This window comes from Bos grunniens, chromosome 21 (genome assembly GCF_055505025.1).
Source record: "Bos grunniens cultivar Pamir isolate PY7600 chromosome 21, Bosgru_T2T1.0, whole genome shotgun sequence".
Lineage (NCBI taxonomy): Eukaryota > Metazoa > Chordata > Mammalia > Artiodactyla > Bovidae > Bos > Bos grunniens.
In genome coordinates this window covers 15717916-15862094 of record NC_141185.1, presented here as the reverse complement: position 1 = coordinate 15862094, position 144179 = coordinate 15717916, and the positions used below count along the sequence as shown (strand labels likewise).

Below are 144179 nucleotides of genomic sequence, written 5' to 3'. Positions count from 1 at the left end.
GGCTAACAAACACATGAAAAGATGCTCAACATCACTCATTATCAGAGAAATGCAAATCAAAACCACTATGAGGTACCATTTCACACCAGTCAGAATGGCTGCGATCCAAAAGTCTACAAATAATAAGTGCTGGAGAGGGTGTGGAGAAAAGGGAACCCTGTTACACTGTTGGTGGGAATGCAAACTAGTACAGCCACTATGGAGAACAGTGTGGAGATTCCTTAAAAAACTGGAAATAGAACTGCCTTATGATCCAGCAATCCCACTGCTGGGCATACACACTGAGGAAACCAGAAGGGAAAGAGACACGTGTACCCCAATGTTCATCGCAGCACTGTTTATAATAGCCAGGACATGGAAGCAACCTAGATGTCCATCAGCAGATGAATGGATAAGAAAGCTGTGGTACATATACACAATGGAGTATTACTCAGCCATTAAAAAGAATACATTTGAATCAGTTCTAATGAGGTGGATGAAACTGGAGCCTATTATACAGAGTGAAGTAAGCCAGAAGGAAAAACATAAATACAGTATACTAATGCATATATATGGAATTTAGAAAGATGGTAACAATAACCTGGTGTACGAGACAGCAAAAGAGACACTGATGTATAGAACAGTCTTATGGACTCTGTGGGAGAGGGAGAGGGTAGGAAGATTTGGGAGAGTGACATTGAAACATGTAGAATATCATGTAAGAAACGAGTTGCCAGTCCAGGTTCGATGCGTGATACTGGATGCTTGGGGCTGGTGCACTGGGACGACCCAGAGGGATGGTGTGGGGAGGGAGGAGGGAGGAGGGTTCAGGATGGGGAACACATGTATGCCTGTGGCGGATTCATTTTGATATTTGGCAAAACTAATACAATTATGTAAAGTTTAAAAATAAAATAAAATTAAAAAAAAAAAACTAAAAAAATGTAAAAAAAAGTAACAAAAACAGGCAACAACCAATGCAAGCTCTTAAGAATCAAAACAGCAGTTACCCTTGGGGCAGCAGGAAATGACAGGAACGCTAGTTTGGATCACTGGTAACGTTCTGTTTCTTGATCAGGGAGCTGGTTAGATGCGTGTGGTGGTTTAAAAACATCTCCACAGATCCTTTTACACGCCTCCCATCAGAAAAGGAAGACCAGTCCCCTCTCCATGAATATGGCTGGTCTTAGAGACTCACCTGTAGCAAACTATGCTCTAGAACTAACAGTGTATGACTTTCAAGGTTAGGTTAGAAAAAGTACTACAGCTTCTAATTGACTCTCTTTCTTAGAACATTCACCCTTGGTATCCAGTCACCATGCTTTGTGAAAGTCAAGGAGTCACAGGCAAAGGCCATGGGGAGGTATTCTAATCACAGACCTAGCTATAGCTAAGGTTCCAGTCAATAGGTAGCACCAACAGTGAAACATGTAAGTGAAGCAGACTTCAGATGATTTCAACCCCCAGCAGAAAAGTTATCCCAGCTAAGCCCAGACTAAATTTCAAATTCATAAGCAAAATAAATGTTATTTTGCATGCTCAGTCATTAAGTCATGTACAACTCTTTGCAACCCCATGGACTGTAGCCAGCCAGGCTCCTCTGCCTGTGGGATTCTCCGGGCAAGAATACTGGAGTGGGCTGCCATTTCCTCCTCCAAGGGATTGTCCCAACCCAGAGATCAAACCTACATCTCCTGCATTGGCAGGTGGATTCTTTACTACTGAGTCATCTGGGAAGCCTATTAAATTTGTGGGTGATTTGTGAGTATATGTAACTAGAACACACAGCCGGTGTGCTTGTTTTGTGAAAATTCTTAAGTAACAAAATCATGATATATAGTTGGATTCCACATTTGTAAATTCAATCAACCATAGATGAAAAATATTTTTTTAAGTTCCAGAAAGTTTCAAGAAGCAAAATATGAATTTGTTGCACATTGGCAACTATTTACAGTACATTTAAATTGTATTAGATATTATAAGTAACCTAAATATAATTTAAAGTATGTAGGAGGATGTGCATATGTTATATGAAAAACTACACCATTTTATTTAAGAAACTTGATCATGCAAGGCATGATTTGGCATTCCCAGGGGTGAAGAGGGGCCTGGAACCAATCCCTTATGGATACCAACAGACAACTGTATACACCTTTCCATATGTATATTATACTTAGGTTTGAAATAAAGATCATATCATGCAAACAAGCTCAAATTTCTCATCAAATTTTTATATTTTATTGAGGTGTTTTTATAAACTCAATATTTCATATCTCCCTAACACTGTGTCTTTTTCTTATAGTTACACAGTATTAAAGAAAAAGTAATGGATTTTTTCACTACATCCCATATAGACAAGTCCTAATCACCATCAGTTTACCCTTGCACACTGCCTAATTCTGATCATTTATCATGTATGGATGTTAAAAAAAAAAAAAGTTAAGCACTGCTACAGGAGATATCTGTCCTGTACCATTTTCTCTTCTTCTACAATGTAGAGTATCATTTTCCTTTGAAGAACTATCTCCCTTTGGATGAATCAAGGTTACTGAGACCTGATTATTACCCAGCTTTTAAAAAATTTTATTACACCTCACATTCTTCTAGAAATTTTCTTATTTTATTTAAGTTGGCAATATTTAGTCTCTATTCTTCACAAAGAATACCTACTGATATATAACTCCAGTGCTAGCACATTGGGGCATATATATAGCTGATGATGAACAAATATAAAATGTTTATAAAATTATATTGGACAACTGATTTTTGTCAAAAACACAAAAACAACACAGTGGAAAAAGAATAGCCTTTTCAACAAAATGCCTGAAACCATAAATAAAAGTTAACTCAAAATACATCATAGACCTAAACATACAGCCTAACCTGTAAAACTTCTAGAAGAAAACATTGGATATAGTCTTATTGAGTTTAGGGGTAGGCAAAGATGTCTTTGAAATTAAACTAAAAGCACAATTCATAAAAGAATAAATTGGACTTTACTAAAATTCAAAACTTCTGTTCTTAAAAATACACTGTTAATAAAAAAAACAAAAAAAAATACACTGTTAAGAGAATGAAAAGACAAGCCACATACTGGGAGAATATCTTAGTGAAGCATATACCTGACAAAGAACTTGTATTCAGAATACATAGAGAACTCTCAAAATTCAGGAAAACAAGCCAATTTTAAAAAGATGTAACAAAGATCTGAGTAGACATTTCACCGAAAAAGATATGCAGATGACAAATAAGCACATAAAAAGATGCTCAATATCATTAGTCACTAGGAAAATATAAATTAAAACCACAACAAGATATCACTATACACCTATTAGAATGGTTAAAATTAAAAACGACTGACCACTGCAAGTGTTCTGGAGGATGTGAAGGAAATGAAATCCAAACTCACTCCTGATGGGAATGTAAAATGGTTCAACCACTCTGGAAAATAACTTCAGTTCAGTTCAGTTCAGTCGCTCAGTCGTGTGCAACTCTTTGCGACCTCATGAATCGCAACATGCCAGGCCTCCCTGTCCATCACCAACTCCTGGAGTTCACCCAGACTCACGTCCATCGAGTCAGTGATGACATCCAGCCATCTCATCCTCTGTCGTCCCCTTCTCCTCCTGCCCCCAATCCCTCCCAGCATCAGAGTCTTTTCCAATGTGTCATCTCTTCGCATGAGGTGGCCAAAGTACTGGAGTTTCAGCTTTAGCATCATTCCTTCCAAAGAAATCCCAGGACTGATCTCCTTCAGAATGGACTGGTTGGATCTCCTTGCAGTCCAAGGGACTCTCAAGAGTCTTCTCCAACACCACAGTTCAAAAGCATCAATTCTTCAGCACTCAGCTTTCTTCACAGTCCAACTCTCACATCCATACATGACCACTGGAAAAACCATAGCCTTGACTAGACGGACCTTTGTTGGCAAAGTAATGTCTCTGCTTTTGAATATGCTATCTAGGGTGGTCATAACTTTCCTTCCAAGGAGTAAGCGTCTTTTAATTTCATAGCTGCAGTCACCATCTGCAGTGATTTTGGAGCCCAAAAAAAATAAAGTCTGACACTGTTTCCACTGTTTTCCCATCTATTTCCCATGAAGTGATGGGACCAGATGCCATGATCTTCGTTTTCTGAATGTTGAGCTTTAAGCCAAATTTTTCACTCTCCTCTGTCACCTTCATCAAGAGGCTTTTGAGTTCCTCTTCACTTTCTGCCATAAGGGTGGTGTCATCTGCATATCCGAGGTTATTTATATTTCTCCTGGCAATCTTGATTCCAGCTTGTGCTTCTTCCAGCCCAGCGTTTCTCATGATGTACTCTGCATAGAAGTTAAATAAGCAGGGTGACAATATACAGCCTTGATGTACTCCTTTTCCTATTTGGAACCAGTCTGTTGTTCCATGTCCAGTTCTAACTGTTGCTTCCTGACTTGCATACAAATTTTTCAAGAGGCAGGTCAGGTGGTCTGGTATTCCCATCTCTTTCAGAATTTTCCACAGTTTATTGTGATCCACACATTCAAAGGCTTTGGCATAGTCAATAAAGCAGAAATAGATGTTTTTCCAGAACTCTCTTGCTTTTTCCTTGATCCAGCGGATGTTGGCAATTTGGTCTCTGGTTCCTCTGACTTTTCTAAAACCAGATTGAACATCTGGAAGTTCACGGTTCACATATTGCTGAAGCCTGGCTTGGAGAATTTTGAGAATGACTTTACTAGCGTATGAGATGAGTGCAATTGTGCGGTAGTTTGAGCATTCTTTGGCATTGCCTTTCTTTGGGATTGGAAAGAAAGGCAATTTCTCCTGGTCTTGTTTTTGTTGACTGTATAGAGCTTCTCCATCTTTGGCTGCAAAGAATATAATCAATCTGATTTCGGTGTTGACCATCTGGTGATGTCCATGTGTAGAGTCTTCTCTTGTTTTGTTGGAAGAGGGTGTTTGCTATGACCAGTGCATTTTCTTGGCAAAACTCTATTAGTCTTTGCCCTGCTTCATTCCGTATTCCAAGGCCAAATTTGCCTGTTACTCCAGGTGTTTCTAGACTTCCTACTTTTGCATTCCAGTCCCCTATAATGAAAAAGATCTTCACGACCCAGATAATCACGATGGTGTGATCACTCACCCAGAGCCAGATATCCTGGAATGTGAAGTCAAGTGGGCCTTAGAAAGCATCACTACGAACAAAGCTAGTGGAGGTGATGGAATTCCAGTTGAGCTATTTAAAATCCTGAAAGATGATGCTGTGAAAGTGCTGCACTCAATATGCCAGCAAATTTGGAAAACTCAGCAGTGGCCACAGGGCTGGAAAAGGTCAGTTTTCATTCCAATCCCAAAGAAAGGCAATGCCAAAGAATGCTCAAGAAAATAACTTAGCAGTTCCTTAAAAAGTTAAACATACATCTGCCTATCATCCAACCATTCCACTTCTAGATTTTTATCCAACAACAAAACAAAGGAAATATATGTCCATACAAAGACTTGTACACAAATGTTCATAGCAACTTCATTGGTAATAGCCCCAAACTAGACACAACTCAAATGTCCATCAACAGATGATAAACTGCAGTGCATCCATATAATGGAATACACTTCTCAATACAAAAGAATAAACTACTGTACACAAAACGACATGGATGAATATCAAGATAATGACACTGAGGAAATGAAGCCAGACCACCCCCCCAAAAAAAAATATTATACATACATACATTTACATATTCATTTATGTAAAAGTTTAGAAAAGGCAAATGAATCTATAATGACAGAAAGTAAAACAATGGTTGCTCAGGTGTGGACGGCAGGGAGGAATAAGAGAATCACAAAGGGGTGTGAGGAAACTGGAGGATGATGGATTTATTCACTTGATTATAGTGATTTTAAAGGGGGTATACATATATTAAAAACTTACCAATTTATACTCTCTAAATATGTTCCATTATATGTCAATTATATCTCAGTAAAGCTGTCTAAAAAGAATGCAGCTCCGCTGTCCGATTTTGAAAGGAACAGAAAGGAAATCTTGGATAAAGGACTCAGGAAGGGTTGTAAATTATCCAAGTATGCCAGGAATCCATACTTCCTCTGTCTAGCCAAGCTTCAGCAGAGTTTAATGAGCCATCTCCCGGCTATTCTCCAGAAATGGTAACAACTGCACTATTGGATCTGTTTTTGGTAAGAGAATGACCCAATCAGTGTAAAATGAATGCTATGTCTTGTGAGAGATTGTCAATTAAACACATAATCCACACTTATAAACATTTTTAAAGGGCTTTCTCCTTGCAAGATAGCTTTAATATTGAGAGTGAACATTTTGTATGTGAATTCCAATACAGACACACTTGCTACCTCATGCATCAGCGCCTCAGTTTATCTGTGAATTGTCACAGGAAATATTAAAACCAGGTGACTAAAAAGAGCAGGTTTTTTCAGAATTATTAATTCTTTCTTTTTGGGCAGAACCTCTTTCTTCCCCTATGCTCTGAGAGGTATCCATTTCTTCCCAGCTCCACCAGCAGTAATTAATTACCTTGAGTGAGTCAAGCTTCTCTCCCAGAAGTTTCATCCTACCATTACTAGACTCCTTGAGAGAAGTCCAAAAGGAAGGTCTCTGCCATAATCAAGCTGACCATGAAATCAGTTAAGAAGGTGTCCAAGTCTCTGCCAGACTCAGCTGTGACTGGGTACCACACTGATGTGCTGGGTGGCTTTGAGCTCCGTGCATTGTGTATTCTGGAGGTTGAGCTTCACTTTCCAGATAATCATGTTTGGTTGCACGGCAAGATGGGGAGTATCTCAACAGCATCCCCATTTCTAATTGCAGGTGGAGGTAGTTTTCCAGGATGGCCTGTGTTCTCCGGAAGCAGAGTCACGTGGGCTTTGACTCTTTACCAGAGGATACAAGAACCAGGACCTACAGAACATGAATAGTGGTTGTGTTTGCAGACTCTAGAATTAAGAGGCTCTAGTTTCAATTTCCAGCTGTCAAAATGTGTTTGGCTTTTTCATGTCCAAAACTCAATTTTTTCATCTCTATAATGGGGCCAAAGCTATCTAATTTTTTTGTTTTTAAGTACATCTTTATTGAAATGAAACATATATAAAAAGTGAAAAAATTATAAGTAGTTTGGCTCAGAGGATAAAGCATCTGCCTGCAATGCAGGAGACCCGGGGTTCGATCCCTGGGTTGGAAAGATACCCTGGAGAAGGAAATGGCAACCCACTCAAGTATTCTTGCCTGGAGACTCTCATGGACAGAGGAGCCTGGCAGGCTACAGTCCACAGGGTCACAGGGTCGGACACGACTGAGTGACTTCACTTTCTTTCTTTCTTTCTTACAAAATAAAAAGAGCTATAATCAGAACAGCTATACCTAGCAACCAGATCAAAAAACAGAATATTATCGACGCTCCAGAAGACCACTCTCTTGCCTCATTACAGACATACCCTCCAAAGGTCAACTACCCTGACTGCTAATAGCACCAATTAATTTTACCTGTTTTTAAACTTTCTATAATGGGATTCATACAGCAACAGTGTGTTCTTTTGTGTATGACTTCATTCTGATTGTGAAGTTTATTTCTGCACTTAAATATAGCAGTATCTTTTTGTTTTAGTGAAGTACTCCATTTGGGGGTTATATAATATATGTCATTAATAAATATTCCCTATATCAATATTCATATCTGTATCTATAGTCAAATTAGTTCATTCTTTTGCTAAGCCCTCCTATGCTGTTTCTGATAATTTGTCTAGTGGTTCTGTAACTGAGAAAGTGAAAGTGTTAGTCCCTCAGTCCTGCAGCCACCCCATGGACTGTAACCCTCCAGGCTCCTCTATACAAGGAATTTCCCAAGCAAAAATTGTGGTCTCGGTTGCTATTGCCTTTTCCAAGGGATCTTCCCAACCCAGGAATCGAACCTAGGTCTCCTACATTGCAGGCAGATTCTTTACCGGGTGGGCCACCAGGGAAGACCACTGAAAAAGCTGTGATAAAGTCTCAGTGACAACCTCTATTAGAGTCTACTATGATTATAGTTCAAGTATTTCTCCCTTAGGTCTATCTATTTTTGCTTTATATATGTATGTTCACGTTTGCGTCCGTGCTGAGTCGTGTCCGACTCTTTGTGACCCCATAGACTATAGCCCACCAGGCTCCTCTGTCCATGGAATTTTCCAGACAAGAATACAGGAGTGGGTTGCCATTTCCTTCTCCAGGGGATTTTCTAGACCCAGGGATTGAACCCTCATCTCTTGATGTCTCCTGCATTTGCAGGCATATTCTTTACCATGCTACCTGGGAAGCCCTAATTTCTTTAAATGTTATTAACGTCCATTGTAAATTACAGCAGATTGGCCAATTAATACCCTGAACACTAAAATTAGTATTTAACACACTAACTCAATTTTCCTTAAATACATACTTAAATCAAAAGTTTGAATAACTTTAGCTTACAAAGAAAACAAAGCTTTCACTTTTTGACTTAAGAACTTGAAACACCCAGAAGCAGAAGCAAACCAAAATCAAGTAAAGTCCTAAAATGGTACAAACCCCTAAAAGCCAAGCAGGTTTGCCAACAAAGCTCCGCCTCCGTGCAAACCCTGCCCACTTCCGGCTGCCCCACCCACTTTCTAACCCTGGAACACCTCCCCTTTCTGCGAGGTCCCGCCCCCTGCACCTGATCCTGGTACCCATTGGGTGAATCCGGATGCTGTGTACACACCCTCCACACGCACGTTTGGCAGGGCCCTCTTCGCGCCTGCGCAGCAGCGGCGTCAGGCAGCTGGAGACTAGGTCCCGGGGTTGGGGGGAGGGGGGAGGAGGTCAGGCCGAATCTTCCTCCGTAATAAGAAGCTACGCGTCCCGCGGTCCTGGCTCCGTGGGTCCGGTCGGATCGGGCCTGGGCGCTGGAGCTGCTCTGGCTCCCGCCGCGGCGGGTGCGATGGAGGCCGTACCGGAGCCCAGCGCTCACGCCGGGGGAGGCCGAAACAGCCGGCAGTGCTAGTAGATGAGGCGGCGGCGGCACGGACTCTCCATGAGCAAGCGGCGGCGGCGACGGGTGCGGCGGCACCGGCGGTCTTCGGTCCCCGGGGAGGTACGAAAAGTCGGCTTCCTGGTGGACGGAGACTGGCCGGACGCCTTCCGCGGCCAGGCCCTCTTGCCCATTACCCGCAGTCCCAGGCGCTCAGCGGGGCCACTGCTCGGATGCGGGCAGGGGATGCCCAGCCCCTTCACCGGCTCCGGGTTCGGGGATCCACCCGCAGTCCAGGGCCAGTCTTCAGTGCCGGGCCTTCCCGGGAGCTGCGGGCCGGGGGCGGGGTGGGTGGGGTGGAGGTGGGGGCCCACCGCGTACCCAGCCCCGCGCTGCTTCGAGCGGGACTGCGGGCCTCTTTCTCGACTATTTGGGGGAGCTAACTCGGGAGGGGACCTTCAGGACCCCCGAACTCTTAGGGTGTCTGGTATTCAATGCTTTGGGTAAATGGTCTGGTCTTCACGACCAGCGTGGAGTACAGATTGTCACCCTTGGAAACGACCGCAAAAGGTGTCGTTTTTTGCCAAGGAAATAGAAGTCTAGGGAGTCTTCCTGGTTTGTTCAAACTAGGGGGCCTGTTGAGGCAGGAAAATAAAGCCAGTAATTCTCCAGGACTTACAAATCACTGTCTAACGAAACGATGTTTTTGACAGTGTGGCCAAAACTTAAAAGACAATTTTAAGTAAAGTTCTTTGCACATTTTCTGGTCTTTTTTAGTCGCTTTTATCGTAATTTACTTTAGAACAAATCACCACGGTACTGCAGAAGCTAGACTAAGTGTCCTTTAGTTCTTCCGATCCTCTTTTTCTCCTTTTGTTTTCCCCAGAAGAAGGCTAGAGAAATCATTTTATGTGTGTGTATATATTTTTAAATATATATGTAGTTATAAAATATGTTTAATTCTCTTAGAGTGCAACTTGCTTTACAGAGCAGTACTTATTTAGTCATGTCTAAAAGATAATTTAGATAATTAGATAATTAAAATACTACAGAAATTTAGAGTTCCTTTCTAATGCAGTATTTAAGAATCTGAACTCAGGCTCTTAATCATAATGACCTTGCTACAGAGTTCTTTAAAATGCCACAGAAATCAGTCAAACCATGAGGAATGTTATTTTCATGTTTTAAATATTTAAATACCTTGTGATTTTTAAAAAAAATATGTTCTGGAACATTTCTTCTTCATTAAGCAGAAACTGAGTTTGTGTTTCCTTGGCTGTAAATTTGCCACTCCCTCTTATTCCTAAGTGGTTGACTAGAGCCAGCATGTTAGCAACTATATATAAACATCTACACTTCAGACTAAATATAGTGTTGAATATTTTAGAGTCCACAGTATCTTGCCTAAGTCAGAAATACTGTGTGTGTGTGGTAAAACTGAATTTTTAGTTTGCTGGTGTTAGAAAATAGGTTTGAACTTAATTTTCTGCACAAAACACATAGGTCTGCAGCACTGAGAGTTGGATTCATATTGTGCTTGGGAGGATGTGGCACTTGAAACTATGATCAAAATAAGACACTGACCTCAGTCACTAATTACTGTCTTCCTCCTCCTCAGATGCTTCCCGTTTTCATGAAAATGCAAAACATGAAACATACTGGAAAACCCTGTGATGTTTTTAGTTTAGACATTTGTTTGTTCCAAATAAAGTAAAGCAATTTTTTTCAATTCAGTTTCATTAGGACCTCATTCTTTAATTTTTTTCAATTTTGCTTTATATACATACATATGACACCAACATGTTTATTAGAATACTGTCAATGACTTTAAAACCAAGCTCTTAGTTATCCTCAAGGTTGGGGGGAAGATAGTTCACTTCAGTTCAGTCGCTCAGTCGTGTCCGACTCCCTGTGACCCCATGAATCGCAGCACGCCAGACCTCCCTGTCCATCACCAACTCCTGGAGTTCACCCAAACTCATGTCCATCGAGTCGGTGATGCCATCCAGCCATCTCATCCTCTGTCGTCCCCTTCTCCTCCTGCCCCCAATCCCTCCCAGCATCAGTCTTTTCCAATGAGTCAACTCTTTGCATGAGGTGGCCAAAGTACTGGAGTTTCAGCTTTAGCATCAGCCCTTCCAAAGAACACCCAGGACTGATCTCCTTTAGAATGGACGGGTTGGATCTCCTTGCAGTCCAAGGGACTCTCAAGAGTCTTCTCCAACACCACAGTTCAAAAACATCAATTCTTCGGCACTCAGCTTTCTTCACAGTCCAACTCTCACATCCATACATGACCACTGGAAAAACCATAGCCTTGACTAGATGAACCTTTGTTGGCAAAGTAATGTCTCTGCTTTTGAATATGCTATCTAGGTTGGTCATAACTTTCCTTCCAAGAAGTAAGCGTCTTTTAATTTCATGACTGCAATCATCATCTGCAGTGATTTTGGAGCCCAGAAAAATAAAGTCTGACACTGTTTCCCCATCTATTTCCCATGAAGTGATGGGACCTGATGCCATGATCTTAGTTTTCTGAATGTTGAGCTTTAAGCCAACTTTTTCACTCTCCTCTTTCACTTACATCAAGAGGCTTTTCAGTTCCTCTTCACTTTCTGCCATAAGGGTGGGGGAAGATAAGTGCCCGTTTAAATAAGGAGGACACCTCAGTTCATTCCCAAAACATGCAGAGAGAAGAATCAGGATAATGAACCAAACTCTGAACAAGATTGTCCCAACCTGGCCTCTGTATTTAAAATTATAGGATATCTGGCATGGTCCTTCTCAGGTGGCGCTAGTGATAAAGAACCCGCCTGCCAATGCAGGAGATGTAAGAGACCCAGATTCGATCCCTGGGTTGGGAAGATCCCCTGGAGAAGAGCATCGCAATCCACTCCAGTATTCTTGCCTGGAGAATCCCATGGACAGAGGAGCCTGGCCGACCACAGTCCATAGGGTCGCACAGAGTCAGACACGACTGAAGCAACTTAGCATGCAGCATGGTCCTAAATTGCAAGTGAAAATCCCCAAGTGCATAGAAATGATTTTTGTTTTAGCTGTGCTAATATGATTAAGTTCTCACGATTACAGTACTCTTCATATGTTATCTTTCGAAACCCGTCGGCCTTTCTCTGTACCCCAACTAAGAATTCCATCATATCGGTTTCATAAGTAGAACCACACATATTAACAAGAAAATGAAACACAGCTCGTATTTTGGAGGAAGAGGTTTACATTAGGAATGCACTCAACCAAATTTAGACTGTATCTTTGAATAGTTTTATTTAGGATTTTTTCATTACAAGATTTTCCTCTGTCAGTGATAAAATCTGCAATATAACCAATAATAATTGGTTGGATGGCATCACCGACTAGATGGACATGAGTTTGAGCAAGGTCTGGGAGTTGGTGAAGGACAGGGAAGCCTGGCATGCAGCAGTCCATGGTGTTGCGAAGAGTCGGACACAACTGAGTGACTGAACTGATAATTAATAAAAAGGTCCATCAAATGACTATTCTGTATTTCAAAAAAAGGTTACAACTTCTTAAATGGTCTTTCCAGAGACCATGCATGTTGCTGAAAAAATGGCTCATGGCTTGAATTGTTTTAAAATTTTTTTGTTCCTTTAGGAGTCTATTTAACCAAACTTAATTTAATCTTTAGATAGCTCTATTTTCATTTCAACATATATCATGCATTTAAAAGATAGTCACAGATTTACAAGTACTATCTTAAACTTTTAAAATGCAGGATGAAGACACTGTTTGAAGAGATCAAAGCATCAATTAAAAATAACTATAACCAAGATCGCTCATTTTGGAGGCCTGTTCTTCCTTGGGGAGGTGTTTTTACTATCAAAGCTGGCCGCAAAGCAGTCTCCTGTACACCACTCTATGTTGAAATAAGACTGAAAAATACCTGCACCATAGATGGATTCTTGATGTTGCTGTATGTCATTCTCAACGAAAATGAAAATTTCCCCCGGGAACTCTCTCTTCATTTAGGTAGAGAGTTTGTAGACTGTTTTCTTTATTTAATGGACACCTACAGTTTTACAACCGTGAAGCTACTTTGGATTTGGGACAAAATGGAAAAACAGCAATACAAGTCTGAAGTTCATAAAGCTTCATTAATCATTGATTTGTTTGGGAATGAACATGATAATTTTACAAAAAATCTCGAAAATCTCATGTCAACCATACAAGAGAGTTACTGTTCCAACTGGCGATGCCCCACTCGAGTGCAGGAAGATCAGCAACGCACAATTAATATAAAGTAAGTTGTTCTAAAGTCTCTTTTGTCACTTTTAGCAAAAGTAGTATGCTTATAATGCATGATATGGATAGATAGGAAAATAGATAGATAGATATAGTCAAAGTACTTCTTAATGTACAGACCCTGTGTACAACAACTTATAAATAAAGCAGCCAGGCAAATGCAAGACTCTTTAGTGGGTTCCATGATAAAAAAAAAAATATTACTCTTCTATTATATCTAAACATGTCAGGATTTACAAAACCAATTGATAACTATTTCACTTGCAAAATAATGACCTATTCAGTATGCACAATGTTTTCCTCTCACTCAGAAATTACTAATATGGCTAGGAAGATAATGCCTTGTGTCACAGATTTAACCTCTCCAACGACACTTAATACTATATTGAAATGTTTCCCTCTCTGAATAGATCCCTGTCAGGTAGGCTAGTTCTACATGAACAGGAAGATTGAAAGTACTCCATGTCATGGCCAGGGCATAATTAGAGATAGAAATCCCAAACTTGGGAATATTAATACCTGAAAAGGATACAGATGTAAGGAAATTTTTTATTGGCTAGAAAGGTACTGATAGCCTGCTGAGGGGAGAAAAGGAAGGCCTTCAAGCTGGTAAAATGACAGGGAGGAAGGCCAAACTGGCAAACCCTAGTGGAGTATTGGGAAACATTAAAGCCCCAAGGGCACATGAGCTGGAAAAGGGATAATTGCCAGTGTGGGGGTTGCGGGTGGCAGTGGGAAACAGGACAGAAAAACAGATCCAAACACATTTTTGTCAGAAAGCATACTTGGCCCTGTGGTCCAGGAAGAAAACTGCCGAACAGATTGTTCCCTTGTGGGATTGTACGTCACATACCCAAACATATTCACGTTTTCTGTATAGCATATTTAGTTTACTATTACAGCATTATACTTAAGACAATGGGAAAGCAGAAGATCTGTTATTCTTTTTAGAGACTACCAATTATTGTTTCTCTTGTTCTGAAATACACTTGGGCCATTTTGCTGTATTGTTGATAGGATGATGTTGATTGTGAAATTTCCATCAGGGAAAAAGTTACTGTTAAAACCATAATGGACTTTTTAAAAGTGCTTCAGAAATTTGTTTTTTTAGAAAAAACTAGTATCTTTTAACTTACATATGTTTTGAAACTATAATGTATTTACAGCCCTATATTAATACTAGCATTTTGTGCCTCTCAATAAATAGTTTTCATTATACTCTATATAACTTTTTAGTCTTTTGCCTATTTTCTAATCCTGTATGTAAAACAACCTCTGAAGTATGTAGGAAGTTTTTTTTTTTTAACAAATCAGGAAACTGAGGCCAACACTGGCTGTCACTAACATTGAGTCAGGTAACTAATCAGCTGCTCTCCTAATTCTGGATCCTGCTTTCTTGCATCAGGACCAGGATCCACTCTATTTAATCCTCTCAGAAATTTTTAAAGCAACAACTGTGTGTTTCAGGATCAGTTTACATATATATTTAATGTTTCTTAGAAAGTTTCATGCATTAATGTTTATTAAGTTCAACTGGTTTCTATACTGTCTGTAAGAAATACAGAGATGAATAACAGAGGTTACACTTTTATATGTGTTTTACTAATAATGGATGACTTGTAAAATTTGTTATCCACATAATATATTTGGGCTTCCCTGGTGACTCAGTGGTAAAAAATCCACCCACTAAGCAGGAGACATGGGTTCAATCCCTGGGACAGGAAGATCCCCTGGAGAAGAAAGTATCTACCCACTCCAGTATTCTTGCCTGGAAAACCCCATGGACAGAGGAGCCTGGCAGGCTGCAGTCCATGGGGTTACAAAGAGTCGGACACGACTTTGCAACTGAGCAACATTAATATATTTACATGTAAAATGCTGAAGCATTTCTTACATGCATTTTGCAATTGTTATAGTCCTCCCCAAGAAATTCCACATGGAAACTTGATACGACTGGCTGTGGATGAGTTATTCTGTTCCAGGATTGAACTGTGTGAAGAGCATGGGTGAGTATATGATAGACATTTAAGATGAAAGTATTTCTGTGTTTCTTATAAAGAAACCTGGATGTGGGTATGCTTGTTATGAAACAGCAATTCACAAGTGTTTAGGAAACCTTATATTTTTGGAATCTTGATACCTTCTAGTTTACTATACCATTTTATGCTGTGCTGCAGTTGCTTGATGAATACAAAGCAAATGCCTTTTTTTCCCCCACTGCTGAGTAGGTACAATAAAACCTTGCTTAACTGGAACCCAGCTAATCTGGACCCTCAATTAACTGGATTCTGTACTCTTCATTTATGTTCAGTTCAGTTCAGTTGCTCAGTCGTGTCCGACTCTTTGCAACCCCATGGACTGCAGCATGCCAGGCCTTCCTGTCCATCACCAACTCCTGGAGTTTACTCAAACTCATGTACATTGAGTCAGTGAGAAAGCAGTAAATGACAACCAAAAAGTTTAACCTAGTTAAAGAAAAGAAAAAGGAAATCCAAAGAGGCAGAACATATTCACCCCAGTCTCTTAATTTTTATATCTACAGTATTGAACAAGGAGAATTAATATTTAGAAGGATGATCTTACACCTAATTAATCACAAAAGAAGGAAAGAATAAAATACCTTCAGTTAATTGTACTTAAGTCCAGAAAGTGAACTAGGTGTATTTTTGCAACAAATACTGAAACAAAATGGTTTCCAGATAACTTAGTTTAGTCAGTGTTTGTCCACTAAATACTGTCCCCTGAGCATTCCGGTTAATTGAGATTTTACCGTTTAATTGTATTTATTTTAATTCATATGCTTAATACCTGGTGCTTCTTAGAAAACAGAATCTGCTGCATCGTAATGGCAACAGGAGCCAATCAGGGAATTTTATTTAGTCTAAAGAAGACTGTAAGAATCATCTTATTGCCTCTCTGCCATTATTCTCATTTGAAACCAGCCTAGAGAAAGAAAACCTTTTTTCTGAATAAAAACGTTTCTGTCAGTTCAAAAGACTACATGCTTTTATAAGCTGAGATAAACATAGTTAGCTTTTCTTGGAGTTTTAAAAATGTCATTTTCTCATAAATAGACTCTCTCAGCTTATAAACTCTGAGACTTAGGCATATAAAGTATTAATACAGTCATACAATTTTCCCATACCTAAATAGATAATATGCTTATTATGAAATTAAGTGATAAGGACAACTCAGAGTGATAAAAGGCAGCTTTGTCTCAAGTGTAATAAAGTTCATGCCTATTTTCAATTTTAGGTGTGGTGGCTTAAGAGAATTTTCTCAACGAGTGTTCTGCCACGGGGCACCCCCTTTTGTTGTCTTAAATATGCAGCATTGGAAATCTGAAGATCTTGCATATGTCCCCTATTATTTGGATTTATCTGATCACAAGTAGGTGCTTTTTGTTTGTTTTACATGACTAATAAAAGAATTTTATTTATATTTTTCTACTATTCTATCATGATTTTGACTAGCTCTTAAGGAAATACATATTGTTAAAAAAAAAAATAAAAGCTATCTCTAAATTTATGTATCCTAAATAAGATCAGAATATACTACAGGGAGTCAGTTGCTGACAGTGTACATAGCAGTTAGGTACTTAGACTATAGAATCGACTGAACTGGGTTCAAATCCCAGCCCTACCTTTCAAGCGATGTGACGTTGATCCAGTAGCAACCAGTTTACACATCAGTTTTCTTATCTATAAAACAGAGATGACAGTGTCTAAAGTGTTTAAGATAGTATCTAAGACTTAGGAAACAGTAAATTCTGGCTGGCCATTACTTGTATTTCAGGCCAAAGTAGTGTATAGTATGAGGTCATTTAAACATAAAATATTACTGTCATTGTTCAATTAAAATCCAAATTAAGATACAAGGGGTTCTTTTAATTTTTTGCCTTTAAACATTTTCTTGTGTTTTCTCTTATATAATAGAACCATGCAGTTCATGAGTTAATCTATTAAAATAATGCCCTTAAAAATGTTATCATTTTTTAAAATTCTTAAACATCTTACTCCAAATTACCAATTATAGTACATTTTTTTTTTACAGATGAATGTCTTTTTTTAGATAACAGAATGCAAATAATCTTATTCCTTAGTTAAGAATGTAAGGACTGTTTTTTTGTAAGAACAAAGTACTGTGATTTTCGGCCACACTTTGTCATTTAATTTGCAGGTATTTGTTGGAAGGTGCCACATTGTTTAACAAAGAGGAACATCATTATTCTGCAGCCTTTCAGATTGATGGACATTGGATGCACTATGATGGCCTCAGAAATGTGAATTTAATTTTGTTAAATAAACCCCCAGAGTTTCTCCTCTTGTCATCATTGGTTTATATTCGAGCAACAGAGAAATAAATATAGACTGATGCTAAATTATATTGTTTTCCCTCCTGCCCATGCTCCCCCAGATGAAGGGCTTTTGTTTTGTATATACTTGGTATCCAAGGAAATAGTTCAACTATATTAGTTTCAGAGGTGTATTTTCTAGTGTTTAGCCCCAGGTAAATGTTTTATATAGAGAATCTATGCAAAAATGTTTGTATTTCTTTTTTCTTAATCCCAGGTTATTTTTATACAAGCATATTTTATGTTGAAATAAAATATATCTTGTAGCATTTGTATTTTTTATTTATATGTATCTCAAAGATTTTTTACAATTCTGTTTTTGAATCTGAGAAAATACTTCATCATTTGAATTCTCAATTTTTCCTTTTGGATATCCAAATAAAACCTGGGTACAAATAAGTTTTCAGTTTATATAAATTTAACAGTTCAAAATACCTGACTGTATTTATTTGCCCTACCTCATTATAATCCAAAGTGCACTATTGGATCTAGTTTGGATTTGAATGTACAACTTAGAGATGGTTTAGTCTATTTTACCTGACTTGCCTAATGTCCCTGCAGCAAGTTTTTAAAAATACTTTGGTAAGAATGTTTCTCTGGACTTGAATCATTTCTTTATCATGGCAAATAACTTTACTTGCTAAAGTATTAAAACCTAGCAGTGGATTTTAAGTGTTAACTAAGCTCCAAGCTTAATTAAGCTTATTTTTACTCAAATAAATTATATAACTAATGTTTAAATGTAATAGAGGTTCTCTAATAAAAATTTATTTTGCAGATAAGACAGCTATAAAAAGTGTCAGGCAAACTGTATGTTTACTAATGTTGAATGAACATTGGAAATGTACTTTAAACATGTATGTAAAAGAAAATGGGTGCCTGAGAATACAGTTGACTCTTGAACAACTTGGGGGCTAGGGCCCTGATCCCCCAAACAGCCAAAATTTCCCCATGTAACTTTACAGTTGTCCCTCCATACCTGTGTTTCCACATCCTTGGATTCAGACAACTTCAAATCATGTAGTACTACAGTACATGTTTACTGAATAAAAGACCTGTATAAGTGGACCCACACAGTTCAAACCCATGTTGTTCAAAGGTCAGTTGTCTTTCTCTTCCTAGTAAGTCACATTGGCACAGAGGGAAAAATACTTAGGTTTTGGGGGTAACATCTGTGTGCTGCCTTAATAATAGTAAATCGATACCATGAAACTTTCTTTGATTTGCAGTATAAATCACCGAAAGTGTGTAGTTATCAGAATATTATATTTCTTCTTCAAAGACCTAGGATCTCTCTTCCTTTTGCAATTTAAAGGAAAAGTAATAAGTAATGTTCTCAAGGGAAAATACTTTTTGAAATCTATCATCATTTATTTTAGTGTTTTCAGTGTGGTTGTCCCTAGGTCTGGGGTTGAGATTGAGTGCAATATATTTGGAGATTTCTACACAGCATCACAGTTCACTGCCATTTACCAAATTGCTAAGGTTTAATTCAATAAATTAAGTCTTGCATTGGTGCCATGTTAAGATAACTTACTGAAGAATGGATAAATATAAGTGCAACATTGATGAGTATGCCTTTTTATCATGTAAAAAAGAAATATTCGTAGTATTTGCTCAAAGTAGTGATCTATTTTTTTTTTTTTAATTCACCCCAGAGTTTGTTTAAATAGTTTCCGCACGTATTTAAATAGGGTTTGATTTATAGTATACTTTTCTGGGGGCACCTTACTGCATGAATCAAAGTATACAGAAACACAAATATTAGTATATACATAAATGGTACCATTAACAAAATTATTCCTGATGCAGATTTATTCTTTTATGAATTGCACTTTATTTGGAATAATTCTAGCTTATCATGAAACAGTGACATACCTACCTCACAGGGTTGTTGTGAGGATTGAAATGTTTGTTAACATCTTGACTACCTTGAACATGCTAATAAAAAAAAACATTTTTTCTACCTCTTTCATGTACAGGCACGTTTCCTAGATTCTGTCTTACTAATGAACTTTTCAGATCTTTTTAAAAATTATTTGAGCAGTAGTTCATATCAGTAATGGAATTAATGTAGTGAAATTTAAGTATGCCTTCTGGACCCCAGATGATTAGGATTTAAGGATAATAGGTATTTTATTGTTATGGTGGTAATTGAAGACATTATTCCCTCCAAATAGTGACTAGGAAAGGGGTGAGAAAGTATGAAGTAAACAAGATTATCAAAAAATGTGAAGGTGAGAATATGGAAAAAAATTTATAGCCTTAAACACTATTAGAGAAATTGGAATGCTGAGGGGGACAAAAGGTATGAGGGAATAATCAAAATATGTTTTTAATCAGAATGTCACAAACCACAACTACACCTAGGGTAGAGCAGAAATTATTTTAAAACCCTACCTCCATCAAAGGGGGATAAAGAACAAAGCAAATTTAGGGGGAAATCAACATATGGGCTTCCTTGGTGGCTCAGATGGTAAGGAGTCTACGTGCAACGCAGGAGACCCGGGTTTGATCCCTGGGTTGGGAGGATCCCCTGGAGAAGGGAATGGCTACCCATTCCAGTATTCTTGCCTGGAGAATTCCATGGACAGAGGAGCCTGGTGGGTTACAGTCCATGGGGTCGCATAGAGTTGGACACGACTGAGTGACTTTCACTTTCACTTTCTCCAACATACAAGTAGAATTCTCCAACTTCTCTTCAAAGAAACTTTACCGTCCACCCAGAACTTAACAAATGATCTTAGATTTATCCTTCAAAGTAGCTCTCCATTACTAATTATTAGGGTTGATTTAACCTAGATTGTCACTGGATCCGATCCCATCAAAGAGGAGGAGAAAGATCATCACCACAAGCGTGAATCCTAGGTTCTATTTTATTCTTAGAGTATGAACAAACAGCTGAGCTATATAAACAGATGACTACTGTGACACATAAAATGCCGTATTTGTTGAGCATATCAACAGTTTTATGATTAAACGATTTAATAGTAGTTATTTGACAATAATTGTAATGCACTATAAGTAAGCAGGAAAGGTAAACAGTTCAATGTAAAAACGACAGCAATTACTACTACTAAACAACAGCCTAAGCAAACATCTATATTCTTACCATCTTCCTTTGTTAAAAGCTAAAATCACATAGGTTTCAAAAGTTCACCTCGACAACTTGATGCCTTACTAACAGTTCCTACCCACCCAACTGGCCCAGGGTTCACCATCTGCTCAACTGGACAGCTCTTAACTTCAAATTTAATTCGATCTGAGGGAAAGCAGCCTTTTGCTTTATCTCTGGGAAGTTGAGAAACTTGGTGGGGAGCTAGGTGATTTCTTCGGATGTTGATATCTACTTAAGGATATACCTTAGATTATTTACCCTCAAAGAGCCATCAGTTCCATAGTCCACCCATTGTTTTCGCAGTGAGGTACATAAGGTATCAAAAGGAGTACCACTGAAAATGAAAAAGTGAGCTGGTCTGGTAAGGCCCTCAAAAATGATAACGTTTGGAAAACCAACAGCATGGTAAAATTAGAAACCTGCTGTTGTTATGCTTAGCTATATTTTTATTACTTGCCTGTTTTCCTTTTGAATTTTGTAAAGTCTGATTTTTAAGATGATTATAAAAATAATACATAGTAAGAAATCAGTAACCGTCAAAAAAGGCTAAAGAAGAAAATGATCATCCATGAAACCACCCAATGGTTTACACCGGTAAAAATGTTTTGAAAAATCCAGCATGGCGCCATAGTACTGAAGAGAACCAAGGAGTTTGGGCTTTGAAGAAAGAAATGTGTATTCCCGGGAGCCAGCATGAGGGTGATAGAAATAATTGGCACAACAAAACGCCTACAGGAAAGTGAGTCTCTGAAGAAAACTGCAGTCACCACCTATTCGGATATCTCTTTCTACCTGAAAACGCCTTCAGATGCTTTTTTTCTCAAATCTTCAAGAACTCATTATTCTATTTTAAGAAGGATATCATTCCTTTACGTTTCTCTATCAACATCTCAAGACTAGTATCCAGGTTCCACAGCTGGAAAGCAACACTCTGATGGTATAAACTGTTCCCAGATACAGCCCGATTTTTCTATGTATGCCTGTTTACCTAACAGAGGAGTGTAACAACAGCTGTGAGGTCTTTGAAACAGTCCTTTCCCCACTCGCTGCCTAGCATCCCTGGAGGAGGTTTGGAGGAAGGAGACTCCAGGTTGGCCGACTTGTGATTTCAAAGGCAGTTGTAAGGTCCTCTTGAAACCACACAACTCAGATTGGGACTTGAACCCACTGCCTTTTAATTGAGATCATACATCTGGTCTCAGGACCTAATGAAGCTCAAGTTCTTTATGCGTCATCACAGATAGAACTCAGTGAGACAAAAAGTGATAGGTAAGAAGTGGATTTATTTAGAGAGCTATACATGCCATAAAATGTCATCCATCTCAAAGACAAGAACAGCCTTGGGAGAAACACCCTCCACAGACAGAGTATGGGCCATCTCAGAAGGCAAGAGGCCCTGAAATATGAGGGAGGTAGTTTTTATGGGCTGGGTAATTTCATAGGCTGGGCTTCCCCACTGGCTCAGCAGTAAAGTATCCTCCTGCAATGCAGGAGGCGAGGGTTCAATCCCTAGGTAGGGAAGATCCCTGAAGAAGGAAATGCCAACCCACTCCGGTAATCTTGCCTGAGAAATCCCATGGACAGCAGAGCCTGGTATGCTATGACCCATAGAGTCACAAAGAGTTGGACACAACTGAGCAACCAACACAATTGTACACAGTTTCATAGGCTAATGAACAGGAAGATTATTCTGACTATTTTGAAGAAGGGGCGGAGATTTCCAGGAATTGGGCAGTTACCAACTTTTTGACTTCTTATGATCAGCCTCAGAATTGTCATGGCTCCTATGGGTATGTAATTTAGTATGCTGATACATTACAGTGAGCATATAATAAGGCTCAAGGTCTGAAGCTGAATCTTCTGCCATCTTGGACCTAGTTGGTTCTAACCAGTTTTTGTTGTGTCCACAAAAGCTATGTCATTCTTTTAAAGGTTATGCCCTGTCCCCTTCCTGTTTCATTATCCCCTTTACATCTAACTTCAGAGCCTAACCATTTTTAATTTCCATTCAGTTCAGTCACTCAGTCATGTCCAACTCTTTGTGACCCCATGAATTGCAGCACACCAGGCCTTCCTCTCCATCACCAACTCCCAGAGTCTACTCAAACTCATGTCCATCAAGTCGGCGATGCCATCCAGCCATCTCATTCTCTGTCGTCCCCTTCTCCTCCTGCCCCCAATCCCTCCCAGCATCAGGGTCTTTTCCAATGAGTCAACTCTTCGCATGAGGTGGCCAAAGTACTGGAGTTTCAGCTTTAGCATCAGTCCTTCCAAAGAACACCCAGGACTGATCTCCTTTAGAATGGACTGGTTGGATCTCCTTGCAGTCCAAGGGACTCTCAAGAGTCTTCTCCAACACCACAGTTCAAAAGCATCAATTCTTCAGCACTCAGCTTTCTTCACAGTCCAACTCTCACATCCATACATGACCACTGGAAAAACCATAGCCTTGACTAAATGGACATTTGTTGACAAAGTAATATCTCTGCTTTTCAATATGCTGTCTTTTAAAACAGCATATTTAAAATTAAAAGTAAGTGTCTTTTAATTTCATGGCTTCAATCACCATCTGCAGTGATTTTGGAGCCCCCCAAAATAGTCTGGCACTCTTTCCACTGTGTCCCCATCTATTTCCCCTGAAGTGATGGGACCAGATGCCATCATCTTTGTTTTCTGAATGTTGAGCTTTAAGCCAACTTTTTCACTCTCCTCTTTCACTTTCATCAAGAGGTTTTTTAGTTCCTCTTCACTTTCTGCCATAAGTATGGTGTCATCTGCGTATCTGAGGTTATTGATATTTCTCCCTGCAATTTTGATTCCAGCTTGTGCTTCTTGCAGCAGTCCAAGGAGTAAACATCTTTTAACTTCATGGCTACAATCACCATTGGCAGTGATTTTGGAGTCCAGAAAAATAAAATCAGCCACTGTTTCCACTGGTTCCCCATCTTTTTGCCATGAAGTAATAGGACCAGATGCCATGATCTTAGTTTTCTGAATGTTGAGCTTTAAGCCAACTCTTTCACTTTCCTCTTTCACTTTCATCAAAGGCCCTTTACTTCTTCTCCACTTCCTGCCATAAAGGCAGTGTCATCTTCATATCTGAGGTTATAGATATTTCTCCTGGCAATCTTGATTCCAGCTTGTGCTTCTTCCAGCCCAGCGTTTCTCATGATGTACTCTGCATAGAAGTTAAATAAGCAGGGTGACAATATCCAGCCTTGACGTGCTCCTTTTCCTATTTGGAACTAGTCTGTTGTTCCATGTCCATTAATTTCCTTTAGGAAGCTATAAATCCTAAAATTAAAGATACATATCAAACAGCTGTCAAATTTTAAAAGAAATTTGTTGTAGCTTAAGTTATCCACAAGAATTAGTAATATCAAATATTTTCTAATTCTCACTGGAGGGAAGATAACTTGAGAAAAAAGTGAGATGGCCATTGCGACCAGTTCTCGTTAACATTTCTGGACTTGCGGAAGGACAGGATTGGTGATTCCAAACTCTTGCCATTTTCTTCCGAACACTAGGTGGCAGAAGCTCCTCCCTACAGTATAAAGGACCGAGACACTCATCTCTGAACTTCTGGCCTACATCATTTGGGTGAGATAAATCTGATTTTCCTTCAGTACTATGACAATATACGTACTCATAGCTTGGGGATAACATAGACTGGTGATGTCTTTGATGAAGTTAACTGTGTTCTCTGCCAACAACCAGTTCAAATTATACCTGTAAATTGACTCCTGGGGTTTCTTCACTTCCACTGCCATCATGTTTTCTGGCCTCCTCTCTGCTTTCTATAGTTCTTCTTTGAAAAGTATTAGGAATTACTGTCCCTAGAGAGTTTGTGAAAATCCCAGAAGACCTGATTCAGGATTGATATTTATCAGCCAGGAAAAAAATAATAATAAAATTTTAGACTTTTGAGGTGAGTCATGTTATGTGATCACATTACCATTGGATTCTCTTTATCATCAGTTCTTAGCTACTGATTTTCTTGTCAATAAGAGGCAAGAGTATGGCAGTTAAAATGACTACATTCTGAAACCATATTGCCTGGGTCCAGATTTGGACTCAGGTTATGTCGCTTTGGTCTTATTACTTTAACTCTTCAATTCCCAGTTTCCTAACTGCAAAATGGAGATAATAATAGAATATATTTCATAAGGTTGTGGTGAAGATTTAATGAATTATTTTTATAGCATCTAATGCCCGGTACACAGTAAGCACCATGAAAGTGTTTGCTACAGTTATTGTTGATTCACTTTCAATATTCTATTAAGAAATAAAATTTGTAGGTAAGCAGTGCTGCTGCAGAAGATGAACTAAATTCCGTGTGAATATTTCGTTTGTTGACTGAAAACCATTGCTGGTATTTCCTTGGCCAATAAGCTCATAGAACAAGCTATGGTATCAAACTAGTGGCGGGGGGGGGGGGCGGGGTGGGGGGCAGTTAAATTCATGAATTAGTTTGAAATGCAAAAACAAAGCAAAAGTAAAAATGTTGGAGGCAAATGAATAGCTTAAATTTTCCTAGATACTAAATAATAATGAAATATCACATCTTGTTTCTGCTCAAAATAGTTTATCCACAGATACTGTCCAAAATAGTTTATCTGCCATCTGACTCTAACACTTTTGAGACATAGTTCTCTATTTATTGGCGAACACCTACTCTATTAAATTGTGTCTTCAGGGCACACACAAGAATATCCTTTCTAATACTTCCTGATCAGGACAACAAAAGTGATTGGCTCATCCTTATTTCAATCTTGCCTTATTCAATAAGGGATTTAAGGTGTTCTTCATGTGCATTAAAAATAAGAAGTTTTCATGTCTTATAGTGTTAGACATAATTTGAATCAAAAGAAACCTGAGGCCATGTTACCTTTTAATAAGACCCTATCAGGTGAACTAATAAAAACAGCCTGTAAGATACTCTTGTCTGTTACTGATGGGAATGCAAAGTGGTACAACCTCTTAAAGTTTGTGTCTCTTCAACATTCAAATCCTGAAACCCTGCCCATCCCTGTATTGGTATTAGGTGTGGCCTTTGGGAGGTGATCATGACTAGATAAGATCATGAAGATGGAGCCCTCATGAATGGGATTAGTGTCCTTATAAAAGTCATGAGGGAGCTTACTACCCATCTCTGCTCTCTTTCATGTGAGGCTATGAGAAGTTGTCAAGCGGCAACCCTGAAGAGGTTCTCACCAGAACCCAACCATGCTGGCACCCTGGTCTTGGACTTCCATCCTCTAGAACTTTGAGAAACAAATTTCTGTTCAGTCCATGGCATTTTATCTATGGAAGCCTGAACTGAAACAGACAAGAGCTAGCAAAATTTCACATCATCTACACTTTAGCCCAGTAATTCCACATGTAAAAATCTGTGTTCAAAACACAAAATGACAAATGCACAAAGCTATTCAATGTGACATTATTTATAAAAGTCTGAAAACAACCCAAATGTCCATCAGCATGAGGCTAGTTAAAATTCTTTAAAAACAGTAAGGTGCTATGCAATTGTAAAAAAGATTAGGAATCATCTTCATATATTGATATGAACTAATCTCCAGAATATTTTAAGTTGAAAAATGATATTTTTACAGTATGTTTTTTTGCTAAGGAAATGGGGAAGGATTTTTTCAAAATGAAATAAAAGGAACCAGCACCTGATAAAAGTGATCACCTATGAGTGATCTTGTGGTCCAGTGCTTAAGACTCCAAGCTTCCACTGCAGGGGTCACAAGTTTGATCCCTGGTCAGGGAACTAAGTGGAGAAGGCAATGGCACCCCACTCCAGTACTCTTGCCTGGAAAATCCCATGGACTGAGGAGCCTGGTAGGCTGCAGTCCATGTGGTCGCTAAGAGTCGGACACGACTGAGTGACTTCACTTTCACGCATTGGAGAAGGAAATGGCAACCCACTCCAGCATTCTTGCCTGGAGAATCCCAGGGACAGGGGAGCCTGGTGGGCTACCGTCTATGGGGTCACACAGAGTCGGACACAACTTAAGCGACTTAGCAGCAGCAGCAGGGAACTAAGATCCCACATGCCTCTCGGCATGGCCGAAAAATAAAAATGAACAGAGTGAAAGAAATGGAAATATACACAAAACTTATGTGAATGTATCTTTTCATATACTTTCAACTTTGCAGTCAAGTAAATATTCTATATAATTTAAAAATGAAATTTACAAGTATACTCCTAAAAATTAAACTTCCATTAAAGTAGCCTCACTGAACATCAATGATGTTTTAACCAAATATTTCTTCATTTCACTCTAAGACCAGTATTTTTATTGTTGATACTTGTGAAACACATTCTAAGGACAAAAAAAATCACAAAGGACTCAACGGTACTTATTGGTTTTATTGTTCATATCAGTATTGTTATTTGAAATCATTGTTAAGTATGTTGTAAAATAATATAATTAAATTATGTTAATGTTGATAGAAGCCAAGATTTTCAGGCTAAGAAAAAGTCATTAAAATCCAAAAATTTAAGTAAAATTTTAAAGGAAGCATTTCCTGATTCTGCTTATTGAATAGCCTACAAGCAATGACAACTCAGTAGCAGAAATTACCACTAGTAAAACATTGGGATCTCTACATATCATTTACCAGCAAAAGGTGATAGGGTCCTTTGGAGGAATGGCTGATTCTAGATCTGAGGACGAACATGTAAAGGAAAAGCCAAAACACAATTTTGACACCTGAACTGTGCTTACATAAGAGAATGAGTAGCCTTATTCTTGGGATATATGTGTTTAAGTATTAAGGTATAAAAAGATACACTGTATGCAACATTACAAATGACTTAAAAAAAAATGAAAGGACAATAAAACAAGTGGCAAAATGCCAAAAACTGGTGTACCTTGAAAAAGTTATATAGTAATTTCTGTATTATCCTTACAACTTCTTTGTAATCATTCTAAATTATGTGAAAATAACTCTATAAAAGCAAGGAGGTGTTCAATGGAACTTCATGAAGGTATCCACAGGCTTAAGATGTGTTGGTTGAAACACATACAAACATATAAAAATATATCATGAGTTTAATACTTGATCACCTTTGGAGTTGTGTAGTGCACCAATTCGTTATTTTGAGAAAGGAATGTATCACATATTTTCCCCAGCTTTTCCTGTACAGACCTTATCTCAAGGTACTCAACTAAATGATGAGGAAGAGCCTTCTTTTATAGAATTCCAGCTAATAAATGCAAAAGGAATGGCAGAGATAGAAAATTACCATTTTACCACCCAATATGATGATGGATCCAGTAGTACTCATTAACAGCTGCTAAAACCAATTGAGAGTTTGATGGGGAACTTGATAATGAAGGCAACAGGCTGACAGCTGAACCCAAACTGTGATTAATGTTAGCATCTCCTGATGTGCTGTAACCAAACATAACATGCCTCAGATACAATAGAAAGTATATGCAGCATCAACCATGCTTGCCCCCCCAAAAAAAAAAATCTAAATCTAGAGTCCATAGCCATTAGTTAATGTATAGAACATTTGCAGAATAGGACATAAGTTAAACAAAACACACAAAAAGCAATCAGTCAAATCTAGAACATGGGACAATCTACTAGACGAACAATCTCATTTATTAACAAGTAAATGACATGAAGAGGGGGAGGAGGGCAGTGACTGGTAGGCAGAGATTAAAAATAACTTAGGGGTGTTAACTGTCAAAAGCAATGTATAAACCTTATTTAGCTCCTGACTCAACCAAGTAACAGAAAAAAAAAATCTGAGACAGTAAGGGAAATTTTAATACAGACCATACTAAATATTGGGCTTTCCAGGTGGCTTAGTGGTAAAGAATCTGCCTGCTATTGGAGAGAAGCAGATTCAGTCCCTAGGTCTGGAAGATCTTCTGGAGAAGGAAATGGCAACCCACTCCAGTATTCTTGCCTGGGAAATCTCACGGACAGAGAAGCCTGGTGGGTTACAGTCCATGAGGTCACAAAAACAGTCAGACACGACTTAGCAACTAAACAACAAATACTAAATATTATAAAAATATTAAATGTTTAAAGTGTGATGTTATCAGTGGTGCTCATAGAATGAAATTTTTGAACATGTTTATCACTTCGAGATGCAGCCTCAATTATTTACCAGTTATATTGCATGTTTGGGATTCTCTTTAAAGTATTTCAGCCAAAAAAAAAAAAGTAGGGTGAAAAATGAGGAAAAGTAGGATTAACAAAATGTGCTTAATTGTTGAAGCTGGGTGATGGGTACAGGAAGATTCCATTTCTATTAAAAAGAGGGAGGAAAGACGACATACCAAAAACCGTTTCAACTGTTCTAAGCCTATCTTAACACAGAACTCAATTTTACTCCTGGCCTTAATAGTTTGGACTCTTGAAACAGTTTTTTGTATCCCATGAGGAGTCTACTGCTGACTCCTACAATCCACTCATCCAAACTGAGCTGAAACTTTCACTCCCGTTCCCACACTGGCCCCAAACAAGAGAAGCATCTAGTAATTTTAGAAAGAACATTAGAGGCACTGCTAGGGCTCTGCCAGAGTGGCATTCCATTCTCCCTTACTGAAACAACAAAAGCCAAAAAAACAAAGGAGGTGTATTTTTCATTCCTTAAGCAGACTGTAGGATATGGCTTGTTACCCCTTTACACCTTCCGTTATGTCTTAAACATAACTAAACTCTAATAACTGCAGACAGATTTTCTGGGTAACATGAAAGCTATCTGTGAATGTCTTAAAATTTTGGGCTTCCCTGGTGGCTCAGACGGTAAAAGCGTCTGCCTACAATGCAGGAGACCCAGGTTCAATCCCTGGGTCAGGAAGATCCCCTGGAGAAGGAAATGGCAACCCACTCCAGTACTCTTGCCTGGAAAATTCCATGGATGGAGGAGTCCGATGGGCTACAGTCCTTTCACTTTTACTAGAATTAAAAAGCAGAATTTCAAAAGCATCCAGTCTAGAAATCTTAAATCCAACATTTTAATGTCTTCCCAAAATGAGTATTTATATATATCATCTATAATACCTTAACTACTTCAGTATGTATCTGTTTCTACTTCAACCCTAGGAGTTGCCCTCATTAAGAATGCAGTTGAGGGATGGTTAGCTGGCCTTCTAACCAGGAAACCCATGCTTAAGGCAAATACAAATATATCTCTTACCCACAATTTGATCTGTATCCAATGTTTTGCTTATTAGTATATTAAATGTCAGGGATATTTACTGGGGAAATTAAAGTTTTAAGATACGTGGAACGTCTAAAGATATTTCCAGCCCTTGTATGCAAGGGTTATCAGAATCCATCTGTTAATCCTGCTTTGTTAATCTAAAGAGTCTAAATATGTAGTAGAAGTTAGTTTAAGACATGTTTTCATTATAACCTGCTAACAAGGATGTAAAGGAGTAGCTATCCCACATTCAATTCCAATTTTTGTGGCCACTATCTTCTGAAAAGAACCTAAGAGTTGAGCATGACAAAGTGAGCTTGGGTCAATTCACAACAATGGATACACACACACAGTCTTGTTTTTCATATTTATTTTAAATATTTCACATTAAATGAAATTTAACCATAGTCAATACAGAGCATAACCACAATAGTACACACAAAGAACTTTAAAAATAAAAGACAAAGGAATACAACCTTCAACAAGTTAAATGCCACTTTACTCTGTAAACAAAAATAAAATAAAACCCTGATGCTAAAAAGATACATATTCAGAGGTAAAATACATATACAAAAACATTTAAACACTAACATAATCCACAACTAGATCACATTCTTTGCAAGAGTACAAATATTAGTACTCTACATCTACAAAATTTCATAATCCTGTTAAAATCAAAACCATCTCTGGTTTATGATACAGCACAATTCATAAGGCAAAAATATAGGCATTATCATCCAGTTCTTTAATTTCACTTGTTTTTAAGGCAAACTTGGAACTTTTTGCTTAGTATTTTAAAATAAACGGGACTTACACATGATAATTTGACAAAATTAACAATAAATTATCTCTAGTTAAATATGTATACGATAAAAGACATATGGATAACAATTTTTCTCTCTGCAGAGATGTAAACTGGATTTTTAACTCCATATTCACACCAGTAAGAAAACTTGTAAACCTACAGTATTCAAAACTTACTGTTTTCCTCACTCTTTTCAAATGTATATCAACACTGAATCAACATCCTGTAAGTGAAATCTAATATATATGCAGCCATGGAATAACTGTATCTAATTAAATCATGTCTAATTAAAGTGCTGTTTTACAAAGGAAAAAAAGGTTAAGAAGTAGAACTGGATGTTAACTTGACATGTGACATCTTTGTAAGTTCTTAACTTTCAAACTACAGAGGTTATAGAGGTTATCACAAGTTTATTGAACTTGAAGCAGTATATTTATTGTAGAATCTGATTTTCCTGAAAATGAGCACTTAGGTGACGATACCAGAAATCCAACACCAAAACTGAAAACACACAGCATTATATTTACATATTTTTTCCTTCAAAGTCAGCCAGAGCCTTGAAAGCATAATAAATATTTTTAAATTTTTCTATAGTTCTGTATTTCTACTAGAAAATATATCATCCAATTTTAGGAAAGCTGGAGTTATATAAATATTAGTTTTTTACATAATTCTATTTTATGTCATGTCAATAAAACCTAATTGGACACTAGAAGACACAAATGTTTATACATAAATTGGATCTCTGATCACTTCTCATGATGTTGGAAATAAGGAATTAGATTCACCCTTTACCATAACAGTTATTTGGGTATAAGTCTCCCTCACTATATTTTACTCTTTGAATGGAGGCTATATTTGCTTTATATTCCTAGCTCCCATAGCATCTAGCACAGTATCTTGTATGTATAGTAGACCCTCCATATTCATCAAGTTACCAAAATAACTTTTCAAAACCTAATGCCATCCTATTACTTGATAGTACACCCTATAAAGTAATATTCATTCATGTGTAAAACAGTATTAGCAATAACATGGAAATTATATAACTAAACTATCCTTTGGACTACATTAATCACTTGAGTTCTATGACTATAGTCAACAAATATTAAATGGCTAAAAAATTCCTAACAGATTAAGTCTTATCATAATTACAGAGGGCAATTGTCTTCTAGCTGATTGGATTAATTTCTATTTCCCACTGTACTTTTTTCCAAAATAGTTTAGGCAATCTTAAATAGCCTTTGCCTTTCCTTGAGTGTACAAAATTATTTCTAAAATCTTCAGTTCTGGAAATTTATATTAAAACATTTTGATCCTTTTTAACGTAAAGAAATGTGGCTTTAAATTCACAAGTTGTCAGTAAAGTATTCACGATGAAACTTCTTACAAATGTGAACAAGAAGGCTCTGTTCTAAGGTTATCAGCTGTCAGGTCACGATACCTCTGGTTGTTATGACAGTAAAGTAGGTTTAGCAAGCCTAACATAAATATTTCTAAATTTGAGGGGTTTTTCGCTTCCTTTTCCCAGGTTTTCATAATTGGTTCTCTAGGATATGGCTCGTACTATTGCCCAAGATGTTTCACATTTAGTCTTCACTGAGATGAAATTTAGGTTGTTCCAAAACAGTGATCAACTTATGCCTTTGGTCTAATTTACCAAATGATTATATATTTTATAATAACACGACAGTGGGAATGATATGTACAGAAAACATTGTGAAAATGAGAGGTATAGTATAGATTGGTTTACAATTAAAATAAATTTCTAGTCCTTCAAATTCCCTTATCTTCTGGGGAGAGGGAATTAAAAACCTGGAATAGGATGTATTTAACTATTGATTAACATTTTTAGTATTATCAAGAAAAAATTCTTTTGATTGAAACAGAAAGAAAGTGGAGTTGGGGATTTAAAATTACCCATGTGATGCAATCTGTTTTCAATTGCTTTAAACTGCTTTCTTTAAATGAAATCTAGGCCAGTCACAATAGTGCACCTTGTTTCTATTCAACAGATTTATTCAAATCAATGAAAAAGTTATTGCTATATATCATTAAGTTATTCAAACAAGCAACATAGAAAATATTCAGCCTGTCAATTTTATTAGTAGCTCTTGTTGAGTTCTTAATTAGAAAGAGACTAAAATTCACTTGCAAGGTTTTATAATCTGTGCAAATATTTATAAAGCATGAAACTACCTATATGATTAAAGATGAGTTCACATAGTTTTGTAGTATATATTTAAATCTACAACTGGCAGTTTATGGAAGAACAAGGAAAATGGAAAACTGCCCGGCTATAAGTAGTTTTCAAGAAATAACACATATCCTAAAAATGAACCTATGTATTATCATTATAAATGGCTTCTTAACAATAGTTCAGAACATTATGGCACTTAAGAATATAGTATGAATTTTTTTTAAGACAAATATATATTAGTTTTAAAGAGACTATGAAAGAGACAGTGGGCAGTCTTAAAAAAGAAAAACGAAAGAAAAAAATAAGGAAAACAAAATTACTATAGTACCAAAAATACAAGTACCAACACTCTAATGCAAAGTAACGTATTCAAGATGAACAGACATTTACTAAAACATGCAAAACAAAATGAATTAGTCAGTTCTTTTAAATAAGCTGTCACTTAGTTTATAGCAAACAATTTTACTTTAAAAGATCATTTCTTTAGTCAAAGGAGAACTGAATTAGAACCATTACTCAGGTAAACATCGAGTTCCAGTTTTCCTCAATAACTTTAAAATATTCAGTTACCTAAGAAATGTATAAGGTAATGCTTAACTGCCTAGTGCTTTATATTTAATGCATATATTTCTGTTTTTAAGACGGGCATATAACATCCAGCACAACGAAAAACAGACAAAGTATATCTTTAAATCACTATTCAGGAACCATGAAAAGCATAACATAGGCTGCTTGAATAATTTTTGGATGTAAATATTAGTATAATCACCAACATTTTTAATAAGCACAAATGAACCAAGCTAGTAAAAATGAAAAATACTATAAAAACATGTCATGCATATTTCATATTTAACATCCAAAAGAACATTGTCACAGCCTTATAATAGATCCTACAGTTAGCACCATTTTTATATCTGAACACTTTGAAAAAGCAAAAAAAAGTCTTAAAAAACTAAAATTATTGTAAGGTTACATGAAAAAACTCAATGTGCACTAAGGGTGGCAACATTTGTCAAATATTTACATCAACACTGGGAAGCCTGATGTACTTCTATAAAAAGAAATTGAAACGGATATGCTTAACTCTTTCTATCCGTGCTTAGCATAGCATAGATGGGTAACTAAATTCATCCAGCATTAACCTGCCCATATAAAAAAGGCATACACAGTAAATTGATTGCTTAAACAGGACTCCAAATCATGATAGTAAATGCATTTATCTTGCAAACTGATTATATCCCCAGCCCTAAAGCCATTTAGCAGGAAGAAAATCCAGGTGATTCACTAGGTGTGTAATTCACAACCCTTAAAAATAGGGTGGGGTGGGGTGGGGAGCAGCCCTTTGTTTGTTTAAAATGTGAAGCATCTGAGTTTATATCCAACAGACTATCAGCCTGTCTACTGAGTGACTCAGTATACTCCAGCATCTAAGCATCTCTCATCATGGTGCACAACAAGGAGAAGGAAGAAAGCTACATTTTTTAAAAAAGCAGCAAGGGTTTTTCCACATGTACACTTATGAACATAAAACTATTCTATCCCAGTTTCAGGAAAAAAAAAAGTGCACAATTCAGTTGGCAAGATCTTTGTTTTTTGTGGTTTCTTTTTTTTTTGGATTACTGATTCACTATGTAATCAAGAGCAATCAAAGCTACTTGTCAGTTCAAAGTACCCAACAAAACTTTGAGTCTTCATGCCATTTTAAGTTAAAGAGAAAGCAGTGTAGCTTTGTGGCTTCAGAAACCTGGGCATCCTCTCATGCGTCACGAGGTCCGTCACTACACTATTTCCACAAGTCCACACTAGTTAAAGTGCAGTGAGTCCAAAATTGCAGCGACAGTATATCATGCCAGCTGAATCCAGCCACGTATCTGAGATAGGGTCATATTTCTGCACGGTATTCAGATATGAAGACCCTGAGTGACCACCAACTACATAAAGGTAGTTATCAATTACTGCAGCACCAACTCCTAGGAAAGGTAGGTTAAAAAAATAAGAGGAAAAATATGTTAACCACGAAGCTGACTTCACACTAAATTTGTATTTAAATGTTTTCTTAAAATACATTTCAACAATCTATTATTCATTTTACAAGCAACAGAGCAATACATGCTTACCGGGAAAAAAAATCCCTTCATATAAAACAGCTCAAGCATTCCTTCATCTCTCCTCCCCAATCCTACTCTCCCTCTCCACCACAGTTAAGTATTAAGAATGTAGTATGTATCTTTCCACAAAACTTTCTTCTCAATTTAAATTTCTATTTTTTAAAAAATCATTTACTTGTTTTCAAATATATTGACATTTTAAATATATATTAAACTATATAATTTATGCTTATAAATTCTACTTTATATACAGTTCTAAAAAGAACAAGGCTACCCTATTATTTTATATTTTCATTGTTTTGGGGCTTTCTCACTCAATGGTACCACAGAAACTCATTATAGTAGATGACTAAAACAGTGCATCCCATTTTCTCTTTTCAATTTCCTTTGTATGTTTATTTTTCAGGAGTTTCTTTAATCATAAATGCAAGGGATACTCCTAAAGCATTTCCACCAGTAAAATATTCCTCTTAAAATCATGTGATTTGAGTTTGGGTTCAAGGATAATTTCTTTTCCTCAAAGAAGTATTTGTTTATCTTTATGCAACCTGAAGTCCAATCCTTTCCAGATCAACTGTATCTCTTGAGGAAGAGAGAACATTTGAAAGTGAACAGGCAGACCACTGATGTACAGTAATAAAAACCAAAAAACCAAATAGAACAATCCAAAGATACTGTGTGTGTGTAAGACATAAAACAACATTTGTTACATGGACAAAAAGAGCTTCTATCAGATACTTTCTGTTATCAGTATTTCTCAAAATGTACTCTATAAGTTTAAAAAAATAACAATATGTGCATTGGCATATTAAAATAAGAAATCTATATAGTTTTGTCTAATCAAGATTGTCAAGTTCATCATAAAGGTTTTTTCTGGACAAGTCATTTACTGTTATATCCCAAGAAACCTACTGTTATATCCCAAGAAACTACTATTTTAAGAATATCACTATAAAAACATATTGTCCTATATGTTTAGATATTGGGACATTATTATTACCTGTTCTGGGTTCTTTCATTGGTCTGCACACAGTCCACTGATTTTGATGAGGATCGTATCTTTCAATGCTTGACAAATGTGAAACACCATTATGTCCACCCACCACGAAAATAAAGCCTAGCATGACACCCACACCAAAGTGAATCCTTTTATCTGCCATAGATGCAACCATCTCCCAGGAGTCTTTACTTGGATCGTAACGCTCCACACTGCAAACATTCACAAAAGAAAGAATTAATTCACATGTTCTTTGGGTCACTCTTCCTCCTAAAGCAACTAAAACCCACCAGAGTTTTAAAAGTGCAAATGGATAGACATAAAACAAGAGCAGTTTGTTCCAAATATTTATATTTTGCTGATAAAAATCGCAGGATAAAAGCTTACCTTGTAGACTGGTGCAGTAACAGCCATATCCTACTCCATTATATTGTACGAACAGTAAGGTGTGTGAAGGGCATAGAGCTTTTGAAGTCAGAAAATTTGGATTCAAGTATAATGCATACCCAAAGCTGTATAAACCCTGGCCCTACTACTTTGGATTTGTGTAACCCTAGAGAAGTCATTTCCTCTCATCTGCAAACATGGGGATAATACAACATCAAGGATTCATGTAAGAATAAAGTCCAGTGAATATGCATGTGAAAGGACTTTGAAAATCACATACTGAACATACATGTTTCCTAAAGATACTAAGGATCTTCCACTCAACTATGAGAAGGAAAGACGGTGAGGAGGAAAAGAGGATTTTTTCTTACAGGTGAATTCATGGTGACTTACTTCAGAATAAACACTACAGATTTCCAAACACAAACTGGCTAATCATAATAATCTGAGTCATTCAGGAGAATTCCTTCAGGATTCAGATCAAGTCATTCAGGATTTAGATCAAGTGTGCATTCCAAGAATTCTTGGCATTTCCAAACTGGATTAGGAAATTCAAATCAAATCAGAATTTCCAAAAAAGTTTCCCTGGAAAATCCCAGAAGGCCTCGAAGCCTATGCTTTGCCCTGAAGGGGTACAAAGGCAAGTGGGCTGAGCCTATTCTGGTTCCAGCCTAACTTCTCAAGAAAGCCTGAAGCATTTGAGAGTCAGTCTGGAGTTCAGAATAGGGACTAGGCTGTAGGCTAGACTAAAAGACTAAATTATAACTATTTCTGAAAGTACACCAGGATAAAGAGAGTAAGAGCAAAATCACCAAACAAGAAGAGTCTAGTGATTAACTTGTAACAAGAACTTAAAACTTCAACAGCATTATCTCAAAATTAAAGTATGTAATCTTTTATCTTACAAATTTCTGCTAGCGGCTTTTCAAAGAATACAAATGCATGTCTGGGCTCCAGATACTTTTCCTTCAACTAAAGGAGCAACAAAAAGGAGGAAAAATTTAGTCTGCACAGAAATAAAAATTTATAGACGAAATACTATTGTGTAACTACTTTCTCAGTCTGTTAACAAACCACCACACACTCTTTCATTAAAATGCTTATAATAAATAAAATATGTACCACTATTGCAGATAAATACTATTAGATTCCTGGTGAATTTTTAAGCAGAATTAAAAATTTCGTGGGAAAAAAAATACTATTAGAGATGGTATTTTTAGAACCTCAACTTTCAACAAAGGATCAGAATTATGATTAATTTTCCTTATAAGCAGTCACTTTATACTTTTTTCCTCATATCTATTTCTCCTTTATTAAAAGAATACTACAAAACACAGAAATTTCACATTTAAACTCTAGCACAGCTCAGATACATAATGATACACGTATGATTATAGAATAAGAATCCAGAAAGGCATATTTAAATAAGGTTTAAAGTTTATGATGCATTATAATACCTTAGAAGTGTATAGAAATGACACTTTTCACTTTTTTATTCTATTAAGCAGTGCAATAACAGATCATTCACATACACACACACACACACTTACACATACACACACTATCCCAAATCTAAAGTGATCTAACTTCACCATATTTTCAGACTCATGAATTTTAAAATCCAGTCCATTTATACTGATGAATGAGTGTAAAATTTAATAAGTGGGAACTGATTTTTAGGTGTGTATTAAATCTCCATGTAGATAATTAAAGACATACTCGCACGTGGAGCAGACTAAGTCTCCCAAGTACCTATTAACATTATTTTTAAATTAGAGAAGTTCATTTATATGCACAAATCATTTAAAATCTAGAAATCACTGTTAATGATACTTTCAAAAATCCACAAGCGTATGCAACTTGATTAAGTTAAATACCTGTTCATGTGGGCAGGACCATACCCTCCAATGGCATATATCATTCCATCCAACACTGCTGCAGCAAAACAACTTCTTGTCGTAGTCATGGGTGCCACAGGTTGCCATTTTCTTACTTTGGGAATATACTTCTCTACAGATTGCAAGTAAGACTGTCCATCATAACCACCCAAAGCATAAAGTTCTCCTGCAAGTACCACTACTCCAAGGGTACTACGACTCTCATTCATCCTCTCGAGAGAAGTCCAAGTATTTGTATCAGGATTCCAGCATTCTACTGAATTTTCATGTTTTCTGATAGTGATGCCAGGACGCACGTTAGTTTCAATACCACCTATAACATACACTTTTTGGTCTAAAACGCATATTCCAAATTCATAGCGAGGAATGTTTAGGGGTGCCAAACCAATCCAAGAGTCATTCTGAGGAAAGTACATCTCCACACTAAAGAACAAGCAGACAAACATTAAAATTTAAAACATCAAAATGGCCCATAAACAATATCTGGCAAAATAGAAGATACACACATGCTCTGATACAGCTATTGCATTCTTGTGTATCTATTCTACGGAATGCCTAGACACATAGTTTGCAAAAGGACACAAATAGAGAAATATTTATAGCAGCACAACACAATCATCTATCAAAAGGAGAATGCATAAATGTGATGTGTCCACCCTATGACTAAGCAATTCCATTCCTAGATATGCATGCAAAAGAAATGCACATATATATATATATATGTATGTACAATGATGTTCACAGTAGCATTATTTTTAATAATCAAAAACTGAGAATAATCAGATTTCTCATCAATTATAAAATGGGTTAGTAAACTGTGCATATCTTGTAAGAAAATACTATACAGCAATGAAAACGAACAAACTACAACTACACACCAGCAGTGAACCTCACACATATAATGTTCAGGGAAACAGGCCAAATTGATTCTGCAATACAGTTTCACTTCCATCAAATTCAAAAGCATTTCTAATCTCTAGATTAGAAATGAGGATAGCAGTTACCTTCAGAGAGGACAGGGAGGGACCTTAAGGGTGGCTTCTGAGTGTTGGTTATACTCTTTTCGTGAAATGGTTTGTAATGCTTACTTGGTGATAACTCATTGAGCTGTATACTTGGGATTTGTGAACTTTTCTATATATGTGGAACATTTCAACTAATTTTTATAGTTAACATATTCATTACAGAAAGAAAATGTTATATTATGTCCATCTACTATAATGGAGAAGGCAAGGAGAAGGCAATGGCAACCCATTCCAGTACTCTTGCCTGGGAAATCCCATGGACGGAGGAGCCTGGTAGGCTACAGTCCATGGGGTCGCGAAGAGCTGGACTCAACTGAGTGACTTCACTTTCACTATACTATCATATACCAATAAAACTAAATGAACTACTTCCTCATGCAATCTCAATTTTATAAACTTTCTGTTCAATGAGAAAACACATCCTTAAAGAATATATATGGTATTACTGCATTTATATATAAAAATTGACAAAGCCTAACTATATATTGGGGCACATATGTGGCAAAATTACAACAAAATGCAAAGGAATAATCCATTAAAAATTCAGAATAGTGGTTACTTCTGGGGGAGAGAAGGAGATGGTATTCAGGAGGGGCATGAGGGAACTTTAAAGGTATTGTTAGCCCAACCTCAACAATACCAGTTTTAAACCACAATTAAAATGTACACCAAGACTTTTTAAAAGATAAAGAACCCACTAACTGACTTTGATTTAAAAAACAACAGTCTCCTCTTATTGGAGGAAACTCATTCTACTAAATGTCTGGAAATATTTTAGAATATTAAACAAATATATTAAACATAAACGTTTTCATAAAGCAATCTCAGTTAAGAGAAAAGCAAAGGTAACATCCAGCTATATTTTCAATGTACAAAAGTTATCTGGGTAACACAACACTGTTAATCAACTATATCTAATATAAAATAAAAAACAGACTAAAGTTACCAGGGGAATGCTCTAAATCATGATTGCTATGGGTCTAATTCAACCCACCAGCTACTTTTGTAAACACAGTTTTATTGGAACCCAGCCATTTCATGTTTACATATTGTCTATGGCCACTCTTGTACTACAATGACAGACTTAGGGAGTTACACAGACCATATGCCCACAAAGTCTGAAATATTTACTATTTGGCTGGCTCTTCACAGAAAAAGTCTGACAACTCCTATTTAAGTTATTAGAAAAGAAAGCACCGTTTTACTACTGTTGTTAAAAAATATTTACATGAAGAAAATAAATTGCATGGAAATTCCAAGACTTGTATTAGTATCCTATTTTTTATTTCCTTAGTGGTTATTCTGATTAATTGTACTCATTCAGACACATTCTTGTCCCAGTCTGCCTTCATCACAGATTCTGAGCTCTCTTCTTTAGTACTGTCTGATATAGCTAGCAATAATAAATCCTCTCTGACCTAGTCTGACTCAAAGATGTAAATGATTTCACAAAGGGAAAAAAAAGGGCATAAAATGGTAGAAAAGTTCACGAGTAAGTAGGACGGATAAAATTTTTGCACTGGGAGGGAGGAGGGGTTAATTGAGAGTGTTACAGAGAATGGACAACAATCTGATTAAAACAGACAGGTAAGTGTTTTAAGAAGAAGAGAAAAAATCAAAAAAGCAAAGAAAGTAAACAGGAAAATAAAACTATTTTAAAAATATTAAAAAATCAGCAAATTTTAAGAGTATACAATCTATTAATGTGTGTTGTGCTAAGTCGCTTTAGTCGTGTCCGACTCTTTGCAACGCCACAGACCACAGCCCGCCAGGCTCCTCCGTCCATGGGATTTTCTAGGCAAGAATACTGGAGTGGGTTGCCATTTCCTCCTCCAGGGGATCTTCCCAACCCAGGGATCAAGCCCACGTCACATCCATCCTTTAAAAGCCTTATATTTACCTATCTAAACAGGCAAACAGTCCAGATTTTCCTCCTACTGCACAAAGTACTTTGGGAGCACAGCGAGGTCGTGTCATCAAGACTGTCTGATGAGACAGTCTGTGTTCGGGCATAAAGTGGTACTTGAGAGCTTCATTCAAAAGATGTTTACAAGTGCGATCATCACGAATAAGATGATTTGCTTCATATAATCTAGTGAGAAACTTAACACTGAGCAACGGTAATCGCACACTGTTAAGTAGCTGAGCTAAGTACTTCTGGCGTTCTTGGACATCATACTTGATCCAAGACTCAAGTGCATAAAAAACAGTCTCTTCAGTAGCTACATTCAAACAGTCATTGGAAACGATTTCATCCAAATCAGCATGAGTGAGCTCAAAAAACTCTTCAGTCTGGCAAACAGCTTCAAAATTCTGGCATATGTATTTAGTGGCTGCCAAATAAAGGTCATGGCAACCATACGTCTCTGCAAAACGAGAAATTCCAATACAATTACCAGGATCAAGTTGGCTTTCAAGAAATGCGCAACATTCTTTCAGGACAAGTTTTATCTGCAGTAGGTTTGCCGCTGGAAGGAGAGATTCAACTGTATCTTGTGAAATAAAAACAGTCCCTGTATAGGCATATTCCACAATGGCCTGGAGAGCAGTCTCATCAATGCACTGAAACTCAACTTCACTGTTCTCTTTTTCAGAGAGGTTTCCAGTGAACATAGCTTTGAAATACGGGCTGATGCTGGCAAGTACCACTTTGTGAGCGTGAATTTTAACATCACCTACTCGAAGAATGATGTCACAGAGTTCGTGATGTTGACGAAGAAGATTCAAGCCTTGTAGAAGTTGTTCAGAATGTAAGTGGGTTAAGTTAGCAAGCATGTAGGTCGGGGATGTGTGGTCCATCTACAGAAAAACAAAAGGCAAGGACAGCTATTTCAAAATAACCTTACAAATGATTCCTTTTTCAAGTAGCACAAAATAAATGAGATTTGTTGTTTATCTGCATGTTTGCTGGTTTTTAAATACCTTATACTACATACTAGACAGAGGCTTTTAGAGTTATTAATAGAAAGGATGTTAACAATCATTCAACTCCGTTATTATAGATTTTAGGAAACAGAGGCTCCAAAATGATACAAGTCTCTTGACATGGACTTTTGAATCAGAACTCTGCCAACTCTTCTGTTTCCCTTCATTAGATTCAAGTCTGAGCTATCCCTGAAATAAAACACAATAGTGAAGAAAAAAAAAAAACTGCTTAAAGGAAAATTAATTTTGAAACAATGCTTGTAGTTATTTGGCTATTTTTCTCAATAATGATATCAATGTCTGTCAATCTAATCAACAGATACTTTAACTGAAATGCAATTTCATGTTAACTCACATACTTTACCCAAAGATTCAATAATTATTTTGAAAAAGCATGCTGAATTTATAAAGATACCACCACTGTCAACTGATTCGATGACAACAAAAAATTAATGTGAACACAGTCTGGTATTCGATAAGGGCAATAAGGCTCACTTACTGATCTAGACCATACCTACTCAACTCCTGATACGTCTGGATCATACCCACTCCATCTACTTAACACCCTGTGCTTCTGGAAGATGAAAAAGAATAAAAATAGAAAAGATGAGACAGGAAAGATGAAGAAAAAGTGAGAGGCAATAAGAATTGGGGTATGTTGAGTAACTGCTCTAGCAAAAGACATCCCCAACCTAATCCCTGGAAGCTTTGAATGGTACTTTACATGGCAAAAAAAAAAAGACTGTATACTCATTTTCACTATATTGATTCTTCCAATCCATGAACATGGTATATTTCTCCATCTATTAGTGTCCTCTTTGATTTCTTTCACCAGTGTTTTATAGTTTTCTATATATAGGTCTTTAGTTTCTTTAGGTAGATATATTCCTAAGTATTTTATTCTTTCCGTTGCAATGGTGAATGGAATTGTTTCCTTAATTTCTCTTTCTGTTTTCTCATTATTAGTGTATAGGAATGCAAGGGATTTCTGTGTGTTGATTTTATATCCTGCAACTTTACTGTAGTCATTGATTATTTCTAGTAATTTTCTGGTGGATTCTTTAGGGTTTTCTATGTAGAGGATCATGTCATCTGCAAATAGTGAGAGTTTTACTTCTTCTTTTCCAATTTGGATTCCTTTTATTTCTTTTTCTGCTCTGATTGCTGTGGCCAAAACTTCCAAAACTATGTTGAATAGTAATGGTGAAAGTGGGCACCCTTGTCTTGTTCCTGACTTTAGAGGAAATGCTTTCAATTTTTCACCATTGAGGATAATGTTTGCTGTGGGTTTGTCATATATAGCTTTTATTATGTTGAGGTATGTTCCTTCTATTCCTAATACAATTATGTAAAGTTTAAAAATAAAATAAAATTAGAGAAAAAATAAAAAAAATAAAAAAAAAAAAGACTGTATAGACATGATTGAGGATTTTGAGATGGTGAGATTATCCTGGATTATCCAAGTACAATCACATTTACTTTATAAGAAGGCAGAAGGAGATCTGACACAGATAGAAGAAAAGAAGGTAATCTGACCACAGAGGCAGAGACTGGAGGGATGCAGTCACAAACCAATTAACACTGGCAGCCACCAGAAGCTGGAAGAGGTGAGGCACGCATTCTCCCCTGGAACCTCCAGAGGGCACACAGCCCTGCCAACACCGTATTTCAGGCCAGTGTTACTAATTTCAGACTTTTGGCCTCTGTGACTGTAAGAGAATAAAGTTCTGTTATTTTAAGCAACTGAGTTTGTGGTAATTTGTTATAGCAGCCATAAGAAATCAATACACCAACACTTCAGAAGGGCTCATAGCAGCTGTTTAGAATAGATGAAAGGATCGTAAGGCATCTACACGATACGAACTGTTTCTTTCCTATCTCATTCACTCTTCAAACACAAGTTTCAGGGATAATAATAATAATCTTAAAAAAGCAGAAGATTAGCTCCTATTTTAAAAGTGTTATCAAATAAATTACAAAATTTTGAACATTAGTAAATAATATGAATGTTGGTAGGCTGGGGAGAATCTAACACTTCATTCCTGGGGCATTTTTAAGTGAAAATACTCAAATATTAAAACTTTGATCTTCACTAAGAATGTCATCATTTCACATTTGTTTCATCTGAATTTTATATATGTGAAAAATTTTTGTTAACATGACATTATAACTGATATCACCAACCTCTACTTCTGATCTCTCCAAATAATCCTATATACATCTAACAGAATAATTCTCAATCAGGGTACAGACAAGTCTCAAGAAACTTGTTGGTTTTCCAGTAGGTACTTTATTCCAGGACAGAATATTTTAAGAAAACAGCAACCAGAAGGCATGTTTAGATCTGGATCTGTTCTTTTTACTTACTATAGTACTGACCTCTTAAACTTATTTAACTTCTTTTTTAAGCCTTCATTTAATAGAAAAAAACTAGTTAATTATCTAGACTAAAAAGAAAAAAATGAACAACAGGAAAGGTGAGTAGACATACAAAATAAACAATAGAACTAGAAAGTGGTCCTGGCTACTTCACATCATTAACTTTATCTTACCTTGAATTTCCTTATCAAAGTGAGATCATAATATCAATAATGCATGAATGCATGCTAAGTCACTTCAATCGTGTCCGACTCTTTGAGACCCTATGGACTGTAGCCCACCAGGCTCCTCTGTCCATGGGATTCTCAAGAATACTGAGTGGGTTGCCATGTTCTTCTTCAGGAGATCTTCCTGGCCCAGAGATTGAACCCACATCTCTTAAGTCTCCTGGCAAAGGCACGCAGGTCTCTTTACCACTAGCAGAACCTGGGAAGCCCAATGTTAGTAACACCTGAACTATACGTACCTCACAGTTTTTGAGGATCAAATTAGATAATGTACATGAAAACACAACAGACTGTAAGAATGATGAGTACAGATACTATGGTAAGGCAACAGAAATGTAACAGTATTAGTGAAGAACAGGGCCCTTGGAAATACAAGATAATGAGTTTTAGTCCTAACTGGCTCATATACTGTTATATGGAATTGGTACATTACTTAATGCAAGTATTAATTCTGTCATCCATAAAACAAGAATACAACCATATTTCGAAGGTTACATGAAAACGGTTTTATAAAGTTTCAGTTCAGTTCAGTTCAGTTGCTCAGTTGTGTCCAACTCTTTGTGACCCCATGAATCGCAACACACCAGGCCTCCCTGTCCATCACCAACTCCCGGAGTTCACTCAAACTCACGTACATCAAGTCGGTGATGCCATCCAGACATCTCATCCTGTCATCCCCTTCTTCTCCTGCCCCTAATCCCTCCCAGCATCAAGGTCTTTTCCAAAGAGTTAAGTCTTCGCATGAGGTGGCCAAAGTACTGGAGTTTCAGCTTTAGCCATCAGTCCTTCCAATGAACACCCAGGAATGATCTCCTTTAGGAGGGACTGGTTGGATCTCCTTGCAGTCCAAGGGACTCTCAAGAGTCTTCTCCAACACCACACTTCAAAAGCATCAATTCTTCGGCACTCAACTTTCTTCACAGTCCAACTCTCACATCCATACATGACCACAGGAAAAACCATAGCCTTGACTAGACAGACCTTTGTTGACAAAATAATGTCTCTGCTTTTGAATATGCTATCTAGGTTGGTCATAACTTTCCTTCCAAGGAGTAAGCGTCTTTTAATTACATGGCTGCAGTCACCATCTGCAGTGATTTTGGAGCCCAGAAAAATAAAGTCTCTCACTGCTTCCACTGTTTCCCCATCTATTTCCCATGAAGTGATGGGACCAGATGCCATGATCTTCGTTTTCTGAATGTTGAGCTTTAAGCCAACTTTTTCACTCTCCTATTTCACTTTCATCAAGAGGCTTTTTAGTTCCTCTTCACTTTCTGCCATAAGGGTGGTGTCATCTGCATATCTGAGGTTATTGACATTTCTCCCAGCAATCTTGATTCCAGCTTGTGCTTCTTCCAGTCCAGCGTTTCTCATGATGTACTCTGCATAGAAGTTAAATAAGCAGGGTAACAGTACACAGCCTTGATGTACTCCTTTTCCTATTTGGAACCAGTCTGTTGTTCCATGTCCAATTCTAACTGTTACTTCCTGACCTGCATACAGGTTTCTCAAGAGGCATGTCAGGTGGTCTGGTATTCCCATCTCTTGAAGAATTTTCCACAGTTTATTTTGATCCACACAGTCAAAGGCTTTGGCATAGTCAATAAAGCAGAAATAGAAGTTTTTCTGGAACTCTCTTGCTTTTCCCATGATCCAGCGGATGTTGGCAATTTGATCTCTGGTTACTCTGCCTTTTCTAAAACCAGCTTGAACATCAGGAATTTCACAGTTCACATATTGCTGAAGTCTGGCTTGGAGAATTTTGAGCATTACTTTACTAGCATGTGAGATGAGTGCAACTGTGCGGTAGTTTGAGCATTCTTTGGCATTGCCTTTCTTTGGGATTGGAATGAAAACTGACCTTTTCCAGTCCTGTGGCCACTGCTGAGTTTTCCAAATTTGCTGGCATATTGAGTGCAGCACTTTCACAGCATCATCTTTCAGGATTTGAAAGAGATCAATTGGAATTCCATCACCTCCACTAGCTTTGTTCATAGTGATGCTTTCTAATGCCCAGTTGACTTCACATTCCAGGATGTCTGGCTCTAGGTGGGTGATCACACCATCGTGATTATCTTGGCTGTGAAGATCTTTTTTGTACAGTTCTTCAGTGTATTCTTGCTACCTCTTCTTAATATCGTCTGCTTCTGTTAGGTCCATACCATTTCTGTCCTTTATCGAGTCCATCTTTGCATGAAATGTTCCCTTGGTATCTCTGATTTTCTTGAAAAGATCTCTAGTCTTTCCCATTCTCTTGTTTTCCTCTATTTCTCTGCACTGGTCGCTGAGGAAGGCTTTCTTATCTCTCCTTTCTATTCTTTGAAACTCTGCATTCAGATGCTTATATCTTTCCTTTTCTCCTTTGCTTTTCACTTCTCTTCTTTTCACAGCTATTTGTAAGACCTCCCCAGACAGCCATTTTGCTTTTTTGCATTTCTTTTCCATGGGGATGGTCTTGATCCCTATTTTCCATACAATGTCACGAACCTCATTCCTTAGTTCATCAGGCACTCTATCAGATCTAGTCCCTTAAATCTATTTCTTACTTCCACTGTATAATCATAAGGGATCCGATTTAGGTCATACCTGAATGGTCTAGTGATTTTCCCTAATTTCTTCAATTAAGTCTGAATTTGGCAATAAGGAGTTCATGATCTAAGCCACAGTCAGATCCTGGTCTTGTTTTTGCTGACTGTATAGAGCTTCTCCATCTTTGGCTGCAAAGAATATAATCAATCTGATTTTGGTGTTGACTATCTAGTGATGTCCATGTATAGAGTCTTCTCTTGTGTTGTTGGAAAAGGGTGTTTGTTATGACCAGTGTGTTCTCTTGGCAAAACTCTATTAGCCTTTGCCCTGCTTCATTCCACATTCCTAGGCCAAATATGCCTGTTATCCCAGGTGTTTCTTGACCTCCTACTTTTGCATTCCAGTCCCCTATAATGAAAAGGACATCTTTTTTGGGTGTTAGTTCTAAAAGGTCTTGTAGGTCTTCAAAGAACTGTTCCAACTTCAGCTTCTTCAGCATTACTGGCTGGGGCATAGGCTTGGATTACCATGATATTGAATGGTTTGCCTTGGAAAACAAACAGAGATCATTCTGTTGTTTTTGAGATTGCATCGAAGTACTGCATTTCAGACTCTTTTGTTGACCATGAGGGCTACTCCATTTCTTCTAAGGGATTCCTGCCCACAGTAGTAGATATGATGGTCATCTGAGTTAAATTCACCCATTCCAGTCCATTTTAGCTCGCTGTTCCTAGAATGTCAGCATTCACTCTTTCCATCTCCTGCTTGACCACTTCCAATTTGCCTTGATTCATGGACCTGACATTCCAGATTCCTATGCAATATTGCTCTTTACAGCATCGGACCTTGCTTCTATCACCAGTCGCATCCACAACTGGGTACTGTTTTTGCTTTGGCTTCATCCTTTCATTCTTTCTGGGAGTTATTTGTCCACTGATCTCCAGTAGCATATTGGGCACCTACTGACCTAAGTTCCACAAAACGTGAAGTGCTATCAATACAGCACTTGTCTCATTCTCTTCTCATGATCCTCACTTTCACCAGTTTCATTCTTTCCATAATGACCTTTCACTCCAATAAAGCTCATGTAATTACAACAGCTCAATATAAGTATTTTCTTACCATTTGCCAGATTTTGTCTATAAACTTTCTCCTCTCCCATCTTCTATCCAATTCCAATTTTGAAAAGGCTAGGTCACAATTAATTTCATCTGAAAGTCTATAAACATTTAGGTACTCAATTCCTTTACATGCAATTAATTAAAAATGGTGTCTTGTGAAACATATCCCTCTCTACTCTCATTTGTCTGATTTAACAAGGAGATGTTATTCAGAATGAAAAGTGAGCAACAAACAGGAAACTGAATGATACAGAAAATAAGAGTATGAAAAAGGACACCTGTTTAATACAATGAGACAAGAAAGGGAAATAAAAGGTATATTGATTGGAAAGAAAGAAACAAAACTATCTTTGTTGGCAGATGACATGACTGTCTATGTAGAAAATCCAAAACAAAAAACCCCCCGAACACTGAAACTAGGAAGCAATTATAGCATGTTTACAAGATACAAGGTTAATATACAAAAGTCAATTACTTTTCTATAAAGCATCAATGAACAAGTAAAAGTTGAAATTTAAAACATATTATCATTTACGTAACACCTAAAAATTGAAATACTTATATATAAATCTAACAAAATATGTAGAAGATCTATGAGAAAAAGTATAAAATTCTAATAAAAGAAAGCAAAGAACTAAATAAATGGAGAGATATTCCATGTTCATGGATAAGACTCTCAACATTATCAAGATGTCGATTCTTCCTGACTTGCACTACGGATTCAACGTAATCCCAATCAAAATTCTAGCAAGTTATTTTGTGGATGGTGAAAACTGATTCTAAAGTTTTCACAGAGAGACAAAATACCCGGAATAGCCAACTCAATATTGAAAAAGAAGAATAAAGTCGAATGACTGATACTACCCAGTTTCAAGCGTTATTATAAAGCTATAGTAACGAAGACAGAACGGCACCAGTGAAAGCGCAGACAAATAGACCAGTGGAACAGATCAGAGAGTCTAGAAATAGACCCACATAAACACAGTTAGCTGATCTTTAACAAAGCAAGAAAGGCAATACAATGGAGGTCTTTTCAACAAATGGAGGTGGAATGGATATCCACAAATAAAAAAATCCAACGGCACACAGTCCTTACTTATATCCTTCAGAAAAATTAACTCAAAACGGATCACAGACCTAAATGTAAAATGCAAAACTATAAAACACTTAGAAGATAACACAAGAGTAAATTCTAGATGACCCTGGGTATGGCAATGATTATTTTTAGATATGACACCAAGGCACAATCTGTACAGGAAAGAATGGCAAGCTGGACATCCCTATTAAAAACAAAACAAACACACATACATTCACTCACGTACAAAAAACCCACAAAAACTTCTACTTTGGGAAAAACTTGTCAAGAGAATGAGAAGACAAGCCCCACACTGGGGGAAAATATCTTTGAAAACCACAACTGATAAAGAACTATTATTCAATTAAACAAAGAACTTTAAAAATTAAACAATAAGAAAATTAACAACCTGATTAAGAAATGGATTAAAGACCTTAACAGACACCTCACCAGAAAAGATACAGATAGTAAGTAAGCAGATGAAATGATGTCACAGGTCATCAGGAAATTGCATATTAAGACAACAATGAAATACTACCTCACACCTATTAGAATGGTTAAAACCCAGAACCCTGAGAACACCCAACGTGAGGGACAATATGGGGCAAAAGGAACTTTCATTCATGGCTAGTGGGAATCCAAAATTGTACAGCAACTCTGGAAGACACTTTGATAGCTTCTTATAAAACTAACCTGTATGGTTTTATAAGTGACTTCCCTGGTGGCTCAGACGGTAGAGCGTCTGCCTACAATGCAGGAGACCTGGGTTCAATCCCTGGGTCGGGAAGATCTTCTAGAGAAGGAAATGGCAACCCACTCCGGTATTCTTGCCTGGAAAATCCCACGGATGGAACAGCCTGGTAGGCTACAGTCCATGGGGTCGCAAAGAGTCGGACATGACTGAGCGACTTTACTTTTCTTTCTTATAAAACTAAACATACTCTTATCATACAATCCTGCATTCGCCTTCCTCAGTATTTACCCAAATGAACTGAAAATTTATGTCCACACAAAAACTTGCACGTGGATGTTTACAGCAACTTTATTTTGAAGTGCCAATACTTGGAAGCAACCAAGGTGTCCTTCAGTAGGTGAATGGGTAACTATTAAACTATGCTACATCAAGACTGCAGAATATTATTCAGTGCTAAAAGAAATGGGCTGTCAAGCTCCTAAAAGACATAGAGAAAATGTCTTATCAGGTAAAAGAAGCCAACCTGACAATGCTATACACTGCAAGAGTCCAATTATATGATATTCTGGAAAAGGTAAAACTATAAAGACAGTAAAAATATCAATGGTTGCTAGGGGTTTTGGGAAGGGAAGATGAATAGGCAAAGCACTCAGGACCTTTAGGGCAGTGAAATTACTCTATATAACACTATAATGGTAGATAGGTATCATTATACACCTGTCCCAACCCACAGAATATACAACACTGAGAATGAACCCTAAGGTGAATTATGGACTTTGGGGGATAATGTGTCAATGTAAGTTCACCTATTAAAACAAACACACCACTACGGTGGGGGACATGGACGATGGGGGAAGGTATGCTCGTGCTGGTGAAGGGTGTAAATGGGAAACCTCTGTACGTTCCTTAATTTTGCTGTGAACCTAAAACTGTACTTAAATCTTTTAAAAAGTAAATCAAGCAGGAAAAATAGGAGATCTAGCTACTTTATAAGTTCATACCTCTCCCAGACTAAATCCTACGATATTTAAAAGATATTTAAAAGAACCTGTGAATGAGACCCCTGAATCATTGCCAGTGCCACAAGACTAAAAACTATTTTAAAAAATAAGACAGTAATTTCTACTAACATCTTGGAAAGGATAATGTTAATTTTAGATAACACTATAAAACAAATTATTAACGAGTTGATTTGTGAATATTGAGAAGATGATGTAGTGATTTCTAACACTAGGATGGACGAACTAATGTGTCACAGATGAATCTTGGGGTTTCTTTTTATGTATTTCAAAGACTTGCAGATCAGAAAAATACATGATATTTAAAGACATGATTTTAAGAACAAAACCAGAAGTATAATAAGCTAGTTCAGTTAGCTAAACTAGCATGTGGTTGGATAACCACACTACAGTATACTACTTAATGGAATGAGGTCTACCTGGAGGGAGGTTTCTGCTGGTATGGTGTAAGGCCAAGATGAAGATACTGGGGGCAGGCCCTTCAGCTCTGCAGATGATACAAAGCTGCAGAGGACAACAAATACATCAGCCAGTAAAACATGTATCCAAAAAGACCTGACATCTAACAAGAAGAAATTTAAGAGGGATAAATGTTAAGATTCTATAGTGGATTCCAGAACAACTATACAAGTATAGAATAAGAGAGAAAAGACTCACCAGTTGCATGCGAATCTTAGGGAGGTTTAATGTGCATTGATAGAACTATAATACATAGAACTAGAGAGGAGACATTCCACTTGGCTCTCCAAATGTCAGACCATATCTGGAATACAGATTTGGGGTACCATCCTTTAAAAGGAATCTAAGCAAAGTAAAACAGCTGATGAAGAGAAGAACTTCAAGACATGTATTATGAGTATGGAGTCCTTTAAAAAAAAAAAAGGAAATCTGAGAGCTGTGTGAAAAACCAAAGGGTGAAAGTTACTCAATAACAATAATACAGAATTGTTTTGAGGATTAAATGTGTTTATACATATGAAGGGCTTAGAATAGTGTCTATCATTTAGTAAGCTTGTGATAAATATTATTTTATTCATTATTAAGCCATTACTAGTGATTTTTTTTTTTACATTGTCCGCTTAAGAGGTACTCTGCTTTTTAAGTTGTACCATCTCTTACTATTGGGTAAATCTACTTGGTACCACTGACATCTCGGACTACATAAAGTATTAAAGAATTGTTGATTCTCAAAATAAGTTAATAAGTTATTGGTTAGAGCCATTTTTAGTGTAAGAAGAAATCATACAGTAATAGATCAAAAATTAAACTAATTTTTGTGTACCCAATTGAAGACTGGCAAATTACCATTAACATGATATGAAAGTTTAACACAATACTGATTTGTAAATAAACACATATATGTACACATGCAACACACAAAAACACACATTTGGGTAAATATGACACATATCCAAATATGCAGGACGGTACGATTTTAAGAAACTGGGCTCTGGAAATCAGGCCCCTTGGGTTACAATACTGTCTGTGCTATTTCATAGCGATGTGACCTTAGTAAAGTGATCTTAAAGTCTCAGTTTCCTCATCTGTAAAGCACACACAAAACGGTACCCATTAAGTACTTGACGACTGTTATGTACTACTTATTATCTTCCTGAGAATATTCAGTTTTTGCCAGCTAAAACCATGTGACTCCCTTCCATGCTCACCAAAAAACGAACGAAGCTGACTTACTGTCAAATGAACAAATACAAACAGGTCAAGGCCAAAGCCTGACTAATCTGACCAGAAAAGATACAGTAAGCCACTTCTGTATTTAGACAGTTTATTACTCATAGACAGTAAAAGACTAAGCTCCCTGGATCCCTGCCCTACACACCAAAAAGGAAAATGCATACAAAGGAGGCTGGATGGCAGCAGCAGTTCTGCATCCCACAGCTCTGCTACGTGAAAGTCCCATACCTCAGCACACTCGCGTGTGTTAGTTGCTTAGTTGTGTCTGACTCTGCAACCCCACGAACTGTACCCGCCAGGTTTCTCCGTCCATGGAATTCTCCAGGCAAGAATACTGGAGTGGGTTGCCATTTCCTTCTCCAGAGGATCTTCCCAGCCCAGGAACTGAACTCAGGTCTCCTGCACTGCAGGAAGATTCTCTACCGTCTGAGCTAGCAGGGAAGCCCCATCACTCTGGAAAGGTAAAGAGAAACAGCATCATGGCAGACTTCCAGGGGAGACAGAGAGGCACGCAGGAGATGGCCTTGTAGCAGTTCCTTAAGGACCTTCCTCTCTTGTTCCAAGACTCAGGTAAGCTTCAGTCCCACAGTCCAAGCTTTTGCCTATGTGTATACATGCAAGGTCAGAATACCATGACGAAGCAGTTTCCCTATACTTACACCCTTCATTGTATTTCTCCTTTTTTCTCTCCAAAATAATAAAAATGATCAAAGTTTTAAAAACCACTCAAGGAAGGATACTGGTAAAGATGACATACATTTTTAAAAGAACACCCATACATATTTCTATCATTGGACTGGATACAAATGACACGATGTCCACTCCCTTTAAGAACTACTGAGAATGAAGTTTAAGAGATTATATTCTTATAACCAAAATGATTTGAACTACGAACTTTAAAAACAGTAAATATAGGGAACTTAAAATGAATTACGTTGAAGATTTGTCATAACACATCAATTTTATTACTTTAAATTTGACTTCTCTCGCTCAAGAAATTTGACTTTAGAGAAATTCACAGAATTTTAAAAAGAGAAAGCTTTAAAACAATGGTTCTCAAAATATGATCCTTGCACTAGCAGCATCAGTATCACCTAGGATCTGCTAAAATGCAAATTCTTGAGCCCAAGCACACACCTAACCTAAGGATTCAGAAACTACAGAGAGGAAGGAGCAGCAATCTGTGTTTCAAGAATGTATTAGCATTCTTATGCACGTTAATGTTTTAAAATCAGTTAAAATATTTCCAGCACAAGTGTAACTATTTAAAAATTATTGCAAATTATAACTGTACCTCCTTCAAAATTATGAATTACAACTGTGACTATACTTGGTTCTTATTTACCCATAAATGGCTAAAAATAGCTCACGGAAGCAAGAATTCCGAATCTTCAAAACCTGACCTTTGCCAGCTTTACACAGTTTCATTTATCTTATCAATAACCTTGTGCACAATGAAAGGTAAGTACCATGGAAAACAGGAAAGAACAGTGAGTCAAAGTGTGCATTTCAGGGCCAGAGAGATGAATGGGTTCAAGTCAACATTTGACTACTTAGTAGCTGCAGACCTTAGGCAAATTACTTATTCTAAACTTGAACATTCTCATTTGTAAAATCTGTTGTGGATTAAATAGAATGTTTGGTTTGGAGAAACAAATCAGTGGAGAATAGAAAATACAGAAATAGATAATTTAACATGAAAATTTAGCTTATGATAAAGGCAGCATTTCAAAATCAGTGAGGAAAAGTGTGACTTTCAAGTAAACATGTTGAGATAACAGAATAGCCACAAGAAAAATAGATAAAATTAGATCCCTTCCACATATCTGGGACTTCCCTTGTGGCTCAGAGAGTAAAGCATCTGCCTACAATGTGGGAGACCTGGGTTCGATCCCTGGGTTGGGAAGATCCCCTAGAGAAGGAAATGGCAACCCACTCCAGTACTCTTGCCTGGAAAATCCCATGGATGGAGGAGCATGGTAGGCTAGTCCAGGGGGTCGCAAAGAATCAGACATGACTGAGCCACTTTACTTCCACATATCTACGCCAAGATAAATTCCTAACGGATCAGAGGTATAAATGGAAAAAAAGAAAATATACAAGTATTTGAATAAAATGTGTGAATCTATAACTTGAGATTGAAGAATAGTTTCCTAACTATGGTACAAGTGAAAAGACAGGTTAGATTAATTACATTAAAAAACTTTGAATAGTTAAAAAATTCATAAGCAAAGAAAAACATGTGAATAAGGTTGAGAAAAATATTTATAATATATATAAAGATGCAACATCAAAAAATAAAACATTCCTAAAATACTCCAGCACTATAAACAGTCTAAAGATGTGAACAGGAGGTTAAAAAATATATGGTTCTTAAGTATATGAAAAATTCTTCAACTTCATTTGTAATCAAATGCGTTAAAACTATATGGAGGCCTCTTTTTGTGCCCAGCACAGCGATGGCTAGAGGTCCCAAGAAGCACCTGGAGCCTGTAGCAGCTCCAAAAAACTGGATGCTGGATAAACTGACTGGTGTGTTTGCCCCTCATCCATCTACTGGTCCCCACAAGCTGAGGGAATGTCTCCCCCTAATCATTTCCCTAATGAACAGACTTAAGTATGCCTTAACAGGAGATGAAGATTTGCAGCAGCGTTTCATTTAGATCAATGGCAAATTCGCACCAATAACCTACGCTGTTGATTTTATGGATGTCATCAGCATTATTAGACTGGAGAGAATTTTCGTTTGATCTATGACACGAAGGGTCGCTTTGCTCTTCATCATATTACACCTGAGGAGGCCAAGTGTAAGTTGTGCAAAGTGAGAAAGATCTTTGTGGGGACAAAAGGAATCCTTCATCTGGTGACCCATATGCTCGCACCATCCTTGCCTGATCCCCTCATCAAAGTGAAGGACACCATTCAAATTGCCTTGGAGATGGACAAGATTACTGGTTTCATCAAATTTGACACTAGTAACCTGTGCATGGTGACTGGAGGTGCTAACCTGAAAAGAATTGGTGTGATTACCAACCAGAAGAGCCATCCAGGTTCTTTAGATGTAGTTCATGTGAAAAATGCCAATGGCAACAACTTTGTCACTTGGCTCTCAAACATTTTCATTATTGGCAAAGGCAACAAACCATGGATCTCTCCTCCCCATGGAAAGGGTATTTGCTTTACCACTGCTGTGGAGAGAGACAAAAGACTGGCAGCCAAACAGAGGATGGATAAAATGATCTCCATGTGACGTGACTGGAAAAGTCTTTGTACTTAATTAAAGGCTTTCCTTGTGGCTCAGCTAGTAAAGAATTGGCCTGCAATGCAGGAGACCTGGGTTTGATCCCTGGGTTTGGAAGATCCCCTGGAGAAGGGAAAGGCTATCCACGCCAGTATTCTGGCCTGGAGAATTCCATGGACTGTATAGTCCATGGGGTCACAAAATTAAAGAAAATATCACCAAAAAAAACACCAAAGACAACTATGCTGCTGCTGCTGCTACCGCTGCTAAGTCGCTTCAGTCGTGTCCGACTCTGTACAACCCCATAGACGGCAGCCCACCAGGCTCCCCCGTTCCTGGGATTCTCCAGGCAAGAACACTGGAGTGGGTTGCCATTTCCTTCTCCAATGCATGAAAGTGAAAAGTGAAAGTGAAGTCGCTCAGTCGTGTCCGACCCTCAGCGACCCCATGGACTGCAGCCTTCCAGGCTCCTCCATCCAGGGGATTTTCCAGGCAAGAGTACTGGAGTAGGGTGCCATTGCCTTCTCCAAAAACAACTATATGGAGTTATTAATAACAATGCTTTCCTGACAATATACTTTGGTGAGGCTATGAGAAACAAACACATTCATCCATCCCCGAGGGAACGCTGAATGATAGAGACCTCTGGAAATAGATCTGGAAAACTTAGCAAAATTACATTTGCATTTACTCATTAATCTAACAATTCTACTTCTAAGAAATTATCAAAAAATACACTGGCAAAAATATAAAAAGACAAATGCATAAGGCTAATAATTACAGGTCTATTTGTAAAAGCAAAATAATAATACCTTATGCTTTTTACTTTAGTATTTGAGAGACTAAAAGGCAACAAACCAAGAATTTTAAGCTCTAATGCCCACCAACGAAAGGGTGGGTGAAAGAAACCTCTGGCACATCCACACAATGGAATACTATGCAGCTGTGAATGGGAATGAGGAATCTCTGTATATACTACTCTGCAGGGTCTTCCTGTTCCAAGCATGGAAGAGACGTATGTGTACAGTATGCCACTATTTATTTAAGAAAGGGGGGGGGGTTTACAAATATATATACCCACTTATTTTTTTTTTAAGGAAATATAACATGGTATATTTTTAAAAGGTTACCTAACAGAGGAAGGAGAGAACAGAGTGGAGGGGATAGAGATAAAGCTACACATCTTTGAACATATCTCAGTTTTACAGATTTGACTGTGGAATTAAGGTAGTATTTTAAGTAATTATAAAGCAAAATTAAACCTTAAAAACAACAATTTGAAAATAAAAGGAAAGAAAGGAACTCAATGTTCAGTTAGTAGCCTAATCATATTATACCAAATAACTTTAGTAATTTGATGGGCCATCCCTAGAGAGGTATGCCTTAAAAAATCTTATACCACTTCACATAGTTGGTGAAGATGTTATCTGTGTTCTGAAATGGTTACTGTGCACTGCCATGGTGCATAATTATCTGACATTTCTAACCCTATCACCCCTGGTCATCATTCGTGATCCGGGATTTTTAATCTTTAGTAAAGGAGAAAAGAGATAAAGTCATAAGCCTGAGATATTAGACATAAACCCTGCAGTCTGATCTTTTGTTTAATATTTTATTTATTTGGCTGCTCTGAGTCTTGGTTGTGGCATACCCGATCTTTATTGCATCATGTGGGATCTGGTTCCCTTACCAGGGATTGAACCCAAGCTGCCTGCATTGGGAGCATGGAGTCTTAGCCACTGGACCACCAGGGAAGTCCCTGTGGTCTGATTTTGAAGTAAAAATAACAGAATAAATACATATATATAAACAATTTAATCACACTAACTATATAAATTATGCATATAACAAAACACGTACAAGATACAAATGTATAAAATGTATAATTAAGAAAAAGATAAAATTATATTTTTGAGCTCTGTCAACTGAAAAGGGCTAGGAATTATGACCAACCCAGTAGCACAGAGCACTCCTAGCACCAGATGGGGTCCCTAAATATTGTTTCCCTCTAAGGAAATAGAATTCCTTGGACAAACAGCTGATTCTAGACCTAAGACAGAAAACGTCAAGATAAATTTGGAATCATTACATAGTAGACAGCAATAAAGCTATCAATGATGACTAAGGTCATAAAAAACTTTGGAGCCAAACTGAACAGGCCTTCACTAGTCACAGATGGGACAACCTGATCATCCACTATCATAACTGCAATTGATTAAAACATAGCAGACATGCTTAAATCCATGAGTTCATAATGATAATACAATTATGCTAATTTTAAACAACTGATCACTACTAGAAGATACTAATGAATCAACTCATTATTTGAAACCAAGCAAATAAAGGGAAAGAATCAAGCATTTATCATACCTTTCCTACATCTCAAATCCTAAAAGATGATGCCGTGAAAGTGCTGCACTCAATATGCCAGCAAATGTGGGAAACTTAGCAGTGGCCACAGGACTGGAAAAGGTCAGTTTTCATTCCAATCCCAAAGAAAGGCAATGCCAAAGAATGTTCAAACTACCGCACAATTGCACTCACCTCACATGCTTGCAAAGTAATGCTCAAAATTCTCCAAACCAGGCTTCAACAGTACATAAACCGAGAACTTCCAGGTGCTCAAATTGGATTTAGAAAAGGCAGAAGAACCAGAGATCAAATTGCCAACATCTGGTGGATCAAAGAAAAAGCAAGGGAATTCCAAAAGAACATCTACCTCTGCTTCATTGACTACTCTAAAGCCTCTGACTGTGTGGATCACAACAAACTGGAAAATTCTTAAAGAGACAGGAATACCAGACCACCTTACCTGCCTCCTAAGAAATCTGTATGCAGGTCAAGAAGCAACACTTAGAACCAGACATGGAACAATGGACTAGTTCCAAATTGGGAAAGGATTACGACAAGGCTGTAGACTGTCACCCTACTTATTTAACTTCTATGCAGAGTACATCATGTGAAATGCCGGGGTGGATGAAGCACAAGCTGCAATCAAGATTGCGGGGAGAAATATTAATAACCTCAGATATGCAGATGACACCACCCTTATGGCAGAAAGCAAAGAGGAACTGAAGAGCCTCTTGATGAAAGTTAAAGAGTGAAAAAGCTGGCTTAAGACCCAACATTCAAAAAACTAAGATCATAGCATCCAGTCCCAGAACTTAATGGCAAACAGAAGGGGACAGAATGGAAACAGTGACAGACTTTATTTTTTTGGGCTCCAAAATCACTGCAGATGGTGACTGCAGCCATGAAATTAAAAGACACTTGCTCCTTGGAAGAAAAGTTATGACCAACCTAGACAGAGTATTAAAAAGCAGAGACGTTACTTTACTAACAAAGGTCCATATAGTCAAAGCTATGGTTTTTCCAGTAGTCAAGTATGGATGCAAGAATTGGATCATAAAGAAAGCTGAGTGCTGAAGAATTGATGTTTTGGAACTGTGGCGTTGGAGAAGACTCTTGGAGTCTCTTGGATTGCAAGGAGATCATACCAGTCCATCCTAAAGGAAACCAGTCCTGAATATTCATTGGAAGGACTGATGCTGAAGCTGAAATGCCAATACTCTGGCCACCTGATGCAAGGAGCTGACTCATTTGAAAAGACCCTGATGCTGGCAAAGACTGAAGGCAGGAGAAGAGTACAGCGGATGAGATGGCATCCCCGACTTGATGCACATGAGTTTGAGCAAGCTCCAGGAGTTGGTGATGGATAGGGAAGCCTGGCATGCTGCAGTCCAGGGGGCTGTTAAGAGTCAGAAATGACTGAGCAACTGAACTTCCTATATTAACTGTACAAGTCGGTTACCAAGCAGATGAGGGTAAGTTTTTCTTTATACAAGCACCCCAGTTTTTAGCGAAGGAATGATAGAATATCATCATTTCTCAATCTTAACAAAGTAACGGAGGCAGGCATTGGTTATGAAGGGCTGCTAACATCACAAAAACAGAGACCACCAGACAACAGGGCCTTCTGACAGAAGATCATAATACCACCTATAACCCACCACACACACACCAAAATCAAACGAAGTCAATAGACTTGATCCAAGTATTACTTTATAAGAAATAGAGAAAAAAGAAAAGCATTTTAAACCATAACAGAAAGATGCAATCAGCAAATGTTAGATAAAATTAGACTCAGACTTTCCATAGTCTACAGCAACTTCACAATTTTAGATTCTGAAACCAAGCTAATAAAGGTCAAGTTGTGAGTTATTATACTTAATTGACACCTAAGCTACAAAACAGTGGTGCTGAAATCAGTTGGGAGGCAATTATCTGCTATAATAAGAGCAAATAAATGGTGACGAGAAACAAGAATTGTTTAAATTTCTTTTCCACATTTCAGTTCTCACAGAATTCAAGTAATTATGGCATATAATTTTTTTAATTTATTTATTTTTTAATTGAAGGATAATTGCTTTACAGAATTTTGTTGCTTTCTGTCAAACCTCAAGAGGCATATAATTTTAACACTGAACCTATGGAACAAGGTGGAATATTTTCCTTTTATCTGAGATTGACTTTCATTATATCCGGAGAAACAAAAGTAAAATTAGAAGCCTGTTATACAAATCACTCACTGTACATAGATTCCAAAATAATACAGAAGAAAGCAAGTCCCCAAAGCCATTACCACATCCAGTAAAAGCTCGAAGTTATAGAATTAACCCATCTACTGAAAAACTGGTTAGAAAAAACGTGATATTCTGTTAATTTATAAAGATTAGTGCTTAAAATGCAACAGGTTTTTTTATTGTTTAAAAGTACAGTTTTTGACTTGAAATGAACAGTGGATTTGGGACTTAAATCTAAGTAAATGAAATATAACACTGATACACAGTAAGAAAACCTGTTTAATTCTATATGGATAAAAATAAGCTCATAATTTCTTAACCTTATTAAAGTTCTGACTCAAGCAAGAAACCAAAAAGCCTCAGAACAGAAACTCAAAGAGGAAAATTAAAATACATACAATCAAATAATACACAGTAATAGATATGAATGATTAATGATGGAAAAACCTAATTTTATCCTCGTTTCAACATTCTCCTCCCTCAAAACTTCTCCAAAGCTCTAAGCAAATAGCTAAAATGACTAATTTCAGTAATTACTTTCCAATGGAAACACCCACAAAATGTGCCGTAGTACAAATGTAGATGATGTAACCTCAGAAAACTGTTGTGAGGATTAAATGAGTTAATATTAAGTACTAAGCAGAGTGTATGGCACATAGCAAACACTCAATAGATAATAGTATAATTGTAATTACTTGTTAATGTCAAGAGCACTTTTCATTTGCATAGCATTTCTTCACATTAACTTCTTAAACTATACAAAATTCTTAACAGTTTACAGAATGCACTTATTTCCAATATCCCTACATGTCTGTAAATTTGAGTAAGAATGAGGAAAAAACTATAGTGGTTAATCCAACCAATATATATTTTATTCTGACTGTGGAAATAAGGAATGTTTTTAAGGCAACTGTGTTTATCTTAACTTCAGTTCAAAAAATTAAGGTATGTATCACACATTCTTATAACCCATTAATTTAACTAAACTTTCTTGAAATTATCTTCAAATTACTATTTTAACTTTTTAAAATCTGAATTTGCTATTTGCAATGTATTCTTAATTACTCCTTTTCAACTTTCAGAGGTGTACTATTAATATACCCAATACTGTATTCCACTACTCTGAAATTTAAGAAAGTAGTAGTAGAAATTTATAATATCTCTATACATAGATAAATACAAAACACAAGTCAATACACAATGTCTAGAATTCCCTTGATCCCTAGAATTAAGAATAAAATTCTTTGAAAAATTTGTTTCATGATAGAAATAAAGAGAATACACATTAAATAGATGAGATTTATTTTCCACAAAATAACCCTCAAAGATGGGCTTCCGTGGTGCCTCAGCTGGTAAAGAAACCGCTTGCAATGGGGAAGACCTGGGACGGATACTTGGGTAGGCAAGATCCCCTGGAGAAAGGAAAGTATACCCACACTCCAGTATTCTAGCCTGGAGAATTCCATGGACTGCATAGTCAGTCCATGGGGTCTCAAAGAGTTGGACCCGACTCGGGTACTTTCACTTTCAAACCTAAAAGATAATTAGTAAGATATGGGATGCTGATAAGGTCCCATTTCCTAAATATCCATCATAGAGAATAATGCATCTTCCAAGTCTTCATCAAGGAAATTAAAGGTAATAGATATAAAATTGCAATATCTACTGCAATCTATAACATAGTGCTCTACAGGGCCCTAAGAAAAGGGGTTAAAATGAAAACTCATCTTGCTTTGTTTCAAGGAAAAGGATATAAGTAGTTGATTTAAGCATTCAAATCCCTTGAAAAGTATTTTTTATAGAGAGAATAGGTAATTCTTAAACTTCTACCATAATTTTAATGATGCTGTATAATTCAGGACTTTCTAAGTTCATTTTCTTTGTTCCATCATTACCACACAACTTCCCAAGTTCTTGGATACAGGAAAGAATGCACTGGATTTTCAACCTGAAAATTCTGATCACTGAAAAGGGTTATCTTCTATTTCAACATAAACTGGCATTCTAATGTTACATTCTGATGTGTATATCATTCTTTTAGTTTAGTCTGAATTGAGTTCCTGAAACCTCAGCATACATGAGTAGAAGTATGAATTTGAACTTCTTTCTCTGGAAATATGAGAAACTGACATTCTTTCTCATTGACAACTGTCAAAATCATGTCTCGGTTTTCACTTTTCTGCCCTTATCCTACCCACAAAATTAAAAAAAAAAAAAGTTTTTCGTCTACTGAAATATAGTCAAACCAAATTAAGGGAGATTCATTTAAACACTAAAATGATTGATTAAAATTAACTAACATCCTAGAATTTAAACCAAAGCAAAAGGATGCATGTTTACACAGGCTTCGTTTTCATTTATTCTACTTCCAAAAGAAAAGGGAAAAAGAAACCTATAATAATCAAATTGTACTTTAAGACAATATCCAGAAATGATTTTTGAGCTTGTCTTACTTATCCAGCAAATATTTTTATAAAATTGGTTTGTCATAGTAAGACTTAAAAAAGGATTCAGGAGACATTCTGTGCGGTACAGAACTGGGTAGGAACACTTGTATTTTAAGTGCATAAACTGGAGACTTGAAATGATAACAGAATTTTCTCACTGGGTCATTCAAAAACAATTGTATTATTCCTTCCCCAAAATATTCTCTTCCGCACTTGAAAGAACTCTGCCTCACACTAAGCACTCCAGCTCTTCAATTGTTTCCGCCTACGTTTAATTACAAGGAAGAAAGACTGCTCACCAAATTCACAGTTAGCCTAAAACAAAGAAATGTCTATCATCGGCTCTAAAACTATAGGGCGGAATTCTCTGAGGACAGTGAGGCAAAGAACTTCAACCGCAACTGAAATTGTCTTTGCAATCTCGGTTTCCAGGAGACTGAAAGGCTGCAGAGTTGCGCGAAGATCCTGCAGGCAGGCTGGGGTGGCAGAGGGAGCTAGCGGGGAAAAGGGGTGAGTCCCACAGAGGAACTGCATTAGACTTTGAGAACCTATAAGGGACAGAAGGTTAGCTACAAGGAAAAACAGATTTATCTGCAGATCAAGTACGTTTTCAAAGAGAACTTAAAGTGATGAGGATAAGGGAAAACGACAGAAAACCATCAACCCTTCACAACCCGAGGGTAAGAGAAGTAGGAAAAGGGGACTGAGGCGGGGGCGGGGGGTAGGTAGGAGAGGACGGGGAGAGTAAGGTCCCAAAACACCGGGATTTGAAAAAAACTACGCGAGCTCTGAGCTTGGCCTTAGTCCGGATCTCTCGTACCGGTATGCGGACGGCAGGAGGAAAGGATCGCCCTTACTCAGGGCTGTAGACAACAACGCGTTTACTGCGATAACGAGCCCTGCACAAGAAGATGTCGCCTCTGTCCCTGCTTGCTCCCGTTCATTTCTTTACATCTTACTCTAACACCAGCGGCACTCCAGCAGAACTCTGTCAAAGCCTGCGCTGCAGAAGGACAGCAAAGGAAAATACCTGAGTCCCAGGAATCACGCCCGCAGCGACAGGAGGAGGAGGAGCCGTGGACAACTCGAGACCGGGCAAGATCCTTACTTGTCTCTAGTCAAACCCTAATTCTTACGGGTGGGGCGGGGAACTTCCGCCCTGAGCAAGGAGAGCGTCACTTCCGCTTAATGCTTTATCTGTTCCTCGCCTTCTCCATTCCAGATACGTTCCTTACGTTCGCAACGTTCTCACTTCCTTTTCCCGAGCCCTTCCGCCTAGCCCGAATTTCTGACGTGGACTACATGACCCTGCATGCATCACGGCAGGTTGATTTCCGGGTCAAGAGGTCCGCGCTGGGTACATCACCATGGAAGCGATCGGTTTGGTCACGTGGTGCCCCTGGTTACGCCCGGTGGCAGCTGTGGGGTCTGGGGCTCAGTCGGGGGCCATTTTGCCGAAGGCAGCCTCCGGGAGTCAGGGGCTCAAATTGTTCCCTTTTTCTCCTCTGCAGGTTGAGGCTTGGAGAGGAACAGGAAGGCTGGGCTCCATCGAGCCCTTCGGAGACGATGGTTTGCTCTAGTGTCCGCCACTTGACTACCCTCCATGGCGGCTGCGCCCTCCGCCCTGCTCCCGCTGCCGCCCCTTCCATCCCTCTGTGCCTATCGCCTCCAGAGCCGCAGTCGTCCTTCCGCCCCAGAGACTGATGATAGTCGAGGTGGGGGCGCCATGAGAGGCGAGAAAAACTATTGCTGCCGTGGAGCTGCCGGAGATCACGGTTCCTGCCCCCCGACACCTTCGCCTCTGGCCTCGACCCTCTTGATGCCCGCGGAGGCAATCTCAAGTAGTTGGTCTGGGCCTGGAGGTGGTTTGTCGGGGGGAGATGAAGAGGAGACTAGGCTCCTGCAACAACTGCGGACCGCGCCCGATCCTTCCGAGGCCTTCCAGGCTTTACAGGCTGCTTTGCCGCGGCGGGGCGGTCGACTTGGCTTCCCCCGACGAAAGGAAGCGCTTTATCGGGCTCTGGGCCGAGTGCTTGTGGAAGGAGGTAGTGATGAGAAACGACTCTGCTTGCAGTTCCTCTCGGACGTTCTCCGGGGTCAGGGGGAGTTAGGCCAGCTGGAAGAGGCCTTTAGCTTAGCTCTTCTGCCTCAGCTAGTCGTCTCGCTACGAGAAGAGAATCCAGCCCTGCGGAAGGATGCGCTGCAGATCCTACACATCTGTTTGAAGCGTAGCTCTGGACAGGTGCTGAGGACGCTTATACAACAAGGACTGGAAAGTACCGATGCCCGGCTTAGAGCTTCCACAGCACTACTGTTCCCTATCTTGCTTACCCCTGAGGATTTGTTGCTCGACCTAGATCTTACCGAAGTGATAATATCCTTAGCCCGAAAGCTTGGCGGTCAGGAGATAGAAGAAGAATCTGAGACAGCTTTCTCTGCACTTCAACAAATAGGGGAGCGTCTTGGCCAAGAGCGATTTCAGTCCTATATCTCTCGCCTGCCTTCTGCCCTGAGGAGACACTACAATCGCCGCCTGGAGTCCCAGTTTGGAAGTCAGGTTCCTTATTATTTGGAACTTGAAGCATCTGGATTTCCTGAAGATCCCCTTCCCTGTGCAGTGAGTCTTTCCAACAGCAATCTTAAATTTGGGATTATTCCTCAGGAGCTGCATTCAAGGTTGTTAGATCAGGAAGACTATAAGAACCGGACTCAGGCTGTTGAGGAACTGAAACAGGTGATGGGTCGCTTTAACCCAAGTTCCACCTCTCATCCTAGCCTTGTGAGTTTCATTAGTTTGCTGTATAATTTGTTAGACGATTCTAACTTCAAAGTGGTCCACGGCACACTTCAAGTCCTGCATTTACTGGTTATTCGCCTTGGAGAGCAGGTACAACAGTTCTTGGGACCTGTTGTAGCAGCTTCTGTCAAAGTGCTGGCAGACAACAAGTTGGTGATCAAACAAGAGTACATGAAAATCTTCCTCAAGCTAATGAAGGAAGTAGGTCCTCAACAGGTGCTTTGCTTGCTCCTGGAACATCTCAAACATAAGCATTCCAGAGTGAGAGAGGAGGTGGTGAACATTTGCATCTGCTCCCTCCTGACTTATCCCAGTGAGGATTTTGACTTATCCAAACTGTCTTTTGATCTTGCCCCAGCTCTTGTAGATAGCAAACGCAGGGTACGCCAGGCAGCTCTTGAAGCCTTTGCTGTGTTGGCATCGTCAATGGGCTCAGGTAAAACCAGCATCCTTTTCAAAGCTGTGGATACTGTGGAGCTGCAGGATAATGGAGATGGAGTGATGAATGCTGTGCAGGCCAGATTGGCTAGGAAAACCCTCCCAAAGTTAACAGAACAGGGATTTGTGGAATATGCGGTACTCATTCCATCATCTGCCCAGGGTAGATCGAGCCATTTGGCACATGGAGCAGATGCAGACTGGCTTTTGGCTGGTAACAGAACTCAGAGTGCACACTGTCACTGTGGTGACCACACAAGGGATAGCATGCAAAGTTATGGATCTTATAGTCCGACTATCTGTACTCGAAGGGTACTAAGTGCAGGAAAAGGAAAAAATAAATTACCATGGGAAAATGAGCAGCCTGGAGTCACGGGCGAAAACCAGACTTCCAGTTCCAAGGACATAGAACAGGTATGCATCTTCTCTAATTTCCGTGAGTTGAAACTATGAGATAATTTAAAATAGAAGTATGCCTGTAATGACTGAGGAGTGAGGCTCTTTGAGGGTTGTTATGCTTTGTTTTTAAATCAGTTTGCTGATGTATCAATTGTAACGGGACAGAACACACAGGAACCTTCAGTAGGTTTTCTGCTTGATGGATTTGATTAAATTTGAGGCACAATTTGGTATAGAAAATACCTGGATTTCGGTTTTGACCTGTCACTTTCGCATATCTGTTACTCATTCGAACAACAAACACTGAATACCTAGTAGGTACCAGGAAAAAAAAACAAAACACATTCTAGGAATGAAGATCAAATGGGTTTTGCAGAGTTTAGTTAAGGAAAAGTCAGAACTGTAAATGGGCAGCTACAAATTGGTTAAGTGCTAAAATAGAAATTTTGAGTCCTATGGAAATGCTGAAAGTAGAAAAAATAATTACACTGGCAGGGGAAAAACCTTCCAAGAAGACCAGACATCTGAACTAAGGGTTTTTTTTCCACCCCAAAGTCTTTATTTTGAAAATTCCAAATCTATAGTTTACTTAAAAGAATAGTACAGTGACTACTGGGGCTTCCCAGGTGGCTCAGTGGTAAAGACTCTGCCTGCCATTGCAGGAGACGTGGGTTCTATCCCTGGGTCGGGAGGATGCCCTGGAGGAGGAAACGGTAACCCACTCCAGTGTTCTTGCATGGAAAATCCATGGACAGAGGAGCCTAAAGGTCTCCATGGGGTTGCAAAGAGTTGGAGACGACTGAGCACACATGTGCTCACACATGCACACATAGTGAATATTCATATATTTCATCTGGATTCACCAGTTGTCATGTTGCCATATGTGCTTCGTATTTGCTGAACCATGTGAAAATAAGTGCAAGTATCTTGACATTTCATCCTAAACATTTCTGTATATGACTCCTAAGAATGACATTCCCATTTATAACCATCATACCATTATCACACCCCGGAATACCAGTAGTAATAGCCTCTATTTATATTTCTCCAATTGTCCCCAAAATGTGTTTTATACTATTTTGTCTTCCAGGATCCAGTCAATCAAGATTCACATGGTTAATTTGTCTTTTACATAGAATTACAAGCCCATCTGTGTGTTTGTTCATGACATTGACTTATTTTTGAAGAATCTTAATCTATCTTACTGTTTATGTTACATTCAAGATAAACAGTTTTAGCAAAAATACAACCTTGTGAACGTCATATTACATCACTTGGTTAAGGTGTGATAACCACTCCGTTGCAAAGATTTATTTTCCTCTTTATAATTAGCATATGATCTGTAAGATACTCTGTGACACTAGGAATACCTCAACAACCTTCCATCCCTGTTCTTAACATCCACTAAGGATCCATACCTGTATCATTTATTACATTGGGGACTACAAAAAAGGGTAACTTTTTTGAAAAGTCTAACATTCCTTCTGTATTTGTTACCTGGCATTCTGTTTTATTCTACGTGTAATAATTAAATGCATGAGTATTCCTTTTGACATTAAAGTTGTCTCAAATTTGATTTGACCGGTGGCTGGCTCCTGTGTCCTGTAACATGACTCTTAAGTCTTTGAACACTTCCTTAACTTAAACATGGTATGATGCCCAGAGTTACTTTGTATTTTTCTTGCTCCAGACCTGGAGCCAATGTTTTTTCCAAGAGCCCAGGAAATGCTTTTTAAATTAGAAAGTGGAATTTTAAAACCAAAGTCAGGGTATAGACATGCTCAGTGGTGTTGCTTATCATTGTGGATTGACTCTTTCAGTGGATAGAACCTAGGAATACCTTTTTTTTTTTTTTTTAACAAATTCATATTGATACCTGCAATCAAATCCAGCACTACAAGACTTTCTCATACTCCTTTAGTCCATGTTTATATCTCCTTTCTCTCACAATTTAACCCTGGTTCCTAATATCAGTTCAGTTCAGTCCCTCAGTCGTGTCCAACTCTTTGCGACCCCATGCACTGCAGCATGGCAGGCCTCCCTGTCCCATCGAGTCTATGATGCCATCCAGCCATCTCCTCCTCTGTCGTCCCCTTCTCCTTCCACCTTCAATCTTTCCCAGCATCAGGTCTTTTCCAGTGAGTCAGTTCGTCACATCAGGTGGCCAAAGTATTGGAGTTACAGCTTCTGGTCTCATCAGTTACATTTACTGATATTCATACACAAAACATAATTACTACACCAGTATCACAACAGCTGACTACCTACTAAAGCTCAATATTTCTTTGCACTTGTTTGTTTCTATGCTTAGAATTATCCTACACTCATATGGTCAGACTTTTCTTAATTTGTTTGTAGGTGGTTCAAATGACATGATAAAAGATGAATAGTAATTTGCTTAGTGTGGATGTGTCCTGATGAATTTCAGACTGAAGAAATAATGTTCAGAGATACTAAATTATAAAAGGATTTACCAAATTAATAAGAAATGGTGTATTTCTGCACAGCTGAACCCGTTTGGTGGAAAGTAGCAGAAGATGAAACTAGAAATGTAGGCAAGGGCCAGGTATGGAGATCATTTTTGTAAATGAGTTCGTGCCTTTTGCAGTATGGATGGAAGTGAACAGTGTTCCCGCTTGTTCTTTTTAATTCTAAAGTTATTTTTAAAGTAATTTTCCTGTTTACATAATTTAATCATATGGTTTTTCTCATGTATTTTAAAACCACCTGGGAGTGAATGATTTTCTGTAAGCATTGATTTTTAACACTGCTTGTTATTTGTCAAGTCTAAAATGTTAGTGTAGGAAGTTCTGTGGCAGTCCAGTGGTTAGAACTCGGCACTTCCACTGCCCTGGCCCAGGTTCAGTCCCTGGTCAGGGAACTAAGATCCCACAAGCCATGCAGCCCAGCCTAAAAAAAAAGAAATGTTAGTGTATTAAGATTCTGGTGCTGGCCAAAGTGCCAAGAATCTGAAAATAGTACATTTCTGAAATTCTAGTGTAGACATATATTGCTTTTGAAAGAAGTGATAGTCAAATTAAAAATTATCCCAGAAATTAAGCTCTACAGTTGTCCCTCAGTATCTTAGGGAGGTTGGTGTCTGGACCCTGGAGCATACCAAATCTGTAGATGTTAAAGTCCCTTATATAAAATGGCATGTTTATTGGTGCCTAGAACCTCCTCCTGTATACCTTAAGTCATTTTAAGATTACTTATAATATTTCATACAATGTAAATGCTATGTAAATAGCTGCATAAGTACAGTGTAAATGCTATGTATTGCCAAAGAATGGAAAATTGAAGTTTTGCGTTTGGGAACTTTGTAGAATTTTTTTTTATATATTTTCAATCCACAGTTGAATCTGTGGTTGCAGAACCCATCGATTTGGAAGATTGACTGTACTTTCTTGCTCAGAAATGGTCTGTAGAAGAATTATTGATACATTGGAAATTATCATAATGAATGACAGGGATTAAATACCTAAATATTTTTATGTGTGCAGTTTTTGAAAGTACATGTATATTTTTAAAATAATAGGGCAGTACTATATTTTAGAGCAGGTTTAGGTTCACAACAAGACTGAAAGTACAGAGTTTCCTTAAAGCCCCCCTTTGCACACCCACACATGAAACCTCCTTCACTAACACCGTCTCTCCTAAAGCGGTGCATTTGTTACAACTGATGAACGTGCATTGACATTAGGATTTGCTTTTGGTATTGTACATTCTATGAGTTTGGACAAATATATCCATGACCCATATCCATCACTGTAGTATCGCACAAAATAATTTCACTGCCCTAAAATTCTCTGTGCTCCTATTCATCCCTCCCTTCCTAACTCCTCGCAAACACTGGTCTTTTACTGTCTGCATAGTTTTGCCTTTTCCAGAATGATGTGACCCTTCTTCTAATTTGTACTGACTCTTGCCCAGGCTTAATTTTAACATTTGCAGTCTATTGTTAAAATGTTATTTCTGTCTTGTCCACATAGAGCAAGTTAATGACATAAGATGCGTCTATAAAAACTCAGAAATGTTTCAGTTACATAGTCCTGTAGCTCATTTTGAAGATAGATTAGTTTGCTTAGAGGGATTATTTTGTATAACAGTGGTAGGAAAAAAGAAAGGTTAAAACAGCAGGCCCTTGCAGACTGGAGACCCTTGAATGCCAGAGTAAAGAGTTTAGTCTATTATTTTGACAGTGGTTTGAGACTACAGGGGTGGTTTGGTTTTGGTTTTTTCCTTCTCTTTTTTTAAGCAGTATTTTAGGAAAGCTAATCACAACAGCAGCAATGTCTAAGTTGTGTGGGCTTTTCTTTTTTTTTTTTTTGAGAAGGTGGAGACTGGAGACTGGGAAGATCAGTTAGTACATTTATTGGACTACTTTACGTGTGCATTGTTGAGTTTCATTAGAATTAGCAGGGTATCAGGTAAGAGGCATTTCAAAGGATTTAGTGGCCAAAGTGTTGGAGGAAAGGAAGATAAAGAGAAAGAGGGATAACTCAGATTTGATTGAAGTGACAAAAATGCATAATAAATCCATGAATAAGAAAGACCCAACAAGGGAAAATGAGTTTTAGATAGTGGGAGAACACTTGGTTGAATTTGTTGAAGACCACTATTCAAGAGACAAAGAAAGAACTAGGGTGTAGACTTGGAAGTCACATATTGAGAAGTAATTTGTTGAAACTGTGAGATTTGAGGAGCTCTCAGAACAAGAGCGTAGTGCTTAAGTCTCAGTCTCAGCATGCAGCCCCATTTAGGGAATAGCAGTAGGAGACAGAACCAAACAAGGAAAAGAGAAAGAGTGCCTAAGACTTGCAAGAGAACAAGAAAGAACAAAGGTTTTAGAAGTGAAGTAAAGAGAGTTTCAGGAAGCACATCATCGCTGTTAAAAGCAGGAGAGATTTTTGAGGAGAATGAAATCAGAAAAAGCATGATTTATTCTTATATATCAGCTAGCTACTTGTAAAATAATTTTTGAAGATACTTTTCTCATAATTTTATCTTTCTTAATTTCCTCCTAATAATTCATCTGATTATTAAAAGTTGTATGTGCTTGTTATAGAAAATTTGGAAAATTCAGAAAGGCACAAAGAAGAAATTTAAGATTTTCAGCAGTCTCACTACTGAGAAAAGCATTCGGTGAACATTTTGTTGCCTCGTCTTCAAGTGCCATTTCAGTTTGTGTATACTAATGACGTAATTTTTTCCATACACGAAAGTCTCTTTCACTTTATCATGAATTTTTTTTCTTTGACATCAAATAATGTATAGTAGGATCTTTAATGGCTGTTTCATGTTAGATTATATAATATCAGTTGGTTTAGTTGTTCTTAATTTTGAATATTTATATGTTTTAATTTTGTTTCTACCGTTTAGTTGACTATTTTTATGCCCCAGCGTATACTATGATAAGCAGATTCTTGTGGTATTCTAACTTTGCTTCTCTTTCTGTGCTTTTAGGACTATTTTAATGGGTTAGTGGGGTCCAATAATCAGCCATCACTACTTGGCCACCATGTTAGCTATATTTTTCTTAACAGATTTCTCTGCAATGAATTAAGTGTCATGGTAACCTAGACTGAAAAGTAAGGAGCATACTTGCTTCACTTGTATATGTAGTTATTAGGTTCTATAGCTTTTTTAAGGTAGAAAATTTGGTTACTGAAAAGTCAGTGAGACATGGGAAAAAGTGGTTTTAGAGACTAAATTTATAAGTTTATGAGATGAACTGTAAAGGAAATATTTATTAATACAAGCACTAAACATTTATTAAGCATCTTTTTGGTCATCCACTAAGTGTGAAGCCAAGTTCAAGCTTATAGATTACTCTTAAAAGCACTACTGCTGCTACTGCTAAGTCACTTCAGTTGTGTCCGACTCTGTGCGACCGCAGAGACGGCAGCCCACCAGACTTCCCCATCCCTGAGGTTCTCCAGGCTAGAACACTGGAGTGGGTTGCCATTTCCTTCTCCACTTAAAAGCACTGCCTAGTATTTTTTTCCTCTTTTGGTATTTAGCCCATGTGAACCATGACTTCTTTTTCTTCAGTAATGGTAAGCACTGTGTTGATAATGACTGTTGTTGTTTTTTTATATAACAGTACTAGCAGTGCTGTGTCTGCAATCAGTATCCACAGATATCTCAGTGAGAAAGTCGAATCTCAGGGTTTGAGGGTAAAAGAAAAGACCAAGCAAGATGTAGTAGGATGTAGCAGGATGAGTTATCACTAAGTTTTCTTTTTAAATAGGAACCACCTCATTTAAAGTAGCAAAGAGCCACTGTTGACTTCACCATGCTTACTCTGTACTGTGGTAGATCTTAGATTTGCAAGGAATATATGATTTGATCTCTCTAATCATAGTTGAGAATCAAATTGAGAGGGAAAGGCAAGGAATTAGTGTCGTTATATACTGAATGAATCAAGAACATAAATATATAGAGAGATTAGCTTTGGAACAGAGGCAGAAGTCTTTTTTCTTCTGGAACTGGAGGAAAAAATTAAAGGAAGATAACTTAGGATTCAGAAAGATTTTGAGACAGCAGATTTTTTTTTTTTTTTTAACCAAAAGAATGAAGCTCTGGACATTGAAGACAATGAGCTCTGGAATAGTGCTTATCAAATTTTAATGTCCATAAAAATTCCCTCAGAGTCTTGTTAAAGTACGGATTCTGGTTCAGTTTGTCTGGAGAGGGCTTCTGAGACTCCATGTCTAGTAGGCTTCTAGTTGTTGCTGATGCTGCTGATTTGTGAGTCACATGTTAAGGGCAGGGCTCTAATATTAGACTTCCATAATCTGGTAAATGAAGAACCAAGCTGAGAATGGAAAATGGAGAATCAGACATTTGAAGAATGTGGGAAAGATTTAGAATAGTTAATGTGACAAATTTAAAGGTAATAGAAAATCCCAAATCACTAAGTTGCAGTAATGTATTTGGTGTGAACTTAATCCTAAAAATTGAAATTTCCTTGGATAGTATGTTATTTCCAGCAAGTAGTTTTTGTTTTTTGTTTTTTTTTTTAATTGAAGGATGATGGCTTTACAGAATTTTGTTGTTTTCTGTCAAACCTCAACATGAATCAGCCATAGGTACATATATATCCCCTCCTTCTTGAACCTCCCTTCCTGTTCTTTTAAAAATATGATTGGAGTATCTAAAAGAGAAAAACCCTTAGTTTTAAAACATGTCAAAATCATGAACAATCCTGAAAATATATCTAATATCAGTGCAGATGTTGGATTGTTTCCAATAAGCAGTCATTATTTTTCTTCTTAAAATTTTATCAAGATGTCTGAAGTATTTGAAAAACTTTTTTCTGTTTGTTTATTTATGTTGTTGTTGTTATTGACTGCACCACGTGGCTTGCAAGATCTTAGTTCCCTGACCAGGGATTGAACCTTGGGCCAGGGCAATGAAAGCCCTGAGTCCTAACCACTGGGCTACCAGGGAATTCCTGAAAAACTTATTTTTAGTACTTGTCAAAATTAAGAGCAATCCAAAAGCATATCTATTCCCAGGTCTATTTAAAAACTTTAAAGTAATTTTAAAATAAGTTTTGAAAACTAAACCTTAAGAATATTAAATAAGATAATGTATACATTATATTGATTTTATAGTCTAAAAAAACCATAGCACTTATCATGATAAATGGAGAAAACATATGCATTTCCTTGGGTACCTACTTTTATTTCCCTGTAACTTTTTAACCTCAGGCAGTGTCAGTTATATATATTAAATATAACCTCACCCAAAGATACCAACTTTTGTTTCCTCACAGAAAAAAACTGAAATTCATGTAACCAAGAGCTGTCTTTTTATTCTTTCCGTGACTATATATGTCCTTTTTATAATGGTTTAAGTGACAGAAATAAACATGTATTTTGTCATCATCTAGAGGCTTTTGTATATCCTTTAACCTGTTTGTTTGATGGTTATCCTATAATGTATAACAGACAAGGATAAATTAAAAGCAAATTTAACACAGGGAACTATATTTAATATCCTGTGATAAACCATAATGGGAAAGAATATGAAAAAGAATACACACATATAATCAAGTCACTTTGCTGTACAACAGAAATTAACACCATATTGTAAATCAACTATCAATTCAGTTCAGTCGCTCAGTTGTGTCTGACTCTTTGCGACCCCCTAGACTGCAGCACGCCAGGCATCCCTGTCCATCACCAACTCCTGGAGCTTACTCAGACTCATGTCCATCCAGTCGGTGATGCCATCCAGCCATCTCATCCTCTGTCGTCCCCTTCTCCTCCTGCCTTCAATCTTTCCCAGCATCAGGGTCTTTTCCAATGAGTCAGTTCTTCACATCAGGTAACCAAAGTATTGGAGTTTCAGCTTCAGCATCAGTCCTTCCAATGAATATTCAGGACTGATTTCCTTTAGGATTAACTGGGTTGATCTCCTTGCAGTCCAAGGGACTCTCAAGAGTCTTCCCCAACACCACAGTTCAAAAGCATCAATTCTTCGGCACTCACATTGCTTTATGGTCCAACTCTCACATCCATACATGACCACTGGAAAAACCATAGCTTTGACTATATGAACCTATCAACTATATTTGATAGTTTAATTTTTTTCATTCCATTTTGTTAGTCTAAAATCTTAATTAAGAGTCTGGAAATTATAAATAATATATTAAGCATTATAACATTTATGGCATTATAAAAATTGATCTGTGTTAATAAAGATATTATCTATTATGAAATTTAATTGAACATGTGATTTTGCAATTTTATAATTTGAAAAGGAGTAATGTTAAGGTATACAACCAGTGAAACCAGTAGAGGAAATTTAGGAAATTTAAGTTAATGAGGTGTTTCCTGAGAGGATAAGTTCAAATTTGCACAAACAATTATACTATTATTTTTACACAGTGATAAAATGTGGGCAAAGACAAATAGCTGCCTTCTACTGAGTCTGATTTGTCCAAAGAGCCATCTTAAGTAAAATTTTTCTGTGAACTTTTTCTGTACAAGTACATGCCATGTATTAAAAACTTTTAAGTTTATGAACATTTTTTTTCTTGTTCTTTAACCTAGTAACCGAGGTTATTAATTAAACTCATAGTCTATGTTTTCCCTTGAATGTGCAAAAGTAGGAGATAAAACTTGTTATATTTGGTATCACAACTGTGCTTTCTTAAAGTTTGCATAGAAAATGATTTGAAAAAACATACAAAGATATTTCAGAAGGTGATTTTGGAGGTAATTGGAATAAACTTTTTTTAATGGCTGTCATTAAGAGGCAAGGTTGAAGTTCAGGTAAAACTAGAAAGAACCAGTAGAAAATGAAGGTCCAAAAACTGGAGGCTGGAGATTAAGATAAATTTAGTATGAGCCCAATAAGGGCAGGAGTGTAGGTGGTTTCTGAGAGAGTTAGCTATTAAAAGGTGTTATCCTGATAATTTGCTACTATCTATACCAAGGTAGAATTAAAACTATTTTTGTGATGTCCTTAACACTCCTTGCCAAAAGCTGAACTAAGATGTGTTAGGTCAAAGAAATGTTTTTATGAAAAATATATTAGGAGTCAAGTCCAAAGGTTAAGAGTTACTAAATAGCGAGATTAAAATAGTAGATTAGACTATGTGAATTTCAAATCATTGTTAATATTAAATGTGAAACTCACCTTTTATAACACTTTCATTTCCTACAAGGAATTAAATGAATTAAATTTTAAGACATTAACTTCAAACACTGAAAACTCAGTTCTATCTAAGAGTCATAAGATGCTCTAAACAGACTGCTTCATATTTTGTAAATTTAGCTCACAACTTTTGCAAACTATATGTGTACTTTTCCCTTTTATGCTAACTCATTCCTTTTCCCTTGTTTAGTGTTTAGTCCCATCAAAGCTTATCCTGATGAAAATAATTTACCTACTTTTGAGAAAGACCATAAAGGACCTCTCATGTTAATAATAATTGGTCATGTTAATAATAATTGGTATGTCCTACAGTCTGCTTTCAAATATTGGCAGATTTTTCTACAGCAGAACGTAATTCCTGACTGACTTCTCCTAAACCCTGGAAAATGCCACACTAGCAGATATATTCTCCACTGCTACTACTGCCCACTGTATCTCCACCCTCATTACCACTATCCCTAGTTGCTGTCTTCACTGTCATACATTCTAATGTTCTGTTCTCTAAGTAGAAATTAATTACCGATGGGAGAGGAGTTTAGTGGAGAATGGATATATTATTTGTATGGCTGCAGCCCGTTACTGTCCACCTGAAACTATCGCAACAGTCAATTGGCTATACTCCAAAATAAAAACATTTTTTTAAAAGGAGATTAATTACAGAGTAAATCTAATGTAAATGCATTCCATACTGGAGAATTATCTCTGGATTACTCATGATATTAACTGGGTTAGTATATTTTCTCTTAATGTATCTAATCAAAAGTTGACTGTGATTGGTTTCATTTTTATTCCATTGTGTCCTTTTCATGGGCTTCCCTGGTGGCTCAGCTGGTAAAGAATCCGCCTGCAATGCAGGAGACCTGAGTTTGATCCCTGGGTTCGGAGGCTCCCTCCTTTGCATACTGACTGCTATAAAATCAGTCATCATTACTGTTTAGTCACTAAGTCATGATTGACTCTTTGCAACCCTGACGGACTATAACCTGCCAGGCTTCTCTGTCCATGGGATTTCCCAGGCTGGGATACTGGAGTGGGTTACCATTTCCTTCTCCAGGGGATCTTCCCAAACCAGAGATTGAACCCATGTCTCCTACACTGCAGGTGGATTCTTTACCACTGTGCTGCCAGGGAAGCCTATAATCAGTGTCAAAAATTATAATATTGGATTTTGAAAAAGTAAAATCAGGCCTTTTTCTGCTGAAGCATTCATTACGTCTCACTGGTATTTTGGGGGTTAATTTTTGAACGAGTTAATGGTTTTCCCACAAAATTTGATGAGGAATAACAAGTTACTTGATATCTATTTGATAATCTTGTAATAGTCAAATAGCTAAGAAGTTTTCAAATAGGTGTATCTGTAATTTTATTGTATTTCATTGCTATTTGACACTTGACAAAGTTTGCTAAGCATACCTGAGAAGACTTACAGTTCACTGCATGTGTAGATTTGATTGTGTCTTTAAGCTCCAAATAAATATAAGGACAGTAAATATAATTTCTTGTCTGTTCACTCAGTTTTTAAAATGTTCTGTACCCATGATCAGTGTGAAATGATCCAGAACAATCGAGGCCATTATTGGTGAAGGATTCGTAACACTTGAATCAAGCTTTTACGTAGTTCTTTAACTATGATTAGGTTGAGTTTCAAAATTCTGTTCTGGCACTCTTGTACCTTAAAGATCAAACTGGGTATGTGGAAAAGGAGTTGGAAATGATAAAGTGGTAGGCGTATATAAAGTATTATGTTTTTGGTTTTAACTAAAAGAGCTCTCATCAAAATCTCCTAAGGGAACCGTGATATAGATTACATTTACATTTGGGCTACAGATTATGGATAGTAAATTTGCCTCAGTAAGAAGAATAAAGTGGGGTGCTTGCTGGTTCAGTGATCTTCAACTGGCATTTATTGTCCACTGCTCAAAGATGGCATGCTGCTGAATCAGAAACGTTCTTTCCTTTATTCAAGTCATCATTTCACTCTTTTTGTCATTTGCATTCTTTCCTTCCTAGCTACCAGTTGTGAACTCTAGGAAGGTAAGGTACAGAAAACATTTGGGGTAAGGTTTGAGAAAGGAAAAAAAATTAGCATTTATATCACGGCATGAAAAAATACTGCTAGGGAAAAAAAAAAAGAAAAAATACTGCTAGGGTACTGTACTATATGTGGATGTTTATTTGTATCATTGTATATTTGATACATTTATTAATTTTTTTCTTTTAATCTGAATTTCATAATTAGGTCTAAATTATTCCATCATATTCATTACCAAGTAGACTTAACTACATTTGCTGATTTGTTATTCCGTTTTTATAGTTTTCAGCATATGATTTCATTCCATCTCCAAAATTAAAGCCATCTCAAGGAATGCCAGTCAACGATGATTTATGTTTTAGCAGAAAAAGAGCGTCAAGAACCGTATTTCAGAATAGTCGGGAATTTAACCCAGATTCTCTTCCTATATGTTCTGCTGGTAAGTGAAAGTTGCAGGTAATGAACATGTTGAACTAAGTTAAAGATTTCTCTAATCTTCATAGTTCATTCAGAACCTGTTAGAACTTATAATCTGGCAGACAGTTCAAATTCAATAATATTTGTTAAAGACCTGATAAGAATGGACAGTTTGACACAATTGTCTCATAAGATCCGGGAAGGGTTTCTCACTGAAATCCTTTGGGTATTAATGTAAGGCATTATTTGCTTCATCAACAACCCATGTTTACTGAGTATATCCTGTGTACAGATATGTTTCTAAGTATGTGCAGATACTTTTCTAAGTGCTGGGTATATTTATTGTTGTCCATGGACTGTAGCCCACCAGGCTCCTCTGTCCATAGGATTTCCTAGGCAAGAATACTGAAATAGTTTGCCATTTCCTTCTCCAGGGGATCTTGCCAACCCAGGGATTAAACCTGTGTCTCCCGCTTGGCAGGCAGATTCTTTATCACTGAACCACCATGGAAGCCTGGGGATATAGCAGTCAACAAAATAGGGAAAACTTTCTGCCTAATTAATCTTACATTCTAGTTGGGGCAAAGCAAACATTAAATAAATGCAAAACAGAGTAAATGGTGATAAATGCTATGGAAAAAAATAAGCAAAGAAGAGGAATATAGAGGAGGGCCTGTTTTAAATAGTGTGATGAAAGAAGGCCATATTGAGAAGGGAATATTTGGAGCAGACCACATAGATACCATGAGAGAACAGCAAATGATTCCAAGAAGAGGGAACAGTTAGTGCAGAGTACAGGACATATTTGAGAAAGATCGAAGAAGCTAGTAAATCTGGAATGAAAAGAGTAAGGGGAAGAGAAGTAGAAAATTAAATTGAGGAGAATAATATGGTTTCCTATTTAAGGCCTAATAAACTATTGAATGGGCTTCAAAATATTGAAGAATATTTTGAGAAAAGAAGTAACATCAATTGGCTTGCTTTCCAGACTTGGGGGATGTTACATTTGAAATGGATTAATGCAGGCAAGGGAGAAAACATGGAGTCTGTTGTGATCCAGGCTGGAGTCAATGGAGGTTTTGACCAGTGCAGCAGTGATTATAGTGAAAAGTGATTGGATCCTGATTATAAGTCAAAGGTACAGTTACTGTGATTTGCTGATGGGTTGTGTAGGAGTGTGAGAGGGAAGTTGAAAGAGCTCTAAGGTTTTTTTGGCCATAACAACTGGGAAGATGTTTAGTTGCCTAAAGTGTTACAGAAAGTAAATATTATATTATTCTGACGACATTGTCCCATCATGGGCCTTATCAGTTAGAAAAATCATTAAAGAGGAGATAATACTTGAGCTTGGGATATATGTATGATTCCAGATGTTAAGGGGAGGTATGAGGAGAGCAAAGGCTCACATTAGGAATGGGCTTGAGATTTGTGACAGCAGTATAAAGGCAAGTTTCATTTTAGATAGTCAAAGAGTAATTGGAATGTGGGGAACCCTTGTGTTCTAGATTCAAAAATTTGAGCTAGTATTTGTAAGCTATAGGGAGCTAATGGAGACTTGTTTCGTTAAAGAACAAAGCACCTCGGGTGACAAGGTTGTTTACAGATTGACTAGAAATGAATAATCAGAAAAATATGATGATGACATAAAATAGAAAAAGGGGAAGAGAAAAAGATTTCTAGACTTAGCACCCAGGTAATTAGAAAAATGGTAATGTGTTGACAAAAGGAAATCATTTAGCAGTGGAAAGTGGAGTATGAGATAAAGATTTAAGTTTGTCTTTTACTTAAGATCCAAGTGATACCAGTTATTGAAATTTATTGGCTATGAGACAATATTTAGAAAACATTGTTACCCTAGGAGAATTTGTAGATCTTTATGCAATAAAATTCCATAATATTTTCATATAAAAATGAGGTCTTACAATGATTGTGTAGTTGAATGTTTATTTGATAGAGAAAAAGAAATGCAAGAATATATCCAGTTAAGTTTGAAGCATTGCTTGGGATTTTTATAAAGCCTGTGTTTTTTTGTATCATCTAGAATTTCTTACCTAACTGTACAGATTTTAAAGAGAGAATAAGACAGCATGTAACTTAATGTTAGGTTGAATGATATAAATTATAAGTACTATAACAATTCAAGAAAGGAAGAGATCATAGGTATTGAAGTAGTTTATAACTCCAAGAAAGAGGTTGAACTTGAGCTGAATTTTAGAGAAGAGAAGGGTTTGTCGTTGGTAGTGAGGCAAGATTTACAGAGAAAGTATAACCAGAGTATTTAATTCAGTTCAGTTGCTCAGTCATGTCCAACTCTTTGTGACTGCATGAACTGCAGCACACCAGGCTTCCCTGTCCATCACCAACTCCCAGAGCTTGCTCAAACTCATGTCCATCGAATCGGTGATGCCATCCAACCATCTCATCCTCTGCCATCCACTTCTCCTCCTGCCTTAAATCTTTCCCAGCATCAGGGTCTTTTCCAATGAGTCAGTTCTTCAGATCAGGTAGCCAAAGTTTCAGCTTCAGCATCAGTCCTTCCAATGAATATTCAGGACTGATTTCCTTTAGGATTGACTGGTTTGGTATTCTTGCAGTTCAAGGGACTCTCGAGAGTCTTCTCCAACACCACAGTTCAAAAGCATCAATTCTTCGGTGCTCAACTTTCTTTATAGTCCAACTCTCACTTAACCAGAGTATAGAGTTAAGAATTAACTTAGCAGACATCCAGTTCATGCTGGATAAAGGGGCTTGAAATCATAGAATTATAAAAATCAGAATTTTATAACTACATACAAGGAATTTTATAGAGAATGAACTAAACATCAGAGAGGTCAATATCACCTTTTTTCCTTCAGACTTATTCCCCTGCCCAGAAATAACCTTAACGAGTTGCAGGTGGGAGGGAAGGGATCTGGAAAATATACCTGGGTAAGCTTAGAAAGTACGTGAATGTGTGTTGTTGCTGCTGCTGCTGCTAAGTTGCTTTAGTTATGTCTGACTCTGTGCGACACCATGGACGGCAGCCCACCAGGCTCCCCTGTCCCTGGGATTCTCCAGGCAAGAACACTGGAGTGGGTTGCCGTTTCCTTCTCCAATGCATGAAAGTGAAAAGTGAAAGTGAAGTCGCTCAGTCATGTCTGACTCTTAGCGACCCCATGGACTGCAGCCTATCGGGCTCCTCCGTCCATGGGATTTTCCAGGCAGGAGTACTGGAGTGGGGTGCCATTGCCTTCTCCGAATGTGTGTTACATGTTAGGAAAGAAGGAAAACGAGTCCCGCAGTAGACCTTTTTGAGTAGAGTGTAAATTTACTACAAATTCTGGAAGAAGGAAATCGAGGTCCAGAGAAACCTTCCATGGTGAGAGACGGGAACATATAGGAAGAAACTGCCTTTGTATATATTTTTCAACATATTTTTCTTTTCTCTATGCCTGACCAGTCCGTCTTCTGTTCTTTAACCCCTGTCACTAATCAGATCTGCCAACAGCAAATCTGACTGCAGGCAAATCTTTCTTGCCGCCTGGCTTAAAGTACATATACTCTTGTATTTATTCCCACACAAAGGACACAACATTTGTGAAATTAGTTATGTTCATGAAGTAAACTTTTGATTTTGTCTTTCTTCTCCTTCCAAAGGCACTAGTGGGACTCATCAGACAAATCTCTCTGGGAAATGTGGACAACTTGGATTTTCACAGATATGTGGTAAAACTGGCAGTGTGGATTCTGACTTACAATACCTGGGGACAGCTAACAGTCATCAAGATAAAGGTTTAAATTCCAGCTTTATTTGAATACAAATGGTTTACAAATATTTTGTGGGGTTTCCAAATCTAATACGTTATTTTGTATAATTATACTTACTACAGAAAGGGATGTTTTATTTTTAATAATAATTTTAATCAAATTTTTCATAACTGTTAAACTGAAATGTTAGGTTTAGTACTCTTGATATAAATATGACTAATTAGAGACTTTAGAAACTCATCGTAGAGATGAACATTTTCATACCAAGTAATTGAAAATAAAATTATCCCGTAAGGAGTACTATGGTAGCAGAAGACAGTTATTTTCCATAACGTTGTTTTTTTTTTTAATTTATTTAATTGAAGGGTGATTACTTTACAGTATTGTAGTGGTTTTTGCCATACATTGACATGAATCAGCCATGGGTGTACATGTGTTCCCTTTCCTGAACCCCCCCCACCTCCCTCCCTATCCCATCCCATCCCTCAGGGTCCTCCCAGTGCACCAGCCCTGAGCACCCTGTTTCAGGCATCAAACCTGGACTGGCGATCTGTTTCACATATGATAATATACATGTTTCAATGCTGTTCTCTCAGATCATCCTACCCTCGCCTTCTCCCACAGAGTGCAAAAGACTTCTATACATCTGTGTCTCTTTTGCTGTCTCGCATACAGGGTTATCGTTACCATCTTTCTAAATTCCATATATATGCATCCATAACAGTTTTCAATTTTAAAGCTATTTAGAATTTATTATGTCTCCTATTAGGACCCATGACTGCTTAACCAGCTATCATTTTAAGTATCTTACATATTCATAAGATAGAACAAGATGGAGAGTTTGCGGCTGGCTGTCAGACATATGAATTTTGGATTTGAAGGCATGTCTTCCATTTCTATGCTAGTTAATAGCTATGACAGTTATTACTTAGAAGTAGGATAAAATCAGAAATTTTGGAGATATTTTGTATATCCTTTACTAAAATTTTCTGAGTGATTGAAATGTACGTCTGTCTTTATTTATTGATGAAAAAACAATGCTTATTTGAAATTAGTAAAGAAGAGGAAGTTAATATAGCATTTCCACTTTAACCGCCCTTTGTTCCACCCACTCCAAAGGGCCACATGACTACATAAAGTGTAGTAGTGTTTTTCTTTATGGTGTTATTCACACTAAGATAGTTTATCTCTATTGTTTAGTTTATCTTTCTTAATGATAGAGATTTTTTTCCCCACATCTGGACAAGATACCTTTGAGACTAATGATTAGTAGAAATAGAGAGGCTTTTTCTGTGTTGCTTCATCTCTTCTGTTTCCAGATACCCCTCCATGCTTGCATTACCTCTGTAGACGGCCTCCACTGTCAGTGTTTAATCAGGTCTTCAGAGTGTCTTTGGTTTTGGTTCGGTTCAGTTCAGTCACTCAGTCGTGTCCGACTCTTTGCGACCCCATGAATTGCAGCATGTTAGGCCTCCCTGTCCATCACCAACTCCCGGAGTTCACTCAGACTCACGTCCATCGAGTCAGTGATGCCATCCAGCCATCTCATCCTCTGTCATCCCCTTCTCCTCCTGCCCTCAATCCCTCCCAGCATCAGAGTCTTTTCCAATGAGTCAACTCTTCACACGAGGTGGCCAAAGTACTGGAGTTTCAGCTTTAGCATCATTCCTTCCAAAGAAATCCCAGGGCTGATCTCCTTCAGAATGGACTGGTTGGATCTCCTTGCAGTCCAAGGGACTCTCACCTCTCAGAATACTTATTAGAGCAGCTACTAAAGGAATATTATGTTTTTCTAAAGTCAAGATTTAACTTACTAGTAGGTTGTATATGTAAATTTGTGACCATTTAAGTCTCCTATAAGGTTTAGGTAGAGGTAGAGGTCCTAAGCATGTTAGATATGAATTAAAAGGAAATGGTATATGGCATACATAGTCAAATGATATAAGCCGTACATACATGGCTTCTCTTGTGGCTCAGATGGTAAAGAATCTGCCTGCAATGCAGGAGACCCAAGTTCGATCCCAGGATGGAAAAGATCCCCTGGAGAAGGAAATGGCAAGCCACTTCAGTATTCTTGCCTAGAGAATTCCATAGACAGAGGAGCCTGGGGACTACAGTTCATGGGGTCACAAAGATTGGACAAGACTGAGTGACTAACGCATACATAGTCATTTATGTCTTCAGAAAAATGTTTTATTTGTTATATAATAAGCTAGGTCTGTTGTCTTGGAAACTCTTCAAAAACATAGAAAATTTGAGGGAACCTCTAAAAAAATTACAGATTGCCTTTTTTAAAGTTGAAGTGTAGTTGATTTACAATATTATTTAAGTTACAAGTGTACAATGTAGTGATTCACAATTTTTAAAGTTATAGCCCATTTATAGTTATTATAAACTATTGGCCATATTCTTTGTGTTGTAAAATATATCCTTGTAGCTTGTTTATATGTAATAGTTTTATATCTTATCTCTTATTTTATATCCTATCTCTTATTCCCCTAACCCTATATTGCCCCTCCCCCCACCCCTCTCCCTGCTTGTAATCATTAGTTTGTTCTCTATATCTGTGAGTCTGATTTTTTTTTTTTTTTTTTTTACTATCTTCACTAGTTTGTTGTATTTTTTAGATTGATATATGTGATACATATTGTTGCTTTTCAGTCGCTGAGTGTCTGACTCTTTGCAGCCTCATGGACTGCAGCATGCCAGGCTCCCCTGTCCTTCACTTTCTCACGGAGTTTGCTCAGATTCATGTCCATTGAGTCAGTGATGCTTCCAACCATCTCATCCTCTGCTGCCCCTTCTCCTCCTGCCTTCAGTCTTTCCCAGCATCAGAGTCTCTTCCAGTGAGTTGGCTCTACACATCAGGTGGCCAAAGTATTGGAGCTTCAGCTTCAGCAACAGTCCTTCTAATGAATATTTAGAGTTGATTTCCTTTAGGATTAACTAGTTTGATCTCCTTGCAGTCAAAGGGACTCTCAAGAGTCTTCTCCAGTACCAAAATTTGAAAGCCTCAATTCTTTGGTGCTCAGCCTTCTTGATAGTCCAGCTGTTACATCTGTACATGACTGTACTTTTGACTGTATGGACCTTTGTCAGCAAAGTGATGTCTCTGTCATTTCTGCTTCAGCCCATCTGCTTCATTCTTCTGGAGCTATTAGTAATTGCCATTTGTTCTTTCTCAGTAGCGTATTGGATACCTTCCAACCTAGAGGGCTCATCTTCCAGTGTCGTATCTTTTTGCCTTTTCATACTGTTCACGGGGTTCTTGCAGCAAGAATACTGGAGTGGGTTGCCATTCTTTCCTCCAGTGGACCACGTTTTGTCAGAACTCTTCACTATGACCATTCTGTCTTGGGTGGTTCTGCACAGGACAGCTCATAGCTTCATTGAGTTACACAAGCCCCTTTGCCACAACAAGGCTGTGGTCCATGAAGGGGGTAATATCAAATAGTATTTATTTTTCTGTCTCACTTACTTCAGTTAGCATAATATAGCCTCCAAGTTCATCCATGTTGCGCCAAATGCCAAACTTTTATTTTGTTTTATGGCTGAGTAGTATTCCACTGTTAATATACACCACATCTTCTTTAACAATTCATCTGTTGAGGGACACTTAGGTTGCTTCCATATCTTGGCTATTGTGAATTACGCTGCAATGGACACTGGGGTGCATGTATCGTTTTGAATTAGTGTTGTGTTTTTTTTTTTTTTTCCCAATATATACCCAGGAATGGAATTGCTGGGTCATATTATGGTGCTGTTTGTAGTTTTTTGAGAGACCTCTGTACTGTTTTCCTCAGTGGCTGCACCAATTTACGTTCCCACCAACATTGTCTGAGGGTACCTTTTTCTTCACATCCCTGCCAACGTTTGTTATTTGTGTACTTTTTGATGATAGCCATTCTGACAGGTGTGGGGTTACATGTCCTTGTGGTTTTGATGTGCATTTCCTTGATGTTAGCAGAGGCTTCCGAGGAGGCTCAGTGGTAGTGCACCTGCCAAGGCAGGAGGTGCAGGATGTGAGGGTTCAGTCCCTGGGTCAGGTAGATCCCCTGGAGGAGGAAACGTTCACCCACTCCAGTATGCTTGCCTGGAGAACCCTGTGGACAGAAGAGCCTGGAGGGCTACAGTTCATAGAGTCGCAAAGAGTTGGACATGACTGAAGTGACTTAGCATACAGCACAGTTTTTCATTCTGTTGGTGGTTTACTTTTCTGTACAAAAGCTTGGAGTCTCATTTGTTTATTTTTGCTTTTATTTCCTATGTTTTAGGAAATAGATTAAAAAAAATACAGCTTCGATTTATGTCAAAGTGTATTTTGTCTATGTTTTCTATTAGGAATTTTATAGTACATGGTCTTACATTTAGGTCTTCCATCCATTTTGAGTTTATATTTTGTATATGGTGTTAGAGAAATGTTCTAATCTCATTCTTTTACATGTAACTGTCCAGTTTTCTTAGCACTACGATTCCCCCAGCTCTGTTCTTCTCTCTCAAGATTGATTTGGTTATTTGGGGTCTTCTGTGTTTCCATACAAATTAAAAATTTTTTGTTGTGGTTCTGTGAAAAATGCCATCGGTCTGTTGATAGGGATTGCCCTGAATCTGTAGATTACCTTGGGTAGTGTGGTCATTTTAACAATCTTAATTCTTCCGATCTAAGAACACAGTATATCTTTCCATCTATTTGTGTCATCTTTAATTTCTTTCATCATTGTCTGATCATGTAACAAGTATGGGTCTTTTGCCTCCTTAGGTAAGTTTATTTCTAGGTATTTTTTTCTCTTTGATGCGATAGTAAATGAGATTGTTGCCTTTTTTTTTCTCTTTCTGATAGTTTTGTTTTATTTTTGACCGTGCCACACGACTTGTGTAATCTTAGTTCCCCAACTGGGGATTGAACCCAGACCCTTGACATTGAAAGCACAGAGTCCTAACCACTAAACTGCCAGGGAATTCCCTGATAGTTTGTTGTTATTGTATAGAATTACAACAGATTTCTGTATATTTTGTATCCTGCAACTTTACTGAATTCATTGATGATTACTAGTAGTTTTCTGGTAGTGTCTCTAGGATTTTCTATATGTAGTATCATGTCATCTGCAAACAGCGACAGTTTTACTTCTCCCATTCCAGTTTGGATTCTTTTTATTTCTTTTCCTTCTCTGATTGCTGTGGCTAAGACTTCAAATACTATGTTGAATAAAAGTGGTGAGAGTATGTATCTATGTCTTGTTCCTAATCTTAGAGAAATGTTTTCGGCTTTTCACCACTGAGTATGGGGTTAGCTGTGTGTTTATTATATGTGGCCTTCATTAGGTTCAGGTATGTTTCCCCCGTGACCACTTTCTGGAGAGGTTTTATTATACGTGGATGTTGAGTTTTATTAAGAGCTTTTTCTGCATCTGTTGATATGATCGTATGATTTTTATTCTTCAATTTATTAATGTGGTATATATCACATTGATTTATAGATACTGAAAAATTCTTGCATCTCTGGCATAAATGCACTTGATCATGGAGTAGGAACCTTTTAATGTATTGTTGGACTTGGTTTGCTAGTGTTTTGTTGAGGATTTTTACATCTATGTTCATCAGTGATATTAGCCTGCAGTTTTCTTTTTTGTGTGATCCAGCACTCTGGATATGATATCAGAGTGCTGTGGTCCTCATACAATGAATATGGAAGTGTTCCTTCCTCTGTAATTTTTTTTGAATAGTTTGAGAAGGATAGGTAATCGGTAAAATTCACTTGTGAAAGTCATCTGGTCCTGGACTTTTGTTTGTTAGGAGTTTTAAAATTACTGATTCTATTTCATTACCAGTAATTGGTCTGTTCATATTTTCTGTTTTTCTCCTGGTTCAGTCTTGGAAGGTGTAGCTTTCTAAGCAGATAAAACATGGTGTAGTATAGTGGCTTAGAGCAAAGGATTGGAGCCAGGGAGCCTGAGTTTGATAATTTCCTTAGTATTTCCTTACTTAGTATTCCTAACTCTGTCCTTTTTTTTAAATCCATAAAATAGGAATGGTACCTACCCCACAGAATTGTTGTGAAGATTAAATTAGTTAATACATAGAAAATACTTGGAACACCCCCTGACACATGAATATTAGCTCAATAAAGATTAGTTCTCGTCATTGCCATCGTATTTTTCATCATTATTACCATTTTTGGATTATCTATATAAAAAATCCAGAAGGATATACAGAAAACTATTAAAATAATAAATGATTTAGCAAGGTTGCTAGATATAAAAGCCAAATGGAAAGGTGAGTAAAGTTCCCAGATACCAGGAATATTCAGAAAATGATTTTTAAGAAAGAAATTACAGTATCAACAAAATTTGTAAGTATATGGAGGCCTAAGAAAAGACATCCATTATGAAAACTAAAATACTTTTTTGAGAGACATAAAAGAAGGCCTGAATAAATTAAAAGAGATCGTGCATTTTTTTTGTGATCCTATATTTTTAAACAAGGAAACTCAATTTCATTTCTGTCAAAATCTCAACAGGATCTTTAATGGAGCATGGCAAGCTAACCCCAAAATTCATGTGAAAGAACACAGGACCAAGGATGACCTAGATAATTCTAAAGAGGATCAAAATGGAAGGAGACAGGATGATGACCGTAGTTAACACTGCTGTGTGGCATAGAGAAAAGTTGTTAGAAGAATAAATTCTAAGAGTTCTCATCACAAGGAGAAAGTTCTTTTCCCTTTTTTCTTTTCTTTTTATTTTATCTATGTCAGAAGATGTTGGCTGAACCTATCTTGTTAATCATTTCACTATCCATATGCATTTCACTCTCTATATATGCTGAAGCTGAAGCTTCGATACTTTGGCCACTTAATGGAAAGAGCTGATTCATTGGAAAACGTCCTGATGCTGGGAAAGATTGAGGGCAGGAGGAGAAGGGAGTGACAGAGGATGACATGGTTGGTTGGCATCATTGACTCAATGGATATGAGTTTGAGCAAACTCCCAAGAGACTGTGAAGGACAGAAAAGCCTGGCACACTGCAGCCCATGGGTTGAGATTCGGAGATGACTTAAAGACTAAACAACTACTATATGTATATCAAACCATCATGGTGTATGATGTGTGTCAGCCATCTCACAAAACTGGAAAAAAAACAGAAGGAGACTTATCAGTGTGAGGATAAATAAAGCATTGTGGTACTACTGTAGAAACAGAAAAAAAGATTAATGGAACCCATAAGAAGCACCTAAGAATAGACTCAAATATACATATGGGAGATTTATAGATGAAAGGGAAAGAGTGGATGGCTCAAAAAGTGGCACTGGGAGAATTACACTATCTCTATAGAAGAAAGTTAAATTAGGTTTTTACCTGCAAAAGTATGGATGCCAGATAGGATTAAAAACCTGAATGTGAAAAGCAAAAAAACTTAAAACTCTTAGAAGATGTGTATAAATAAATAATATTCTCTTTTGTCTTATTACAGTTTGTGCCAGCCTATGTTTTGGTAGTAAGACACAGCAGACATTTGGTAGTCAAACAGAACGTTCGTCATACTCTGGTCCAAATTCAAGTTCAGGAGCTGTTCTTCTTCCATCCTATCCTCTCTCATCACCTCGAACTAGTCCAAAGCACACGTCTCTTACTGTGTCTCCAAAGAAGTCTCAAGATAATTCCGTTAATTTCTCAAGTTCCTGGCCTCTTAAAAGCTTTGAAGGGCTTCCAAAGCCAAGTCCACAGAAAAAGCTTGTCAGCCAAAAATCATCTGATCCTACAGGTATATATGATGGTAAAAATTAATACTTTGTTCAAATATTTGTATGTTTGAATAATTATTTGAAGTTAGGGTTGTCAGATCTTTAAAAGTAAATTGCATTTTATTTCTCTGAATTAGTAAATATTTAGCAAAATATTAATGGAATGTTCAGTAGATCAAATGTATAATATAAAATTCAGTTTAAATTGTTGTTTCTTTTTTTTTTTTCTTGTATTGCCACTTCAGAATCCTTTTGTAGAACTAAATAATAGTGCTTTATAATGGACATGAATGTGAACAGTCTGAGAGCCTACTAACAACTTTTAGCTTTACAAACATAAAATATTGTTCATATCTTTACCTCAGTGTCTAGTATCAACATTTATTGAATGTTACCATCAAAATTATTTTGATGGGTTTTCTGCTGCTTATTGGGCTTCCCAGGTGGCTCGGTGGTAAAGACTGCCTGTCAATGCAGGAGACACAAGAGCTGCGTGTTCCTACTCCTGGAGTAGGAAACGGCAACCCACTCCAGTATTCTTGCCTAGAAAATTCCATGGACAGAGGAGCCTGACAGGCTAGAGTCCATGGTGTTACAAAGTGTCAAACATGACTGAGCGACTGAGCACACACACACTACTGTTCGTCATCAACTAAAATATCCTTAACAATAGCCCACGCCAAAATCATAATATTAGCATGTATGTTTATTCAAGACAGATTCAGTTTCAGAAAGTCTGTGAAAGGTGAGTCCCATGTCCCAAATGCTTCCCTAACCCCAGCCCCTATGGTCAAATATTTCACCTTTAAACTACCCCACAGCACGAATCTTCCAGTTTATAACCATAACATCAGTTTATTGCATAGTCAGCTGATTTTATTACTTTCTTTTAGCATTGAGCCTTCATTTTCTTCTGTTAATTTTTTTCTGTATTTGTCTTTCCTCCAAAATCAAATACTGTATTGAAAGCTGAAATATTGTTTAACTTGTTCTCCTTAGTGCCCAGTATTACTGCTTTGCACATAGTAGTCATTCAAGTGTGCTTACATCAAGTGTTTCTTAAATCAAGCCAGATCATTAACGTTCCTAGGTTATTGTGGACTTTACTATACAAATATTAATCATGGTGATACATATGAAGATAGACATCTCAGGAAGTTCCCTGGCAGTCCTGTGATTAGAACTGTGAGCTTTCACTGCTGAGAGCCTGTATTTAATCCCTGTTTGGGGACCTAAGATCCTACAAGCTGAGCAGCATGGCCAAAAAAAAAATTCACTTGGTATATAATATTTGTATTTCATATGAAAGGATTCTGGTTGGTCCATTTTTGTTATATTTGTTAGGGAACAATTTTTTTTTTTTAATCTCAAGTAGCAATCTGTATTTCTAATATAGTGTGCTTTTTAACTTAAAAGCAACTAATCCTAAACACTTGTGATTTAATGCTAACTTGTTTTCCAATTTGAAGTTGAAAAAAGAAAAGCGGTAATGTGTCTTTCCCATGCAGGAGAAAATTCTCAAGAGAAACCTCCTCAAGTTCAACTTACTCCTGCTTTGGTGAGATCACCGTCTTCCCGACGAGGCTTAAATGGGACCAGACCTGTACCTCCCATACCACGGGGACTCAGCCTTCTGCCTGATAAAGCTGGTCTAAACACAGTGGGACCCAAAAAGAAAGAGCCTGATGACATTTGGAAGAGTGAAAAAGATAATCTTATAGTTGATCTTTCAGAATTAAATATCAGGGATAAAGATTTGGATCAAGAAGAGGTGAGAACCAAATGCTTTCAATAATTTCTAAATGCTTGTAGTTGTTTATAATAGTTTTCATTTAAGGAAAAATCAAGTACTTTGAATCCCATAACATCTTGTCTTATAAAAATATTTTATGTGTTTGCAGTAGAAAACATGGAAACTATAGTGAAGTATTAGGAAGAAAATTTATCACACTAAATTACACTACCCTGAATAGTTTATCAACACACTAATGTCTTTCCTTCCAATATTTCTTCTGTATATATATTATTCCTTTTAAAATAAAAAATACAAATAATACGGCAATACAGCTATGCACTAAGCCCCCCCAAAATGAACAATTTGTCATATTTTTCCTAAATGAAAAATAATGAGACATAACGTAGTTCCCTCCCCAATCCAGTTTCTCTTTTCTCTTCACCAGAGACAACCACTATTACCATTAATTAGTGTTTTATGTATGTATGTACTTTTTATGTTAATATAGTAATATTTGATGCATTTATTTATAGTGTATTCCTATACATTACAATGTATATAATATATATTACAATATATATAATATATAGTATCTCTGTATATTGTAATGTATAGTATATATAATGTATGAGCTTGCCAGGTGCCACTAGTGGTAAAGAACCCACCTGTCAATGCAGGAGACATAAGAGACGCAGGTTCGATCCCTGGGTCAGAAAGATCCCCTGGAATAGGGCACAGCAACCCATTCCAGTATTTTTGCCTGGAGAATCCCATGGACAGAGGAGCCTGCTGGGCTACGGTCCATAGGGTCACAAAGAGTCATACACATCTGAAGTGACTTAAGCACGCATACACGTGAAACTATAATAGAGAAATTTAGCACACACACATTCATATAATTGATTTTGGCTTATTCCTCATCTTTTGCTGTTGTAAACAATGCTGCAGTAAACATTCTTGAGCATATCCCTTGTGCATACATACAGGTTATGGAATTGAGATCATATTTTATATTCATCTTTGAATCCTAGATAATTCCATTTGTACTATAAAAATGTATTCCCAGCATGATAACTATGCATATTAATTATGCCACAGAAGGAATGTGGCTGCTATATTACTTTGGATTCAGAGCACTGTTTCCACAGATGCTTCCTTATTATCATTTCAGTTTGTCTGTTATCAGGCTTCAAAGTGTTTTACATTAAATATGTAAACTAAAACAGCCAATGATGATATTTGATGGTCTTATTATGGTCTTAGTTTAGCCCATCTTTAAGATCTGAGGCATCAGTACTAATAGTTGACTCAAAAAAAAAAATGCATATTTATTTAAAAAGCTAACATTAAGCCTGTATAAAACTGACTTCTAAAGAACCAAAACTGGTTCTTAATGAACTGCTCATTCCAGCTTCTAACTGCTTATTAAGTTTTTCCTTGTTTTTCTCTTTTTGTTTTTGTTTTTCCCGTTATATTCCAATGGTACTAGAAATGGAATTTATTTATAGAAAAGAACCTTATAGAAGAGGTACTTTTTTTTAATTAATTTATTTTAACTGGAGAATAATGACAATATTGTGATGGTTTTAAAAAGACACTTTCGTAGCTCATAAATTTCATCTGATCCTACGTATCTTTGTATTACTTTTTATGATAACTTAAAAATAATCCTTTTAGTGGGTAGTTGAAGAGGTAATTTCTTTTTTATAATTAGTACATATAAACAGATCTGCTGCTGCTGCTGCTGCTAAGTCGCTTCAGTTGTATCCGACTCTGTGTGACCCCATAGACGGCAGCCCTCTAGGCTCCCCCGTCCCTGGGAATTCTCCAGGCAAGAACACTAGAGTGGGTTGCCATTTCCTTCTCCAGTGCATGAAAGTGAAAAGTGAAAGTGAAGTCGCTCAGTCGTGTCCAACTCTTCGAGACCCCATGGACTACAGCCCACCAGGCTCCTCCATCCATGGGATTTTCCAGGCAAGAGTACTGGAGTGGGGTGCCATCACCTTCTCCAAAACAGATATTACTGTTTTTAAATATTCAACCTTCCAAGGACTTACTAGGGAAGTGGCCATACTTAATCAAAATGTAAGCAAAATATACTTTATGTATATTTCTGAGTTCCTTAATTTGTTCAAGGTTCTGTTCCCAAATTTAATATCTATGTTATGAAGATTTCTCTTACCTTGGATATGGGCTGGAAGAAGCATAAGCTGGAATCAAGATTGCCAGGAGAAATATCAGTAACCTAAGATATGTAGATGATACCACCCTTACGGCAAAAAGTGAAGAGGAACTAAAAAGCCTCTTGATGAAAGTGAAAGAGGAGAGTGAAAAAATTGGCTTAAAGCTCAGCATTCAGAAAACTAAGATCGTGGCATCGGGTCCCATCACTTCATGGCGTATAGATGGAGAAACAGTGGAAACAGTGTCAGACTTTATTTTTGGGGGCTCCAAAATCATTGCAGATGGTGATTGCAGCCATGAAATTAAAAGATGCTTACTCCTTGGAAGGAAAGTTATGACCACCCTAGATAGCATATTAAAAAGCAGAGACATTACTTTGCCAACAGAGGTCTGTCTAGTCAAGGCTATGATTTTTCTAGTGGTCATGTATGGATGTGAGAGTTGGACTGTGAAGAAAGCTGAGTGCCGAAGAATTGATGCTTTTGAACTGTGGTGTTGGAGAAGACTCTTGAGAGTCCCTTGGACTGCAAGGAGATCCAACCGGTCCATTCTAAAGGAGATCAGTCCTGGATGTTCATTGGAAGGACTGATGCTAAAGCTGAAACTCCAATACTTTGGCCACCTGATGCGAAGAATTGACTCATTGGGAAAGACTCTGATGCTGGGAGGGATTGGGGGCAGGAGGAGAAGGGGACGACAGAGGATGAGATGGCTGGATGGCATCACTGACTCAATGGACAAGAGTTTGAGTGAACTCCGGGAGTTGGTGATGGACAGGGAGATCTGGCGTGCTGTGATTCATGGGGTCGCAAAGAGTCAGGCATGACTGAGCAACTGAACTGAACTGAATGCAGGTTTCTACTCTGCATTTTTGTAAATGCTTTTCTTCAGAAGTTACATACACTGATCTATTATTCTCGGAACACTGGCAAGGTTGATGTAAGCTTCAAATTTAGAAAGCTGCTTACTTTTTCGCTAACCTTCTCATAGAACTATTAAATAGTTCTATTTAATAGAACTACACAGCACACTGTTGACCTAAATGCTAAAGAACTACACCCACATCCGCACACTTAGGTGACTCTCTAAGGTGACTTCAGCTGGGCTGTCTACCATCTGATTCAATCATTCACTTTATGAACTGAATTTTTACAGTGTACTAGTCATTATACCCAGTGCTGAAAATAACATGATGAATAATATCTTGCGGTCCTTCCTCTTAAGGAACTTTTAGCCTAGGAGATTGTTTATAAATACCTGAGTACTAAGGTCTGTATTTATACTATATACAGATATGTTAACATCCGTCTTGTTAGTGTTAGATTGAAGAGTGGCTAGCTCGGTTTAGTTACTAGAGTTTTAAATCTAAGGATAACTTTTATTTATATAATTATTTTGTAAAGTTTTTTTTCTTTTTCCTTAGATGCAGAGCTCTCTTAGGTCCCTTCGTAATAGCGCAGCTAAGAAAAGAGCAAAACTGAGTGGCAGTACTTCTGATCTTGAAAGCCCAGATTCCGCCATGAAGCTTGACTTGACTGTGGATTCCCCATCTCGATCTTCCTCTCCAAATATCAGTTCCTACAGTGAAAGTGGAGTTTACAGCCAAGAATCCTTGACTTCTTCTCTGTCGACAACTCCCCAGGGGAAGAGAATAATGTATTTTATTTTTTGATGTGTTAAATGAATTTTAATCTATAATTTTTAATCTGAAGCTCTAATATATTTTTTTAAAACTTTGAAATTATTTAATTACTAGTTTTTAAAACATTGAAGTACAATTAAAAGACAACAGGAAAGTTTACAGATATTACCTTGCTTAGCCTTAGTTTTGGGGTGTGGGAGGAGAGAGAGAACACAACCCCAACTAAATTAATATAAAGCCTAGTCTCAAAGTTGCACTTGTTATTCTGCCTATCTAAGATTTATCCTAATACTGTTTGTCCTTTAGCTCTTTTCTGTATCATTAACTCTTTGGCAATCGACTAATAGCTGATATTACTGCTTTTGTTTAAAACTCAGCACTCATTTCCTCTGATGTGGATAAACTCCACCCAGCCATTACCCAAATACTTCTTATTTTGTTATTCCATTACCTTGTGGGAATTTAGGACTCCATGCCATAGCTTTTGTGGCCCTCTTGGGAATTTCCTTACTACAGTAGTGCTAGAATCAGAGTCCTGATCATTCTACGCCGACAGCTAGCACTTTGACAAACTTTTCCAGATTACCTCAATAATCTCTCAATCTTAAAAGAGTGATCCTACCTTGATTTTTGAAAATGTCTGTGACCCTATTCTAGGATTTTGGGGAATCCTTTCCCTCTTTATTTCATTTTAGTTATTTATTTTTTTAATTTTACTTTATATTGGACTATAGTTGATTTGCAGTGTTGTGTTAGTTTCAGGTGTATTCCTCTTTACTTTAGACAATAACCTAAGAGTAAAATTGTTAGGTCTTGGGTGCATGGACATCTAACTTTTCAAATAACTGCTAAACAGTTTTCTAAGATGCTGCTGCAGTTTTACACTCCCATCAGCAATGTGTGACAGTTTCAGTTGTTTCACATCCTTTTTAACATTTGTTGTTGGTCTATTTAATTTCATTTTCCTTTGATTTTATCCTATACCATGTATATATATGTTTGCTAGGTTGCTTCAGTTGTGTCCGACTCTTTGCGACCCTATGCCCACCAGGCTCCTCTGTCCATGGGATTCTCAAAGCAAGAATACTGGAGTGGGTTGCCATGCCCTCCTCCAGGGCATCTTCCCTACCTAGGGATCCAACCTGCATTTATTACATCTCCTACATTGGCACGCGGGTTCTTTACCACTGTTGCCACCTGGAAAGCCCATGTTTAATAGCTATTGACATTAGAAGTAGATATTTAAAATTAAATTTAAATTATTTTCACGTAAGTAAACTAGAACCTCTAATAATGTAGGTAGAGATTACATATTTAAAGGAAAGATGGTGTTCTCTGAACATAAATGTGAAAGGGTATTTTATTTCAGCAGTACACAGAATTAAACCAAATTTTTATGTCCATTGTGAAAGGTTTGTCTCATCCCAGATTTTCTTCCCCATATTTTTTAACTTCAGTAGCAGCTTATTTTGTATTTGGAAATTTTTTCTTACTGGAAATTCCTTTGTTGTAATTACCTGGGTAGAATAATGTAATAGATTTACAGAATGAATTTGGAATGGCTGTGTGGGCTGGTGAAGTTACCAGACATTTAAAATATATACATTTATCTTTTAGACCTAAAGTTTTTCCTTTATCTTCCAAAGATGTGAAATTTTATATTACATACTCTTACAGTTTCAAGGTTCTCTAAGTAATCTGGAACACAATTGGGAAGGAAAGTTCATTTTTATATTACAACATTTAGAATTTACTATTCCTGATGTTGTCTCATTGGGTTATCTCTTCAGATATTGAACTCTATGTAAAAGGAATTCAGTATACCCTCAGTTATGGACTGAATTATCTTTAATGAATTTACTATTTCCACATTTAATTTTATTAGTTTAAGAGCAGTAATTCTCAACCTGCTTACATCCTGCCTTAAGAATCATTGCCAAAGAAAGTCACTACTACTGACTACAGGGCTTTCATCCTTAATGTAGATTGGGAAGGAAAAATTATTGAGAAACACTTTTCTACAGAATGAAATTCTTTCTTTCATCCAAGTCCAATACACCCAGTATAATGTAAGTTGACAGTCAGTGTAATCAATGTAAATTGACAGTCATCTAATCTAGAGTAATTATTCTTAAAATTTTTAGCATTGATTTCTCAGTAGGCCAATTAAGAAATATGCCTGCCCACCTACAAAAATTGTACTTCTTTGTAAAATCTCTTCTTTATAATATCCATTACTAACTTATTGGCGTACTAGCTCTTATTGATTTTAAACAGTTCCCTTATCTACAGACTTAATATTCTTCAGTTTGATTTCTTTGTGAAATAAGACCTATAGGCCTTTTTAAAGTCAAAGAATAGCAAAAAATAGTCAAGGAAGAAAGCACACATTTGCTAAATTCACTTGTTGCTGATCTCTTATTTATTATAAAGTCCCTATTTTTATATTATATATGAAGGTAGATAATATATTAGATAACTGGAATCATTTGGCTTAGTTCTGGAATGATCAGGTTTGGATCAGGTTTCCCCCCCACCCACTGCCGCCAACACACACACACAAAGATTTGTTGTTGTTCAGTCACCAAGTCATGTCCAACTCTTTGCGACCCCATGCAAACCAGGCTCCTCTGTCCTCCACTGTCTCTCTGAGGTTGCTCAAATTCATGTCCACTGAGTTGGTGATGCTATCTAACCTTCTCATTCTCTGTCTCCCCCTTCTCATTTTACCTTCAGTCTTTCCCAGCATCAGGGTCTTTTCCAGTGAATCAGCTTGTCTTGTCAGGTAGCCGAAGTATTGGAACTTCAGCTTCAGCAGTAGGCCTTCCAGTGAATATTCAAGGGTTGATTTCCTTTAGTATTGGCTGGTTTGTTCTCCTTGCAATCCAGGGGTATTCTCAACAGTCTTCAGCACCACAATTCAAAGTTTGATGGTCCAGCTCTCACATGCATACATGATTCCTGGAAAAACTACGTTTGACTACATCAATCTTTGTCGTCAAAGTGATATCTCTGCTTTTTAATACGCTGTCTAGGCTTGTCATAGCTTTCCTTCCAAGGAGCAAGTGTCTTTTAATTTTATGGCTGCAGTCACCTTCCACAGTGAATTTGGAGCCCAACAAAATAAAAATTGTCAACTATTTCTACTTTTTGCCCTTCTATTTGCCTTAAAGTGATGGGACTAGATGCCATCTTAGTTTTTGTAATGTTGAGTTTCAGGGCAGCTTTTACACTCTCCTCAAGAGGCTCTCTAATTCCTTTTCACTTTCTGCCGTTAGAATGATATTGTCTACAGCATATCTGAGGTTGTTGATATTTCTTCCTGCAGTGTTGATTCCAGATTGTGATTCATCCAGCCCAGCATTTTGAATGATGTATTCTGCATATCCCCTTCATGGATCACAGCCTTGTTGTGGCGAAGGGGCTTGCATAACTCAATGAAAAGAAAGATTATACAGCACAAATTGCAGTCTTAATTTCCTTTGGTAATCCTCTCATGAATAATTAAAGATTGACCATATGTTGAAAATATGCTTGCTCCTTGGAAGAAAAGCTATGACAAACCTAAACAGCATATTAAAAAGCAGAGACATTACTTTGCCAACAAAGGTCCATATAGTCAAAGCTATGATTTTTCCAGTAGTCATGTATGGATGTGAGAGTTGGACAATAAATAAAGCTGAATGCCAAAGAATTGATGTTTTTGAACTGTGATGTTGGAGAAGACTGTTGAGAGTCCCTTGGACTGCAGGGAGATCTAACCAGTCAATCCTAAAGGAAATCGATCGTGAATATTCATTGGAAGGACTGATGCTGAAGCTGAAACTCTAATACTTTGGCCACCTGATGTGAAGAGCTGACTCCTTGGAAAAGACTTTGATGCTGGGAAAAATTGAAGGCAGGAGGAGAAGGGGATGACAGAGGATGAGATGGTTGGATGGCATCACCAACTCTATGGACATGAGTTTGAGCAAGCTCTGGGAGTGGTGATGGACAGGGAAGCCTGGTGTGCTGCAGCCCATGGGACTGCAAAGAGTCAGATGCAACTCATCTGAACTGAATGAACTGAACTGAACTGATATGTTGAAGAGGTTGGAAGTTCAAAAGGTGAACTAGGAATACCAATAAGAAATATCCTTAGCCTTATTTTTTCATACTTTTTGCTGCCTTATTATCTAAGTCTAGTAAGTTAATTAAAGTATAGAGAATATTTTATATAAGAATGTTAATAGTTTTGGATCTTCAATATTTATTGAAATTATCTTGTTTCATTGTAGGTCAGACATATTTCCAACTTTTGGATCAAAACCTTGTCCAACAAGACTTTCTTCAGCGAAGAATAAGAACTCTCAGGTAGCTGAACACAGCCCCAGTACAGGTATTCTATGACTCTGTCATAAATACGATTTACAGATTTTTAGATGATAAAAAAGTGATGGACTGATGGCAAATGCATTTTAGATTTAGAAGTTTTACAATTACCAATTAAGACTAATCATCTTTTAACTCCTTAAAAGGTCATTGTGGCAAGAATAAATACTGTATTCTTTCTGGAATACCTGTGTAATTGATCCCTCCTTTAAGTCTATAAGTTACCCATGCTGGCTCCTATGCCAGGACATTTTGATTTAATTGATACAGAATGCGACCTGGACATCAAAGTTTTTGAAAACTCTCTAGGTGATTCTAATGTTCAGCATAGTTTAGAAACCACCAGGGAACCAAACAACACAGTTTCTTTTAAAAATAGTATTTAACTAGTGTATCTTGTGTAAACATTTTACAGACCAACCTGGGAGTCACTAATTTATAACATCAGTTCCTAGAAAATAGATTCTGTTATTGGTAACAAATTAGAAAAGTATTTGGATTCTCATCCCTTTAGGATGGAATCTATATGTGGTCTTCTTTATGATTTGTAAAACTATTGAATTATGAATTAATTGTGACAAGGATTAGATCTGGTAGACAGAGTTCCTGAAGAACTACGGTCAGAAGTTTGTAACATTGTACAGGAGGCAGTGACCAATACCATCCCAAAGAGAAAGAAGTGCAAGAAGGCAAAGCGGTTGTCTGAGGAGGCCTTACACATAGCTGAGAAAAGAAGAGAAGCAAAAGGCAAAGGAGAAAGGGAAAGATAGACCCACCTGAATGCAAAGTTCTAGAGGGTAGCAAGGAGAGAGAACAAAGCTTTCTTAAGTGAACAATGCATAGAAATAGAGGAAATCAATAGGAAAGACTAGAGGAAAGGAAAGACTAGAGATCTCTTCAGTAAAATTGGAGATACCAGGGGAACATTTCATACAAAGATGGGCCTGATAAAGGACAGAAATGGCAAGGACCAAACAGAGACAGAAACTATTAAGAAGAGGTGGCAAAAATACACAGGAGAACCATACAAAAAAACTCTTAGTGACCTGGATAACGACAATGGTGTGTTCACTCACCTAGAGCCAGACATCTTGGAGTGTGAAGTCACCTGGGCCTTAGGAAGCATCACTATGCACAAAGCTAGTAGAGGTGATGGAATTCTAGCTGAGCTGTTTCAAATCCTAAAAGATGCTGCTGCTAAAGTGCTGTACTCAATATGCCAGCAAATTTGGAAAATTCAGCAGTGGCCACAAGGCTGGAAGAGGTCAGTTTTCTTTCCAATCTCAAAGAAAGCCAATGCCAAAGAATGCTCAAACTACTGTACAATTGTGCTTATTTAACATACTAGCAAGGTAATGCTCAAAATCCTTCAAGCTAAGCTTCAGCAGTATATAAACTGTGAACTTCCAGATGTACAAGCTGGATTTAGAAAAGGCAGAGGAACCAGAGATCAAATTGCTAATATCCATTGGATCATAGAAAAAGCAAGGGAATTCCAGAGAAGTATCTACTTCTGTTTCATTGACTATGCTAAAGCTTTGACCTTGTGAATCACAACAAACTGTGGAAAATTCTTAAAAGAGATGGAAATACCAGACCACCTGACCTGTCTTCTGAGAAACCTTTATGCAGGTCAAGAAGCAACAGTTAGAACTGGACATGGGACAGCAGACTGGTTTGAAATTTGGAAAGGAGTATGCCAAAGCTGAATATTGTCACTCTGCTTGTTTAAATTATATGCAGAGTAAATCGTGCAAAATGCCAAGCTGAATGAATTTCAAGCTGGAATCAAGATTGCCAGGAGAAATATCAACAACCTCAGATATGCAGATGATACACCTCTAATGGCAGAAAGTGAAGAGGAACTAAAGAGTCTCTTGATGAAAGTGAAAGAGGAGAGTGAGATAGCTGGCTTAAAACTCAACATTTAAAAAAATAAGATCATGGCATCTGGTCCCATCACTTCATAGCAAATAGATGGGAAAAAAGTAGAAACAGATTTTATTTTCTTGGGCTCCAAAATCACTGCAGGTGGAAACTGCAGCCATGAAATTAAAAGACACTTGCTCCTTGGAAAGAAAGCTATAACAAACCTAGATAGTGTATGAAAAAGGAAAGACATCACTTTGCCGACAATGGTCCATATAGTTAAAGCTGTGGTTTTTCCAGTAGTCGTGTACAGATGTTAAGAGTTGGACTATAAAGAAAGGTGAATGCCAAAGAATTCATGCTTTCAAACTGTGGTGCTGGAGAATACTCTTGACAGTCCCTTGGACTGCAAGGAGATCCAACCAGTCAATCCTAAAGGAAATCAGTCCTGAATATTCATTGGAAGGACTGATGCTGAAGCTGAAACTCCAGTACGTCACCTGATGTGAAGAACTGACTTATTGGGAAAACCCCGTTGTTGGGAAAGATTGAGAGCAGGAGGAGAAGGGGACAACATAGGATAAGATGGTGGGATGGCACCACTGGACATGAGTTTGAGCAAATTCAGGGAGACAGTGAAGGACAGGGAAGCCTGGCATGCTGCAGCCCATGGGGTCACAAAGAGCTGGATACAACTTAGGGACTGAACAACAACAACAGGTTTAGGATATGCTGTTTATTTTCACATGATCTCAGTGTAAAAGTCCTATAACCTTAAGGCTACTTTAACTTATAAGTACTTTCTTTAAAAGTTGTGTGTGTATCTAATTGTTTGCTACGATTTTAAATTTCTTCCTCCTAATTGTGTCTTAGCTTCATCTCTTTTTAATTCCCACTATCACTCTTAAACATTTTTTACTTAGCCACCTAACATTTCTCTCCAGCTTTGGTTTCGTTCACTTACAGTCCATTCCCCATAATGCAAAATTGACTATATTGCCCAATGTAAATTTATTCAGAGGATTCTTCTGTAATCTGGTCCATGCAAACCTCTCTAGCCTCATTTTCCTTTTTGCTTTGTATCTTGTGATCCATTTAACTCAGACCACATTCAGTACCATTTCCTATCTCTTAGTTGTACATGCTGATTCTTCTGGATGAAATCTGAAATCCATACCATACACCAGGCTACTTTGAAAACAACTCAAGTTGCTTTCTCTGGGATGCCTTCCCAATTCACAGATAAAATTCATATTACCTCTTTTGCAATGTCATTACACTTACACTGACATTTTTATAGTGGTATTACAATTATTTTACTTTTTTGGACTCTCAGATTCTTGATTCTCAGAAATTATTTACGCCTGATTATCTCCAAGGACCTGTCATAAATTATAAATGCTGAGCTCAACCACATATACCTGGTAAACTGTCTTCCACAAACCTTATGTGTTAGACGAAGAGATAGTTATTCTACTAAGGACAGGAAGACAATGCCTATGTACTTTGGAGTCTGAGAGAACCCAACTGGAATCTCAGTTTGATATTTAATAATCATATGCATGTTCTGTGGAAGTTACTTAATTGCTTAGAAACTCAATTTCCTCATTTGGTGATGCAAACCTTGAGAAGGGTAGTGAAGGTCTAAGTGTGTAACATACAAAAGGCACCTACTACATAGTGGGCACTTGGTAAGTATTTGTTCTCCTAAAGGAAAAGACCCAAAGAAATATTAATATAATACATAAACTTAGTCTTTAGTTCTTTTTTAAGGCTGATCATCCTAAGAAATTATTTATTAGTTTGAAGACATATTTTTTGCTAGGTTGTATCCAGTTTATAAAATGGAACCTACTTTGGAAGAATATCCTTGGAATTAATGTGAGAGTTGGGCCATAGAGAAGGCTAAATGCTAAGAATTGATGCTTTTGAACTATGGTGCTGGAGAAGACTCTTGAGAGCCCCTTGGATAGCAAGGAGATCAAACCAGTCAATCATCAACCCTGAATATTCCTTAGAAGGACAGATGCTCAAGCTGAAACTCTAGTACTTTGGCCATCTGATATGAAGAGCTGACTCATTATAAAAGACCCTGATGGTGGGAAAGATTGAGTGTGAGAGGAGAAGTGGGTGACAGAGGATGAGATAGTTGGATGGCATCATTGAAGCAATGGACATGAGTTTGAGCAAACTCTGGGAGATGGGGAAGGACAGGGAAGCCTGGAGTGCTACCGTCCATGGAGTTGCAAAGAATCAGACAGGACTGAGTGACTGAACAGCAACTAACCCTAGTTGTATCAGCTTGTGAGTCATTTAAATTTTAGTGGAGTGATAGGTCTTATAATAATGTACGCTTCTGTATGCAATGTTCAGTGTTTCCCAAACTTGTCTAATAGTGTTTTTCAAGCTTGCCTACTACTAGGAATCATGAGGAATGCATATAACATATAGATTCTGGGGCCTCACCTTATACATACTGAATCAATCTTTGGGGTTGGAAATACATATTTTTAACTTATTTGTTAGGTATTTCTCAGATCAAATTTTGAAAATACTGTTATTAAATTTATTATGAGAAATTCTTGGTTAAATTTAATATGCTTCCAAAGTGTTAAGTTTTGGTGGTTTAGGATTTTATTAATTTGGATTTACATTTTTTTTTTTTTTAGGATAGGTTTTGTGTTGGTTTTAGTAAGCAAGTCATTTGTACAATTTATTGCTTAATTGGTGAGACATAAAAATGATAATGCTTAGAATAAGAGCTACCTGAAGATAAAAATAATCATGTCAGAATTGTAAATCTAATCTGTCTATACTACAGCATCTCCAATAAAGATTTTCACATTGATTACACCACTGCCCTATTGTAGCACATTGTGCTAAAGTTCCTAATGAATGTTACAGTAAACTTATTTTCCTGTAGCTTTTGTTATCAACTAGTAGTAGAAAGCATTCCCATCCAAAGCCAGTATCTTTATGAGGCTTACTTTATGAGTTAACTATCAAAACCAAGAAGAATTTAGAAGACTATCCATGTTGCTTCCAGAAGATCTGTATCATTTAATATCAGATATTTTAAAAATCTTCATCAGTGAATCTGACTAGTGCCCTTTACTCTGCAATACTCTTTAGCCTAACTGCCACCAGCTGTGTCCTCTCCCCACTGTTCTGTTTTTATTAAAATACCATCAATGGTATTAAATTATATTTTATTATTATTACTTAATGGTTTACATAGTAGATATACATAAAAATGGATGGTGAGAAAAAAAAAAAGAAAAGAAAAAAAATAGAAAAAAAGAAAAAAAAATAGAAAAAAAAGAAAAAAAAAAATGGATGGTGACTCAAATATATATTGCCTTGGATTTTCCACTTTATAGTTTTGTGGTCTTACCAACTGCGAAGTATTAGTATAGAATGTTCAGTTTAAACATTTACGTGTAGATTAAAATTTTAAGTATTTATTAAAAGGAGGCCTACATTAAGGGTTTGATTTGCTTTATTTTTAAATGGGAATGTAACATTTGGATATTTACCATACGCTAGTCTCTGTGATAAGCCCTTTACATTTTCTTCATAAAATCCTCAGAAAGGTTCTGAAAGAGCTACTTTAATACTTTTATCCCCATTGTACAAATACAGTTAAGTGTCTTGCCCGTTTTCTGTATAGTTGAAGTGGCAGTACTATGATTTAAAGCCGTGAAGCATGAGTCCAGATTCTGAGCTCGTTTACGACATAGTTTACTGCCCCACAAGCTAGATCATGAGAGTGCGAGAAAAGAGAGAAATGGAAAATAGAAATGGAGCCCTTTCTCAGGACATAGGTTAAACATTCTAGATTTTAAACAATTTTGTTGTGCTGCAAAGTGTAAAATTTCATTTAAGCATTAAATGGCTATCATATTTTTAAAACATGATTGTTTACCTCTTTCATTCATTGAATTTTTTATTTCATTGTCATTTTATTTTTTATTTTTTTAATTTATTTTTTTTAATTAATTTTATTTTATTTTTAAACTTTACAATATTGTATTAGTTTTGCCAAATATCGAAATGAATCTGCCACAGGTATACCTGTGTTCCCCATCCTGAACCCTCCAAAAGAGACACTGATGTATAGATCAGTCTTACGGACTCTGTGGGAGAGGGAGAGGGTGGGGAGATTTGGGAGAATGGCATTGAAACATGTATGATATCATATATGAAACGAGTCACCAGTCCAGGTTCATTGTCATTCTAAAGCCTGTTTTATAAAATAAGATAGTATAGCATATACATGTTCTGATCTGCTAGTAAAGTAAAAAATGTTACAATATTTAAAAGAAAGTAAAACTTAAAAAAATAGTATAATGTTACAATTTCTAGTATTATTGAAACCTTTCTAAAACGTTAGGAGCCAAGATAGAGAAGAGATCCATATTTCCCTATGGTGTTACCTACATCATTCAGATAAGTTGTATTATGTATTTTATTTTATAGGGACTACAACATCCAGTGTAAGCATAATTGGTCATCGTATGAACTATGGGTTTGGATGTGGTGACTTTGAAGAGGATAGGTCACATGACATTTCACCTAGTGCTTTAAAAATACAAAATAAGGAACAACCAAGACATTATAAGCATACGAAAGGTTAGTACATTTCAATCACAAGTTCATTTTTAGGACTGAGTGTCTTTGAATTTCATATCTTCCATTAACATGCCAATAAAGAAAAACTAACTGATATTTCTCAGTTTTGAGACTTTTCTTCTTACCCTTCTGATGTGTGGTTGTCAAAATAATTCTGCCAAATAGAATACATAGTTTACATGTTAATATATGCTTATGTCCCAGGAGTTAATCCAGGGAACCTGTTACCCGAGAGGTTAAATCTAGGGAGTCCTTGCTGACCTTTACCCACATACACATACAGACACACTCTCTGTACGTGTGCCGCTTTAAAATGGGGTGGAGAAGTCACATGAACAAATGATTCCCAGATGCCTACTTATGTTGTAACGGTGGCGTAAAACTGTGGAAACAGGATTATAATTTTCCTGTGGTAGAACCTGGAAAGTTTTTTTGTTATCACAAACCATTGTTAACAATGTACCCTTTTTTTCTTTCTTTCTTTTTTTTTTAAACTTAATAGCAAGCAGCACTTCTATGACTGCTCTTTTTTCCGCCCCCCCCCCCGCCCCCACCCCCCAGAGAACCTGTTACAGCTGCTTTTACCATTTTTTCCTCAGAGTAAGAGGCAATAATTTTGAGCCCTCAGGGAAGCCCAATTTTGAAGGGCATAAATATGTAAATAGAGTGAATAGAAGTCACCTGTATTTCAGCATTGCCGCCCACCAGTAAATGTAAGGAACTGTCGTTTTTTTGTGTGTAGCAGCTTTTATAATAAGGTCAACTTTTGTTGTCTCTGGTCCTCTTAAGTCATAAATGTCCAGGTAGTCAGGCATTTTAGTTTATGTATACTTTTTGTGGAACTAATGCAAATTGAGTAAGAGTGAACTTGATTTTAGACACTTTTTCTTGTTTTTTTGTTGTTTTTGTTTTGGTAAATTTCTAAAAATTTAATCTGTAAGATAATCCATAGTATCTGTTCTTTGTGAGAAAGATCATTTGCCCATTGTTTTTATTAATACAAAAGAGGATGACAGGGTTTTTTCGTATTTATTTATATTTTTTATTTTTTATATAAGAAAAACCAAATACAAAAATATTTTTCTTCCTAAAGGAAATATAATTTCATTGTTTTCAAATAATTGCTGAATATATTTTTTTACTGCCAATGGCTTTTTTTTTTCTTTTGGATCATAAAAATATTGATATCTTTGATCAACAGTTAATTCTACTACAGAAAATTCCATCAAACTTACACTTCCAACTCTAAACCAAACATCTACTAGATCTATCTGGTCAACAAGAATAAACATATTCAAAACCAAACTTATCTTCCTTTCTAGACTTATTCCTCTTCCTTTTTTTTAATCTGTTTTTATTAGTGGCATTATCATTTTCCCAGTTATGGAGACTTAAAACTTTAGAGTCATCTTTTCTACTTCTCTTTACCCTTCAGGCAGTGACCAATCCTACCAGTTCTTTTCAGTTTAACCTGGGTAACTTCTTCCCTGGTAATTACAGTAGCCTTCTGATAAGACATTTTGTCTCTTATTTTCATTTCTTTTCAATTCAGTGTACATACTCTTCCAGAATTATCTTTCTAATCATCTCTTCCTTGCTCAAAACCTTTAGTGGTTTTCACAGAATAAATTTCCAACTCTGTAGCATCATTTTTTCATACACTTAATAATTTTGCCTCAGCTTATTACCTTTCTTGCGTTACCTCTTGAAAGTGAAAGTGAACTCACTCAGTCATGTCCAACTCTTTGGACCCCATGGACTGTAGCCTACCAGGCTCTTCTGTCCATGGGATTTTCCAGGCAAGAATACTGTAGTGTGTTTCCATTTCCTTCTCCAGGAGATCTTTCTAAACCAGGGACAGAACCCAGGTCTCCCGCATTGTAGGCAGACGCCTTACCATCTGAGCCACCAGGGAAGCGTTACCTCTTACTATACCTCTATTCATGCCCTGTCCTCTGGCATTATTTATTTATTTGTGGTTGCACTGTGTCTTCATTGCTATGCACAGGCTTTCTTTAGTTGTGCTTCTCCTCCTAGCAGTACGCAGACTTCTCATAGTGGTGGCTTCTCGTTTCAGAGCACAGGCTCTCAGTGCATGGACTTCAGGAGTTGTTGTGTTCAGGCTTAGTAGTTGCTACTGTTTGGCTTAGTAATTGCGGCTCGCAGGCCCTAGAACTTGGGCTTAATAGTTGTGGTACTTAGTTGCTTAGATGTGGCTTAGTTGCTCCATGGCATGTGAAATCTTCCCAACCAGGGATCGAACCCATGTCCCTTACATTGGCAGGTGAATTCTTACCTACTGTATCACTAGGGAAGTCCATATCTGCTTTTTGAAACTGGCTAAAATCCATTTCTTTATAAAGCTTTCCACATGCTTCTGGTCTGGAGTAGTATAAGATAAGATATAGGCATCTTTATATCTGTATTATGCTTTGTATATAATGGTGCATGTGTATGTGTGCACTCAGTGATGTCTGACTCTTTGTGACCCCATGGACTGTAATCTACCAGGCTCCTCTGTCAGGGGGGTTTGCCCTTTCCTACTTTAGAGGATCTTCCTGACCCAGGGATTGAACCTGCATCTCTTGTGTCTCCTGCACTGGCCTTTACCACTGAGCCACCTGGGAAGCCACATATCAAATGAATGGAGTGATGATGAGCCAGCCAAAACTAATAATCATGTAAAACCTGCATCCTCAAATAATCAGGTTAAAGTAAATATTGAGTGCAATGTTAAAAGGAATAAAAAGACTCTCAGGAGAAATATTGGTGATGAGTGACAGATGTGAATGGATTTCTTTTGCAAGAAAGAAACCTCAGACTTTTTTAGAACTAGCTCTCCAAACCTCCTCTTCTTTCTCTCCTCTGCTGATTGTCCTTTTGAATGTGACCATTTTCTAGCATAATAACCTTGAACTTCAATTAACGATTTAAGAAAGTGATTAAGATGGATGTTTGTTGCTAACAAACTAGATTCTATAACAATATTTTCTCTTTCTCTATTTGAATAAATGGGGCAGAAATAACAACAACAAAAAAGGATAGTTCATATGCAAAGAATCTTTTAAGCATCTTTATTTTAGAATTGAGATTTGAGCAATATTTCTTTCAATAATTCTTTGCTTTAAATAAAATATAGGGTAAAAAGTGAAAGTAATATTAAAAATGATGCTATGTCAGACTTCCCTGGTGGTCCAGTGATTAAAACTCCATGCTTCCAATGCAGGGGGCAGAGGTTTGATTGATCCCTGGTCGGGAAACTAAGATCTTACTAAGATCTTACATGCGAGTGATGCAGTGGAAAAAAAAATGGTGTTATGTCGGTGTTTCTTATAAATGAAATTAAACTACCTAGGTCTAGTCTTTATGTATTTCCTCCCATGAGATTTGTTTAATTATCAATCACCTCTTAATAGTTAATGTATAGATTTTATGTTTGTTAACTGTTGTGGAGCAAATTGTTCCGTTTACTGAGATTTGTTTCTGTGTCACTGAACACTTTCTGGGGCTACCAGATGTTTCTGTCAATTGACCCTAAATTAATTGTATTTTGCTTTCATTTTTTTGTCTTGTAATTTAACATATTTATTGAGCACCTGCTGTGTGCCAAGCACTGTACAAATGGTCTCTGGAAAAGAATGATAATCAAAGCTAGACATGAGTCCTATCCCCATAGAGCTTACAGTCTAGTAGGAGAAAGGATAATTAAATAAATTATCATAAACTGAGGTAGAAGTTAATCTAGGAAAGTACAGATTGCTGTGAGATTGACTTGATCTGTTCCCAGGGGTGAGAAGCTTTCCTTCAAGGTTATCCTCTTTTTGTTTGATTATTGTGCTATGATTATTTTCTAACGTCTTCAAAGCTCTTAATTCTGATATGTATGAACTCCTTAAGTAAAGAAAGTTTTCTTTTCTGTCCAGTGCCTAGTCTGAACTAGATTTCATTTTTTTAAAATTGTGGTATAGTTGATTTACAATATTGTATTAGTTTCAAATATATAGCAAAGTGATTCAGTTTCATGTATGTATGTATAGAGAGATGTAGTTCGGAGAAGGCAATGGCTCCCCACTCCAGTACTCTTGCCTGGAAAATCCCGTGGACGAGGGAGCCTGGTGGGCTGCAGTCCATGGGGTTGCGAAGAGTCAGACACGACTGAGTGACTTCACTTAACTTTTCACTTTCATGCTTGGAGAAGGAAATGGGAACCCACTCCAGTGTTCTTGCCTGGAGAATCGCAGGGATGGGGGAGCCTGGTGGGCTGCTGTCTATGGGGTCGCACAGAGTCGGACACTACTGAAGTGACTTAGCAGCAGCAGTTCAGGTTAATTTTCCTTATAGGTTATTATTAATACAAGATATTGAATATAGTTCCCTGTGTAAATCCTTGTTGCTTATCTATTTTATGTATAGTAGTGTGTATATGTTAATCCTGTACTCCTAGTTTATTCTTTTCACATGCCTGTTGGCCATCTGTATGTCTTCTTTGAAGAAATGTCTATTTAGGTCTTCTGCTCACTTTTGATTGGGTTGTTCAGTTTTTTGGTTATTGAGTTGTATGTGCTATTTTGCATATTTTATAAAGTAAGCCCTTCTCAGTCACATCATTGACAAATATTTTTTCCAAGTCCATAGGTGGTCTTTTTGTTTTGTTTATACAGCAGTTTCCTTCACTCTGCCAAAGCTTATAAGTTTGGGTAGGTCTAATTTGTTTATCTTTGCTTCTGTTCCTTTTGCCTTTGGAGAATGATCTAAGAAGACATTGATACAATTTATGTCTGAGAATTTTTTGTCTATGTTTTCTTCTAGGAGTTTCATGGTGCCTTGATATTTAGGTCTTACAAGGTTTATTTTTGTGTATGGTGTGAAGTAGTATTCTAATTTCATTGATTTACGTGTAACTGTCCAGCTTTCCCAACATCACTTGCTGAAGAGACTGAAAACTTCTCAAACATAGAGAAGGAAACAGATACCCAGGTACAGGAAGTACAGAGGGTCCTAAACAAAATGAATCTAAACACCCACACAAAGGCATATCATAATTAACATAGAAAAAGAAAAGATTCTAAAGACAGCAAGAGGAAAAGAGTCAAAGAGTCAGTTACAGGGGAACCCCCATAAGGCTATCACCTGATTTTTTGCATAAATTTTGCAGGCCACAAGGGGATGGCATTGTATATTCAAAGTCCTGAAAGGGAGAAAAACCTGCAACATAGGATACTCTACCCAGCAAAATTGTCACACAAATCTAAAATATACAGTAGACTCACAAAACCAAAAAAGAAAGGAACTCTAGCATAATATAGAAGAAAATCATCAAACTCTAAAAGGAAATACAAAAAGAAAAAATGCAAAATCATCTGGGAGGCAAGTTTTCAAATGGCAGTGTGTACATTCGCTTACTCCTTGGAAGGAAAGTTATGACCAACCTAGATAGCATATTCAAAAGCAGAGACATTACTTTGCCAACAAAGGTTCATCTAGTCAAGGCTATGGTTTTTCCTGTGGTCATGTATGGATGTGAGAGTTAGACTGTGAAGAAGGCTGAGTGCTGAAGAATTGATGCTTTTGAACTGTGGTGTTGGAGAAGACTCTTGAGAGTCCCTTGTACTGCAAGGAGATCCAACCAGTCCATTCTGAAGGAGATCAGCCCTGGGATTTCTTTGGAAGGACTGATGCTAAAGCTGAAACTCTAGTACTTTGGCCACCTCATGCGAAGAGTTGACTCATTGGAAAAGACTCTGATGCTGGGAGGGATTGGGGGCAGGAGGAGAAGGGGATGACAGAGGATGAGATGGCTGGATGGCATCACTGACTCGATGGACGTGAGTCTGAGTGAACTCCAGGAGTTGGTGATGGACAGGGAGGCCTGGCGTGCTGCGATTCATGTGGTCGCAAAGAGTCGGACACAACTGAGCAACTGAACTGAACTGAACTGACATACCTACTAATATTACTTTAAATGTCTGTGGACTAAATGCTCTAATCAAAAAACAGAGTGGCAGATTGGATTAAAAAAAAAAAAAACCCACAAGAACCTATAATAGGCTACCTACAAGAGAATCATCTTAGGATAAAGGACACACAGAGATTGAAAGTGCGGGGATGGAAAAAGATATATCATGCAAATGGAAGTAGCAAGAAAATGGGAGTAGTGATAATTATATCAGACAAATTGACTTAAAAACAAAGTCCATAAAGAGAACATTTTATCATGACAAAGGGATAAATATGGGAAGAGGATATTACATTTATTAACATGTGCATCCAGTATAGGAGCACCTAAATATATAAAATGAATACTAAAAACATGAAGGGAGAAATTGAGAGGATTACAATAATAGTAGGCAACTTTAAACCCCACTGAAACCAATGGACAGATCTTCCAGACAGAAAATCAATAAAGAAACAGAGATCATAAATGATACAATAGATCAGGTGGATTTAATTAATATCTATAGGGCACTACATCCAAAAACCCCAGAATCACATTTTTTTTTCAAGTGCCCGTGGAATGTTCTCTGCAGTAGACCACATACTAGGTCACAAAACAAACCTTAACAAAGTTAAGAGGATAGAAATTATTTCTAGTATCTTTTCTGAGCACAACAGTATGAAGCTAGAAATCAGCCACAGAAAGAAAATAAGAAGAAGAAAAAAAACCACTTGGATACTAAACCACATATTACTAAAAAACAGTGGGTCATCATTGAAATCAAAGAGGAAATCAGAAAACACCTCAAGACAAATGACAATGAGAATCTATGGGATGCAGCAAAAACTTTTCTAAGAGGGAAGTTTATAGTGACACAGGCCTTAAGAAAGAAGAAAAATCTCAAAAAACCTCCCACCTAAAAGACCTAGAAGAAGGACAAATGAGACCCAAACTCAGCAGAAGGAAGGAAATAAATATATGTCAGAGAATAAATAAATGAGATAAAAAACTGCGGAGATCAATAAAATCAAGAGCCCCCCTTTTTTAAAAAAAAATAAAATTTAGTAACCTCTAGCCAAGTTCAAGAAGAAAAGAGATAGGACCCAAAAAACAACATAAGAAAGTAAAGACAAATAACAACTGATTCCACAGAAATACAAAAACTCATACTATAAAGATTTATATGCCAACAAATTAGACAAGTTTTTAGAAATATGCAGTCTGCCAAAATTGAATCAAGAAGAAACAGATATTTGAACAAACCAATTACTAAAAGTGAAATCGAACATCTATTTTGAAAAACTCCCTACAAACAAAAGTCTAGGACCAGATGGTCTCACTGAGGAACTCCACCAAACATACAAAGACTGCACACCTATGCTCAAATTATTCCAAAAGACTGAAGAGAAGGGAACACTCCCAAATTCATTCTAAAAGCCACCATCATCCTGATATCAAAACCAAGGATAATTACCAAAAAAAAGAAGAAAGAAAATTATGTGTCGATATGTTTGATAAATATAGATGTAAAAATCCTCAATAAAATATTAGCAAACTGAATCCAATACAGTACATAAAAAGGATCAAAAAACATGATCGAGTTGGATTCACTCTAGGGTCTCAAGGACAGTTTATTATACCTAATCAAATCAATGTGATATATACCACATCATCAAAAGAAGAGACAGAAATTATCATTTCAATAGATGCAGAAAAAGCATTTGATAAAATTCAACATCCATTATTTAAAAAAAAGAGACTTCTCACCAAAGTGGGTATAGGTAAGTAAGTGTTAGTCACTCAGCCGTGTCCAACTCTGCAACACCATGTACTGCAGCCTGCCAGGCTTCTCTGTCCATGGGATTCTCCAGGCAAAATAGTGGAGTGGGTAGCCATTCCCCTCTCCAGAAGATCTTCCCTATCCAGGGATTGAACCCAGGTCTCCTGGGTTCTTTTTTTACTGTCTGGGCCACCAGGGAAGCCCTGTAATAGGTACAGAGGGAATGAATCTCAAAAGCAATTTACAACAAACCCACAGCCAACATAATACTCAGTGGTGAAATGCTGAATGCCTTCCTGCTAAATTCAGGAACAAGGCAAGGATGCCTGCTCTCACCACTTCTACTCAGTGTAGCTTTGGAAGCTCTAGCCACAGCAGTCAGACAAGAAAAAGTAATAAAAGATATCCAAATCAGAAGGGAGGATGTAAAGCTGTCACTATTTGTAGATAATATGATACTCTATATGCTGCTGCTGCTGCTAAATCGCTTCAGTTGTGTCTGACTCTGTGTGACCCCATAGATGGCAGCCTACCAGACTCCTCCGTCCATGGGATTTTCCAGGCAAGAGTACTTGAGTGGGTTGCCATTGCCTTCTCCAGATACTCTATATACAGATCCTTAAAAACTCCACACAAAAACTATTAGAACTAATAAGTGAATTCAGCAAGGTAGCAGGATACAAGAGTATCCTTCTTCATTTCTTTATACTTAAAACCAAATACCAGAAAGTAAAAAAAAAAAATCACATCCAAATATTAAATAAAATATCTAGGACTAAACTTAACCACAAGAGTGAAAGACCTATACACTGAAGACAATAAAACATTGATAAAGGAAATTGAAGATGATTTTAAGAAATGGAAAGATATCGTTTGCTCTTTGATTTCAAGATTTAATATTGTTATACTGCCCAAAACAAACTATACAGATTTAATGTGATCCCTATCAATATAACCATGATAAATTTCACAGAACTAGAACAAATAATAACATGTATATGGAACCACAAACACCCAGAATTGCCAAAGCAATACTGAGGAAAAAGAAAAAAGCTGGAGGCGTATTCCTTTCAGACTTCAAACAATACTGCAAAGTTACAGTAATCAAACAGCTTGGTATTGGCACAAAAGCAGATATATAGATCAATGGAACAGAACACAGAGCTCAAAAATAAACCCACAAACCTGCAGTCAATTAATCTATGACAAAGGACACAAGAATATACACTGAACAAACCAAGTATTCTAAGTATTTATTGAATTAATGTGTAAATATATAAATTGTAAATTCTTTGTATGAAATTAATTTTCAGTTTTAAAAAACCATGTCATGATATCCTGAAATACTACATAAGTATGTATTTTTTAATGCTTTTTTGTTTGTTTGTTTCTTTAGCATCTACAGGGTCATCATCAAATTTCCACCAAGTTTCCAGTTTTGACTTCATGTCTACAAATACCTTATCAGAAGACTCAGTAGTAGTTGTTGGAAAAGGTATTTTAAAATTATTTAGCTTTTTAATTGTATGTTTTCTTCATGTATAAGCAAAGCATATCAATAAAGAATAGAGAAGAGTGTGCTTCAGGTGTTGAATAGAACTTTCTTTTTGAAAAAATTGTTAAATTGAAAGAATTAAAAGTGAATACTTAGCACCACATTTCTATCCTCTAATGAAACAATGGTAAATTTATGTCAGTAATTTTCAGAGAGATGTATTATGTGACAGGTACAGTTTAGGCACTTTATAAGATACTTCTGCTGCTGCTACTGCTGCTAAGTCGCTTCAGTAGTGTCCGACTCTGTGCAACTCCACAGACGGCAGCCCACCAGGCTCCCCCGTCCCTGGGATTCTCCAGGCAAGAATACTGGAGTGGGTTGCCATTTCCTTCTCCACTTCTAGGATAGCTTAAACAATTTTATTGCAGTTCAAATTCAAATTGTAGTCCTTTTTGATTGACTTAGTAATCAATATAAATTAATATAATTCTATAACATCTCATGCAAAGACTAGACAAATCTTAATTAGTATCTGTTATATATTTCAGGTATGTTGAGAAACCTTTGAACAACTTGTTTGCAAATATCCTTTAAAATTATCATTTTTCCCCCAACTTGATTGAGTTATAATTGACGAATAAAATTGTAAGACATTTAAAGTATACAATGTGATGATTAAATACCTATTTACATTGTAAAAAGATTTCTCCATCTAGTCCATTAACACAGCCCAACTAGATTCTTTTTTAATTGCAAAACTAGAATATGATGATAGATGTTGAGGGTGTACATCTTATTTTTGGTAAATAGAATGAAATGCTTAGAAAGCTTTCCTGACTTCTTTGCTGATATCATTAGGTTAATTTTAGATCCTCCTCAGATTGACTTCAACCTCCCCTTATAAGCTTATTTTCTCTATTTGCCTTGTGCCCAAACATCACTCCACAAACATGCTTTCTACTTGTTCAGCTCTGCTTATGAACATCTTTATCTCATAGGATGTTCTCCCTGCCTTCCTCACTTGTCTACTCAAATTATTCTATGTCTTCCAGTCCCAGCTCAAATCCTTGCTCTTTGAAACCATTTTAAACACTCGCTTACCTAACCTTTCATTCATGTGAACTCAGAACTTACAATATGCAAATATGCAGTTCTCATTTGACATCATGAAATTTCTTGTTATTATATTATCATTTGATAGGTGTTTTTGTATTTCGTGATTATTTAACATGTTTTTCTTATTAATTATATTGTTTACTTCTTTTAAAACCTTGTCTTAAAATTTTGTTGTCCAGAATAACATCACATAAATAATGACAGTGTTTGATGGTTGGTTGCTTTCAGGGGTATTTGGAAATCCAATTCCAGCACCAGCAACCTGCAGTCAATCAGTGATAACTTCTGTGGAAAATGGGGTTTCGTTTTCAGTTAAAAATACTGAACCACCATCAGGCATTTATGGAAGAGCAGTTCAGCAGAGTATTCCATCATATATTGATTCTGAGAATGAAAAAGATGTAAGGTTATTTCTTAATTATTAGGATAAATTCAAGCTTATGATACATCATTATTTTGTGTATATCAGATTTGGGGTGATAAAAGTGCTTTGATTATAATTTTTTAAATCTCAATGATATTGAAATTCTTGAACCTTAATCATGTAAATGATAGATTATTCTCCTTTTCCACCAAATATATTGTTATTCTGGTGTAAAGTATCTAATGTACTTTATATTCTACATGTACTTTATATACATATATATGTGTGCATGTATATATTTGACAATTTTCCAGGATATCGTCAAGGAGTAACAAACTAGTATCTTTAGGCACAAATTTAGTTCGCAGTTGGTACTATGTAATTCTATTCAATTTTAGAATTACTGAAATAAGGACTAAGAAATGTATAATTCATTTTGTATAGCTTACAGTTGCCTAAGATGAAGATAGTTAAGTGTCAGACTTTCTAAATAATTAGAGATATTTCAACTTTTTCATGCAGATTAAAGTTTCTATTTCAAAATCTACTTATGACAAGATGAGACAAAAGAGAAAAGAGGAAAAAGAACTTTTTGACATTAAAGATTCTGAAAGGAAGGAACAGAATCCCTGGGAACGAATGAAATATACAGGAAATGAAAAAATGGCACCTCAAAGTAAGTGGAATTTAACATTTGGTGTGATTTTATTTAACTCATAATACTCAAAAACTACTGTACTGAGGTTTAACTGAGGGTGATACATGACTAATAGTGGAATATGTTGAACTATCATACTGAAATTTGAATGACTCAGTAAAATATAATTAACTATATGTAATAGTTATATATAATATATAATTATTTGAAATTTGAATTTTCAGCATTCTCAAATAATTTCACTATTACTGTCATAAAATCTAGGGGGAGAAAAATCCACAAAACTTCTTATCTAAGCCAATAGTTCAAAGTAGGAATGGAAGTATAAATGTAACAAATAATATAAATAGTAACAAACCACAAATTGTTGCATATTCATTCTAGAGACATCAACTAATTTTGTGATTTTTCACCTATAATGTAGGCTTTACAGGTTTTATTTCTAAGAAGTATAAGGAGAGTGCTTCCCTGAAGTTACCCTTATATTATTTGAACAGAAGAGTATGCTTACAAGATAAATACAGAAAGTGAGAACAACCTTTTAGAGACTGTTGTCATAATACTTTTATTGTATTTTATGAAAGTATCAGTCTGCAAGAAAGGGAGTTTAAGAAAACAAAGCCCCTAGCCTCGCCAACACTGCTTTAGATTGATGTTCTGTACACCTCTGTTTCCAGAGTAATATTTGTTTTGTTTTGTTTCTCTTTTTTTCCAGGTAAAAACAATAGAAATTGTCATATAATGCCGAGGTTGATAATTTGGTACTATATACGCATCCCTTCCTAATGAATTATTCTCACTTGAGAATGAAAGTAAAATAGGTATAGAGAGGGAGTCCTTAAAACTTTAGCAACAGTTTTTTCACCTGTAATACAGGATAATAATAATAACCATCACATAGGGTTGTCAAATGAATCAAGTGAGATGATATAAATGAAGCATTTAGCACAATGCAGGCAGGAGTTCAATAAATGATAGTTAGTGATGCTGTTTTGAATTTGCTGTTCTTCCTGGGTTATAAAATTCCAAAGGTTTTTTTTTTTTTTAATACATACAAATCTTATTTATGAAATCTAATGAGGGTGCATCTGAACTATCAAAAAAATTATTGAGGTCTACTTATTATATTCATTAATTGTCATGTAATTTTCTTCAGATATGATTTACTCAAACAAAAATTGGTACTCATTTATCACTACAGTAATCCAAAATAATATATTCATCTTTTGGGATGCATCTTCTTATCTGGTGTGTGATAAAGTTTGGAAAGCACAAATTCTTTCTTAGACCTCTTTATATAAAATCAAGAGCAATTGTAGGCCTAGATGAAAATCCTACCTTTGCCACTCATTATTAGCATTGAGACCTTGAATACATTTCTTAGCCTCTGTAAAACTCAGTTATATTTTTGGCTGCAAATTGGAGATAATGAGAATACATATCACACCTTTATTGAGAGAATTAAATGTAAAGTTTGTAAAGCATTTGTCACAACAAGACTCTGATGCTGGGAGGGATTGGGGGCAGGAGGAGAAGGGGACGACAGAGGATGAGATGGCTGGATGGCATCACTGACTCGATGGACGTGAGTCTGAGTGAACTCCGGGAGTTGGTGACGGACAGGGAGGCCTGGAGTGCTGCGATTCATGGGGTCGCAAAGAGTCGGACATGACTGAGCGACTGATCTGATCTGACCTGAATATGAAGTATTTAAATATCTCTTTAGGGACTTCCCTGGTGGTCCAGTGGTTAAGAATCAGTGCTTCCAATGATGGGTATGCAGGTTCAATCCCTGGTCAGAGAACTAAGATCCCATATGCCATGTAGTGTAGCCAAAAAAAACTCTTAACATGAAAAAATAACTAATCTCTACCCACTTACAAAAGCCATTACACATCCTATTTTATCTTTTTGATTTTTTTTCTTTCTGACACCCTCACTACATGTGTCTTACAGTGCTCAGTGCCTTTGTGGTAGGCATTGCCCTGGGCACTTACTTCCTCAGTATCTAGCACAATGCCTTATATCTGGAAAATGGGTGGTAAATGTTTGATTGTGGAAGAACCATTGATCATGCTACTACATATGATCTTAGGATTTTTAGTATACCTTAATGCTATACCAATAGCAAAACTTGTAATTTATACACAGTTGTTATGAAGCTTTATTTCTGTTATCAGTTATATGGTAAATTAGGTATGCATCCACTTTTTTTTTTTACAAAATGGGATCATATTCTTCTTATCAACTTTTATTGATAGCTCTTAAGGCCAAACTTTGTTGTATGACTCATGACTGCAAAACCACTTAAACATTTATAGTAATGTAATTTAATAGTTTTATTTATAAAAAATAAGTTTTTAAATAATTTTGATATCAGGTATTACAGTTTTGTTGGAGACTGAACTAATAGTTGGGGCTTCCCCACTGGCTCAGCAGTAAAGAATCCACCTGCAATGCAGGGTTCGATCCCTGGGTCAGGAAGATATCCCCGGTAGAAGGAAATGTCAACCCACTCTAGTGTTCTTGCCTGGAAGACCCCATGGAACAGAGGAGCCTGGCGGGTTATAGTCCATGAGATCTCAAAAGAGTCAGACACAACTTAGCGACTAAATGACAACAACAACAATCTAATATAAGTTTCTATAAGAAATATTTATAGACTCCATGGTCAGAGTACTATTTGTACCCCTTTGTATCAGAGTGAGTTTACACTTTATTTAGTATGTTTCTTTGTTTTAGATGAAGCATCTCCTGGAGCCATTCCACAGTATAAAGAAAGGATGCCCTCTGTCACTCATAGTCCAGAAATAATGGATTCATCAGAACTACGGCCATTTTCCAAACCCGAAGTAGCACTGACAGAAGCTCTGAGGCTTTTAGCTGATGAGGATTGGTGAGTTAACCATCCCTGTCCCAAAAGTTTGCTGAAATTATTTTTTATAAATTGACACATTTCCTATTATAATAGTCGTAGAAATGATTACTTACGTTCTTTCTTAGGCAGTCTGGGTTTTTCCCAACTTATAATTAATAGCTGAACTCTGGGCCTCATAGAGTGCTATATTAACACTTATGACATGTATTATAAGGATATAGTTTAGCTTTGTTAAGCTTTCGGTATTAAGTACAAATCTCATCGTTTCTCCAAGTGTTTCTCTGTGAAATATATTCTACAGAAGTCTTGAGAATACTTACTCTGTTTCTGCCACGGCTGCATAGCTACCCAGCCAGCCCCGCCAGTAAATCAAGGCAAACAGAAAGACAGTGGCATCCACTTGCTTCAGCTGGAGCATGTACTGGCTGCTCTGTCCCATTTCCTCCTGTGTTCCTTCAGTCTGTCTTCATCCTCTGTGTGCACCTCATCATCAGTTTTGCTTTTTGTCCTCGATCATATTCATCAGCATAAAAATGTGCCATGATATTTCTTCTTTTTAAAAATCCTTCCTAAACTGCACACCTTCTTCACATTTTCACATTTCTTTTCTCCTCACTTGTTAGCAAAAGACCTTAAAAATGCAAGTTCATTTGTCTACTTTTTCACCTCTTGTTCTCTTCTCAGCCTTCTTTAATTGACTTTCAACCCTCCCCTCCTCAACCGTCACTTAGCTTCACTAAAACTGCAAAAATAACCATTTGCTAAATCTACACTAGTCACTTACTGTCATCATACTTAGCCTCTCAGCATCATTTGTAATACAGTTGACACTCCCCCCCTTTTTTTTAATTAATTAATTTTTCTTTTGACTGCATTGGGTCTTTGATACTATGTGTGAGCTTATCTTGGTTCTTTTCCTGCTTCAGTACTTAGTGCTTATTGGTGTTCTGTTTGATTTCAGTATTGAGGAGTGCTCCAGAATTTAATCCACTGACATTCTCTATTTACATTCATTTCAAGGATCCAGGCTGGCAATCTTTTCCTATAAAGAGCCAGACAGTAAAATATTTTAGACTTTGCAGGCCACATGTCTCTGTTGCAGCTACTCAACGTTGCTGTCATAATAAAAATCAGCCTTGGACATTATGAAAACAAATGGGGATGGCTGTGCTTAAATGAACTTTACTTATAAAAATTTGACTTATAGAAGAAAACTCTGATGGGGCCAGATTTGGTCAGTGAGTCATAGTTTGCCAATCCCTTTCTTAAATGATCTCATTCAGCTTCATAGCTTTAAATTCCACCCACACTCTGATTTCTCATAAATGCATATCTGAATTCCTGGTATCTTCTTGAGCTCTAAGCTTATAAGCTGTAAGCTTCTACTTGACACTTCCACTTGGATTACAGTAGACATTTTAAATTTAATATGTCTAAAGTAGAACTATTAAACTTCCACTTCTTGCCAAGATGGATTAACAGGTATTAGATTTGCCTTCACATTAGAAAGAACTAAAGAAATCATACAAAATACATGAAGCAGTGGTTTTGAGAATATTGTTCACCAGGCAGTGAAAGACAGTGATCCCTAAGAAACAAAGAAGTTGATCCCTATAACTGCCCTTGCTATCTTCCTGCAGAGTTTTCAAATCATAGCTTAGGGAGGGGAAAGCCATGTACATATCAGCAGAAATGGAGATGAAACTGGGAGTTTGGGGAGGCCAAGATAGCTAGAGCTTGTAGCCAGAATGCCAGAGGAGGATATAGCTTCTTAAAGAACTCTAGGATCCTTCAGAGAATTACTCTCGAATGTTTAGCTGAGTATTGGTCAAGCCAGAACAAGAAACACTTATAAAAGTTAGAAAGAACAATCCCTGGAGCATATACAAGGCCAAGAATACTTTTCTCTCCCCACCAGCAGAGTGGAAAACCTTACAAGTTACATGGCATTGTACAATAGTCCAAAGAGTTTTGCTTCATCTATGTAATGCGTAAACCCTAGGCTAAAGACTGACTTTGTTCCACCAAACAGAACATAGAAGCAAGACCTGAGAGGATCAGACTTTCCAAATAACTATATCTCATAACAAAGCTAAGGATATTTATAGGAATATAAAAATATCTAAGATAAAAATTCACAGTGCCTGGCATCTGGTAACAAATTACCAGGCATGCAAAGAGACAGGAAAATACAACCCATAATGAGAGGGGAGACAAAGAAAACAATGGAAACTAATCCAAAAATGGTATCAGGTCAGTTCAGTCACTCAGTAGTATCTGACTCTTTGCAACCCCGTGGACTGCAGCACACCAGGCTTCCCTGTTCATCACCAACTCGTGGAGCTTACTCAAACTCATGTCTATCACGTTGGTGATGGCATCCAACCATCTCATCCTCTGTCATCCCCTTCTCCCGCCTTCAGTCTTTCCCAGCATCAGGATCTTTTCCAATGAGTCGGTTCTTTGGTCCAATACTCTCCAGAGTATTGGAGTTTCAGCATCAGTTCTTCCAATGAATATTCAGGACTGATTTCCTTTAGGAAGGACTGGTTTGATCTCCTTGCAGTCCAAGGGACTCTCAAGAGTCTTCTCCAACAACACAATTCAAATGCATCAATTCTTTGGCTCTTACCTTTCTTTATAGTCCAACTCTCACATCCGTACAAGACTACTGGAAAAACCATAGCTTTCACTAGATGCATCTTTGTTGGTACAGTAATGTCTCTGCTTTTTAATAAGCTGTCTAGGTTGGTCATAACTTTTCTTCCAGGGAGCAAGCATCTTTTAATTTCATGGCTGCAGTCACCATCTGCAGTGATTTTGGAGCCCCCAAAAATAAATTCTGTCACTGTTTCCATTGTCTCCCCATCTATTTGCTATGAAGTGATGGAACTGGATGCCATGATCTTAGTTTCCTGAATGTTGAGTTTTAAGCCAACTTTTTCACTCTCCTCATTCACTTTTATCAAGAGGCTCTTTAGTTCTTCTTCACTTTCTGCCATTAATGTGGTATCATCTGCATATCTGAGGTTATTGATACTTCTCCTGGCAATCTTGATTCCAGCTTGTGCTTCATCCAGCCCAGCATTTCACATGATGTACTCTGCATATAAGTTAAATAAGCAGGGTGACAACAAACAGCCTTGACCTCCTTTCCCGATTTGGAACCAGTCTGTTACTAACTGTTGCTATAGATTATAGAATTACTAGACAAAGAAATTATTTTAACTATAGTTATAATTCTAATCCATTATGTTAGAGAAGCTAGAGGAAAGACATGAACAGAGGATTGGTGAACTGTAGGGAGACTTGCAAAATCCCTTTTGCCATATAATGTAACATGATCAAGGGAAGTAATAGCCCATCATATTCACCCTTAAGGGGAGGATATTATTCAGGTCATGTATACTAGGGGCAGGAAGCAAGGTTTAGACTTCTGTCTTATCATTTAGACTGTCATTAGACATTTATCATTAGAATCATTTAGAATTCTGTCTATCACATCACGAATAAAGAGGGCCATTTTATATTGATAAGGGAGTTAATTCAGCAAGAAGACATGGCCGTCCTAAACATTTATTTATCATATACTGGAGCTTCAGAATATATTAAGCAACTACTGGTAGAACTGCAGAGAAATAAACAAATCCACAATTATAGTTGGAACTCAAACAATCCTCTCATTAATTGATAGAACTAGAAGAAAGAAAATCAGTAAGGATATAGAAGAATTTCAACTTGACCTGTGACATTTATAGAATACTTCAGGTAAAACAACAGAATTCATTCTTTTCAAGTCCAGAAGGGTCTTTACTGAGAAAGACTGTGTTCTGAAACATAAAACAAGTAATTTAAAAGGTTTCAGATTATGCAAGGTTTGTTCTCTGAACACAGTGGAATTAAATTAGAAGTTAGAAAAATACCTGAAAAATCTCTAAATATTTGGAAACTAAGTATCATACTTACTAATCATCCATGGCTCTAAGAATGGAAAATTAGCATTTTGAATTTAATGAAATTAAAAAATGAAACAAAATTTGTGGGATACAGCTAAATTAGAGGAGAATTTATAGCCCTATAATTATAAAAGATGAAAAGTTTTATATCAGTGACCTCAGGTTTCACCTGAAACTGAAATGCAAATGAAGCCCAAAATAAGCAAAGAAAGAAAATAATAAAGAATGTAATGGAAATCAATGAAATAGAAAACAAACAATTGGGAATACAAATGAAAATAAAAGCAGTCTCTTGGAGAAGATAAATATAATTGGTAAACCTTTTAGTCAGACTGATGAAGAAAAAAAGAGAAGAAACAAATTACTACATCAGGAAAGAGAGAAGGAATATCACTACTGATCATACAGCTATTAAATAAATAATGAAGGGAAAAAATAAATAATAAAGGAATATGATAAATAGCTTTAGGCCCATAAATTTGACAGCTTAGTAAAATGGACAGATTTTTGGAAAGACACAATCTACCAAAACTCACTCAAAAAGATACAGATAATCTGTATTACCTAATATCTCTTGAGGAAATTGAATTTCTTTCCCACAAAGAAAACTTCATGCTTGGGTAGTTTCACTAATGAATTATATCAAACATTTAAGGAAGAAATCAATTTTACACAAACTTCTAGAACATTGAAGAAGCTGGTGTGCTTCCTGTCTCATTCTTTGCCGTCAGCAGTACTCTGATACCAGAACGATGCAGATAAATGTTTCACATGAACTTGAAAAAACAGTCTGCATTCTGGTGTTGGTTGTAGTGTTCTATCAATGTTAAGAAGATCAAATTGGTTGGTAGTGGTTGAAAGTCTTAAATTTCCTGTATACTTACTGGTTTCTTGTTTATTTTTTCTATCAGTTACTGGGCTTTTAAAATCTCCAAGTATAGTTTAAGCTTTGTATATTCCTTCTTAAGTTGATTTTTTTGGTTGTTGTTGGTTTCTCTTTAGCACTTAAATTGTATTCAGTGTTTTCTGGCTTGTACATTTCTGGCCTAAAGCCTTTTATCGTTGTTATCTTTGTTCTGCTGTATGTAATTTGCCCTTTTTTCCTATGGCTGTTTTTAAGAATATTCCCTTTAACAGTCTTTTTAGTAATTTGATAATAATGTTCCATTTTGTGTTTTTTTGTGGTTATCCCGTTTAGGATTTGTTCTTGGATCTGAGAATTTAGAGCTTTGATCAAATTTGGAAAAATTTCAGCCACTCTTTCTTAATTTTTCTGCCTTCCTCACTCTTGACTCTACTTTCTATTATTTATGTTTAGAATCTGGTTGTTTATGCATCTGAATGGTAATTGTAACAGCTTTATGCTTATCCAAAAAATGAAAATCTTGAACCAGGCATCTGCTAAATAGATTTACTCTTGCCACCTTGAAATCTTGAGTCTTTTCTCCCTGTTATCTCATAACTTATTCAAGGGATTTAAATGCTTAAAAAAGTAACCACTATCAGTATTACCAATTAAGGAAACTCAGCTTACATTTTTCAAATAATTAAAATGGAAACCATCAAGTTTGAAATGTAATGTCTCTATCCCACTTAAATCTACTCTCTTGTTAGCATTCACCTACCCTTCATCTGTCTCATTAGGTAAGATAATGAAAAAGAAATACGAGTTACATAACCATAAATGTTTTTCTGCTCTTGGATCACCAACAAAATTATGGCTAGTTATTTAATCTCCTTCCATTTTCGTTTCATTGCTTCCCTCACATTTGCCATTCCATTCCTTTCTATTCTCTAAAAAGAATATGACATGCTTAGTAGTGGAGAAATGTTCCTTTTTATTTACAAAGCATATGCTTAACTGACTGTCAGCAGTGGTTTTGAATGGTGTTTTGAATCAGGAGTAGAACTATGGGAGTAAATAAAACTTTCCATATCTTTTATTTGAGCTTCCTGCATGATAAGGGAAGATAGACAGGGTCTCCTCATTGGCAATAATCCATACTCACAAAAGAAGAAGAAATCTGAGATCCTGTTCCAGTGGAGCCCCACTTAATACATGATTTTGTTGTTTGTTTCTTTTTCTCACAGGGAGAAGAAAATTGAGGGACTGAACTTTATTAGATGTTTAGCTGCTTTTCATTCTGAAATACTGAACACAAAGTTGCATGAAACAAATTTTGCAGTAGTTCAAGAGGTAAACTTATTTTTCAGCTGAGTTAAGGAGTGTTTGGATAACAAAATATAAACATGCCATCTTTACTTGACCTTGAAAAACTGTACTAAATGAAATCAGTAGGCTTGTATGTAAAGTACCTCATGCCTTACTTTGCAACATTTAAAAAAATTTATAAAATGTTGATTTTTCTTTTAAAGACATAATATACATACTAATTCATGTTGCTTTGACAATAAATTTGGCTTTAAGGTCATTATTACTGATTTTCTTTCAGAATTTCAGCAAAGTGTACATTTTGGAAATCTTTTTTAGGTAAAAAATTTACGCTCTGGAGTTTCTCGTGCTGCTGTGGTCTGTTTAAGTGATCTTTTTACTCACCTGAAAAAGAGCATGGATCAAGAACTAGATAATACCGTAAAAGTTTTGTTGCAGAAGTCAGGAGAATCAAATACATTTATAAGAGAAGATGTTGACAAGGCATTAAGAGCTATGATCACTAATGTAACTCCCGCACGTGCGGTTGTTTCTCTTATCAACGGAGGACAAAGGTAATGTTCAAAATAATCTGGACATGTCCTTAAACTAAAAATGCAGTTGTTTATAATCTGGGGTATACGGGAAAAGTGCAAATTACAATGTTATTTCAGTCAGAAAACATGTATTAAATAATTCCTTTATGGTAAAAGTCAGATTAGGTACTAAGCATACAGAAGACAATAATATTGTTGTTTTAATAGTGTTCCTAACCTTCATAGATCTGGAGCTAAATAAATGTCAGTGATTATAACTTTTGTTTTTAACTTCTTGGAAGAGATAGCTAATGTAAATAATTTGTCATTTTAGCCTACAACGATGATGGCTGAGGCTTAGGAGTAATCATTTAATTTTTAAGGTATATCTTTGGAAAATAGTTTATCAACTCTATTGTAATTGACCATGTTTCCTCTAGCCACTTACACATTGCAGTAAGAAGATGTGCTGCCCAGCATTTATCAGATGTGGTAGAATTTATGGAACCAGAGCGTGTTTTATCTGGAGCAAAGGATATGGCTGACCGTATATTACCCGCTGCTGCTAAATTTGCTCAGGACAGCTCACCAGAAACCAGGTGAGTAGCTGCTAATAATATTTGTTGAGTCTCTTATTTACTACAAGGGCTTAAATGTAGAAACAAAGGTTGAAGAAGAATAAACATTTTTCTAAATGGAGAAGTGGGACCCCCACAGATTGGTGCTGGGGGATGATCTTTTTTGACTGATTTATAAATGACCTTGAGGGAGTGCACAGTGAATTCTCCAAATTTACAAATGACACTACATACTTCTGGGTAGTAAGATGCCATGTCCCAGGGATGATCTGCATGAAAACCATACAAGACTGTATAAGTGGGCAGAAAAGTGGCAGAAGAAATTCATTGTGGGCAAATATAAGGTAAATGCATTTAGGGGAAAATGATGTATTTCCAAGTAGTCAGGTAAAATCAGGAAGAATACAGGAAGCAAACTGATTAGCATGAGATATGTGCACTTAGAAAATTCCATGAATTCTTGATTGCTGTCTTGTACTCAAAGAACAATTTTATGAAGGTTAAGAATGGTCAGAGAAGGATATCAGAGTAATTAAGAAATGGATGGTACTATAGCTGTAATGCTAACAGAAGTTTGGATGTAATCAGAAGCTTAGGTTCAATTCCTAGCTCGAGCCACTGTCAGCCCTTAGCAAGTTACTTAACCTCTGTTAGCCTCTGTTTCATCTATAAAATTAGTAAGGTTTGACTAGATGTTTATAATGTCCCATACAGAATGTAAAAATTTTGGCAGTTATATGTGAACTCAGATTAAATGAAGAAGGTAGGACCTTGACTTTGTGGAAACTAAAAAGAAAAGAAGGACATCAAACTTTAACATTTTAAGACAGAGATGTTCATTACTTTAAGTATCTACAGTTAAGCTTGTGGAAGTCATGTCAAAAAAATATTATAGAAACTAAATATATTCATTTAATATTACTGCATAACAAATAACCACAAACATAGTGATTTAAGGCAACACAGGCTGTTTTAGCTTACCATTTTTAGGTTAGAAGTCTGGCATGCTCAATTGGGTTTTCTGCTTAGCGTTTCATAAGGCTGATATCAAGGTGGTAACAAGTGCAGGGCTCTTGCAGTATAGAAGAATCTGCTTGCAAACTCAGCTTGTTGGCTGAATTCAGTTTCTTGTGATTATTGGACAGAGGTTACCATTCCCTTGCTGGCTCTCAGCCGGGATCTCTTCTCAGCTCCTTTCCGTCCACCCGAATTCCTTCTCATGCAGCCCACCTCCATCTTCAAGCCAGCAGCAACAAGGCGAATCCCTCTCATGCTTGGAATTTCTTTGACTTCTTTTTCTTCTACCAGCTACAGAAAGCTCTGTGCATTTAAGGGCTCATGTGATTCACTTAGGTCCACCCAGATCATCTCCTTATCTTAAAATCAGCTGTACCATTAAATATAACATAATCCTGGAAGTTACATCTCGTATATTCACAAATTGTAGGAATTAGAGCAAGATATCTTTGGGGTAACCATTTTAGAAGTTGTACATACCTCAGTAAAGTTCAAAACAATTAAGGAGGGTTGGATCATAATAGACTAGTTAGAAACAAAATAAAATTTACAATAGTTGTTTTTTTTACATTTTAACTTTTCCTTAATGGCATAGTAATTCTTCTAATCCATTTTGTCATTTCTTAGATTCTTATTTAAAGTTTTAAAATTACAGAATAATGACAACTTTCCAGTTATAGTGTTTCTTACATTTTTTGTCTTTTGCTTGCTCCTTTGTTTGTTTTAGCCATTCACATATCATTACAGTCTATGGTAGACCTGCAGTCCTTACCATTCTGGGATAAAAGTTAGAGTCAGCTTTGAAACTATAACTAATTAGGAGCTATTTATCTGGGTGTTAACCTTATTCTGGTTGTGGGGCAAGAAAACTAATTTTTATTCTCTGATATTACCTCCCTTTTGTAATTTCATTACATTTGAACAAATCTAGTTGATATAAATGATTCTGAGATCATCTTCTACATCTCCCCCACAAAAGCTTTGCCTTCTCTGGTTCTTCTAGTATCATACATTCCAAGTTGTAGGTAAAGGTATAATTGTAATTATTTTAGGGTCAAGTCTCCAGGAAGAAGAAGAATACAGTTTTATGAGGTAATACAAGACCCCCCTGTCGAAAAATAATCTCCAGTATGCACTTCCACCACATCATTTACCATTATAATGATATCCTGGCTTAGGGTATTATCCCAAAAGAATTATGTTAAAACTAATGTGGCATTTAAAAAAACACCTAGTTTTGGAGAACATTAGACATTTCATTAATGTATCAGCCACAATTTACCAGCTAACTTTGGATGTATTTTAGATAGCAAAGAATAGGTTTTTGAAGAATTGAAGCCCAGGTACGTTTTGGCAGGAAGAAGAAAAGAGAGAGAGTCAGAAATACAGAATCTTGGGTTGACTTAGGCCAGAATATCTGGCCAGTCTGTGAGCAGCAAAAGGTCACCAGACAAGGAAGTCAGGACAAACACTTCTTTTAACTCACAGTTCTGCCAAATGCCAGTCTTTATGTGGATCCTTGGGTGCCTGAAAAATAGTCATAGCTTTTGACTCTCTGTGACATATAGCTAAAAGATTTGAAGCTATGTTTTTTTAAAGATGGGTGGCAGGAGAATGCTATACTCTCTAATCCAGTTACTGCAGCTATATTTCAGTGGCTTATTTAATATAGGGATGATAATCTTGATGTTGATAGGTTTTTTTTCTACTGGGGGAAAAAAATTAAATCTAAGGACAGAAACTTAGGCTTGTTAAGATTTATAGAATCATTTCACATATTTCTTAAATATCCATAGGTATTATGGCCGAAAGATGCTTTTCCTCATGATGTGTCATCCTAACTTTGATAAAATGCTTGAAAAGTACGTGCCATCTAAAGATTTGCCATATATTAAGGAATCTGTTAAAAGCTTACGGCAAAAGGTATGTAGAAGAAATTTATTTTATAACACAACTTTAAAAGCAATGTTCATTTGCTGAGGAAGGTAAAGGATAGAAATAATTACTTGTTTATTTCTGTTAACCATTCAGAATAGATCTACAGTAGCATTTCAACAACTGTAGTACTGAGGAGACATTCATAGTGTAAATGTTTATTGAATAGAAGGTTGATATTAGGTAGAATGTAGTAGTGTGGCTTATTGGAATTACAAGACTTGTGTTTGAATCACAACTTGAGAAGTAGCAATTATATAATCTTGCACATATCATTTCTTTATTGTTTTTATAAAATGAGGATAATGTTTATTACACTTAGTTCTTTATTTTCCTTGTACGTCCCACTGTTAGAGCTTCTACCACATTGTTGATAAAGGAGTTCCTTGAGGGGAAGCCCCATGTCTTATATGTCCTTGTAGATAATGAGTATTCAAAAATGTATGTAAATGAGTAACTGAGGGACTGTCAAGTGAAATGAAATGTGAAAAGTGCCTTATAAAGTAACCCAAGAGTTGGTAATGTTATTCTTCTTACCTTTGAGTTTCTTAACAATAAAAGAGTGATCAATTTATAATTATCCATTCTATATTGCTAAAGATTATAAACTTTCTGAATGGGTTGATCGTGTTCCCCCCAAAACAAAGAGCTTTTATTTTTTGTTTTGTTTTTGTTTTTTGTACTTGTTATTTTTTCGTATTTTTTTGTTTTGTTTTTGTTGTATTATTTTTTATTTTTCTTAAGGACAAAAGACAGGGTCGGGGAGTCTATCAATAGTAATATTAGGCCAGAGCCCTTTTCAAAAGTGTAAAGTCAACCCTTCTAAAAGAAAATTGATTCTTGGGTTTCCCTGGTGGCTCAATAGTAAAAAATCCACCTACCAACGTAGGAGACATGGTTCAATCCCTGATCCAATCTGGGACCATCCCACGGAGCAACTCAGCCCAGGCTGATAAGCCCAAGCGTCACAACCATTGAGCCTGTGCTCTAGAGCCCAGGAGCTGCAAATACTGAGCCTCCCTGCCGCAACTACTGAAGCCCACTTGCCTAGAGCCTGTGCACCACAGCAAGAGAATCCACCACAGTGAGAAGCCCGCACACTGCAACCAGAGAGTAGCCCCTACTCACCACAACTGGAGAACAGCCCAAGGAGTGCTGATGACCCAGCACAGCCAATAAATAAATAAATAAAATTATATATGTCTAAAGAAAATCAATTCTTTTTAGCATTGGGAACACAACAAGAATAAAATTCCCTGCACATTTTGTTACCTATAAGATAATGAAAATGAATGGAGTTGACTTCCTTTTAAGATGGGAAAACAAATAGACCTACTTTTCATGTAATTGTTGTTTAGTCACTAAGTCATGTTCAACTCTTTTGTGACCCCATGGACTGTAGTCCACCAAGCTCCTCTGTCCATGGGATTTCCCAGGCAGAAATACTGGAGTAGGTTGCCATTTCCTTCCCCGGAGGACCTTCCCGACACAGGGGTCAAACTTGCGTCTCCTGCATTGGCAGGTGGATTCTTTGCCACTGAGCCATCAGGGAAGCCCCTTTCATATAGTTACCCGCTCAATATACATTTTTGTTTAGTAAAAGAAAAAAATGTAGCCTATTTATGTATTAATTTTTGCAAAAATGTGCTTAGTTTAATGATGTGGAATTTTTCTGTGGTAATTTATGTTATTCCTCTCTGGTCAACTTAGATACAAGATTCATTTTTGAAGGGATACTACTTCAAATATGTGTGGTGATAAACATTTTAGGGCATTTTTTCTTCCTATTGGTATGAGATTTCAGCTTAATTCATATAGAATTTATCAAAATAACCATGAAAAAATTATCTTACTAAAATGAGGCTGATTATATCTGTGAGTTATTTCAAGTACAAGTATCAGAAAAAATAAATTTTAATTAATTCATATTTAAATGTTTAGTCCCATACTGGTATTGCATAGGAATTCATTGTTTATGTGATATATTCATATTTTCTATATAAATTCATGATTTTTTTTTATAGATTTTAAGCTTTAAGAAGAGTAGTTACAAAATATAGATATGAGGTTTTGCATTTTAAACAGTTTTACCAAGTCAGTATCACTTGCTGGTGTTGGGCACATATTTTGTTAATTTACTACTAATTACAAGGTAATTTATATATCTGATACCCTTTAAAGCATAAATATCGCAGATTATTAAAATGCCTTCAGTCATGAGAGATCAGCAATGACTGCTATGAAAATTACATTGTCCAAGTTAATTTCACTTTTACTAGTTTTAAGACTTTCATTGCACTGCCTCTCTTTACTTATAGGGTTTGGGAGAGATACCGCTAGATACTCCTTCAGCAAAAGGAAGACGATCTCATACCGGCAGTGTTGGAAACACAAGGTCGTCATCTGTTTCTAGGGATGCTTTCAATTCAGCTGAAAGGTAGAATCATTACTCCCTACTGATGATAGTCTCATTTAGTCTCATGGTAGTCTCATTTGAATGTTTTCATGAACTATTCCAGAGTTGTTTGTCAAAATTTAATGAAAGTTGGTAAGGACTTAGAAAATATGAGATAATTTGATTTAAAAAGGCAATTATTTATTCACAGCACCTTGCTTTTATGTGAACTAAACTTTAGTAAAACTTTAGTGTTATTGAACTTGTCAATATTAGGCCTGTCCTGGACAACTCTTTAATTTTTTTTCAATTTATAGCCTTTACTTCCCCCCTTGGTTATAAAAGTAATACATAATTATGGTTAAGGGAGAAAAAACTGTATGAAATACAAGCATTAAAAGAGTGTAACCAATCACCTATAATAACCGTCAACCAAAAAAAGAAATACTGTTAAAATTTTTTTTAATATAATTGTATATGTAATGGTGTAACCTGTTTAAACTATTAGGCAGTATTTAATAGGTTGATTATATAGTTTTTAAAAATCTTTCAGAAGTATTATGATCTCTTTGGTGTATTTTAAAATATGTTTTAAACATTACTTTAAAAATTATGAGTCGATGCATAGGTATCTTTCATATTTTCCGTGTTTGTATATCTTTGAATAATAAATTTTATAAAAAATAAAAATCCATAGAGTTTTGGAGCCTTGCTCTTCAAAATATAGTTCACAGAGGAGAGTACTATATGCCCTGAATATAATGCTACTGTATGTTTTATATAAAAGTTAAGAGAGTATGTCCTGAGTCCTCAAAACAAATAAAAGTTATTTATTAAAATTTTTTCCTATTTCTTTAATTTTGCACCTATATGAGATAATGGATGTTCACTAAAGTTATTGTGATAATCACGTCATGAAATATGTAAATCAAGTCTTTGTATACCTTAGACTTTACACAGTGCCGTATTTCAGTTATATCTCGATAAAACTGGAAGGAAAAAAGTGTAGGAGAAACAAAGACTTGCTTAGACAAAAAATGAGGCAATTTGTTGCCATTGGATTTTCTTTGCAAGAAATGTTAAAACAGTTCTTTAGAGAGAAATAAAATACTATAGGAACTAGGTTGCTTCCAGAACAGAGATATAACTAGGTTGCTTCCAGAACCTCTCAAGTTCAGCTTGAGAGGTTCGCCGCCTTTAGCTAGCATCGGGTAACTAGGATTTCAGGAGGATTCCCCACCATTCTCTAACTGGTAAGAGTAGTTTACTGTGCCTCTGTTATTTGGGCAAACAGTGTGAAGAACTGCCTTATTCCTGGAACTTGGGAATTTTGGTATGTCCCAGGCAAAGGACCAATCGTGAACAACTCCCCATTAAAAATCCTGGGTACCGCACCTCTAAACTTCTTTGATAGACAACATTTGACATGTATTGTCACAGTTTGTTGCAATTAAGGAATTAAGGAGGAGGAATTAAGTTTATTAATTAAGTTTATTAATTAAGGAGGAATTAAGTTTATACTGTGTGACTCCACTGGAAAAGGACCCTTGGAGACTTGCATCTAGTTTCTTCCAGACTTTGACCCCATGCACCTTTTCCTTTTGCTGATTTTGCTTTATATCCTTCTCCTATAATAAATCTTGCTGCTGCTGCTGCTAAGTAGCTTCAGTCGTGTCCCACTCTGTGTGACCCCATAGATGGCAGCCCACCAGGCTCCCCCGTCCCTGGGATTCTCCAAGCAAGAACACTGGAGTGGGTTGCCATTTCCTTCTCCAATGCATGAAAGTGAAGAGTGAAAGTGAAGTCAATCAGTCGTGTCCAACTCTAGCGACCCCATGGACTGCAGCCTACCAGGCTCCTCCGTCCATTGGATTTTCCAGGCAATAGTACTGGAGTGGGTTGCCATTGACCATGAGTAAAACTACATGCTGAATCTATGAGTCCTCCCAGCAAATTACCAAACCCAGCAGAGATATTAGGGACCCCCAACACAAGTATTGTGGCTATGGGTTATTTTGTGAATTTTTAAAAAGTGAATACATGATAATTATTATGTTTGTTTTACCTTTGTTTCACTTTAGAGAGGTAACTGAAATTCGTGAAATCACCAGAAAATCAGTTCCCCGAAATTCCTTAGAAAGTGCTGAGTACATTAAAGTCATAACAGGTTTATTAAATGCAAAAGATTTTCGTGATCGTATTAATGGGATTAAGCAGCTTTTATCAGATACGGAAAACAATCAAGAGCTTGTTGTTGGAAACATTGTGAAGGTAAGGACCGTCAAAATTAATTTTCATGTTCAATCCATAGTTAATAAAGTTCATCAGTATAATAATTGTCTTATTTCTTAATATTACAGATATATATTACTTTAAAGTGTTAAAACTTAGAGAAAAGTTTTGATTCCTCCCACTAGATGGTGACTCCTTGAAAACTTTATAATCTCAGAGTTCTCAGAACCTGGCAGTCAGTAAATATATATGTTGAGTAAGAGAGTCCCTTGGTGGCCTAATGGTTAGGATTCTAGACCTTCACTCATAACCCAGGTTCAGTCCCTGGTTGGGGAACTGCAATCCCCAAAAGCCATGCAGTGGGGCCAAAAAAAAAAAATAAATTGAGTGAATCAATCAGTATTTTAAAAACCAGGGCATTTAAGAGACTTGATATTCAGTTCAGTTCAGTCGCTCAGTTCTGTCCGACTCTCTGCAGCCCCGTGGACTGCAGCACTCCAGGCTTCCCTGTCCATCACCAACTCCCAGAGCTTGCTCAAACTCATGTCCATCGAGTTGATGATGCCATCCAACCATCTCATCCTCTGTCATCCCCTTCTCCTCCTGCCTTCCATCTTTCCCAGCATCAGGGTCTTTTCCAATGAGTCAGTTCTCTGCATCAGGTGGCCAAAGTATTGGAGTTTCAGCTTCAGCATCAGTCTTTCCAATGAATATTCAGGACTGAGTTCCTTTAGATTGACTAGTTGGATCTCAAGAGTCTTCTCCAACACCACAGTTCAAAAGCATCAATTCTTCCGTGTTCAGCTTTCTTTATGGTCCAGCTCTCACATCCATACATGACTACTGGAAAAAATCATAGCTTTGACTAGATGGACTTTTGTCACCAAAGTAATGTCTCTGCTTTTTAATAAGCTCTCTAGGTTGGTCATAGCTTTTCTTCCAAGGAACAAGCATCTTTTAATTTCATGGTTGCAGTTACTATCTGCAGTGATTTTGGAACCCCCAAAAATAAAGTCTCTCACTGTTTCTATTGTTTCCTCATCTATTTGCCATGAAGTGATGGGACCAAATGCCATGATCTTGTTTTTTGCACGTTGAGTTTTAGCCTGCTTTTTCATGCTCCTCTTTCACCTTCGTCAAGAGTCTCTTTAGTTCCTCTTCACTTTCTGCCATAAGGGTGGTATCATCTGCGTATCTGAGGTTATTGATATTTCTCCCAGCAATCTTGATTCCAACTTGTGCTTCATCCAGCCTGACTTGATATTACTTAGGAATAAATAATGAAAGTTTCATATGTAAATTAGAAGTCTGCTTGTGCTAATTTTATATATTATGTTAATATATATTTATAAATATGCATTTGTATATTTTATAACTTATATAGGAAGACTAGAAGCAATAGAAAGGGAAACAGTAATAAATGTTAGTGGTACGAGAGCATAGATTACTTATGCTTCCTCAGAATTTGGTTCAGTCAATTCCATTAGTAATTTAGTCATTAAATTCTACTGGTAACCTACTCCATTATTCTTGCCTGAAGAGTTCCATGGACTGAGAAGCCTGGCAGGCTACAGCCCATGGGGTTGCAAAGAGTCAGACACGACTGAGTGACTAATACTAACACTTGTATATGATATATATCATGGATTATTAGTTAATAGTCTCATTCTCACAGAATAGCTCTTTCCTCACCTGACATGGTTAAATTGCTCAGCATTTACTTCATTATATCTTGAATTTACAAAAGCTAAGAATTAGAAGAGGAAGGCTCTATTGTTTAAGTACTCAGGTTAAGAGGTACTAATAAAAACTTAAATCTGAAACTAGGTCAAATCTCTGTAGTAAAACCTACATGTCTACTTCTGTTACAAATAGAGATAAGAATAGAAATGTCTAAGTTCTTAAAGTTAGCTAAACTAACCTACACATTTCAGAAAACAGCATTTTTTATTGAACCAAATTTCTCAACCTTAATTTAGAGATTTTAGGATCTCTTTTTAGGTGGATTTTGAAGTCTTCTCTTTTTGCTGTAAGAAGATTGGACACTAGCATCCAAATTTTTATGAAGTTCCTGTTATCTCAGTCCAAGTTAAATGAGATGCGTGTGTGTGTTTTTAAATAGTACATTTATGCTTTAGTAGGATGAATACTATGAAATGCCATTAGGAATTTAAATATAATAGATATCAACATTAGTTCACTTTAATTTACCAATTTACTTTCAGATCTTTGATGCTTTTAAATCTCGGCTTCATGATTCCAATAGTAAAGTAAACCTGGTGGCTCTAGAAACAATGCACAAAATGATTCCTTTGCTCAGAGACAACTTATCTCCTATAATCAACATGCTAATCCCAGCAATAGTAGATAACAATCTGAATTCCAAGAATCCAGGCATCTATGCTGCTGCCACCAATGTTGTTCAGGCACTGAGTCAGCACGTAGGTAAGAAATCTTACTTTGGCATTCAGATTATTTTGGCTTTACTTTTGTGCTTCCTCATTCTACACATTTTCTAAAATGCCAAAATCCTAGCTATTCAGTTTTTGTCACTTAATGTTGCGATAAAATTTTTAAAGTTTTCTCAGTAGCAGTTTTAATTATTTTTAGTGATTAAATACCATTCCATTAAACTGACTTTCTCTACCTTTATTTTTAACTTTTCAATTCTTATTTTTCTACCTCAACATCACATCTGATACCAAGTTAACTCAAAATGGATCATAGATTTCAATGGAAGATTTAACTGTATAACTTATAGAATATATGAGAAAATCCTTAGAACTTAGGCTTGGTGAAGAGTTGTTAGCGTGGCATTAAAAGTATGATCTATATAAAGTCCATAAACTGAACATCATCAAAATTTAAAACATTTCCTTTGCATCCCATTTCTGTAACGTAGTGGTTATCAGGTTTACTTCACATTTACTTTGCAAAAGACTTTTTATTTTTTTAGGTCAAAATATTTATTTTTGTGTTACAAAAATAAGTCCAAATAGATAGTGAAATAAATGTAGTTTTTAAGTGTCCCATCCTGGACTCTCTTTTCTAGAATTTCGTAAACAGTTCAAGTTTAGGTTGCTTCGGCACCTGTTTAGGATGCTATGTGGTCTCCATCCTAGAACCATGTGTCTGTAGTTTAGCTCGTAACTAACTGGACAAGTCGTCCTCTATGATGCCATCATTCCAGCTATCCTTCCAGACAAACTACAGATTTGCAGAAAATATTTGCAAACCACGTATCTGATACATATGCTTATCTAGAATATGTAAGGGGTTTCCCTGGTAGCTAAGCTGATAAAAAAAAAATCCGCCTGCAGTGCAGGAGACCCCAGCTCGATTCCTGGGTCAGGAAGATCCCTGGAGAAGGAAATGGCTACCCACTCCAATAGTCTTGCCTGGAAAATTCCATGGACAGAGGAGCATGGCGGGCTACAGTCCATGGGGTCACAAAGAGTTGGACACAACTGAGCAACTTTGACTTTCAGAATATATAAAGAACTTGTGGGAATTTGCTGGCACTTCCACTGCAAGGAGTCCAAGTTTGATCCCTGGTCAGGAAACTAAGATCCCACAAGCCACATAGTGCAGCTAAGAGAATGCGAGAGAAAGAAAGAATTCTTAAAACTCAACATTAAAAAAAAAACAAAACCCTATTTAGAAAATGGGCAAAGGACATGAAGGAAACATTTATATGGATGGAAAATAAACACATGAAAAGACGTGTAACATTACCAGTCACTAAGGAAACATAAATACAAATTAAGACCATGATCGTTATGCAAGTGTATTAGTCTTTTTGGGTAGTTAAACTACCACAGCTTGGATGACTTAAAAACAACACATACTTATTTCTCACAGTTCTTGAAGCCTGGGAAGTCCATGATCAAAGCATCAACAGATTTGTTGTTGGGTGAGGGCCCTCTTCCTGGTTTATAAGTGGCCATCTTCTGGCTGTGTTCTCACATGGTGGAAGGGACGGGAGCTCTTGGAACCTCTTTTATGAAGGCACTAATCTCACTGATGAAGGCTCCACCTTCATGACCTAATTTCCTCCCCCAAAGCCCCATTTTCAAACACCATCACATTGGGGATTGGGTTTCAAGGTATAAGTTTGGGTGGGGCATGCAAACATTGAGTTCATAGCAAGTATTAGAACAGCTAAAATTAAAAATAGTGACAACACCAAATGCTAACAAGGTGCAGAGAAACTGGATCTGATACATTGCTGGTGAGAATGTAAATAAAAAATCATAGCCACTTTAGAAAATTGTTGGGCTGTTTCTTAAAAAAACTAAGCATGCACTTACCTATCAGTTGTTTTCCTAGGCCTTTATTCCAGAGCAGTAAAATATTATGTTCATGCAAAAACCCGTACATGATTGTTCATAGCAGCTTTGTTTGTAATAGCCCCAGACTGTCAATTGCCTAAGTATAGTTCAGTGGGTTAATGGTGAAAAAACTTGATATATCCATACCATAAAATACTTAGCAGTAGAAAGAAATGGGTTATAGACACATGCAACAGTTTGGATGGATCTCAAGGTCATTATGCTGAGAGAAAAAAGCCAACCCCAAAAGGTCACCTGCTATAGGATTCCATGTGTATAACTTTTTCAAAATGACAAATTTGCAGAGATGGAAAGCACATTAGTGGCTATCAGGGTTTAACAGCAGTTTAGGAGGAGTCAGTATATGTATAGCTATAGGTCTTTGTGGTGATACAGTAGTTCTGTATCTTAACTGTAGTGATAGTTTCACAGATCTGCACATGTGATAAAATGGCATAGAACTATGTACACATACTGTACTAATGCCAGATTCCTTGTTTTGATGTATACTATAATTATGAAAGATGTAATTTGGGTGAAAGTACACAGGCCTATCTGTACTATCTTTGATATTTCCTGTGAAACTATAAAATTAAAAATTTGAAAAAAAATCAGTGAAGGTAAAAACTATCCCAAAATTTCAATTCTTCATTTCTTTTTCTTTTTTGATAAACCTATATACTATCATTTGGAATAAGATGCCTAGGAGATAGGTAGTTCTTTTTCTTTTTTATACCGTATGATAGCTCCTTTAATATTCTGTGAGGTATTTTTACTTTTTATTTGCTTTAAGAATATTACTGTATTAAGGTTTATAGAGAATTTTTTAAAGTTGTTAACTATGTAGATTAAATCTTTCTAACACATTTTCATTCATTTACATGATTTTTTTCCTTTCAATGCTATGTAATGGAAAATAAATAAGATTTTTATAACTGCTTAAAAATGTGTCTCTGTGTTATTCTTTTTGTTTAGATAATTACTTACTGCTACAGCCATTTTGCACAAAAGCCCAGTTTTTAAATGGAAAGGCAAAACAGGATATGACTGAAAAGCTTGCTGGTAAAAATTTTTAAATTGTTATTTCTTAAGAAATAGTTGATTGATTAAGGATACACTGATGGGCATTTCAACTCAATTTTAGGATAGCTACCAAGTTCAATATCATTATCTATGAAGTAGAAATAAATTGTATAATGATCTGTAAAAAGACTTTTTAAGACTTTTACCCCAAAAATTTTCTTCAAAAGAATTTTATTCCTTTTTCCCCCCAGTAAAAAAATCTTGTTAGGAGAAATAAATAGGATCAATAAAAGATATTAAAATCAAATATTGGTACATACAGAAAACTGCTGTTTCAAATTGTGTTTAATGAAAGGTCCAGGAGTTTAAAATGTGTATGTCTTGATTAAACTACATTTGGAAAACATTGAGATGAATTTTTGATTTGATTTCTATTTTTACTGCTTTTGCCTGTCATATATAGATTTCTAATACTTGAAGATCCCAATCTTTGGGAGCAAAGTTTCTGGCCTTACTTTTTTTAAGATGCTGAACATTTTAGCACACATGTCAGGGAAGAAGCCTAGTTTATTTTATATGCTTTCTAATTGTCAGAACTTGAATTTTTTTTTTTTAAACCTCACTGTTTATTATTTTTGTGTTTCAGATATTGTTATGGAACTTTATCAAAGGAAGCCCCATGCAACAGAACAGAAAGTGTTGGTTGTTTTATGGCATCTCTTAGGGAACATGACAAATAGTGGCTCTTTGCCTGGAGCTGGAGGAAATATACGAACAGCCACAGCTAAATTATCAAAAGCACTTTTTACACAGATGGGTCAGAATCTGTTAAATCAGGCTGCATCTCAACCATCACATATAAAAAAGAGTTTAGAAGAATTGCTTGATATGACAATTTAAAATGAATTATGAGTCTTTGATGAAATATGATGAACAAAACTGTTTACTTGATGACAAATGGAAGTTTGTTAAAGTTAGGTTTTCAGTGCCTGCGCTTCTCATCCAGTAATTAAGTCAATAACTATTTTTATTTGCAGCCTGTGAGTACACATCTGTCCTACATCAACCCTATCACTTGCACCCATCACACAAAAATCTAAAATAATATAATCTAATGCTCATGAAATCTGAGGCATGTGGAGTGAATCCAATTTTAATATTTTTGAGAAAAGTCCCGCTTATTTGCACTATTCTGTAGAAACTGCAATTTGTTGCCCTATATGTACGATTAGACTTTTAATTAAAAATATACTTTTTGTTATGTAATCATGTTTTGCTATGTCTCATTACTCAGCCTTGTTTAATGAAGTGGAAGAAAAGTCATTGAACTATGTTATCACAAACTATGTTTTATGTGCTATTTGTGAAAAACATGTATTTCTGAAATCAGTCTGCTAATATGATTGTACAGTATTAGCTTGCTTTTGCTGCTGTGTTAAGTGAAATATTTGCTTACCAGTTGGGTTTAATCATCTACATAATTGTGAAATTTTACAAGTTATAATAAAGCATGATGACCAAAGTTTTAGAAAACATTTAAACATTAAATGCACGTTTAAGAAAACGTGTTGAATGTAACTTCCCTATTTTTGTGTGCAAACACTAAATTTTATTTCTATATGTCCTGACATTTATAAAGGTGTTATTTTGCTGCCCAGTTGTATAATTCTCAAGTATAGTGCCAGGTCTTCTCTAGCTTTTCTCAGAATTCTTGGGCTACAAGTACTGTATGCATCTTAAAAAAGAAAAGGAATGTTATATAATAAAAGGATTTATTTCTGTAGATGTGTGAGAGGTGTCCTATTTTTTCAACTTCAATGTATATTAAAATGGGAAATATATATATTAGGTATTGATCTATACAGGTATTGACCTATCACCTTCACCTGTTATACTTGATGCAATTTTGACCTATCTCTATTGACCTAACAGTAGACCTGGGTTATAGTTACAATTTTACGGAAAATTCTCTGTGTGAACTTGCGCAAGCCACTTGCCAGATACAGGCCTCGGTTTTCTCATCTCTGACCTGTGAAGACTAGACTAGATGGTTTTTCAGGTTCCATTTTGCTCTAAAATTCTGTGATTTTATGTTGTAGTTTAAGATCACTTTATTACAATTGTAGACTGTCTTTATTCTTTTTCACTTCTTGTGTCATTAACAAATGTATATATTTGTAATGTATTTGGCTACTTTTTAAATTGTGGTTCTTTATCTATAATTTCTGAGCACAACAGTAAAAAAAAAAAAGTTTGAAGCTAATCTGAAAGGAGAGTAAACATGTGGCTACTTTTCCTGTATTTATATACACTTTTAAAATTACAAACATCTAAAATTCATTTTCTTCTAAATGTATTTTATTATATGCCTATTATTTAGGTCGAAAGTTAGCAAACATTTTCTGTAAAACACCAGAAAATAAACATTTTTGGCTTTGTAAGCCACACAGATTGTGGCATATTCTTTGTTTTGCTCTTTTTTTTTTTAAACAATCCTTTAGAAATATTAAAAAGTTCTTAGCCTGGGCCTCTGACATAGTTTGCCAGAGCACCTGGCCTAGACTTTTGACTTCACTTGTAACTCTGAAATCACCATTAAATTTTGCTTCACCCTTTATGATACTTAAAATAGTTATAGATTCTAAGTTTTATTAATTTTGACCATTGCCCTTGTTTCATTGAAAATGTGCCTACTAAAGTTACACTGATTGTTGGATCTATTGAAGGTAAATTTTAGATTTGAGGCCAAAGAAGAGCACTACTATATACATAAACTTAGTCATCCATTATTTTCAGTAGATAAGACTTTGAATTTTGCATTGAAAAAATTACAGTAAGTATATGACTATTAATAATGTGGAAACATCATGCAATCTGTGTGTTTTTGTTATA

The 144179-nt window shown here is 36.8% G+C and overlaps 4 protein-coding genes and 1 pseudogene across 19 annotated transcripts; 3 read left to right on the top strand and 2 right to left on the bottom strand.

The window, feature by feature from the left end:
• Positions 1–8358: 8358 nt before the first annotated feature.
• Positions 8359–12108, bottom strand: LOC147349176 (uncharacterized). Its single transcript, XM_086364980.1, has 2 exons — positions 12033–12108; positions 8359–9162 (listed from the first exon to the last, which is right to left on the bottom strand). The coding sequence occupies exons 1-2, from the start codon at positions 12106–12108 to the stop codon at positions 8462–8464; spliced, it is 777 nt and encodes a 258-aa protein (XP_086221106.1). The 3' UTR covers positions 8359–8461.
• Positions 8837–19552, top strand: DORIP1 (dopamine receptor interacting protein 1). Of its 2 annotated transcripts, XM_086363375.1 has the most exons (5): positions 8837–9073; positions 12702–13226; positions 15145–15234; positions 16484–16618; positions 17408–19552. In XM_086363375.1, the coding sequence occupies exons 2-5, from the start codon at positions 12703–12705 to the stop codon at positions 17589–17591; spliced, it is 933 nt and encodes a 310-aa protein (XP_086219501.1). In that variant the 5' UTR covers positions 8837–9073; position 12702; the 3' UTR covers positions 17592–19552. The 2 variants fall into 2 exon arrangements, with proteins under 2 accessions (XP_086219501.1, XP_086219502.1); XM_086363376.1 differs by lacking the exon at positions 15145–15234.
• Positions 19553–30228: 10676 nt separating this feature from the next.
• Positions 30229–64363, bottom strand: KLHL28 (kelch like family member 28). 6 transcript variants are annotated; one of them, XM_086363369.1, is made up of 6 exons: positions 64258–64363; positions 53185–53409; positions 41196–42094; positions 38250–38693; positions 35989–36197; positions 30229–34850 (listed from the first exon to the last, which is right to left on the bottom strand). In XM_086363369.1, exons 3-6 carry the CDS (start codon positions 42092–42094, stop codon positions 34687–34689), a joined length of 1716 nt encoding a protein of 571 aa, XP_086219495.1. In that variant the 5' UTR covers positions 53185–53409; positions 64258–64363; the 3' UTR covers positions 30229–34686. The 6 variants fall into 6 exon arrangements, with proteins under 6 accessions (XP_086219495.1, XP_086219496.1, XP_086219497.1 ...); XM_086363370.1 differs by lacking the exon at positions 53185–53409 and having other exon boundaries at positions 64048–64363; XM_086363371.1 differs by lacking the exon at positions 53185–53409 and having other exon boundaries at positions 41196–42121.
• LOC147349174 (small ribosomal subunit protein eS4, X isoform-like) lies at positions 55416–57581 on the top strand (annotated as a pseudogene). The gene has a single exon (XR_015149490.1). The product of XR_015149490.1 is annotated as a small ribosomal subunit protein eS4, X isoform-like (transcript).
• Positions 64364–64527: 164 nt separating the features above from the next.
• Positions 64528–143070, top strand: TOGARAM1 (TOG array regulator of axonemal microtubules 1). Of its 9 annotated transcripts, none has more exons than XM_086363337.1 (21): positions 64528–66876; positions 78848–79004; positions 82619–82753; positions 90200–90490; positions 91979–92241; positions 95813–96045; positions 100309–100409; positions 106751–106903; positions 116015–116113; positions 117461–117633; positions 118119–118272; positions 120997–121150; positions 127180–127285; positions 127580–127815; positions 128217–128375; positions 131168–131294; positions 133625–133743; positions 135783–135972; positions 138159–138378; positions 141240–141326; positions 141934–143070. In XM_086363337.1, exons 1-21 carry the CDS (start codon positions 64831–64833, stop codon positions 142185–142187), a joined length of 5457 nt encoding a protein of 1818 aa, XP_086219463.1. In that variant the 5' UTR covers positions 64528–64830; the 3' UTR covers positions 142188–143070. The 9 variants fall into 9 exon arrangements, with proteins under 9 accessions (XP_086219463.1, XP_086219470.1, XP_086219462.1 ...); XM_086363336.1 differs by having other exon boundaries at positions 64540–66876; positions 120979–121150; XM_086363338.1 differs by having other exon boundaries at positions 64563–66876; positions 82619–82687.
• The last annotated feature ends 1109 nt before the right edge of the window (positions 143071–144179 follow it).

Excerpts from the sequence above, each read along its gene's own strand:
- TOGARAM1 (XM_086363336.1), top strand. The coding sequence starts at position 64,831 with ATGGCGGCTGCGCCCTCCGCCCTGCTCCCGCTGCCGCCCCTTCCATCC. Across the intron at positions 96,046-100,308 it reads CCCCAGGGGAAGAGAATAAT|GTCAGACATATTTCCAACTT; the intron begins GTATTTTATTTT and ends GTTTCATTGTAG. Across the intron at positions 131,295-133,624 it reads TTAAAAGCTTACGGCAAAAG|GGTTTGGGAGAGATACCGCT; the intron begins GTATGTAGAAGA and ends CTTTACTTATAG.
- KLHL28 (XM_086363370.1), bottom strand. The coding sequence starts at position 42,094 with ATGGACCACACATCCCCGACCTACATGCTTGCTAACTTAACCCACTTA. Across the intron at positions 38,694-41,195 it reads CTGTTTGCCTGTTTAGATAG|TGTGGAGATGTACTTTCCTC; the intron begins GTAAATATAAGG and ends CTTGTTCTTTAG. Across the intron at positions 34,851-35,988 it reads AATGAAAGAACCCAGAACAG|GAGTTGGTGCTGCAGTAATT; the intron begins GTAATAATAATG and ends TACCTTTCCTAG.
- LOC147349176 (XM_086364980.1), bottom strand. The coding sequence starts at position 12,108 with ATGATGGAATTCTTAGTTGGGGTACAGAGAAAGGCCGACGGGTTTCGA. Across the intron at positions 9,163-12,032 it reads ATATGAAGAGTACTGTAATC|CGCCTGGGACTGCGGGTAAT; the intron begins GTGAGAACTTAA and ends GGCCCCGCTGAG.
- DORIP1 (XM_086363375.1), top strand. The coding sequence starts at position 12,703 with ATGAAGACACTGTTTGAAGAGATCAAAGCATCAATTAAAAATAACTAT. Across the intron at positions 13,227-15,144 it reads CAACGCACAATTAATATAAA|TCCTCCCCAAGAAATTCCAC; the intron begins GTAAGTTGTTCT and ends CAATTGTTATAG. Across the intron at positions 16,619-17,407 it reads TTGGATTTATCTGATCACAA|GTATTTGTTGGAAGGTGCCA; the intron begins GTAGGTGCTTTT and ends TTTAATTTGCAG.